This window comes from Ceratosolen solmsi, unplaced genomic scaffold (genome assembly GCF_000503995.2).
Source record: "Ceratosolen solmsi marchali unplaced genomic scaffold, CerSol_1.0 scaffold33, whole genome shotgun sequence".
NCBI classification, from domain to species: Eukaryota; Metazoa; Arthropoda; class Insecta; order Hymenoptera; family Agaonidae; genus Ceratosolen; species Ceratosolen solmsi.
In genome coordinates, this window is record NW_011948438.1 from 1,084,264 (window position 1) to 1,228,442 (window position 144,179).

Genomic DNA, 144,179 nt, shown 5'->3' on the forward strand with positions numbered 1-144,179 from the left:
TCAAGCAAAATACTTATCACTGCGATATTGAAAATTAATCACTTTCTCCATATGGCTGTTATAAAAAATAAAATAAAATATTTTAATGAAATATTCAGTATTATATATAATGTGAAATAATTATATTAATATATATATATATATATATATATTTGTATATGTAATAAGTAAAATATTTATTATAAATCTTTAGTTAACTAACGTTTATACATGCCGACAAATATTTCTTGATTTTTTTATTACATAATCCGGATATGTTATGAATATTATTAAATAATTGGTAAGGTTCAATGGCAATATATTTTTCAATTTTTCATCTTATCTGAATAGATAATTGAAAATGGGATATGAATATGTAAATAGTCAAAAACAATAGTTTTATTTACAATCACGTCTCTGTTTGACAAATGGAAAAAAGAAAAAAACAAATTTAATAAATAATTTTAACATATGAAATCGTTAAATCATAATGTAAATTTAGTGGTATTATATTAGATTTTGATATTTTTCAGTGTTAACAAGTATTTTTATTTTATAATAATAATAATATGTTTTTGCTCTTAAAAATAATTATTGTTGAATTTTAAATATTAAAAACGTTATCGCTATAAAATGCACAAAAAGAGCTGATATATTTTTTAATTTTTAAACTATATACTTTACTTGAAATATATTTATTTAAAATTATTGTTAATAAAATTAAAAATTGATGTCAATTATTAAATCATGTCGATATTGGAAAAAATAATAATTAGAATTTGAATTTCACTTTGCTTTGTATTACAAAATTTTCTCGTGACACTTAATAAGACTGATTATTGATAAAGAATAATAATATTTATTATACAATAAAATTATGTATAATATATTCCCATAATTATTTTATCCTATGAATCTTTATATTCCCATAGTAATTTTAGCTGCTCACAGTCCTTATAGTCTTAATTATCGAAGCATATATTTTTTAATTGAACACTAGAATATAAATTTTAAAACCATGTATGTATATTCGTAAAAATATTCTTTATAACATACAATTCTTTATATATAAATTTTTATAATAATTATTTGTAAAAATTTAAAGAATTTTAAATATTAAACTAATGTATTTTTGAATAAACTTTTATAATTAGTGTTAAGTATAATATTTTATTATACATTATATGTAACTACACAAAAATGTAATAAGCCTTTTTCAAAAAATATATATATTATTATTAATCGATATATTATGCTATGTTTGCGATATATTATTATTGTTTTGAAGTTTGACGTAACTTAGTTAAATTCATGAGATTCAGATTTATTTGCGAAAGAATTTTCTTTTTGGGAAATACTTTTATTTCATCTAAATTAATTATGCAATTATAATAAAATATAAAAATATAAGTCGTTAATATTTTCTGTCAATTGTAATGTTAAATAAATATTACTATGTCCATCGCGTAATAAATAGTTGAACATTTTTATTGCTGAGATTTGACAAATTTATTTAATTAAATACTGATTTCATAATTTCTTTTTAAATAGATAATAAATATATTAAATATGTTTATAAATGGCAATGTAATAAATTACGTAGATTTGCTCTTTTTAAAATTTATTGAATTCCTTGATCTATTTCATATATATATATATATATATATATATATATATCTATGGCGATCTTAAAACTATTTTATTCGATTTATGAAATATCCATAGTTTTCGTTTATTCGAATATTTGGATTCTGATCAGTTATATTAGTTTTTTTTATCGAATAAAATATTGAATTTTCTATATGAATTAATAAAATGTTAATCCATATTTAACGATATGTATATGTACGTATATAAATAAATTTAGATATAAATCAGAATCGATGAATTTATGTATTTTATAATATATTATGTAACGGATATTTATAGAATCATTTATACAATTTCAAAGATTGTGGTGAAAATATTAATTTTTTACCGACGAAATTATTATTATAGTTTAGAAACTTTGAAATTTCATTTGCTTATTTATTTTACATTCTTTATCCATTAAATTTTTTGTTTTTTTTTTAATTTCTTTCAACCTTTTTTTGACCTCTATTCGCTAAACATCATAATTTGCACTTATGATTATCTTACATTTAAACATGCCCTATTGTTTTTGTAAAAAACTTTATTTCTATTTATTTTTATAATTATCTTTTCGTAATTATTAATATTTTAATTATTATTACATAATACGATGAATTTACATATGTTTTTTAATCATTTTAATATCTCATTATCAGCATAATTATTATGTAAGAATTATTATGTTTTGATCAGGATAGCTAGAATCTTGTATTGAGTTATATTTCCATTTGGTTTTAGTGTTGAGTATTAGTAACAACTAATGCTTCGATGCCTTAGAAATATTACTCATGTCTGGACTTCATTTCGCTGTCACGAAGCGACAATTGTAAAATTCATATATGTAATATAAATCTTAAACTTTCTATTTATACTCATAAATATTTCATTGAATCATTACTATTAATATATAATAAATAACAGTAGTCGTTTTCAATTAAGAAAACTCGTGGCACATTTATACTAGTAATCTTAAATTATCAAGAATATCGATATAATTATGATCAGAAAAATTCGTGTATTTAAGCCTCCAAATTGAAACCATTGATTTGAATATATTTTTAAATTAATAAAATTAAAAGTTATAATAAGCTACGTAAATAATGTTTTAAATTTCAGTTAGTACTTATTAACATCCGCGGTTAACAAAATTATATATAAAAAATACAAATATAATTCTTATACAATAATTTAAAGTATTTAATTGTTATTTTTGCTACTTTTACTGATAATATAGAAAACGTGAAATAATATATAAAAACACTGACTATAAATAGCATTATTTATTGATATAAAGAATTAGTTTCATAAATATATATCTTATTTCATAATAAATATTAAATGTTGTAATAAAAATATATTTAAAGAAAATTATTTCTATGATCCAATTGAGCATTTAATCGAGTAGCTTAGTTACTTTGCTAAATTTCTTGAACATATTTTGGAATGATTTTAAGATGAAATGATTAATAATAATATCTTATAGGAATTATAAGTAAAATTCGTAAATATTATTAAATATCAAGTTGCAAGCGAATTTCCCATTAATATAATCCGTTAATACAATTAATTGTTACAGAGAGTATAAATAATTACAAAGATTAATAAAATATCTAGATGTACGGGAACTCGTAAAATTTTCAGAATTAAGTAAAATATGAAAAACTAAATAAATAAAAAGATTCGTTGCAATATTTTAATGTAAACACATATGAAAAAGTACGTATGAACTGTAATTTGAACAAACGTACAATGAATAAGTTGTGAAAGAACAAAATTTTCATTATATTTTATTTGTAATATATATGAACATTTTTGAAAAGTAAACGTATATGGACAAAATAATTTGTAATAAAATTAATAAAATAAAATAGGTAGTGAAAAAATAAATCAATTTATTATTATTAATTATAGTAAGAAAAAAAATGTGAAAAAAATTTTTCTAAAAAGTAAAAGCAATTGTGTGATGATAAATACAAAATGATATTAATTTATTGAATAATTCAAATACAAAAGGTCTAAATACAATTAAATAAAAAACAGGCGAATCGAAGTAATATTAGGGTATCTCTATTTATAACAAATAATCGACTACAATATAATTTGAAAAATGAAAAATTACAATAAAAATCATAACAGAAATAAAAATTCGATCTTTAATTGAAAGATAAAATACAAATAATAAAATATATACAAATTTTATTGAAATAGTGCTTTAATGAAGAAAATAACGTTGGAAAATAAGGAATCTTAAAATAAGACTACCGAAATTTCAGAACTAGAAATGCAATTTTGCAGAGATATTAAAAAGAGAAGTAGCGTGAGTCGATGAGGAACAATAATAGGAATGCTGGAAGAATTCAAAGAAGAAGAAAATAAAGAATGGAATACAAATATCATTAGAAAAGAAGATCTGGAGTATAATAATAGTATTATATAGAAAAATATAAAAGATTTAGAATTCTCGAGAAGAAAAAGTTTTAAACGAATAGAAAAAATTGAAAGGGTTGGTTTATAAAAAAAAAAAAAAAAAAAGAAAAGAAAAGAGAAAAACTGACAAAACGGTTAAACGAATCGAAAAAATCAATATTAAATGAACATTTTAGCGACAAGTAAAGAATAATTATTATTTAAATATCAATCCATAGAGAAAATTGATAATTTAAAAATTGACAAGAAACTATATATAACATCCTTAAATTATATAAAATTCCGTGAAATAAGTGAAAATTATTAAAATGAAAGTCAAAGTTTACAAACACTAATATTACCTTGTGTAAAATAAAATAATTAATCAATATTCTGAGAAATTTATGCAATAAAAATCAGCTGAATAATAAGTCTAAAGCAATAAGTTTATGTATTAAAAGCATATAAATAAAACAAAACAATTATAAACAATATACAAAAGAAACAAACTCCTGTTATTATAACTTGATAAATTCTATGCCATATAAACAGTTTTTATTATTCAAGCCTTACAAGTTTAATTATTCTACCAACTAACTTCAACAATTTGACAATATTTTTTTACTTTAGAACAGAAAATAAACTCGACCTTTTTAAGCGATCTAATTAAGTTCACACTTACACGTCCAACATTAAAGTTTTATTTATTCCAATAAATTCATAGTTACTCGGTTATAATTAAAGTGGTATTAGAGATTTACGGGTATTATTTTCCCTTTCTTTGCACAATGTTGAATTTGACGAGCTGTTTTACGGTTTTCATTTTCTTATAACAATTTTATATAAATGCTGTACAACGTTGCCCGTTACAAAATCTTTATTTTTTATATTACACTATTATGTATTTAATTTTTTGCACATTATTATTTCCTATAATATTTGTAATAGTATCAGCTTATAATATTCATTGTGTTGATATTCATTCATTTTCATGACGTTACATATACTTTCTTATCACATAATAATATTTTAATCTGCACATATATATATATATATATATATATATATATATATATATATATATATATATAGCCAAGATTTAGTCAATAATTACTTGGTATAGAAAAAAAAAATTTACCAAGTTTATGGTTAGTTCAGCAGTATTAAATTGAATTCCAAGATAAGTAAAGGTTTTCTTAACATAAATATTTCCTTTTTTATTGAAAATTTTGTTCGTATTTTTCGATTATATTTTCGACTGAGATCTTACCAATTTTTCAAAACCTTTACGCTTCAAGAACAATATTTTTGTACAATAAATTCTTTCTTTATATATATCTATATAATATTGAAACAATTCTTAAACTTTGTTAATATGCCATACATATGTACTTATTTTCTAAATAATACATTTTGATTTTAATCTCGAGTTTTAAAGTTCATAGTATGAAAGTAATTTACAACTTATTCAATATATTTTCAATACTTTAATATGTTTCGTATATAAGACATTTTTTATTAGTTTCATTTTGTTTAGAATTATTATTTTAAACTATAGAGTTATTTAAGTAATAAAACTTTTTATAAATTTACTTAGCATTATATTTTTATAAAAAATTAAATATGATATATTTTAATTAAATAAAGCTTATTAACATAATTAATATTGTTGCTATAACTTGAGTTTGGCCATTAATAATAAAAAGTAATATTCATAATTTCACTAATAAAATGAAAAGTTACTCTATTATAATCTGTGAAAGTACATAAATATGTTTGTTTTGTATATTTATCGTTGATAATCATTTCAATAAAATGATGAGATTTTTATATAAAGGAATAATTAACAAATTATAAATCTTTGTTATATATATATATATATATATATATATATATATATATATATATATATATATATATATAGAAATTAATTAATATTCGGTTAATATTCACTTAGAATAAAATTAAAGCCTTAAAAATTATTACAGTGTGCATAAACAGCTCTGATATATTTTAAATATAATTAAAAAAAATATATTTTAGAAAACAGTTTAATTAATATAGTCTAATTAAATTTCAAATATATGGTCTTTGTTTAGCTAACCAAAGATGCTCCATTGTATATACAAGGACTTTTTAGGTGACGTCAATACTGTTCTAAATCAAGCGTTATAGTGAAATATTTGTAATGCATAACAATGAAAAAAAAAAAAAAAAAAAAAAGAAGAAAGAAGAAAAAGAATTTAGAGCTGAAATTATATTTAATTATTTTACGTTTAATACAGATACTCAACCAGATAATTTCAATGCATCATCATTTAGAAAATTTTGAATCATACATAGAATAGCCATTCGTTCTACATTAAAAGAAGGATTTTGCATTATTACGATTCATTCGTTTTGAAAGTTTGTCAAGTATCGAGAATAAAATTGAAAAGGTAAAAATAAAAATTTATGCGGTCTCTCTTACATATTTAATACGTTACATAAAAATGATTAATTAACTTCTTATCGCCTGCGATTCTTATAGAATGAATTAATCCATAGTCTAACAGTTATAATAATATTAAAATATAAAATATCATTGTTTATATTCGATTGAACAACTTGAAGATTAATAAATAATAAATAAATGATATTTAATTATTATCAGAAATATTATATTTTCATTTCGTTATAAATGTGATAAAATTATTTATTTTAAAATTTTGAAAGAAGATTTACAAAAATATTAATTTCTCATTATTGCACAGTTTTCTGCGATAATTGAGAGGAAAACGGAATTTATGAGCATATGTTAACATTTTATTAAGTAATAGTTGACATATTTTTATCGAAAATAATGATAGAATAGTTTGAAATAATAAACAAATATAAAAATCGAATACACGATGGATTGATTAAGCTATTTTTTTAATTATGGTTTTATTCTTTAATTTTAATCATAATTAAATTATTATCTATTTACTCAATAATGTCAATATATTATCAAAAAGCATTTCAAACTTGTACAATGTACAAATTTCATTTTTATTAGAATATCATTATGTATATATCAAATTATAGAACTAAAAAGGAAACGAATTAATAAAATAAGTTTATAGCGCTTGTAACGATAAAGATAGAAACAGATAGAAATATATAAATTATATTAATGTATAATTATGAATAATATTATATTAAAAAAAAAATAAAAAAATAATAATAAATAAATACTATATATATATATTCAAACTTAAATTTAAAAATTGTTTTAATTTTGCATAAAAATTCCGTGTTGAAATTCACGTTAAAGAATAAATAAAGTTATGAGAATTATTGATTTTAGAGATATCAAGAATATTATCTTTTATAAACTAAATTAACTTATCATAATAATAATAGGAATAACGATAAAGAGATTAGAAAATGGCATGTGTATTTGAAAAAATAAAGCGTTATTCGATTTTTCACAATTATTATCGAAATATTTAGAATAATATCTTATGCAATTTGATATTTCGTATTGTATAGAATAAATTACTAAAATGAGTTTATGAAGAATTTATTAACATTAGAATGCTGAAAATTATATCGCGGTAACGTCCAAAAGAAATATAATTCAGATAAAAAAAATCATTTTAATCACCTGCTTTATTACATTGAAATATGATTTTATTTTATTATAAAAATAATTTATGTAAATAATATAAGTTTTTTCTAACATATTGAGGAGAAAAATAATAGTAAATTGACGTCGGCTTAAAAAAATGGCAAATAGCAATTGATATGTGCAATAGATATTCTAAGTTTATTTTACCAAATGATAACATCAAATTCTGCAAAATAATATAATTATTCAACTTAACAAATATCATCGTTAAGTTTTCAGTTATTTATGTTAATTTTATTTGTATTGATGGATTATTCTAGTAGTATATTTATATCTATATCTTTCATATGAAAATCTTACATACATATCTAAATATTTAAAAGCTTTAAAAATTATTTTAATTTAAAACGTTTAAGCATTAAAAAAATTGATATTTATACCGCAGTTAAGAAATATAAAAACATTCTTAACATTTGATATTAATTAGATGTTGAATTATTAGAAAGATATATCTGCCTGTGGATAAAAATGTATGTAAAATGTTAAAAGGTTTTACAAGTTAGAGAAAAGATTTCTCTTATTTAATATTCCATGATATTGCCGAGGTCGGGATCGATTTTCGATTTCAATAATCAAGATTTAAATTGCAACATTTCGTATAATTATGAAAAAATTTCAGTCTGGTAGGTGCTTAATTGATATTTACGGGGCACATAGACTTACTGTTTATGTTCCTATTTTATGATGATGATTTTTACGAACAAGGAGTATGAATTTAAATCTCTGCCCATTCCGTTTCTCTGACTGCCGTTGTCGCCATCGTCAGCGTCATCGCTATCGTTGTTACGAAGTAGTTAATTGCCTCCTATCATGCTTTGAACCAGGGAATTTTCGAATCTTAATTGCTTTAAATAGAAGCGATAAGTTGTAAAATATGGCTAAGCGATTGATTGTTCCTCTCTCACATTTACATAGTTGGTAACTACATTACTTACTAATTTATTAATATCCAATAATTCGTCAATGATGTCTTTCAAATAGCAATGTGTATATAAAAATAGTTTTTAAATTGTGAAATATATAAATTAAAAATAAAATGCAACGTATATTTAAGTCCAATTCAATATTATAAATTGTGCACTTTTTTTTTTTTTAATGAAATTGCTTGTTTTTTGGAAAAGAAATTTTATGGCACGATATATCCTTTTAATCAATAGAAAATTTTTATTTCTAGAGCTAATTTGATATACAATTTCCCCGTATGACATCCTTTTACATAAAAAATATATTTGTAGCTGAAAGGATCGAATACAAATACAGAATTGTTTTAAATCAATATTTTATTTTCATTTTTTTTCCCCCTTTTTTTTCAAGAAATAGTCATAGTACGCTTTCTTATCTTATATATTTTATTATCGCTATTATCTCATACGCACGCACATGCGTGTACACATGCTTACACTCTTCTGCATTAACAAGAATTCGCGCGCGCTCTCTCTCTCTCTCTCTCTCTCTCTCTCTCCTCTCTGTATCATATACATATACATAATATAATATAATACTTAGGCGTCGTAATAAATATACTTTAAATGAAACATAAGAATATGTTCATGAGATAATACTGTTTATTTTATTTGTAAAAATAATATATATGAGAGTTAATAAAGACTTTTCTTTTATTATGAAAAACTCTATAGTTTTATATTCATTCATCCATAAAGAATTTTTTTTTTTTTTTTTTTTTTTTTTTTTTTTTTTATAATATTAACAAAATTTTATAAAAAAATATATCTTTAAATAGGACTAAAATATTGTAGACAAATTAGATAAGAATTAACCTGTTATTAATGAAGATTCCTGGCTGAAAAGTTGAATGTAATATTTCGACAAAAGTTTGTCGATGCACATCCATTAGGTTGGGTAATAACGTTGCAATTTCATTACGAGGTAATTAAAATTAAATTGGTTGTCCTTATGTGAAATCACAATTGATCTATCAGATCAGTGTGGATTTTGTACTCGGTCAATTTCCTTTGGCATCCTGTTTAACTTTAATAGACAAAGTTCTCGAATAATTATATTAATCGATTTTTACAACATTGGATTTATTAACTTTTTTGTTAAAATTACTAAGACGTAATTACAAATCGTTGCTCGTATTATCGATAATATAAGTTTCTTATATTTGTCGTTTTTATTATACTTGTAGTACAAATAACAATAATATATTCAAAAATACTTAAGTTTATTTATATTATATAATATAATATAATTTTTATTTATAAATGTTAAGGCAATCTATATTATCAAAACCAAATGAATTTGCGCAAAAATATCACGAATCTTAAGGGCATTTAAGAAATTCAATCTATTGTAATATCATTAGAAAATTGATTTATACAAAAGAAATAATAGTATGAAATTAATATTTTCCTTAAATTCTATGATAAGATAAGATCAATAAAAACAAGTTATTTAAAATGTAATATCACACATCTATAATATTGATATTTATTTATGGTAAATAAATGAACATGTTATATAAATGAACAAGGGGTATTTTTTAAGTAATCAAGAACAATGTTTCTTTATTAATAAGTTGACGTTAACGTTGTTCTCAGCGGATTGTTGAGAAAAAATGTATGCAAGTGCGTCTTTTTATCAAGATAGTTTCAGTTTCGACGGAAAGAAAAGTAAAAACGAAAGCATGAATAGCCATTCATATTTGGTGACATCATCATAACGCAATAATATACATTTTATTCACATTAGCACTAATTGTTTTTTTTTTTTTTTTTTTTTTTTTTTTTTAACTTTTTCTTTTTTAACGATAATGTTTTGAACAATGAAAATTAACACGAAATATCTGAATTTATAATACATTTTTTTTTTATGAAATGCTTTGTAATTATATAATAGCATCATTATTATTATATAATAATTACTATTATAATAAATATATATTAATTATATATAATACATATGTTTTGTTACTATATGTGCGTGCTTATATATATATATATATATAAATAAATAAATGTAATCGTCAATCAGTAGTTTCCTAGAAATTTAAATTTGAAAATTGAAGAATTTAAAAATTCATAAGTTTAAATGGAAAATTAATTAAATCGAAATATATCAAGAAGAATCCTTTATAACGTTACGTACGAAAATTATCAACAATTTTCATACCATAAAAATTGCGTGTAATAACTATTCATAACGATTGTATATATAATTATATTATAAAATTAAATATTTCTTAAATTCTTGGATAACTATAATCGGATAGATGAAAATTCGATTAATTATTTGACATTAATGTAGCTACACAAGCGTTATATTAATAGAGATATTAATATTAAAAAAAATTATGCATAAAACATAAATGTTTATACATTGCAGAGTAACTATATTCAACTTTGAATTTTTTTAATTCAACGGCCTTTACACTAGTTAGCAAAATCAATAATTTTCATAATGAATAATCTTCGTTTTCGATATTATTATTCAATAATATTAACACGCAGAGAGAAAAAAAAATATGTCTACCTTAAACATTTAGTCCATACAGTAGAACATAAATTATAATAACACAAATAATATGATTATTAATGATGTGTTTATCGTATCAATTTATATTTATATTGGTTTAGCATGTATAAGCTCTAAACAAACATAATGTATCTGCATTTTTTAATTATAAAGCATATATTATAATAAAAAGTGTATATGATAATTATTTATGGATTTTCGTATGATCTTCTTATAAGCGTAAAATCTCATTTGGTTCAGAAGAGATGCGCGCGTGCTTGGAAATTCTTAAAGAAAAATAACATTAGAAAGTAAACTACTTTATGAACTGACGCGAGGGGGAATTCGATCGCGAAAACCGATTTTCCAATAGGATGACTTTATCTCGTATTTTGCTTCTTCTAATTAGATGCAATTAAAAGGAAAATTTTATTCATCATTAGATTAATACCATTCGTATATTCGAAATGAAGAGTAATTATAATATATCATATTTATATAATGAGGTTAATGTATAAATATGACTTTGACTGAATTAATTATAAAATTTCCATTCTGCTAAAACAAATAATTCAATTACAAACGTAAAAAAATAATTAATAAATACCATTAACTATAGATTACATATTTTCATTATAACGTTCATTTCATATTTATCATGAACAAAAAAATTACAATATATTTTCAAATTGTTTATAATTACTTTACATGATACTTTATTGAATAAATTCTATTATAATACTTTGATGTTACATACTATATGAAAATAAAAGAAAAAACAAAGATTGAATAAATAAAATAATATTATAAATAATTGAAAATTTTTTTTATTGCATTTTATAAAATTAAAAATAAAAGTGTTTCACTAAGTTTTAAACTTTTAGTATTTTATAAACTTTCCTTTTATTATCATTGTGCATTCTTGCAATTTATATTTCTGAATAAAGTTACAAATTGGTTAATAAAATTATTGAAGATGTAAAATTAAATTTGAAAATAATTTTATATTCTATTATTATTGTTTTACAGAACTTTTTCAAACATAATCATAATAAACTGATTTATTTATTTCTTATGAAGTAAGATATTAATGCAAATAATTAAAAAAATATCGTCTAAAATCTGCGATAAAAATTAAATTATTATATTAATATAATAATTATAAATAATTCATTATACATATCAAATTTATTAATTTATTGAATATAAATTTTATAATTAAATGAAATAAACGAATATTACTGTTTATATTTTTAAATTGTAGATATTTAGTTACATAAATTATTATAGTTATAAAAAGAATCGCAGGCCAAAAATTGGTAGCATTTATTAAAATAATTGCAAATATTAAAAATTTAAAAAATATTTAATTTTAGTCAATGATATATATATATATATATATATATATATATTCGAATTAAATTCGAAGAAAAAAACTTTTTTGAAATATAATTGTAATTTATTAATAAATAATTTATTAATAAATTACAATTATATTTCAAAAAAGTTTTTTTCTTCGAATTTTAAGTAAAGATATACTTTTATACATAACCAATAGTGTTTTAGATTATTTTTTTATAGATATTTTAAATAATTTAATATGCACACAATCTTATGCCAAACAAGAATAATTTTTAAATAATGCATCAATCTTATAATATTATTCATGTTTTTTTAAATTTCTATTCTTATATTTCTTTTTTTATAATTTTATGTCCTTAATTATAGTAGTGCTATTATTTGTTTTCGATACATTTTATCACTAGAATATCATCGTTAAAATCATTCTATTTAACATTTAAATTAAATAATAAATGATTTATCTATAAATCATAATACGATTGTATTGTTTGCGAATATGAGTTTTGTATGTGAATATGAATATGAATTTTGTATCTATCATTAATTAATCAAATATATTCTTTTGAAATATCTGTTTCTAATAATTTACATAATGTTAAATTTATAAATTCCATGTAGGAAAATAAACAAGGTATAATGCGATTTGTCATCGGATGAATAATTATAAATAAGCGAGCAAGCATCGTTTATTAAATTTTCGTTATATAAAAATATATTGAAAGATCGATAATAATTTCTGAATACAAATATTTTGTCGATTAAAATATGCCGCGTATAAAAAATATTGCTTTTTGAGAAATTATCGATATAATCAAATCAAAGAAGTTGAATAAAATAATTGCTCGTTTTTAAGGATGTACATTTCAAACATGTATAAAGTAAGTTAATTTATATATTGTTTTATATTATTTTATTATCTGTTTTAGCACAATAAGTAAATGATTTTAATAATATATACCAAATACGATAAATTCATAACGATAAATCGCTATAAAAGGCAAAATTCCAATTAATTTCATTTTTCGACCAAGTTTTCTTAATATTATTACAATGATGATTGTCTTTAAATTAATGTACTCGTTATTAAAATTTATTATAACTATACAATCACGATATTTCATAAATTATCGTACCAAATACATAATAAAAAAAAAAAAAAAAAAAAAAAAAAAAAAAAATACTTTACACAATAATAATATAAAATAATAAGTTTTCATCAATTTCGTCGTTGGAAAGGAAATAAACCCTTTGAACCTGTATTATTCTAAATATTATGAATTTTATGAAATTATGAAGACTAATGGCATGTGTTTTTTCATCGCAAACACAGCATACGGCTTATTATTAAACGGGCTTATTAATTAAATAAAATACTAAAAGCAATAAATACCAAACTATGTCCCTAATTGTTAATTTATTGCTAAGTACGGCAACCGATATAATAGGCATTAATACTTTTATTTCCCAAGGAAGATTGAGAATTATAAAACATCGATGCTGGTGTAAAAGCGCAAAAAATAAGCTACAACATGATAATTTACAATCTAACTAATAGTATAATTAAATTTTGTCAAATACTAATCTCAACACGGCTTAACGCAACTCCTTCTCATCATCACAAAGAGTAATAAAAAAAATAAATAAATGAATAAAAATAAAAAAAAAATAATATAAAATAAAATAAAATAATAAAAATAAATAAATAAAAATAAAGAGTTAAAATGTATTTATATCATAATTAAAATACACAGCGATATCTATAGAGTCCGAAGGTCCCTTTTAAATCCTCGTATCGCGTATAGTCGGTTCGTCGGTTCGTGAACACGCAACTTATACCAATTACCGCGATCCAACGACGGCATCGTCGGAGGTCATCGTGGCCTGCGAGAAACAACATAACCCACATTTACGTTGTCTTTGTACATAAAGCGAGATTCGAGGTGTTGGGGTGGTGGGTAGGAGACAGTAGGTATATTAATCGGGCAGAGCGGCACTTCAAAAATGTGGAACGCTTATTTGTATTTCATATGGCAGATTAGCATGTAGTCGAGAGCGGAAGAAACTCGTTGATCGCCATATCAAAGACTGGCGATAATAAAGTGTGAAATTGATAAGCACTCGACACGCTTCCTTTACCATCCCTAACTAATTTGTCGACTCACTCCATTTACATTAATCCAATTATCATGCTTAATTATTTACGGTTGTTAAGTTTCCCGTACTTTCGGCTTAAGGGCATACGCTCGCCTAAGTGGGCGTAAGTGCGTAGCAACCGAATGACAATTAGTTTTTGATAATTATGAATAAGATAGTGGCGTAAAATATGAAATATAATGTCGCTCTTTTATCGGCCTTTCTTGATAAAAAAAAAAAAAAAAAAAAAAAAAAAAAAAAAACATATAATAATGGAATAGCCAGTGAATTAGGAATGAGAAAATTAGGTAATTTTAATGAAACGAATAGAACATTTTTCATTGAATAGTAGTTTTATGGTAAAGTGCCCTTTATGTAATATATAGATATTTAATTGTAGCGAAAGGCCCACTCGCGCGTACATTAAAGCTTATTTGTAAAACCTTTTCTTTAAAATTTCCCATTATTAATTACTTCGGCTGCTAGAGGAAGAAGGCTGCTTTAGTCCTTACTACGATTATTTCTGTTTTAGTGACATATCATGTGGTCATATCTCGAAAGTGCTATCGAGCTAAAAAGTTCTGGTACGGACAGTATAAATGATAGTTCAAAGGCGCCAGGTCGGATGAACATATCGTACGAGGAAGCACTTGGTCGAATGGAGATTAAAGATGGTCGGCTGAGTGATAGAAGAAACATATGCTCCGTGATCTTATCATGACATACAATTATTTCGCGCTTTTTGTGTCGGGCAGAAGACTTTACCAAGTCAATTTAGCTCGATAAATTATTCAATTCGTTACTGCAATATCGAACAATAGTAATTTTTTTCGAGCTACAGGAACGTTTGAACTAAGACAACACATTTTATGCTCTTTAAGGTACAAGCGACAATCTTAAGTGTTATGATATATATTGAAATGATTATATGGCAAAGCGTGTTAAAGTTTTAAAAATATTCACGATATCTACGATCTTACGAAAAATTTCATTAACAATTAACGTTTGCGATTGTGCACCTTTTTTAACTAACGAATCGAGCTTTTTAAACTATAGTCATCTCTTATAGTAATCTCACGAGTATCGAATGGTTAATTCATAATAATATTTATTATTCTTTTTCCATTATCAATAATATTTCATTTCATAATTCATTAAAAACATGAAGCTTTGTCATTTATTTACTACATCGAACAATTGAATTTTTAAAATAAAATTCATTAATAAAAGCCTCTCTTCGATATTTTGAAATAGTACAAATGTGTATTCCATTAGAATAAGAGAGTTATATTTTTACGCTTTTATACGAAAGATTTGAGCTATATTTACTATCAAAATATGCCATATAGTATTTAATTGATAGTACAATGTCAAATTTACACAAAATTACGATAATTTTCAAAATTTTTGTCGTTTGTATTAAAATATTTATTATCTGCATACTCGTCTTTTATATTAACTTGATATAAATGTTTGATAAAGTATTAACTATTATCTAAAATTAAGAAAAATATTTACCATTTGAAAAATATATACACACAATTTACTTATCTAGTATCATCGTGTCAATGTCATTCGTTCTCTATGATGCATAAAAATTTTTTACAAAAATATTTTATTAAAAGACCAATTATTATTAAAATTTATTAGTAAATAGCGCGCCTCTATTGACTTTACGTGAGACGATTTTTCGTTTTTGTTTTAAATAATTGTTTAAACGACAAAGCGGCACATATTTCACTAAGAAATATCGAATGATACTTGTGCGACACGTCGCGAGTACAGAAAATAAATAACAGATAGACGTACAGACGCACACGAACATTTAAAATTCCTTTATAGTTATTGTCGTGTTTTACTCGACTAAAGGATAAAAAAAATCTTGAGTCTGGTCAAGTTCAGGCATAAACGAAACCACCCGCGATTCTGTCTCTTGCCGCGTAGCGACTTATGTGCGGTTCTCGTGCCACGTGTCGGCATATGCTATCCTCCTCACAATTTCGCAATAATAAGAGAGACACCAATTTAATGGTATTTTTCATGTGAGCGTATACCCTCCTTATGGCCTTTCGAGTAATCATCGCGATTATGAGCAATTAGCTGTTGCGAAGAGGAATACAATGCGCGAAGAATTGAAATTGAGAAGAATGTTTGTGTTGCAATTAATGCGCCACTTCAATAAATCGAACTGTGTTGTGTTCGAATAAATTGAAAATTGTGTAAAGCAATGGAAGAGAAAAATTATTGGCTGCTCGATTAAATTCTTGACTTTTTCATGTCTCCTGCACGTTTTTTATCTTCATTATTTTTCCCTTTACTCGATTATTAGACCTTTTTATATTTTAGGGGAGATTATCACTTGAAATACAATCGTATAAATAAGATGGAAATTAGTATTTTTGTAAAAATAAAAATTTGCAATGTATTTATATTTGCCCGTCGGCATATATTGATTTATTCCTTGGCTTATTAGTTTTTGAACATACACGTAGCGATGTGATATACAGAGCAAGAACAATTTATTTAAAATTTTATGCATTTTAAATTTCTTAAAGTGCATCTATTAAAATTAATCTCATTTATATTTCTCGTTATAACGAACGATTCATTATTTCAAAAACAGTTTCGACGCTCAAATTGCATGCTTTTATTTCTGATTTATTTTTGTATCGTGGGGTTTTTCTTTTTAAAGTATATTAATCAAAAAAAAAAAAAAAAAAAAAAAAAAAAAAAAAACACCTCTATTAATTTAAGATGCGCGTTTAATCGATGAATACGAATTTGGCCTTGAGATATGAAGGGTAGCTGCGACTAAACAAATAAGTATCAATGGATAGCTGATATGGGACTAGGCGGAGGTACGATGAGCCATAACTGATAAATCTAACTTATGCAGATAAGCAAACCAAGTTATATTGAACATTCCTCGTCAAAAGAATAATTCTAAGGCGAAATAGTCCTTAACTTGAAGATGTTTGACGGGCAAAGTTCGTGACGGAGAAACCAAATAAGTAGAAATATTGAAATAACTATTGAGGATGTTCGATGTTCATTGTTAATACATAAATTCTAATTTAAATAATCTCATTTCAAGTATTATTTTAAAGTAATAGTAATGTAAAAACTAAGTTGATTCGTTTTATACTTTATAATTTATACTTTCACTAGCGATAATTAAGAGACGAAAGGTTGATTATGCGACGGACATTAAAAATTATTCGATAAATTTCCATTAGTCAAAAAGAAAAAAAAAAGAAAAAGAAAAAGAAAAGAAACAAAAAACAAAAAACAAATATACACGAGAATATCTAATTTTAATTAATCGATATTGGAGAAAATGTATTTATTAAAGATTTATTGTGAGGAAATTGATTGTTGTTTATGGTGCAATGGAATAATACCAATATGTGTACACAAATATACGACGCCAATGGTGATACGTAAGATATCAGTGTAATTACAATATAAAAACAATTCATAACAATGATTTAAAACGCACTATAATCATAGTAAAAGCGACAAAATACTGTTTTATTATAGATATTGTTTAATATAGATTATGGCGTAGTAAGCTGACAAGTGATTAATCAGCTTGTAAGTGATAACGATTTTAAATGGATTAGTATAAGTATATTTTAATGAGAAATAGTTTAGTGTACAAATGAAAATCATTTATCAAAATTGTATAAAATGTGGAATAAGGTCGAGTGGAATATAAATATAGCATAAGAATGAAATTTAACGGTAAAATATGTAATCAAAGGCATATAAAAGTAATAATAATAAAGTAGAATAAAAAATTTATAAATAAAAATGATAATATTTTATAGGAGAAAGTGTAATGTAAAATTAGAATGAAAAGTACTGATACTTAATTATTTATAAGATAAAATTACAGATAGAAATTACCTACCTTAGATTTTCTAATAAATTTCTAAGATAAAATGATATAAATCTACGTGCTAAATAAAAATGAAATTTTTATTTTTCCTCTACCAAGATATAAAGAAAGTTTTACTCATTATCATATAATTGTTTAGTATTAATCACAAAATTTTGTACAATAATTGTAAAAATGTATAATAATATATTAAAATGTTTATTTATATTTACAAATAGTTTATAAAATGAAGTTAAATTTAATGTTAAAAAGTATGAAATTATAAAATAGATGTACTTGATGTGTTAAGTAGTATTAAAATATTAAGCAAATCACACCGATGAAGATAAATACGAATTATCATGTGCATATTGTGCATGTTGAAATAGAAGAATAAATGAATTGTAAAAAGTATCGATGATTTAAGTTAAGTTAAAATCAAATCAAATCAATGATTGCATTAAAATGAAAAATCATATTAGTAATTGCAGTGTAAATTTTTGACAATAGAATTAATAAGAAGGCTAATTAATGAATAAATCAACGTGATATTACTTTTGAATTTTAATAACGATCCTACTATGAGCTTGATTATTATAAACAAATGTTTCCCTCGAGTAAGAGATAATTTCCATTTTAGATTCGTTGGTTTGCAGTGACGATCGATACATTATGCGCTTAATTAAAAATCAAAAATTAACGTACTGAAGCATTTTTAATGGCTCGTCGAATGCTACAGTTGATTCGAATATCAACAGTTGCACCGCCATGTGTACGTACCACTGCACGGACTACTTTAACGATCTTCATATGTATGGTTATCTTCGAGGAACCTTGAATGCCGATCATGATCAATGCAATGATTGCAATATATCCATTCAGAATTATTCTTACATCGCGATATTCATTTATGATATTTAGTTTTCAGCAAATACGATAAATTGCCCTCGTCGAGTATTTTACTGAATACATTAATTATGCTATATTAAAGAATAGGAGGACATCAAATGATATTAAATATTTTCGGGCTTTTGTATTCGAAAAAAAAAAAAAAAAAAAAAAAAAAAAAAAAAAATTTAGAATAAAGACGGTGTATAGCACAGTGTAAAATTGTATAGAAAAAAAAATCATATAAAAATAATATATAAAAAATTATGTAATTATATAAAATAACGATATGTTCATTATATGTCAAATAATATTGCTCATCTATTCGAAGAAATGAACAAAATTGATAAATTTTTAATTATTATTCTGGTCTCGTGTAGTAAAACTTGACGAAATTTTGTAAAAATTTTATCAACCAATACAATGAAATACGTGAAATACGTCAATTTGAAAACTTGTAATTTTTTTTTTTTTTTTTTTTTTTTTTAATATTCTATGAAATTTATTTCTCGGGCATTATTTGTGCCTAGAATATGCGACAAAAATTAAATCATTACAAATACTGAACGCATATTTCAATAATATTTATCCTCATTAAAAGAAATATTATTTAGACATGTTTAATTCTTCATCGAAGCCATTAAAAGAATCGAATATTAATTACACTACAAAATAGAAAATAATATTTTAATTAGGGAATTGCTATGTCTTTTGTATCGTTATAAATAATGGCAATGCTTAGGTGATCGTGCAACAGAAATTACGAAACGCTTACATTACATTTTCACAGTAAAATACTTTGTGCAGATTTATTTATCATATGTTTCAACGTATTGTTTAAAAAAAAAAAAAAAAAAAAAAAAAAAAAAGAGGAAAAAATTTTTAAATTGATTCTAAAAAGATGGTTTTTTTTTTCATACAGAGGCAATATTTAAGTAGTAACGATGTTTTTAGAATAATTATGTTTTAAAAAAATTGCTAAATTTAAAATTGTATACACGTTACTATGTTTAAAAAAATTTAATTGTTACTTATTAAAAAATCAACTACGTACCAACAAATTGTATAATATTAGTTGTTGTATTAAGAAAGAATGCGACTCTTATATTACAATATAATTAAGTTACAAATATTTTATTAAACATTTTTAAAAAATTCAGATAATCTAATGTTTATGTTTAATTTTAACCACAGTTTTTATAAATAATAATAAATATTAATCCTCAATGGAATAAGAATGATAAGATTCGACTTAAAGTAAGACAATATTATTATCGATTTACTTGATTAACACGTATAAATAAAATATATAAATATACTCATAGATATTCTATAGAATGATAACATAAGCAAAAATTGAATTTAAACTTGTTTTTTTGCCAATGTTATAGACCAATATTAAAATAATTACTCTATAAATTTTAAATACAATATAAAAATATTTAATGCACTAATTATTATATTTGACAAAAGTATGGAAACGCAATAACAAATTACACTACATTACATACGCATACGCTATAATTAAATCATTAGGCTTGTCATCGGGATGTGGTACGTAGGTTTTAAGGTAAATTGTCGTGAAAATGCTCGAGATAGGATTAATTATAGAATAAATCATGACATTTCCAAAAGGCTTTATAATTAAATACTTTTGAAAGATCATATTTCTATCGTAATAATTCACGTGACAAAAGCAGATCAAAATCACAATGTTAAATCGGACATTTTTCGTGACTCAAATGACTTTAAGAGTATATTCTTGGGTTTATTTGTACGTATTTCCTGTTGAAAATTTTTTTTTTTTTTAATTACACAATCATTAACGAGTAGAATTAATTAAATTTTTTTATTTGAATATGTAACTCTCGTATGAGTACAAGCCATAATAGATTGTTTAATCTTTCAATTAACATTAATTATTTCTCTAGTTATTCCAATAGCAATGCTAATATGAAAATATAAACATAATTAAATTATTTATTTTACTAATTATCAAATCATCCGTATGTATGCTTAATGGAATAGAAAGGAAGGAGGAAGTAGGAAATGGGGGGGGGGGGAGAAAAAAAAACACTGGATAATAACAATAATAATCAAGTTGGAAAGCAGAAATAGGAAGAAAAAAAAAGAATTCACCGCGTTGATTCAAATAAGCCGTTCGAGCCACGAAAATCCAACGACTGCACGGAACCTCGAACTTTTTCGACCAAAGTCTGCGAGTACGCATGACTAGTCGTCTGGCGCATAAAATCGCTCGCGGAAAAATCTGTCAGAACATCAATTAATCTCCACGTAAGCTTCATTCGCATTATTTCCACATCGTCAACAGCGATAAAGGCGAGGACCTAAGCGTCCGTGTGTTTAAAGTAGCAAGCACTGCCTCTCCCCTACCCTGCTTGGCATCTCCGGCGAGTCCACATAGCCACGGACAATTATAGGAAACCGAGAGCACCAATAGGAGCTCGTGCTACAGCAGCATCCGCGGGGTTAACTAATTCGATAAAAATTGCCCGGCAATTATTACAAATGCGCCATGCACACTCCAATATAAATGCGGGATTTAGCGTGGAAAGTTATTAGTGATTTTGCAACAATAAGGCCGCGTTGTTGTACAACGACGTTTGCGACGGCAAGAGATTTTTTTTTTTTTTTTTTTTTTTTTTTTTTTTTTTTCATATTATCCTCTTTATCCTTGCCGATTGGAGATTTCATTTCAATTTGCCAGGCGTTTTGTAATTATGTGATTTAACGGAAGTTTCGAGGACCTTTGTTTTTTTTTACAATTCACGGCTATGAAGAATAGGAGAACATTATTTTCGTTAATCATTTGAAGTTTATGATTCGAGAGCCAAGTAGAATAACTCCTCCCTCGTAGTTTTCAATCAACAGGTGGTTTGGAGAACGGCAACGTGCTTCACTAAACGGTAAGTTTTATTTTCATAAATTAAAGCAAAATCTGAATTCTCGTCAGAGGCATTTGGTTCGCTTGAAAAGCCCTACCGTTAATAGATAAACGATTTGTTATTTGGCGAGTTGTTCGCAACTATTTGGCACTTTTAAACAAAAATTCATAAACCATTCAAAATTAAATCAACGCTAATGTAATGATATATTCATTAGGATTATAATTCTTATAATGAGAAGATATAATGTGCGTATATTAGAGCGATATCGTCTTGATAAAAAAATTTTGACAACCGACTCGCCTCATTTCAATCGAATATCAAATTTCAATATTCTATAATCATTATGGAATAAAAGCTGACGAATACACATCATCCGCCATTACTATCATTGATATAATATTTACAATCGTTAGAATATAAATTAGCGTAACAAGCGCATAAACAATAATAAATGGAATACATTCGATTTACGTCACAATAACAACTACTCTAGCCTCCTCCTCCTCCTCCTATTTGCAACCAATAAAAAATAATCAAAAAGACATTCGACTTTATTATTCATCTTAGAAATATATGTTGAGGTACTTTCGCGTTAGGGGGAATTCAGACCAGTAACAGACACATTAGAAATCAACGAGTCTTTCAACATAGATAATTTGCTTTGTCTTTGAATTTGTCTTCTCTTGAGTTTTTAAATCGTTCGTCTCGAGTATTTAAATACTTGTTGAAGGTAACATCACAAGAAACTAGTAAGATAATTTCGATAATTTTCTTGCATTTACAAGTAAACATATCGCGTTGTAATATACGAACTTAGTAAAAAAGGTTGATAATTCAATTTCAAGTTTAGATATAATTTACTATACAAACAATACGTATTTTAAATGTATATTATTTTTAACCTTGACGTTCCCAATTTGACGAGTTATTTGACATAATTCATTTAAAAGCTTCATAATTCGTCATTATTTTATATACTAACAGACGAATTTTCAAAAATTTTTCATTTTATATAAGCAGTTTGTTCGATGTATTTCATTAAGATTTTCTTATTGATTCTCTAAGGATTTCAAATTTTACGAAATGTAATAAATTACTACGCCATCGAGCAAAATTATGAAAAGGCAGGAAAACTGTTTTATCAATGCGATTGTCTATTTATTTACCATTAGTATATTTAGTTCTTTTTAAATATTAGATATTACAAGGCTTCATACAGTAAATAAAATTATTTTAAGCTATTTAAGAAATGTAATCTCCCTCTTATCTTCCATAAGTACGATAAGATTAAAAGAAAAGAATAATATTATTTTATGATTGTAAATGTTATACTTAATTTAAAATACATAATTATTATTGCTTTTCGCCTATATATTGAGTAATAATACTATCAATGTACTATGATTATACTAGGAAATTATTTCTATGAACTATTTACTATAAAGTCTTTTAATGTCGCATAAAATAAAATTATTTACAATTAATAATGAATTATAGATATATTCAATTGATTGAAAATTAAATTGCTTATTTAATAACTTTCCAATAATTCGACTGCATTAATATCAACATAAAAATTATACATGAATATAACATGAATTAAATACAAATTTCTTTTACTTTTACTTTAATCTTCGATTATATAATTTTCATACGGAACTAACGATCATTTAATATTATTACATTGTCAATATATATGTATAATGTACATCCACGTCCCATCAAGCACTTTCAATGGAAATAATATACTTTTTAATTACGTAAAACATGAAAAATTAAAAAATGTATCGAGTATTTGGCATACACGAGCGGTCCACTAAATTTTTCTTCAAATAAAAGAAATTGCATTATCTTACGTAGACGATGTATGAAGATATTCAAATATAATTTTATTAACATGTATTTTTCAACTGGAGCTCAAATGCAAAATTATAAAGTATAATATTGCCCGAAGATCACGATTAATTATTATATATTTTGTGTTATGTATTTGCTTTTTTTTTCTTCCATTTTTCGATCGGCTATTTTTATTAAAATGTCTATTCACAAATATTACAATATAAAAACGAATAACAAATGCGATTGATATATGATTAACTGTGGTGTGTGAATTTTTTTTTTTTAAATTTATAAATCTTATTTCTTGAATAGTTGAAAATTATGTTGAGGAAATAATAAGGTAACTTATTTTGTAACAAATAGCTTTTAAAATTATATGCATTCTTAAAAACATTAATTTTAATAGTTTTTATTAAGAGTATATTAATTTTAGATGCGTTTCCTATAATTTTCACACATAACAAATAAAATGCGCTATTATATATATATATATATATATAAAAGAATAAATAAATAAATAAATAAATAAATAAATAAAAACGAAATCACATTAATATTAGGACTATATTTGTATCGATATGCTCTACAAATATGCTTTTGATAGATTTGATAATCGGAAATTTGAGAATTTGAGAACGAAACGAGCTGCGAAATTGAAAATGCGTGAAACGAGCCGATGGACCGTTTGGATTCCCATCCAAATTTAATCAAAGTCGGCAAATGCACTAATGGCACCTCGTCGATATTAGCAGGTAACGCGTAAACGAGAATAAGGTGCAAGAGATCGGCGGAGGTACACCTTTGCGCGCTTCCCCTGCCCGACGACGCATTAACGAGAGTGCGAGAGAGTAGCCGCATATCTTTTCGAAACCGAAACGAGCGGTTTGCCGGTATAAAGTGGCGTTGCCAGTGGAAAGGTGATAGTCGCGCTTGCAAGAGTCTCCCGTCCGGGTCGCCATCGCCGTGTTTTCCTTTCACGTGCGTTTTCGTTTACGTGAGTGTCAGTGCGCGCACCCGCGCTTGCGCGCTCCAATGCTTTCAAGGATCGCCTAGAGCAGGATTAAAGCCGGGATTCATAGAAACTCGGTTAAAAACTTTATTATTGTGATTTTTTTTTTTTTTTTTTTTTTTTTTTTTTTTGTTGAAAGATAAATCTATCGATCGAAATAGATAATTTGATTGATAGAGATTGATAAATAAATATATATATATTTATATATACTTAGAGAGAGAGAGCGAAAGAGAGTGAGTGAAAAGTATAACGGATACAACAAAATTAGCAAGTTTATTTTTGTTATTTCAACTGTTTATTAAATAATTCTTTGCTTGTAATTTTTATTCTTGAGCCGCCGGCTGTAATATAATTGAAACTCTCATTATAATATTTTATATGACATTAACTTTGTGCTCTCATTTCACCTCGTAACAATATTTTAAAGATGAAAATCAATTTTTGGAAATTGTTATTGAGATATCATATATTTTATATAAATTCATCAAATTGAACTTGGAGGAATTTTTTTTTTTTTTTTTTTTTAGAATTGTCGCGGTTAACATATCACCGTCCAATAAAGTAAATATTTTTACATAAACTTAGAATTTATAACTAAACTTGTGAAGTACCGTGACTTTTCCAAAGAAGCAACTCGTCTTTATTTACTTATTATCATTATTTTTCAAAATAATTTATTTCACAATAAAATTTATACAAGTGTATATAAGAATATTAGAAAAAGTTTCACTTGGATCATCATTTGGAACGTAAAATCTTTATTTTCGAGCACGAACAAGTAATTTAACAAAAATAAAGCAAGACTTCGACGCTATGCCAAATATTTGAAGGAGATCATGGTATTTTGAATATGAATTTTACCAAATTTTAACATCGTTTCATCGTGTTTCATCGTTCAACTTACACAAAAAAAAAATAAAAAAGGAAACAAAAAAACAAACCAAAATGAAGAGGAAATTATCGTCGCTATTCAGGTGCATTTTAATTGTATTTTAATTAATTTACCATTTAATGTTAAGTGTTTTTTTTTTCATTTTTTTTTTTTTTTTAATAATCATAATAAATATTTATAAGAATTTGCAGTGTAACGTAGATTTAAAAATAATTATATAGGTACTATAATTGATATATATATATATATATATATATATATATATGTAGTCATGATAAATTTCAACAAATAATCTATAAAAAAGTATATTATAAAAGATAAATTCTTGTTATTGTTTTACATTAAAATTTTATCAAACAACAGCTGATAATATTATATTTAGTAAAATCATTTTCTATTATGTTCCATGCATGGAGAAATAAACTTATTAAAATATAATTAATGGTAAAACATTATATTTATATTAAAGAATAATAAGCTTACGTTTTCTCGATATCGATTCCAAAATAAATTGATGCGTATGTAATGTGTGTACAATTTCAAAATAGATTGATTTATGTAGACTGATATTTGTGGTCCTACATCTTCTCAGCTTATATTAAGATTGGCTTAAAAACATCGTATTCAGAATTAAAAATCTTTGCAAATTCAGAAATGAATATTCAGAAGAAAAAAAAAGAAAAAAAAAAGGAAAAAAATATCAATAAACCTTTATTGTATTAATGTTGATACGCGTAACTGAACTGAAATTAATGAAAAACTTGGGATTGTCGAATTTTTTAAAAAATAACTTCGTTGCTAAATACATAAATAAATAGGCATGAATTTCTCAAGTAATATTAACTTATATCAAATAAGTTTGATCTATAAGTGTAAAGTAAAACTTTTTCAGCGAGCCATCGAATAAAACAAAAAAAAAAAACAAAAAACAAAAAACAAAAAAGCAAAAAACAAAAAACAAAAAAAAAAAAAGAAGAAGGAAAAGGAAAAAAATTAAAAAATATCCAACAACATTGGGAGAACAATAGGGAGTAATAAAGAGCAAAACTTTATTAAAAATAACTTATAATCCACCGATTGTTTACAATATCCAGCGTCTCGGTAGCGTCTTAGCTCATCGTCGGATTTATCCCCTTCGATGAATCCTGATCCCTTTGGTTGGATTGCAGAAGGTGATGAAAATAAACGAGTAGCACGCGATCTACGACTGATATACCTTTAAGCTCGGGTGCCCCTTTTCCTCAATTAATCCCATATCTATTTTCAGAGCCGAACTCTAACCCTTGATCGAAATCGCGATAATCTCCTACAAAAGTTCTCGAGTAGTCTCGTTGTTCCGCAGCTCGAAACCTCTAGAATCGTATTTCCGGCCAATCTTGCCGAAAACCTGTCAACCACTGAAATGCCAATGGATAACTAACTCCTCTTTCTCTATCTCTATTTCCACTTTTCCTTTCATTTACAATATAATTCCTCATTTAACATTTAGCCGACGAATAGAAAAGCTTGAGTCAATAATTTCTCTACTTGACTCTTTTCTAATACTATACTTACTACACATTCGAGTGGACCACAACATTTTGTATTTTAAGTATTTTTTCATAATTTTCTATTTTTCTTCTTCTTCTTCTTCTTCTTCTTCTTCTTCTTCTTCTTCTTCTTTTATCTTTTCGTTTGTTTTTATTTTTTAATCATTAAATACGTAATATCCGAAGCTATCGATTAATAATCACAACATTTTAACGATCTTGTTGGAAATACTAGCGATAATGGCTTTGTGTTTAATTAGTTGATAACCTCCATATTACAAAATGCTGAAAAATAATTTACCAACGTGAAATTTTAAACTTACGCTGCGTAAATTATGCTTAAACATTGTAGTATAAATTTAAACTAATTTTAAAATATAAAGTGGCATATATCTTGCAAATAATTCAATAAAAAGAGATATTACAAGACTAGAGAAGTTAATTTAACGTATAGGTTAAATTAAAGTTTTTTTTTGTCTTATTTAAAAAATTTCCCAACGAAATTTCAGTATTATTAATATTGAAATAATTAACGAATGAAAAATATTTTACAAAGATATTTAACTCTAATTGATAATAATATTGTTGTCTGCTTACATATATCCAATGAGAATTTAAACAATGTTTGAAGCACCATATATATATATATATATATATAAACAAAATAAGTTTAACAAAATACTTATTATAAACATTTTACCAAACTAATGAATAAAATAATATAATTGATCTTTTATTTAGTCTGGAATTAAAATTCAATTTATATTAAATATCATTTTCTTATTTTAAGTCAATAAGAAAAATTGAACTTGTTCGTACAATCTCAATTTTTTTAAATTAATTTCTCTTCATTTTTAATTTACTATTAATGTTAAAAATGTAATTCAAAATTAAATATCATATTCAAGCAAAATACCATTTAGTTTGATAGAATTTAAGCTTTCAAATAAGTTTTTGCTCTGTCTCTACTCCATATACTTCAATACAACATCACAATTAACTTTCATTAATAGTCGCAAAGTATTTAAAAAATTCTTAACATACTAAAAGATCAGATCATAAATTCATAAACAATTTTTATAATTTTATTTTAATTAGGATATATAATGAATTCTTACATTGTCGTATTATTTTCAATTATATAACTTCTCGATTGACTCACACTCATATAACTAGCTTATACAGGTAAAAAAAGAAGAAGAAAAAGAATTATTATAAAAAATTAAATACCTAGAAATTCAGATTCATCATTGACGCAAAATATTTATTTTTCTTGATTAACCGAGAACTAGGAATAATTTACATTCTTATTATAACAGATTCAAATTAAAGGACATAATTACGGAATTTTATATTTTAAGTGCCTGAAACGGAGTTTGACGTTATGGAAATGCGATAGAATTATTTGCTTTGATAGAATATAGCTGTTTCATTGCCAAATATAATAAATCAAAAAAATATTTGAATTCAATAAGAATATTTGCAATCTTTCAGTCAGTAATAGATTTGACAACTCCACATGACCTTATTGCACAAGAGTATCACATTGGCTGGTTAATATTATTAAACACAATCTGAATATTGCAATGCTTTAAAAAAAAATTAAAAAAAAAAAATTAAAAAAAATTAACAAATACATAAACACTCGCATATGTGTAATTAATCAAAATTTACATGGCAGTCCAAATATAAAGGGGAATGCGTAACAACTTCATATCATATCAATTGAAAATTGTCAAATCAAACATGCTGCTTTGATATTGTTAATAAAAGTATATTAATTATATTAAATAGTTGCTTGCATTATTCAATATTATTACTCACTAATAACTGATTTTTTTTTTTAATTTTTTGTTTTCATAAAACATAATAATGGTTTACACGCGGTAATTTGTAAGTAAGCGAAAGAAAAAAAAAATTAATAAAAACATAAAGGCTTTTTTTTGTCTTCAAATCGCATGATGATTTTAATCAAGGGGCTATCAATCATTCGACGCACCGTGAAGCGAGTGAACGTAAAATTATTTATGACCGTCATATTCAGCTTCAAACATTACAGGCGATATCTTTGACTGTATTAATTTGTCAACATCCTTATTAAAACATCGTAAGCACCGAGCGAATCCAGTGTAAGAATAACTTTGCTTAACCTATCCCGAGCGCAGCGACTTAAAACCGAGCTTAAAACTGGAGTCTGAATCACTTGTTGAAGAAGAGCAAATGGTATTCCTCGAATAAAGCGGAGAAAGGCCAGGGGATGTTGCCTTAATAGTCGCCCGAAACTGCAGTCCCGAGAATAAGGAGTCCCGAGCCGATTAATCACGGCTCCCGCGTCAGCTCCGCTTTTTATATCGGCGGTCATCCTCCACGATTATCGGTGGCGCATCCTAAAAGCTCCGGGCGCCCGACAAAAAAGCCACCCTAGAAGAAGCCTTGGCCTCGTGGTAAAGGCTCCCCACCCCAAACCCCATCGCCCCGGAGTCGCCTAAAGCGGCGAGCTATAGGGAGGGGCACACCAAGGTCGAGACGAAAAAAAGACGCGCATGCCTTGTTGCGGGTTGCGCGCGTCTCGCGGCGGGCCGCCCACGGTAAGGAGGGGGGGGGAGGGGGAGGGGGTTATGGAGGAGCAGCGCGAGCCTTCGCCGAGTAGACGACGAGCAGCCGAACCGCGTCCGTAACAACCGGAGAATCGCGCGCGATGACTCGCAGACGGGACGAACATCGGCTCGACTCGCTCGCGCGCTCCCCTCGCGATCATCGCTACCTAAACTACGAGCGTCGCTCTTAATTTTTTTCGCACCTCCCGCATCCTCGCACATGATCGGCCAACTTGGGGAGCTCCGGTTACTCCGTGGACTCCAAGCTAAGGGCCAACCTGGCTTCTGGCTCATGCTTCCCGCCGACCAAGGACATGATGGGGCTGCGCTCTTCCAACTGTGAATATTAATGTGCGCGCGCGCGCGACACCCCGTCACGTATTATCTTAACGTCCGTTGAATGGAACATTGTTTATTATCAGTGGACATTACCGGTCCTCGTTTTAAACATGACAGTGATCGCCTGAGAGCTAGTGATTAGCCACGGCATCGTTATTCATAAAAGGTAATACGAGCGGTGATGGCGAGTTTTGTCTCATCTAGAAGGAAATGTCACTTTCCAGTCACATTCTAGTTACGCGTACATACTTATTGCCCATTTTCGCCCGTTTGAAAATGGCGTAGCGATAATCGGCTAATTTACGTTTCGTTCTTTATAAACCGAACAATCCTTGCTAGTAGATTTTTATGTTTAAAGTGACGTTTCGTTCAATGGAAGTTTGGACAAGAAAGCTGAAACAATGAACAAGACGAGTAACAAAAAAAAAATTTTGTTTAAATAAATATTTAAAAAGCCAATTTCCCATCGCTTAAATCCAAGCTGCGTTCCGAATAAACCGAAGCGTAATAAGACAAACGATGCATGCACAATTGGGACGAAAATTAATTTCTATATCGATAATCGCTCGCGCATTATATGCAAAAATATCTATCCCAATAAACTCTATTTAAAGCCTTTTTAAAGCCTGTGCATTCGGCATTTTCACTAATACGAATTGCTTTGACTTGTCTATTTTTATGAATTTTTCAAGTACAATTCAATAATAAACACGGCAAATATTATTACCAACGGAAACAGCACTTTTATCTTCGCTTTAGAGCAAATGACTAAATAGTTTTAGAAATAATAAACTTTTTATATTTTATACAAAGCCTTTTTATAAAATGTATTTAGCGCATACTTGAAGACAAAATATTAATAAATAGCGAGTAAAATGAATTCATTGTTATTTTATTTGTATGCATTGGTATTAGTATTTAACACCGATGCTCCTTCGTTTCTCTTTCGTTATTCTTTTATTTTTTTTTCCTTTTTTTTTTCTTTTTACAAATGCCACTTTAAATATTGCAAAATTTAATTTTAACATCATTCATAGCTCACAATCCCATTAAGTTTCTAATTATGCTAAAAAAATATCTATTACTGTAAAAAAGATTAGATTAATTTTTATATTATTAATAATATACGATGAATATCTGGAATAAAAAGTTGTTATCATTATTAAATATGAATAAACTAAAATGTTGAATGGCAGTATAATTACGAATAAAATGTTCAAATATTCAACAGCATTTTCGCTAATTTGAAATTCGTCAGTTATTTAACACGTAATGATATAAATCATTTTTATGTTAAAGTTTGAAGTGGCGATTCGATTCACAATTGTGGAGAAGTCGTGATAAATCTTTGTTTAAATTACTGAAACTGAACATCGCAAATATCATTGTTTTCTATTCAACATTAATATACAATGGATAAATAATCATAATCATTCTTGATTCTTACAATTAAATTTAGTAATCAACAACTTAAAAACTATTTTAAAACAAAAATTTAATTTAATGTGACGGAACGGTTAATAATTTATTTGAGAATTGTACTTTTAAAATTATTCGACTCTTAGGATAAAATCCATTATATCAATATAAGATAAATAATAAAAAAGTAATAATCAAAATCAAAGTCTTAAAAGCCAAATATATTGTTTTTTATCATACATTGATTTCTCTCTCTCTCTCTCTCTCTCTCTCTCTCTCATTTACTCTCTTATGGATATTTTAAGAATACTAATTAATTTTCTGAAAAAAAAAAACAAGAAAAAAACTATTTTTCCTTTCGATAAATATTTTAATCCATATACATCATGTCAAGTGGAAAACTTCAACTGCAAATACTTAAAAAAATTGTAATAAAAATCTTGGCGATAAATCCTAAATTGATTTGTTTTTTCATAATGCAGAATTTATATAAACAGAAAGTCTCAAAATTAAAGTATTATTTATTTATGTATTATTAAGTGATTGCTTGCTATATAAAATTTTACCTTTGCGTATACTTAACATCTATCATATAATAAAGTTAAATAATATTGTAGTGGTAAATACAAAAATGTATGACTACGGGATTAGAATGAATCGTCATGAGATGTAAGAGGATTGAATTTTTTTTTGTTTTAAATATTAGTTTAGAATTTCAGATTAATATCTATAATTCACAAACATCTGTAGAATTTGTATAGGACAGAATAAATGTTTATTTATTTATTTATTTATTTATTTTTTTTTTTCTTTTTTTTTTATTAAATACATATCGCCGTAAAGTATATAAATATTAGTTTGTAAAATTCACTATATTTTACAAAACTCAATATCCATTCTTCTTCTTAATGCAAAGATACTCTTTTATATTTTCATTATAGTTATTGTTACATTTTTATATATTTCTTTTTAATTCGCATATAATAATAAATCTCCGTGCATGGAGCCTGTCGATTGTGTTTGAGATAATAACATAATATATGAAGGGCTCGTTGTTTACGCCAATTTTCATTTCATCTTTATCTAATATTAGTCTATTTTTTTCTTTTTTTTTAAGTATAACATGTACAATTTTCATACTAAAAGTCACTTGAAGTCAATCGCGTAGTCAAATAAATAAAAGTATATCGATTATTAACGTAATCTTATTCAAATTCCTTTATTTATTTATCAAATATTGTTTTGCTCAATATTCCGTAAAAAAGACACGAATGATCGAATTTTTATAAAATGTACAATGCAGATTCTTGGCTGTATAATGAATCTCGGGTATCGCTTTACAGGACTGTCACAGGCTTGTTCATATAAAATGTTGAGATTCGACAACAATTTAAAAGGAAAGTCTTATAAAAATTAAAGCCATATTGATATAATCAATAACCACTAGGATTAATAATTCGAATTCGATCATATATTCTTTGAATAGATAAATTTCTATGACAGATTAATCCTCGATTCCAATCTTCCAGAGAATATTACGCATCGGCAACAATTTCATAAATCAATATTAAGATCTAAATGTGATCATATCGACTACATAAACTCTAAAGTTGGTACATTCGAGAAATCATTATTAAGACAAAATATCTGGATAAGAAGACAGATAACAATTGCCTTCGTATACTAATCGATGAAATAAAATAAATCTAAAATTATTTCTTTAAATTAAAAAATATCACGCGTATACGCATTATAATGATAAAATTTTAAACATTATTTTTTTTTGAATATTTATACAAAAGAAAAATCTCCAATAACAATAATAATTCGACAAGCTCTAAATGTAATTGGACGTAATAGACAAATTTTAATTACAAATTATACAGTATCATAAAATATAATCATAAAATGACATGAAATCTAAGGTCATAAGTATATAAAATTAGAAAATGGAATTTTTCTGAATATTTTAAGACTGATAATAAATTATTTTAAAAGTCAGTAAATATAATGTTGAATTTGAATAAATAATATTTTGTTTAAATATTACGTATGTATTAAACAAGGTCGTATAAAATGTACGTAAATAATATTTTCACTGTTAAAAATACTACTTGGAGAAATATATAGAGCAAGACAGAATATAAAAAAAAATTATGAATGTTTGAAGTTGCATTATTACAAGATAAAAACGTCTGTACTTCAATTAATATAAATGTAATTAAGTTACATTAAAATGAGTAGATTGTATAACGAGGATAGAAAATAAAGGAGTATAGAAAGTTTCATAGTATGAGAATTAGAGAGTCAATGATTGGCATGGTGAATTCATATAAAAGCAGAGAAATCATCTATCTACCTTAAATGCAAATTAGTATAGCTGAACATATTTTAGAATATTAATTGAAAATAACAATAAAAAAAAAAAAAAAAAAAAAAAAAAAAAAAAATATTTGTTTATAAAATGAAAACTTTACGAATTCCAGCGAATAACGTATTTTAATCAGAATAATAATAATAATAATAATAATAATAACAACGGATTCAAGTTTTGCGCAGGTAAAACATTAATTTCGATGCAATATTACTGAATAAAAATTGTTGCTATTAATTAAGTTTCAAACTGCCACTATTTTATAATAAATATTATGCTTCTTCGATACTCTTTAATTAATTATTCGTTTATTTCCAGTTATTTAAACAATTTTACTCTAATAATACTTAGATAATATTTAGAATTTACATTTTATAAAAAACAAAATTTGATTAAAATTTAAAACAAAAAAAAATGATTCTATATTTTTATAATTTGTCGGTTGATTATAATGACAATATTTTATTATTTACTTCACTTCAATTTTATTTTAAAAATTTATAAAAAAGAAAATTGTTTTGTTATGGCTGAATTTATGTACATTTTTTATTATAATCGTTTCTAATAAAATTTATTTTTATAGCATACTTTTCGACTCGCTAATACCTAATTTTCAAATAATATTTTAACACTATAAACTATACATATCCATTTAATAAATAATTAAAAATACGTTTAATAATAATTATTATTACTGTCTTTATATAGAGCTGCATAATATATAAAATTTATATGAAATGTGTGAGATTACGTTTGCGCATTGACAAAGATCTACAAAATAATTAATTTTATTATTTACATTGTTTTCAATAAAATATGCTCACATCGCGTGAAAAATTTCGTCACACCCATTTTGAATTACATTTTCTTTTTTTTTAACATATGTTTCTTTAATCGATTTTTGTAAATAATAAGATTTAACTAATTAGTTCGTTAGAAAATTAGGTAACCCACTAATAGCCAATTCAATTATAATAAATAATATAAGCAAAATTGTTAGATAGCATAAAATTTAACTAAAAATTTCAAGTTTTTTGTGACAAAAAACGAATATTACTTGTGAAATATATTATTTTACACACATTTCCAATATATTGTGAAAAACTTCTTAAATTTTTAAATCTATAAACATTATGTAATTGTGATGTAAAAAAGACAAAAAACAGATTATAATAGTGCAATTAACGGTATATTATAAAAGTTATTAATAATTTTTCTTTGACTACAATGTAATTGTATAATTATATATTTATTTATATAATATTCATATGATTCCAAATAGATTTTAAATATTTTTTTTAATATGTCAATTTTTTAAAACACTAAAATTTTACATTTCAAGTATTAAAAGAAATTATTATCATTAAATGCTTGTGTTATATAACAATTAAAAATGTTATTATTGATGGATTTTATTAAAAATTTATTTTTCAATATATTTATTAAAATTTATATACATATATATATATTACAATAATTTAACATTAAAATTCTAAAATTGAATATATTGTAAATATTATATAAATAAAATTTATTAAAATCTAACTATTAATTAACGCGTAACTGAACGAGGTTATTCGTTAAGTGTATGGGCCATTTGACATATTCCTTAAATTCTTTAATGTTTTGAAAAATATTATGTAATTAAGTTGCAATGTTTATAATTACATAAATACGTTAAATTATCAAAAATAATTGGGCAGAAATTAAAATCTCGTTCTTAATCCAAAGTCGATTTGATCGTAATTTCAGTATATACACAAAGTATAGACGCTCATCCATGCACAAATACGTACGCATAAATATGTATAATATGTATATTAATTTATTAGTGTTTTTATAAAATATTGTTATCTAAAATTAAATGGATGATCGAAGTCTCCTCTTTTATCAATACTTCACCTTACTACGACAAGGTAAATCGCAAATATTTGTATAATTTAACACTTCCATTCGTTATTAATTACATTCGCATCTTTCGTTATGTGCGTTTCGTAGGGTAAAGAGGGTAGTAGAGTATCTCTCAATGCCGAAGCCACAAAGTTATTATCCAGCTTCCACCCAGGAATCCTCATTAATTCAAGATACCCCGTTCGCGTAGCGCTCCTCGAGCCACCGTCGACATTATCGTCATCCAGTTCATTTTCCCGTCAATTTTTCTATCCCATCGCGTATCATTATGACAGACTCGGTATCATTCATCGCTCCTCCCGACTGTCGCGAGATCGATCGTCGTTCATATGTTTGAAGTCGACAGGTTCTCGCCCACTCCCGGCCACTGCGCTCGATCATCGCACCATTCGTTATTACCAAAATGCGAGGACCAGTAGCTTTTCAGTGCCAAGGCCGTGCGCCGAAACCGCAAAAGTCGTCAAACTCTTCGCGTTGCATTCGCTGACGATAAGCGGCGTCTTGAAGTTTCGCTTTATCCTCCTCAGCCGCTGCCATTTTTCCCTCCCACCAACACGCCCAATAACTTCTGGTCTGGCGCGTTATATTCTCAAAGCCCTCTCTACATTACTGTTCGAAATAGAATTCATTGCTTTCGTACGCAAGTGAGCCTCTGCATCGCTGACTCATACGTTCATTTTGATCTGTGATTATTTTATGAATTCGAAAAGCATCGCCGCTATGGCTGTTTCATTCATATAATCTGGCTGTGCACGAATGTATTGCATCATTCATCCAACTATTCATTTGCGAAATTCACGAATTAATAAATTAATGCTTATCATAACATGGACATATGTATCGCGCCTGCGACCTGTTACTTTAATGCCACATTTACACGTATAGTTTAAACATTATTTAATCCCCTCGAAAATTATGCAATATGAATTTTTAAGCGCTGTCATTATAATGGATTAGTTTTGCAATTTATATGTCTTTGTTGTCTTAATTAAACTTTGTATCTAGCTTGTTCAAAAATTAATAATATTGTATATAGTCTTCCAAAGCTGTTTATTTTGTGTTATAAAGTTATATATTAAGAAGTATTATCGTACATTACCTAATAAATTAAATTGAACAAATTGTCTATTTCCTTGATATTAATAATCATTCGCACAAATGTTTCTTTATTTTCAACGTCTTAATCATAACATACAAAATATAAAAAATTTCTATTGTTTGCTATATAAATATTAATAAATTATTAATTTTCTAATATTGCGCTAAAAATAATAATTATAAAAATGTCAATACTTTTTTTTTTTTTTTTTTTTTTTAAATAACTTTTCAGTATTAAGTAATATTCATAGATTAAGAACGTTGTATAGATATTTGAAAATCACCGAACTTTTGCACTCGCTTACACGCTTAATCAATGCGTTTTATTAATAATCAACCAAGACGTCAACGTATTTCGATTTAATTTTGCATTACGATATTTATTTGATTTAAAGAAATGAAAAATATAAAAATTGTGCAAGTTGAATGTTCTTCATTTAAATAACATTCATCATGTAATTATCCATTATAAAAATAATAATCAATTTTACACTCTAACAAAATATATGATCCATATCAGTATCAATGAATTTTATTTAATATATAAATGTGTTCTTATATATATATATATATATATATATATATATATATATATAAATAATAAATAAATATTATTTATTAGTTATATTAAAAGCTTAAAATTAATGCAATTGGTCATTTAATCACAAAAGATATTATTCTAAAAAATATATTCAATTATAAAACGCAATATGTTTTATCCATATTTATATTCTAAAAAAATATATTATTAACAATTCTCGCAAATATTATGCAATTGATAATTGCGTTAAATTAATAAAATTATGTTATAAATAGTATATCTAGATATCAATGCTATATAAATCAGATATTTACTTTTAAAATTATTAATTGTACATTTAGTATTCTCATTATTAATTATATAATTGTCATCTAATTTATTGATCTATTAACAGACTGCTCGGACTTTATTTAAAACTTTAATGCGTAAACAACATAATATTAAGTAAAACATTATTAAGAAAATGCAATACTAACGAAGATATCAGATTAAAGCAATTAAGAAGTGCTTTAATTATTCATGTTTTATTAATTGTTAATATAAACCCTTTATTATTAATTAATGAGAAACATGCATGCGCGCACACACATATGTATAATATTAGGAGGTTGTAGATGTAGACAAGCTAGAGAATAAAATTTCAATCTATGTATTTGAAACGACTCGATTTTAACTCCAACGGGGACTTTAAGACCCAACAGTTCCCATAAAGTTCCTTGACACACAGACGCAAATACGCACGCGCACAGAGAGATAGATAGATAGAGATAGATAGAGTGAGAGAGAGAGAGAGAGAGAGAGAGAGAGAGAGAGAGAGAGAGCCATCAAACTCGATCGATTAAAGCCACGCGAGATAGATGACAATCGTTTGGAGGCATCGGTATGATCACAATAACTGGAAAAACAAGTACGAGCTAATGAAGAGCAAATAGCGGCCTAATCGCCACTCGACGAGCTAAATCCACCTGCCGAAGATCCAAGAGATATGAATCGCGTCTCTCGATAAGACCGCGAGTCTTGCATATAACTGGATAAAACACGTCGATTCCAGCTTTTACCGGATATAACCGATTCTCGCACATACCAACTCCCACTACATACGTGCTAATAAACGCGGCAGAATTCCCATCTGCGAACACTAACTTCTTTATCCTTTTATCGTTTTGCCGTCGCAATGTTTGTAAGTTTAATTATCGAGAATCGGCGACACGCCTGGCGAAATTTTACCTAAATGTACAACTCTTACGGCAACGCTTTTTTATTATCATCGATATATAAATATTGGATACTTCTTTACAGTTACAATACTTAAAACTGATAGTTTGCGCTACCTACTGCACAATCACCTATAAACTTTATCTTTTGGCATGCTAATGCGAAAAGTAATTTCTCCTCTAGAGTGTTTTAAGAACAGTGGATATGCTATGAATGGTTGACTATTTAAAGACTATCTAGATTATGTCTTGAGTTAGTAATTAAAATATCATGCTAGACAATACAAATGTTATTCTTATCAATACGATGATTTTATAAACGTATTTGAGATTTTTATCAGCAAATTAAAATTTTATAAAATTTTATTATATAATTTTATATAATTTGTTTGGTAGAAAATTTTTTATTAGGTCGTATAGCCTCGTAAAAGCTTACCGTATTATCATTCATTCCTAATATATTGTTTTTAATTTATTTCTACAATCAATGATTTAGAAACTTGAGGAAAGATACGTAAAGGCGAATGTACGCCTCTTTGGCAAAAAGCCAATTTGATACTTTCAATTAGCCAATCATGAAAAACTGTAATTATATCTCTCTTTTTTATTTAAAACCTGTTTGACGATATTTATAACAAACAATAATTATACCGTATTTCAATAACGTATTTGTAAGCACGATAAAGGATTTGAGCAATATTTTAATAAAAAGCACAATATATAGTAAATATTATGTATGCAACATTCATTATTCAATTATTCAATTTAAAATAAAAATGAAAATAATAAAAAAAAAGGCCGTTGTTTTAAATGTTTTTACTCGATTTTATTCGATCAATCTAATTTACATGTATTATGATGACATTTCAAAAATAAATTATCGTCTTCATCATAATGATACAAGTGTTGATAAAATAAAAATTTATATTATATATTAATAGTTTCCATGCTATTGAAGAAGAAAAAATGTAAATATATCGTAAGTAAAGTTTTCTTCCTAGAATTTTAACTCTTTCGAAATATTTCAAAATACTCATTCGGAATATTAATTCAATTACGTCTAATTGAATATTGCAACAGAAATACATATTTTTTATTGTTAATTAGATTGTGAGTCATATTTAATAAGATATAGTTAATTTTATCTTATATACGTGTACATGTTCTATAAATGTTATTTTACAAGCTTTGACCGCATTTCTTCCACTTTCTGAGCACTGCAATAGAGATAAAATATTTAATTATTTTGGTTGTTTATACAGATGTCTTCGTCACATAAATTACAATGGTTAATTATTTTCCCATTCATACAAATACGAATTATTCGACACGCTATTTTATTAATGAAAAAAGATAATTCATTATGATTTTTATTATGCAAGATGTACTATTGATGAATTAACTTTAATCAAATAGATAAAAATAAGCATTATTATTTTGTTTTTATTAAATTGCCATATACTTATTTTTATGAAAATATTTATAGAAGAAAATATTTATGAAAATATTGAACAGTACTTTATCTTTTAATTATTCATAAATAGATAAAGTTGAAAATTTGTACGAAGAAAATTATTTTGTATAATACCAAATGGTTTATGCGTGCGTGCGCGCGATATGAATTTTTATAATGTATATATAAGTGGAAGAGTGACAAAGCTAAAAGAATTTGTTTATATCACCGAAGTTACATATAACTTGATTACATTTGCGCAATAGATGATTCACAAAAAAGATTATTTGTTATTTAACATAAATGCGACCACGTTCGTGATGAATTTCGCAGTATAATAATTGTATCACACTTAACTAAAACACAAACACAGATGTGCTACGACTGTGTGTATTTTTGTTCTAACCATTCTTGGAAAACGGTTACAGTATGGAATTTCAAAAGCAAATATTCGAACTGGCAAGTGATCAAAAATGGTCGCGAAATCTTTTCCAGCTTAATCATTGGTTTATGTGTACACTTTCACGGAGAATATCAAGTGACGTAGTGGCGCATTTTTATATATAAGATTACGATTTGTCGGTCCAAGAATTATTTTTGTCATATGTCTTAAATAAACTTTTGTAATTGAAAGTCTGAAGTCTGAATGTCGCTTCGTTGAAATATTTTGAAAAAAAAAAAAAAAATAAGAAAAACAAAAAATTATAATCGAAAGGGTACTTTTTTTTTTGTTTAATAAAAATAATTTTTCGTATTGACTTATATCTATTGAGTTTTTCAATTTTATACGGTTAGTACCGTTATTAAAATTTAGTATTTAAAGTAATTATTGGAAATACATGATTTATTCATAAATTTTATGATTGACGATGAAATTTAAATACCTAATTATTTGACGTTTAATACTAACAATAATGATAATTATAACAACAATTACAATGATAATGATAATGATAATTATAATAATTCTTATCATAAGAGTTATAAGAATATAATAAGACTTATTATTAATATTCTTATTATTGCTGTTGTTGCTGTTGTTGCTGCTGCTGCTGCTACTGTTGTTGTTGTTGTTGTTGTTGTTGTTGTTGTTGTTGTTGTTGTTGTTGTTGTTGTTGTTGTTGTTGTTGTTGTTGTTGTTGTTGTTGTTGTTGTTGTTGTTGTTGTTGTTGTTGTTGTTGTTGTTGTTGTTGTTGTTGTTGTTGTTGTTGTTGTTGTTGTTGTTGTTGTTGTTGTTGTTGTTGTTGTTGTTGTTGTTGTTGTTGTTGTTGTTGTTGTTGTTGTTGTTGTTGTTGTTGTTGTTGTTGTTGTTGTTGTTGTTGTTGTTGTTGTTGTTGTTGTTGTTGTTGTTGTTGTTGTTGTTGTTGTTGTTGTTGTTGTTGTTGTTGTTGTTGTTGTTGTTGTTGTTGTTGTTGTTGTTGTTGTTGTTGTTGTTGTTGTTGTTGTTGTTGTTGTTGTTGTTGTTGTTGTTGTTGTTGTTGTTGTTGTTGTTGTTGTTGTTGTTGTTGTTGTTGTTGTTGTTGTTGTTGTTGTTGTTGTTGTTGTTGTTGTTGTTGTTGTTGTTGTTGTTGTTGTTGTTGTTGTTGTTGTTGTTGTTGTTGTTGTTGTTGTTGTTGTTGTTGTTGTTGTTGTTGTTGTTGTTGTTGTTGTTGTTGTTGTTGTTGTTGTTGTTGTTGTTGTTGTTGTTGTTGTTGTTGTTGTTGTTGTTGTTGTTGTTGTTGTTGTTGTTGTTGTTGTTGTTGTTGTTGTTGTTGTTGTTGTTGTTGTTGTTGTTGTTGTTGTTGTTGTTGTTGTTGTTGTTGTTGTTGTTGTTGTTGTTGTTGTTGTTGTTGTTGTTGTTGTTGTTGTTGTTATTGTCATTCAAAATTGAATAATTTGCATTGAAAGAATAAATAAAAATTTTATTTTTTAAACATGGAACTTTGAGGAGTTTGTGAGAATGTTTTACGCGATATAGCTCGCATAATTCTTAAGATGAAATGAATTTCATATTGGACAATGAATTTATCCAACATTTTTATTCGAATTTCTTTAAAATTTCAAATTATTAAAATATTCATAAAACATTCAATAATGATAATAATAGTGATTTGTTGATAATAGGCCTATAGTTAATGTCATTATTATTTTCAGATTAATTTAAACTTTAATATATTTTCAAATAATATTAAAATCAATAATTATGAACAAAAAATACTTTAATTCCATTAATATAGAGCGCTTTCAATAAATAACCATATTTTTTTACTAATTTAATTATATAATTACCCTATTATGCAGAGTCGAGGCACTTATTTTAATAATGAACATAATTTTTAATTAATAATAATATTGTTCCTTAGTGAATCGTAATTCTTAGAGAAAATATGAAAAGTTCAACATTATTAAAAGCTTCTAGACATCATGATAAAAGAGATTCCAATTACGTTGTAACTTCATCGGGTTCATTTGAAAAGCTTCGTTTTCCCTGGTCGATATCACGGACGAATCTGCTTCTAAATAAATTCTCGTACCTATAAATACTGCACACTCGTTTCTCAATGGTTTCGTCCTTCTCGTTTTGCATTTTAACTCGTATCTATACTCGACGGAATCGGAAGCGGCATATTTACAGAAAGGCGAAAAGAGAAAAACTATGGCGGGAGAAATAAAAATGTTTAGTAGTCGTAAAAGCATTTAACGCGCAACTGATGCAATTGCATCATCTGATTATTCCTTGAATTCAAAGAAAAAAGATAAACAATTATCGGAATAAACTATTGATGAGAAAGGCTACGTTCATCCTGATCGTTATTGTTACGGATAATAGCTATCAACACCATTAACGTAGTCATTTCAATTTCTTCATAATTTATGAATTTATGATTTGTTTAATTACATCATTATGTGATGCAAATTTCACAGTTATCATTTGTAACTGAATTACTTCTTGCCAATCATCATAGTTCAATCAATGAATTTCTATCACATTATTTAATGTTATTGTTTCTATGACTTTTTATTTTTACAAGAAAATTCATAAACTGTATTTATTTTAAAAAAATTTTATTATTTATCAATTATGAAGCAAGTAATTCAATATTAAAAACAGAAACGAGTCTTACTACGTAGCACATTTCCTGCGTCAAATATTTATATTCTTATATAATAATTTGATATATTACATAATGATAAGAATTCCATATATCTATTTATATTATGTGATTCCATATTTTTAATTTTTCTTCATTTTATTTTATTATTATATATTTAATATTTTCATAATTTAGTTAAGAAAGCTATTGGCTGAATTAATTATGAGATCAATTTTTTTTCTATGAAAGGATTGGTAATTGTAATATTGTAAGTCGAATAGTGGTAAAGAAATTTCTATCACTGAGATTGACATTGCATAACAAAAATTAAAGACTTTATTGATATATTTTTTGAAAAATTGCAAATAATTTTTCCTATGAAATTCATACATACTTGGATAAATAAATTCCTTGTACTACGCATCGATATTTTCATGAGTTTCTCCGTTTAACCTCTAGAATACTTATTAATATAATATACAGTGTTCTTTTTTCTTTTTTCTTTTTTTTTTATCAATCTTTTTTACTGTTCCGTATTGATAATTGTTTAAGAATTGCTCTTTACAATAGTATAAAAAAAATACTCGATCTTAAGTTAATAAAATTACCATTCAACTGTAAACATTTTCAAAGATTACACTTAAAAGACGTTTCTTAAAATGCCGCGAACATTGGATAATAAAATTTAGCTTTCATATTATAGTTTTATGAAAAAAGTCGATGAATTCATATTTTTAATACTGATCATTTGGAAACTCTAATATTTCGAAATTCATGTATAAATAAAACTTTACCGATTATACGAAAAAATTGTATACATGATTTTCTAGCGAATTCGAGCATTCCATTGCTCTAATAGAGGACAAAACTTGATATCTCAATTCCCAATAAACACTACAATTTCTTATCCAAATGTAAAAGAAAATACAAAAACTTTGTCAATGCTAAACTAAAGGGAGATTGGTTGACCTAAATCACATTCCCTTTAGTTGTGCCAAACGTGAGAAAGAGCACCAACGATAGGATGAAAAAGAACTAAGAGGGGAGACAAAATCGAGAAAATCCGACGGATAAGTTTTCAGACCCTTGTCCTTTATGTTAGCCAAATATTCACCCGAGGGAGACACTTTTTTGTCCTTGTTTTCTCCTTCTCCCATCCCTTCAACCCTCACGTGCTCGAACTTACTCACCTCCCCCCCCCCTCCCCCACGCACTGTCGCCCTCACGCTTCTCTGTGATGCTTCATTTCTCAAGGTTGAGTAGGTGAAATTGTAGAGTAGAAGATACAAATGTAATCTGCACAAGATAGCTGCAATATTCAAGATTTATTTATACTTGATTTTGAAATCATTTAAAAATATGGGAATAGATTTTGTATACGATTTTTAAGAAATAATCGCAACAATAGCGCTGTACATTTAGATTTCGATAAGCTTAGGAGATATTTCGTCCGATTCAAATATTTTCCTTATTTATATTGAAAAGAGAGGAAAAGAAGAGAGGAAAGAAAAAAAAAGACAACAACAATAACAATAACAACAACAACAACAACAACAACAACAACAACAACAACAACAACAACAAAATGTTTAATGCCAGAACAAATGTTTCTTTTACATAATTCATTTATACCTCAATAGCGATAGTTTTCAAACTCAAAGACATTATTTTCCCAATCTTAAGGGCAACTCATTTTCCTTTGAAAACTATATAAGCCAGATGATTGGAAATAATTGGAAACAAAGCAATTTTTATTTTATAATAAATTGTAAATAAATATTTTATCTATATAAGGAAAACCGAAGGAGCAATTCATGTTTTTACGAGAGAAAAGCATCAATAATGTAAATATATTTCCTTAAGTCTAAAAAATCATGAATAATTAATTATTAATGATAATTGACGACTTTTTCATTTATCGGCAGTTGTTGAATCGAAAGTGTACAATGTATCGCCGAATGAAAGCTCATACGAAAAAATTATGCCGGAAGAAAGTTTAAAAATCAAAGTAGCTATGATCGCATTGACAATTGGACATTTGAAAATTCTTTATTCCCAAACTATAAAAGCAGTAAAGTGATCATCGTACGATGAAAATGATATTTTGCAAAAGGAATAGACGTTATGTTGAGCAAGCTGCAGATCATTAAACCCATTACTTACGCTTATCCTCGTAAGGAAAAGCACCACGAGCCCCCTCGGCCCCGTATGCCACCGTATGCTCATCGTTGTTTATTTCCCGCGCATTCCTCCGCTCGTCGAATAAAGGAACGAGAAAATACTTGACGCGGGCGCATCGACGCGCCATATCGACCGCGAGCGCTCACTCGGCCGAAAAATCTATAAGGCCGAGACGCGTACGTGGCTCCGGAAAATTCGCCGGCGTCGCGGGACTTTGGGAAAATTTGCCGGATGATGATGGGAGGCGCTTAGACCGGAGCCACCGACAATACGTGGCACTACGCGAGGCTGGACACGCGGTGACGGGCAAAAGTATTCCTATCGGCTCCGCTCCGCAAGTCCATGTCCCCAGCCGCTCAAGTGTAATGATTTTCAAGAATGATGGCCGCCCGCGCATTCATCGCTCTCTTATCTATTTATTCATTAATCGTGGGGCTAATTTTAGAAAAGACGTCGGTGCGCATCTCTCAAGCAACTATTTGCGGAGTCATAGAGAGCAGGATTTCACGGGAGTGTATCTGGAATAGCAATAATGTAATAATGTCCTTTTCGTTCTTTTTAATAATGCATCGAGTTTATTCATTATTAATGTTTAAAGTTCGATGAGTTGCTTTCATCTTGGGACGTTGATCGATAAATTTCAAGAGATTCGGTCAGCTTAATACCAAGTCAAGCGATGATGTTTAATTGAAGTGCGCAAAAAATCTTGTAAATAATAATAACAACTATAAACGATAAATTGGTGTGAGTGATTATATGTGAAGTGGCTGCGAGGGCGTTTAATAAAATTATCACAATATTACTCGTATTTATTTATATAAAGTTTTAAATTCCATTTGAAATTCGTCGAAAGGTCTTAATTCTTCGCCTGACATATTCTCCTACCTAATCTAAATATTGCACTTTCCATTAAATTCCCAAGCATCTTTATTTGAAAAATACTTTCGTCAATACTATATTACAATTACGATAATGAAAATGTATCTGCTTATAAATATATATTTGTGCGTGTATAAATGAAAGTATATTTTTCTATTGACAAACGTTTACATTGTATAGCTTTTAGATCGAAAGAACGAAGGATATGCCGTGGGCGGCGTCACAAGTAACTTAGTTATTGACATGGTTATAGCTTGACAAGCCAAGTACCAAGATTTTTTGCTCGATTAAGCTATTAATATTTATTTCCAATACCATCAGAATTTTAAGAATCGGTTACATTTTTTTTTAATTTTTTTATTTTGTATAATAAATAATATAATACAATCATTTTAGTGAAACTAATAGAATGTTTTTTACATTTACTAGATCGTGGGAATCTTGTTTAATGTCAACTTTATTCTCTCTTTTTTTCATTTTTTTTTTTTTACACAGAGAATTTATCAGTGTATCATTTTATTTTAAAATTCATTTTCAACTAAAACGATGCAAAATTACTAAATCTTTGTTTTATGTGATCATTTTCTAATCTCCTCAGTGAAACAAATATTTATAAAAAATTTGAATAATTATTTGGACATAGGAAAAACAAATTATAAATTTTATAATCTTTAGTGCGACTTAAATTTTTATTTATAAAATTATTTTATTACATTAGTTTTCTTTCATGTCTTTCCTTTCCCTATTGCAAAAACTACAACTGTACGTCAATATTGATATATAAAAATAAAATATTGTAAGATTATTATGTAGTAAGCAAAATAAATTGATATTTTTGCTTTGATATTCGGTAGTCCAATAGGCGAATACAATTTATCTTTTTATATATAAATTACTTTTACTAGGCAAATTTACATGTAAAATGCAAAATCATTCTATGTTAAAATTTTGATGATAACTAAATATATATATATATATATTTATTTATTTATTTATGATAAAATTCTGAACAAAAAACAAGTAGATTAAAGCGATATTATACATATGTAAAAGTTTATTGAAAATAATATTAGTAATGAGGATAAAAATTGAAATTTATTGAAATTTGTAGTTTCTTTTGCTGTATAAAAACAAGAAGATATAATTCATAACATTGGAAGATAACAATCTCTCAAGGGCATAATTCGAGGTCTACTTTATCAGATGGTTTCTGAACTACCTTGGGAACACCAAAGATTTTACTTTCTCAATTTTTTAGATATGAAATTTTTCAGAATATATGTGAAAAATATTTTTACAAATATCATCATACATTTACTATATGCTATAAAAATGCAGTTATTGACTTAAAATTCTGGTTATAGAAAATATTTTAAAATGTTAAATTATACTGCAAAACATTGTCAAATTAGATAAATAAAGTTCTTAATTAACAAATTTTCTTTGGTAAAAAAAAAAACAGAGGCGATTTATAAATAAAGTATTATCATAAGTTTTCATATACTAAACAAATGTTCATAATAGAAATATACTCGTCAATGTGAAAAATATATGCCATCCAAAGAAAGTCCTAGTTATCCTACTAAATGGCTTATCATCACATAAACGCGTACACCTTGGAATTGCAATATATTTAAAAATCTTAGAAATATAAGGGGGCGATACTTGTTCATTAAATAAATAATAAAAATCAATACAGAGCAACATTATAAAATATAATTTTATAATATGTTCTATGTATATATAGTGAAGTTTATGCAGAAAAGTGTCGCTATTGTATGAAAGAATATTTTTATTTTTTAGAATTATGAAATTATTATGATAAAAAATTAATAATTATATTATAATTTATGTACTAGAAAATCTAAACAATTATTTATTCGATTCATTATTACAGTTATCTTATTTTTAATGAAAATATACTTTCCAATCAAATATTACGGTAGTGTTTGAAATTTGTCTAATAATATATTAAATTCCCAATAAATTTAGAAATATATGCAGTATATAAAATAGTTCATTGAGATGAAAATTGTTGGGAAGAATTAAAATAATCAATAAGATATCTGAAATTACCAAAATATATATATGTTAATTCAAGTGACGCGAACTTAGGTTTAGGGAGACATATTACATTCGTAATAGTTTTAACTTTGTTTCCACTTTTTTAATTTACTTGTAATTATGTTTCAAAAAAGCTTATATATTTTTAATATTTCAATTTATTGTTCATTATATTTTCATATAATGCCATTTATACCAGAAAAATCAATGTAAAAATTGAATTTTTTTACTTTAAGGAATTTTATTTTTTTTTTTTTTTTAATGCGTATAGTAAACTTGTCATATTATTTTATTATCTAATTGTTACATTAACATTATATGTATGTTTATAATAATAATAAATAATATGATTTAACACAGTCAATGATAAATTGCATTTAATCGATTTGTTCTACTGTCAAATCGTACTTTCACTATTTTGAATTTGAATATCCATATATTAGCATAGATTATATAGATATCATACATTTATATGAATTATATGAAATATCTTTTTAAAGTAATAAAAATCTTTTATAAATATCAAATTTTTATAGTTTTGAATTAAAGATATATTCCCTACTGTATCACAATTTTTCATCTTTTTATTTCCAATTCTCTCACGGAAAATGGTATACGTTTCTATAAATATTAATAAGTGTAAAAAGCGCTTATAAAATAATATAGAAATAAATTAAATAGCAAATATACCTAATTAAAAAAAGTTTTGTTTTCACGAGGCAAGATATTGTTAATAAATCCTTAAAAAATTATATAGTAGTAAAACTGAAGAAATTTATGCTAAATTAATTTTTGTAAAACTAGCATATTAGCATAGTTTTGCAAAACTTTGTCCATACGCACATTTATTTTAAACAAAAATGATTATCTTTTTAAAATGTAACACGCCTTTTTACTACTTTTTACTTTTTCTATACTACAGCGATATATACTATCTGTTGCCAAATACTACTAAATATACTATAATATAATAAACTATTAAAATTAATTTCACTATACATCCCTATTACTATACTATATTATAGTATTAGTTATTCCTAGTGCCATTTACATAAATCTCGATAATTATTTAGTTGAAATTAATTTGAAAAACTATGAAACTATGAAAAATATATGCCTCGTTTACTCAAATAAATAATATAGTTTTTATTGAAATAATATCTTTCTAGTTTATAATGAGAATACGAAGCAGTTCATAAACACAGTTGATCGTAGTTTAGTTAATCGTTGAATGTTGTCGAACGAATGTCAGAAAAAATAATATTTTTTTACAGAATTGGAATGGAGGGTCGATTCCAAGCGAAGGGCGATGAAGCAAGTGGGAATGAGCAGATCACAATGAACAGCAAAAGGCCGACAATGACGCTCAACGTCAACGGCCTCTGGGACGTTGTCCCACGTTTAGATCACTACAGGTACAATCTGTTCATATTTATTTATCAAGGCGAAATTAACATCAACATTGATCACGCAAAAGCAAATCTTTGTTTATTAGTAGAAAAAAAAAGTCGAATTTAAACTCTCACTTAATAGCGTGCGTTGCTTTGATATTTTAACTGTACATTGGCATATTATATAATTAATTGCCTGGCTCAAATAAAATATTTATAAACTAAAAGAAATTATTATACATTATATAATATATAAATATAAGTATTTTTAAATATTCATATGTTCTTAAGTCAAGACATACGATATAAGAATTTATAATGATTATAATAATAATGATAATAATAATGATGATGATAATGATGATAATTATAGCAATAACTGCCGAATGACAAATCTACAAGTAAATAGTTCCTTTAATACTCGTATCTACAAAAGTATCCTGGATTAATATTTTGCCATTCCATACTCGAGATCCAATGAACTTTAATCGTCGGTATTCGCCAGACTTCAATTTCGCGTTAACGTCGCGAACAAATAATAAAAAAGTGCGACGTTCTGACGAACGTCAACAAAAATCGTTGAACCAACAGAATTATAAGCCAATATAGTTGTTACACATAAATATCCAATATTTAGCTATGCGCATGTATGCATGGAACTCTCACTCAATCTGTCTTTTTGTAGGCTTAGTAGACGAGCGAAGCGTCCATCTCTCGCTGAGCTACATGAGGGAAACCCCGCTAAGGTAAGCGGAAGTTGTCATATATCTTTTCTCTTTCTGCTTTCCTTCAGCCTCGCACAGCTAAGAATAAAGCTTCCAATCGATAATCCATCCAGTCCTCTTTCCATCCGTGTCTCTCTTTCTCTTTCTCTCTCTCTCTCTCTCTCTCTCTCTCTCTCTCTCTCTCTCTCTCTCTCTCTCTCTCTCTCTCTCTCTCTCTCTCTCTCTCTCTCTCTCTCTCTCTCTCTCTCTCTCTCTCTCTCTCTCTCTCTCTCTCTCTCTCTCTCTCTATATATATATATATATATGTGTGTGTGTGTGTGTGTGCGTGTGTGTGTGCGTGTGTGTGTGTGCGTGCGTGTGTGCGTGCGTGTGCGTGCGCGCGCGCTTGTGCGTGTGTGTATATATAATCTTTCACGCGCGTACAGGCATCTGCGTAAGTGTGTAGGCTGCCGCCGACGCGACTGGACGGCGCTTCGTATCCTTTTTTTTTCATTTTCTTTTTCATCGTCTAGCTGCTGTAAGCTTCAATTTATTGTTTTGTTCACTTACCGCCAATACCGCGAGAATGAGATATGCTTTCTTGTTTGCCGGCATCGATAGCAGGAACAATATGAAAAATATGCGTAGCTCGCAATTCAATTCTTTCTTCTTTTTTCCCATAAAGCAGGCAAATGCTTTCAATTATTACAAAAATTTTTTCCGTGTTGATCTTTTTTTCATTATTTGACACGATAATGAATTCGTCAATTTATAATTACGCTGGCGACTTCGAGTTTTTGCCAATTTAATTACAATACAAACGAATATATTTTTCACTAAAGTAATTGAAATAATATTTAAGTAAAAAATTTAAAAAAATACTTTTTTAATTTTTGCAGTATTATAATTAAATGGAATCTTCAGGGACTCTTTAAGAATTTTTAATATTTACCTCGAATTTATATTATATAAATTTATATATAAATACACAAATAATTATGAGTTGAGGAAAGATCGAAGGAATTTTATAATTACAAAATCACTACCTTGTGCATAATGAAAATTGTACTATTTGAAACATGTTTTCAATTAAGTTTTTGACGAGATTCAAGGTTCATGTTTTGTTAAGAAACAGATGAGAGGAGCTCGGACTAAGAAATCGAGACGCTAGAAATACTAAAAAATAACAAAGAATATAAACACGAACGTGATTGTCTTTAATCGCAACTGAATGGACGCAACTGAATCGATTCAAATTAGTTAACATACTTTTGTTATTATTGTATCTATGTTGACAGTCTGACAGCTGAAAGTAATTGCAAGAGTAATGCTGATAGCAGCTGATTAGCAATGATTCGAATGTAAACTTTTGAAGCTAAGCTTGGTAGTGCTGACCTTTTGAAAAAGTCAACTTCATTTAGTCTCTGATGTTGTTAATACATTAGTCTCTCTAATTGCGCACTGATAATAAACTCCGTAATTACCTTGAAATACATTTTATTAAAAGAATATTCTTTAGATTACCTCGAGTCTTGCTTGTATTTGATAATAATCACTATTAATATTAACATAAAATACATGATTTTTCTTTTAAAACACGAATTTTTTGCAAAACAAAATCATTATTTATTCAAGAAAAGCAATAGTAATGATACGAACAACTAGAGCTAATAGGCAATTCAAACATTTCAATAAATAAATACAATTTAGTGAAAATCTTCGGTCTTTCATAAATGATTTGCATAATCACAATTTAACTAAAATCAATAAATCAATACAATTAAAAAATTTTATTTTATAATAAATAAATATATTAACTACATTTTCATTTAACCTTTTATTTATATGCCTACATAAAATTACTGTTTAGATTGTTCTTTGAAAAATATTTCTAAAACTACTGTTTTCAAATTATTAAACAAATGTATAATGATTTCTATAAAAACTAGATATATAATTATATATATATATATATATATATATATATATATAACTGTAAAAATTTCAAGTATAAGAAAATGTCTTTTAGAAATCCGTGTGTGATTATATTATTATGTTCATTGCGTAAGCCTTATATATCATCTTTTTTTTTTTACGAAAATTGAGTAAGCTTTCACACATTAAATATTACTTTTCTCACAAATTGAACAATGTTATTCTGAAAAAAGGTACGTTTCTTGCTTATAAATTTAACTAAATTTTCGAAAATGTTTTCAAATTCTTATAATGTTTTTCATCAATTCAATAATATATATTGAATAATTTTTTCAAATTATATCTATACATATTTAAAGATAATGCTATTTAATTTTAATAATTAATTTAATATTATTGTTGTATAAAATGTAAAAAAAACAGATAGTGCGAATATTAAAGCTAATTCAGAAAAAAAAATATTTCACTTTCCACAGATATATATATATATATATATATATATATATATAATTAATTAATTAATTAAATTATGACAGCTTCATGAAGGTATAAGCATATTGAAGTAAATCCTTTATTCCTAAAGAAAACATTTTTGTGTATTTCTTTTTAGCCTTCCCAATAAATCTAGAGTCACAGTAACAATATCCTTCGAGAGCCTGAGAAGGAAAGTAAAAGCGATGTCACTGCCCTTAGGGAGGGCAAGTAAAGAGAGATGTTAAAGAAATAAAGGTGTATTTTGCGTAGAAAGCTTACATAAGTTAATACGAAGAATAAACACACTTCTACTATTCATAAACGAATGTTCGTATATAAATTATTGAATGAAACTAGGGGTTTGACAATAATGATATCAAACCTTTTTATATTTGATTGATAATTATTTTTATGATATAATAATAATTTGTCATTTATAATGCAATAACAATTCGTTTATATAAACATATTTATTAAGTTAACCATCGTTTGTAAAAGTATTTTAAATTTAAATAATTAATTTATGTTTAGTTAGTAAAAATTTGTATGAAGTAATCAGAATATTTTAATTTGTAAAATCCAATTAAAAACATGTTCGAATGTCTATATAAAACCGAAATATGAAGCAACAAGTGAAACAATTGCTTCTATCATTACTTATAACGATTAAAAATACTTTTAAATTAAAAACTAATAATGAAAACGAATATATTTAAATAACAATCTTATAAATGTAGATATATGTAAATAAATTGCGGGGGAGGGGGTGCGGGTATACGACCCAATTCTTTTTAATTGATCGAGAAATAAGTTTAATAAAATATAATTTTAGTATTTATTTCTAAGGAAGAAAGACTAATTTGCTTTATGCGTTGCATGTTTCATCTCCAAACAAACTAAAATGGAGATGGAAAATGAACACTCGTTCTCTCTTCTTCTTTCTTTCGTTTTATTTTGCTTCCCTTCCTCGTTTCCAACTACCATTTGATACGCGCAACAGATAAAATAAAAAGAAAATTAACAGACTAGACAATGTACACATTTCAACGAAAATGGAACATTATTTATTAATTTTAGTAGCCATCGTTTACAATTAAATTAAAAAAGACAAAATATCTGCTTTATATTAAAATTCAGAAACTCATTTTGATTAGAATAAAAGTGAGAAGCATATCTATCTCATTTTGGAAAGTGAAAAATCTTTTTTCAATGGTTTCTCACATCACAGGAAATCGATTTCAGCTTTTCTTTTCAATCTGATTTTTAACGAGAAAAATCACTATTTTATTAAGGATTTATAGCGTTTTATCGACGCGATAACGATGATTCGCATGATATTGCATAAAGTTTGATATTTTAAATAATGTTAATTTCAAATAAAAAAATTAACTAAATAACAAAAAATTCATATACTTTAATTATAATTTTATAATATTATCAATGTTTCATATACGACACACATATTGAATGATTTTAAAAATATTAATGATTAAAAAACTTTAATTTAATTACAACTCTTATTCGTAAATTATATATAATTATTCGTCTATAAGAAAATATAAATGATGATTATGCAACATAAAATGTCTCGTATTATTTTACAACATTATTTTTTTAATTTTATAATGTAGGTTGTAATAAAATTTTCTTATGATTGTGCTTCTGTTTACTCGTCTAGTTGATAAATATTTAGCTTTCAAGAATTTTTACATTAAAAGTACAATATTCGAGATATTAATTAAATTTAATATTGAAATAATTATACATTGATTCAATTTTACGAAAAAAAGCTTTTATTTTAGAAATTTATCGATAATACCAGTTGGATCAAATCAATATTTGAAGTTGTGTAAATTGTTAATATAAATTATTAAATACGTCGAATTCATTGCTTAATTAATCTAGCTAAAAAGAATTGCTCATTTAAGAAATCTGCTTTAGCTATCTTAGTCTACTAAATAAACACTCGTTTTAATATAAATAAATTAATTTTATGTTTACCTCATTTACACACTCTTTGGGTATACTTACTTATATATATATATATATATATATATATATATATATATCATATATGTTAATATTGTAAAGCTTGCCGCAGTAACTTAATACTTATATAGCAAATTGATATTTAGTATCGTATACTTAAAAAATACTTAAAAGTATTTACTTTTTATTATTCTTAACAATTCATCATAATAAAGTTATTAAAAACTATTGAATACGTGTAATACCAAATAACAATTTTTAAAACATATAGATGTTTCTTAACTTACTTTGTAGGCAAAGATATTTATACAACAACAGTTTATACAACAAACAATAATACATAACACATTTATAAAATAGTTTTCTTTATTAGTCATGAAATACAAGGACCGAAATTGAATTTTGTTCACATTCGATTGACCTATAAATGCATAGACTTTTCGATTTCTTTCAATGTCATGAGGGATCATATAAGAATCAGATAAAATCCCATCAAAGTGCAAAGCCATTTTTCTCCGACCCACAAACCAAATTTTACCCTCGAAATAAAATGCACTCATTACTTTATTGCACAGTATCGATAAAATGGAAAACTCAAATCTTAAATGGATCGCAATCATGGAGTATTGTAAAATTAGTTTATTAATTAATATATTTTCACTCATTTTTTTTTTTTTTTTTTTTATCCCTAATAATGATCGTTTATATATATATATAATTAAATGGAAAAATCTAAACGAATTCAAGCGTAATAGCGATTGTAATTAAAATCATTTTACAAAAAATTTCCGAAGCTAAAGTTAAATGAAAATATAAAAGTTTCAATGTATTCGAACGAATCATTATCTAACAATATGAACGTTCGAATACGAATGTCAATTTCATATAATAAAATACAGCAATTACCATTTCTTCGTATTTTTAAACTAATAATAATAATAACTGACTCCTCAAATAATAAAGCATCGTTAAATGTTATTAAACTTGGCTAATAGAAAAAAATGACCTACTTTTACGAAAAAGTACACAATTTATTAATTTTGAAATGTTGATAAAATTTTTAATTACATTAAAAAATTTATCATCCTCTGGAATATTAACGTTAAGTGTATTATTGCTTTCAATATTAGTAATTGATCTTTTTTACGAATATATATTTAAAAAGAAATTTATTTTTATTTAAGAAAACTTCTAACGAAGGATTAACTTTTATACTGATATTTGAAAATTTCAATATTATAAATAACAATGTTAATTACACCTAAAGATAACTATGTTAAAATGTATAAAAATTTATAGGATTAAAATGATAAATATGAATAATTTTTAATATCTATAGATAAATATTTTTCTATAAAATTTATAGTTTTTATTGCATTATTATTATTGTGCATTTAGCACAGTCCATTTGTAATATATAATTTTATAATATAATTTAATGGAATTATATTGCGTTTTTTATGACATAACTATCAGTTCTATCATATTTTATTTGGTAAATGATATTGTGACAGTTTATTATTAACATTTATATGTCAATATTAACATAAATATCTTAATAATATATTATATTCGACCAAATACTGGTAATGACAAATTCATCTTCATATTTCATTTGCATATTTTTATACAATTATTTGCATAATCTTGCACGCATCCTTGATTGCATTGAAGCAATGTTTTTTAATTTATTAAGAATAATAAATTATAAATAATATAGTACTATATTTTTCAACTTTATAAATAAATAACATTTCATAGTTTATATGAAATAATAAAGAAAAATTGTCATATAAATATAATTATACATATATATATATATATATATATATATATATATATATATATATAATATTCAGCTTTTGTGGATTTTGATATGCGCACATGTGCGTGCATTCATGAATTAATTAAAATATATCCAAGAAAGAATTTCTTAAAACGTAAGAGAATCATCCACTCGTGAATCATATAATTAGTAATGTAGTGAAGCCTTAAGCTTTAAGGGGAGGAAGAGCTTGAACTTTTGTAGGGTTAATTTGAGAAAGGGATTTTAATTAAATATTTCCGAGCTTGCGAGATAAGTAGATTGTCTGTCGGGTGAGGTGATGAGCAGCCAATTTACAACAATAGTTGCTTTAACATTGTCCTCTCTTTGCTTCTATGTGCACAGGACCCAATAAATGCAGCTAATGTGGAGGCAGGTTGGGCCCCCGTCGGGGCCCCGATCGTCCAACAGCACGAGGGCATAAAACTTGGCTGGATCCAAGGTGTCCTCATACCTTGCCTCCTCAACATCTGGGGCGTCATGCTGTTCCTGCGGTTGTCCTGGGTCGTAGCTCAAGCCGGAATCCTCCACTCCTGTATCATCATCGGCATATCAGCTCTTGTCTGCGTCATCACGACCCTCAGCCTCAGTGCAATTAGCACTAATGGGGAAGTGAAAGGAGGTATGTACGTACTTTTACGGCTCTTCCGCCCCGTCCCACTGCCCCTCACCACCCAGCCGCCCCTTTCCCCCACCCAAACGCCCCATCTCCGTCGCTTTAACGCTACACGTGTCGAGGTTCAAGGAGTGCCGTGAAGCGTCCGTGGGTGCACGGATACGTTTACACCCGCACGTGCGCATACATATTTCTATTAGGGAGGCATCGCGAGGGTAGAAAAAATGTCACTTAAGTGCTAAACGGCCATAATGTGTGGTTGGGACAATGCAGGCGTTACGATCGACTTATGCTGGAAAATTGTCTCGATTATTTTATTGTTAAACGGATCTCTACCGATGCTTATTAGGTAATTAATATTCCAGTGAAAATTCGGCTATTCAAGGCTACGCTGCACTCTGCGATCTTACATTCTCATAATCCTTTCAATATTTTTTCAAGATCTTTCGGTAATTTATGTAATGTTTAAGCTAATACATCAGCAATATCGGAACTATTATATTATAACAAAATATTCTTTTGTCTTATCATTTTATAAGGTAGCGCGAATTTTCTAGTTTTATTGCATTTGAAAATGGCTCGAAAAATGACGATTATGGATATTGTGAGAAGTATTTTTGCAATTAGGGAAGATTTCATCTTTGATGCAAAAAAGTACCCGTTCTAACTACAAATCTTTATCATTTATACATAATAATATCGTAAATGTATGTAATTATAATTTTTCAAATAAATATAAAAAATAAAAACGCTACGGACCGATTAACAAAGATTACCAGATAATGTATACGTTTTAATTGCTGAGAAAATATGTCAAAGAAATCGAATGGAAAATAAAAACAAAAAAGCAAAAATCGAAAAAACAAACGAAATTTAGTTAAAAGATTATTTTTCGTTGTTCATTAGTTATTGATTATTTCAACAACATAAAATAATTAAGAATTATTCATAAATCTCGATCGACTTTCTAATAAGTGAGGTGCAACTTGGTGTCATAAATACATTTCGAATATATGGAGCTCGTCAGCTTATCGTTATTGCTATAACATGAATTTTATAAATAAAGAATTTACACAATTTTTACTTTTAATTAATTAATTTTTAACTTTCAAAGACGCGAATATCAATAAGAAAGAGCAAAATGACTTTGACAATCCACTAATATATAATTACAGTAATAGGGAGAATTATTTTGTCAAAAAATACGACATAAATAATACATAATAATCAAATCACTTTTACAACCAGAAAATAAGGTAGTAAGAGGATAAGTAATAGATGGAAGGGAGACTTAAGAGACGAATTAGGGAAAGGACGAAGTAGAAGAAAAGCACCTATTGGGAAACTGTGATATCTAAATAGAATTCTAAGTTTATTGATCGATCCCTTATTTATGTTTATTCATGACCTTTATCAATTTCATTCGAATAAATGGTTTAATAACAATTTCTTCTTAACAACATTTAACGTTCGATTAATGACCTTTTTAATTCATTGTATTTCTATTAATTTATATTCATTGCAATTAATATCGAACGTGACATTTATGCATTTGTAGAGTAAGAGTATTTTTCTCTTTCGTATATTAAAATCGTAATATTTCTCGTCAATTTAATTAAAAAAGTATTTGTTAACTTTTAGCAATATTTCAAACACGAAAATTTCCAAGTATATAAAATACCGAATTTCAACTAATATTTTTGATGCCAAGAAAAGATAAAAATATTTGTTAAAAAGTTTTTATTTACTTTATTTACTAATGACGCATATTTACTGCACTCCAATGATATAAATAATCAATCTTCAAATCAGTCGTTTGATAATGCAATTACGCTAACAAAGAGCATTACCAGTCAGCTTCATCTATTATTAAAAGTACTTCAAACTCGACGAATCTCAAAATCCTCGAACCAATTCATTCATTCGTTCAAACAATTATCCTCGATTCAGGTAGGCGATTAAACTTACATTTTGAAGTTTATCGATACTTATAGATCGATACGCAGTTATTTTCGTCTAAATATACGATCGTTTTATCTTAGTCACGACAACTTACATTTGTTTAAGGTTGAGAATTAAGTAATAAAAAAGTAATGTACAAGTCATTTAAGAAGATCGTCGATATTGAATTCACAAGTGTAATACATCCAATAAGGAATGACAAAATAAATTATATATACATTATCCTGACATTATATAATATTAATATTACTTAATTAAGAAAGCCATCCGGGCAAAATCGACGAAAATTAATAAATTCTAATAATTTTATTTTCAGGGGGTATTTATTTCATAATATCGAGATCTCTTGGTCCGGAATTCGGTGCCTCGGTCGGCATCGTCTTCGCCTTTGCCAATGCAGTCGCCGCTTCCATGAATACAATAGGCTTCTGCGATTCATTGAACGAGCTACTTAAAGAGCATGGATTGAAGATCATCGATAACGGAGTTCAGGATGTGAGGATCATTGGAGTCGTGGCTATTTTGGTGATGATCTTCATATGCGCTATTGGAATGGAATGGGAGTCCAAGGTAAAAAGACATCAAAATCATAATTGGTTAAAGGACTGGTCATACCCACTGAATATTAATATCTAACATTCTAATCATATATATTTTATCAATATTTCATCTTCTTTTCTTTTTTTTCTTTTCATTATTATATTGTTCCATTAAATATTCGATGACATTCCGATTTCATAATAAAATAATGTGCAAGTATTTTAAATAAAAATTTGAGTAATATTTATAGGCTCAGAATTTTCTCATCGCAATAATTGTTGGTGCTATCTTCGATTTCCTGATTGGTGCTTTAATTGGTCCTAGAACTGTTGAACAGGAAGCTTCAGGATTTGCTGGATTTTCTGGTAATTGATGATTTGTATATTAATATATCTCTTTAATATCGAACGATTAATAAACATTTTTTTTAAGGCCTCGCGAATTACATCGCTAAATTCAATAATCGAAACTATGCAACTCATATGCCGTGCATAATATGGTACAATATTTTAATTTCATTTGTGAAGTATAATAATTTTAATAAAACTCGACTTTAACTTGAATATTTCTACATATTTCCATTAAATAATGAGCCGATATTTATAAGCGATGTGAAACTCTAATTGCTAAACCCATAAGACCCCATAATTTAATAATAAAAACTTTTCTAGAAAAAATATGAATTGCTATAAAATATAAATATTCAATGGCATTAAGTGATTTTTTATATGGAAAATGCCAATTGAACCGCACGAATAAAAGATTTCAAGTATAAATATTGGTTTATTAAAAAAAAAAAAAAAAAAAAAAAACAAAAAACAAAAAAAAAAAACAAAAAAAAACAAAAAACACAAAAAAAAATGATGACTAAATAACAAAAATGAAAAATAAAAAAATTATAATAGGCAATAGTGCGTGTTTTGGAAGAAGTAAATGATAAATATAATAAAATTAATATTTAACAAAGGGTTGTTTTATAACTATAAATTCTTTATTAAAATGTACTGATAGTATTTTAAACTCGACATATTTTATCATCCGCAAGTAATAATTTACTACACACGATGATAAATTTTATTATATATTACAGCATCTTCGCGTATTAAAGTTATTTACTTTAAACTTTCATCAAAGAATGACGAAATCTTCGAAAATCATAAGCATAGTAAAAGCTACGATATATCGATAATTAGAGACAGAAATTGAATTATAAATTAGAATCTGCATAAATTTACCTACCAAACATATCACAAGATTGTATATAAAGTCTAGAAAAAGTCTTAAAGTTCGTGGAAAATATTATCTTTAATAATATAATATCTTTGCTAATATTATCTCCTTTGATTTAAATATTTTCACTGATTTACCTATTGAGTTTAAGAACATTTTAAAAGTCTTAAAATAAACGTTGGCATTGAATGAACATTAAGTCTCATTCGGTTTATCAATTACGCGATCAAATAGTATTCCGTAGATCATGACTTGATGGTTTAAAAATCAAATATCCATATAGAGTTATCCATTTCGAATGAACTTTGCTAAAATAAAAAATTGGATATATTTTGTATTATATATTTTGTATTATATACGCCGTTGATATGACCAGCAGATTGGTAAGCTTGTTAAATTGCGAGGACAATTGTCCCAAGCAAGTTAATGCGGTGAAGAATTGTAATAAAGATGATTGGCCCAGGTAAGGTATTCCTGGACAACTGGCTGCCCGACTACCGCTACTCCGAGGGAAGCAATCAGACCTTTTTCTCCGTGTTCGCGATATTCTTCCCGTCGGTGACGGGCATTCAAGCCGGCGCCAATATATCCGGTGACCTCAAGGATCCCGCGAGCAGCATACCCGTCGGCACTCTTCTGGCCCTCCTCATCTCCATGATCAGCTACGTGACGTTCGTGCTGTTCGCAGGTGGGGCTGCCCTGCGCGACGCCAGCGGACTCATCGCCAACGGCACCGCGCTCCCCTGCTTACCACCCGACTGTAAAAGTGGACTCTACAACAGCTACGCGGTAGGCACACAAATCCACCCCCATCCCCATCCACTAACATAGGGGCGATTGTTCATGGGCGAGAGGGAGCGCCAATTCTTACGAACTCTGTCGCTTTCGATCTCCTTTGTAAATGTACTCGCCCGTATCCTTATTTCCTTCCCTCTTTATTATGATGCGCCCCTGCGAGTTTTCAGGATAAATTTTTCATGTTTCGTTTAAACAAAAACAAAAACAAAAAAACAAAAAACAAAAAACAAATAACAAAAAAACAAAAAAAAAATAAAAAAAAAAAAGAGAGAGAATGCGTATAAACGAGCTTGCTTCGTTTCTTTAATGACATTGACAAAATTTGGCAATTTGCCATTTGAATCAAATTAATTGCTTAAACGATGTTTATATAGATGTTTATATAAATTGCCATATTATAAGGCAATTTGAAGGCCGCATAGGTGAAAATCATTTTTGACATGTTTTTTTAGTCCGTGATAAATTTGGGAAATTTTTTCGAAATTAAAACTATGACATATGAATAAGTTGCTACATTCTATTATTCGATAAATCATAATAACATTGTCGAATGTACCGTGATCGTTTCAAAGATCATGCTTTTTTCAATGTCTAAAGAATTTCCCACAATAAATTGATTTAATTTATTGTTCCTATATCACCGATACGGTTGACTTATATATGTATTGCTCGTTAAATTGATAATACGCCTAAGTCAATTTGTCCTTCTTTTTTTCATCGAAATAAATTTACGACGCGAAAGTTGTAGTGAGCTGGAAGTTTTGTAACAACGTGTGTGACAAAAGCAATAATCTACTAAAGGCTACTGTGACGTGGCCACCGTGTCATTGATAAAATTGTTCTAATTCAAAGCAATAGAGGCGGTGTATGAAGTGAGACGCGCTCGAACTGTTTTCATTGTTGATAAAATTCTTATGTTAAATTTATAGTAGAAAGCTGATTAGAGAGAATTCCATACTGCGAAAACTTTTCAATACTTCGTTGGCTTCAATTCAATAATTAAGGTCAAGTTCAATGTTCGATTTTTAACTTCGTCAAGCCTAAATATCGAAGCCTAATATTCCAAAATATCTATAATCTACCTAAATTTCATATAATTAAAAAGAAATTATCGTTGATATCGTTGGTATAGAATTTTTATAAAAACTGGCATGAAAATAGGGATGTCGGGTGAACCGATTATGTATGAAATCCCTTGATCTCTGATGAAATATTTCGGTAAATATTTCACTTGGTATACAAAAAATTATTTAAATAATCTTGTTCATCAAATACGATTCGTAAAGTCTCGAAAAATTCAATTTCATTTTAATTTACTTTTTAAAAATTTATTTTCATTGTTTTAATGATATTTAACAATTTTATTGTATTTTTATTAAAATTTTACTCATTAAAATGATTGTTTTTATAAGTAAATTCAAGGAAAAGCGTGAACGGGCTCGCCTTTGTTGATTTTTTTGATAAGTCAATTAAAATCGAGCACTCTTAGCCGTGTCAGTATACCTTTGAAAATATCTTTGAAGTCAAAGTCAAGTTTCCCTTCTATTGAAACACGCGTTTACGTTAAACATGTCAAGTATTCTTAACTAAAACAGCATTGAAATAAACAATTTATTAAATTTAACATTATTTATGAAAATGCAACAATAGGAAATGGATTTTCATGTGGATTAAAGTATAATTCTTTTATGTCGATAAAGTCGAAAGTGAGAAGATAAATAGTAATAATGCATGAAAATAAAGTATAATTAATATAAATAAATCTTAAATAATATCACCCGTATAATAATAACAGACAAATACTTTTAAATTGATGAAAATGTAGTATTAATAAAGCTATTTGCTCGCTTAATTACTCTAAAAGAAAACTTTCTTCTAAATTGTTTTGTTCGTATGTGCAACTTTCACGCTAAAACATTTGAAAGTATATTTTTCTTGAATCGAGTTCAATAATAATTTTTATATATCTAACGTTAATATAACATTTATTCTTTTTTTCTTTTTTTTCTTTTTTTTCCTTTTTTCTTTTATTCATGCAAATTCAATCCAAAGAGGATAACAACATTTGTGTACATTTTATAATAACTTTTTCTACATGATATTTTATAAAGTGCAAACGCACTTACTATTCGTATTAACTATTTTCATTGAGAATTCATTAAAAATTAGGTAAATAAATTGTGTTAAACTGGATATTTTTTAATTTAATTTTATATTCTAAAATAAATAATTGAATCGTCGTATTAGTTAAAAAATATTTAAATAGCTGAGCAGCCTTATAATTATTAGGAATTACTATTGAAACAGACGGTATGTAGAATATTTATAATATTTTTATAAGTTTTTCTAAGTACTACATAATTTTTATTGCTAAAATCCTTGATGTCGATGTAAATAAACTTATTTGTTCGAATCATGTTGTCTCCTAGCTTTAACAGTAAAATGATATTTTTCTATTTTGCAAACCATAATTAAAATCCATTTAAAATAGTTTATAATTAAAAAGACTCGAGCGGCACAAAAATTTCACATTGCGCAAGTGTACATAAATTTTTATTCGTAAAAGAAAAAATCAAATAATAATCAAATTATTATTAATTTACACATACAAATTGTAGAATAAGCATTTATCTAAAATGCAAGACGTCTCCTTAATACTGAGATGATCGATGATTTATGATTATATTTTATCAATAAACTTAGGCAACGGCATTAAAGTTAAAAGCATTCGAGCTTAAGTAGACACGGAGAAAAACTCCAGGCTACGCTCCTTCCCCAAAGTCTTCAACTCCACTACATTATGTGTCTTCCTACTCATATAAAGATTACAATTATATTAAAATGCATTATTAATATGCGAATAATAATAATAGTAATAATAATTTTGTAATTATATACATCCTAGAGAGATCTTAAAAGTTACTATATTTAATGTTTCTATGTATAAAGCATAGATAAGGTGAATTCCTCCATCTACATGCAAAAAAATAAAAACACCATTACACCATTATACTACACCATTTTAATGATATATTGCGAGAAGAGCCTCGCGTGCGATCAAAATCTATATTAAAATTATTAAATTAAAGTTAAATCTACATTTTTACGCTCTTCTTGGCGCGCAGGTACGTCAGAAGCGCGTCTTTATCTAATTGCAAAGGTAACCTAACGTATCTCCGAAAAGCGCACGATGCTATGGGGGCAAATGGGGAGGGAAGCCCAAGTAAGTACGGATAGTAATGCATATTATTGATCGATGCAGATGATGCAGTTAATGTCAGTCTGGGGTCCATTCATCTACGCGGGTTGTTTCGCCGCGACCCTCTCGACGGCCTTAACGAATTTACTGTCGGTCCCCCGGCTCATACAAGCCTTGGGTCAAGACCGAATTTACCCGGGCTTAATCTACTTCAGCAAAAGTTATGGGAAGTCTGGCGAACCGTACCGAGGCTACGTGCTCACCTTTTTCGTTGCTGCTCTCTTTCTTCTCATCGGTGAGTAATTGGTAATTCGATTATATTCAGATCGTCGCCACTGGCACTTTGCTGCAGCCTTTATCATTGTTGCTTTCTGCATTCTGCACTTTGTTTGCTTTGGTAAGCTTAGAGCTGAAAGATGCGAGTGTTATGCCATCCCTTTTTTTTTTTTCTTTTTTCTTTTTTCTTGTTTCGCTACTTTCTTTCTGCTAGAACTAATTTTATACATATCATTCGGCACTTTGCTCACTTAATTGATTTTGATATTGGATTTGGTAACGCACTCGCAGAAAAATCTCTCGCCTCTCTTCGTTGCTCACGGATACCTGATAATATGGCAAAAGCGAAGATTACCGTGTTACTAAAAATATTTAATTTCAATAACAATTTGCAAAGCTTTTTTTTTTTTTTGTCAATATTATATCGTATAATTAATTTTCCACACCTATATAGGAAATATGTAGGAAATGCATAATGAACACTAGCTTGAATTAAAGTACGTATGTGTATATTCCATTAGTAGGATGTATAATTTTTGCAAAACATGAAAGTGTATAGAGTTTCGCGTAATGTGTTTTCGATTATCTAATTAGAGCAGTGTACGCATTGATATGTATATTGTGTGTGGGGGGGGGGTAATCTTTTAATTAATTTCTTTTCCGACATTTGTTACAATGCTTTTACGTAATATAAAGGCTTTTGGAATATTTCAAAGACTACTCAATTAATATACATTTTATTAAGTTCAATCGAAAATGGAATATCGTACTAATTTGACACCCTATGTATATATATATATATATATATATATATATATATATACATACATAGGGTGTCAAATTAATGAAATACAATGGAAAATGTTTTTTAATAAAGTATTTTACTAGTTATTCGTAAATAAGCACTGCTTTTTAATTTCTCAGCAACGTTTTCTCAATATATTCAAAATTCGCACAAGTACACTTTTATAAGGAAAAGGCAGCTTGCCAAACGTTATGATGTGTAAAATTAAAAATTTCTCAACGATACAGTATTACAAGATCGGTAGAATGTAATTATATAAACGCGCGCCTTCGCATTTCCCTGTGAGAATTATATAAATCTCCTGGAGCGATATTAAAAGCATGTATAGTCGACATGGAGGCGAAAAGAAAGGAGGATTCTCAACTCAAGTCAAATGGAATTTCATATTCATTCCAGCAAATCTAAATGCAGTGGCACCCCTAATCTCGAATTTTTATCTCGCATCTTATGCTCTCATCAACTTCTGCACATTCCACGCAGCGCTCGTACGTCCGCTGGGTTGGCGACCGACATTCAAGGTAATAAAAAATACATTATCCGCGCTCTATTAAAATTAGTTACGGGACGGGCAGGGAGCATGGCGGGGGGGGGGGATATAATGGCTTTTCCTCGCCGAAATTCAGTTATTTTTCAGTACTTTGGTGAATTTTTTCTGTCTTTAAGAGGAGGACGAGATAGCCAGTAATTATTTGTTGTTTTTCTAAATAATAATTTAGACAGAGATTTATTAAATTTAAGCTCAACGTTCATTGTATCATGTAAATCTAATGCAACACCTATGCTCCAATCCATGAAAAATAGCTTTGAATTTGAATTATTATAAATTTGAAATGTCGAAAAGTCGAAAGAAAATTTCTTTTCAAATCTCTATTATTATTATTATTATTATTATTATTATTATTAGCGTACGTACTCTGCTTATAATTTCGAATAATTGGACCCAATTGTGGATGTTGAATCGAACAAAAAAACCATTAAAAATCGAGAGAAGAGAATCTCGTAGACTTGGATTGCAAAACAGAAAGTACAAGTTTTGATATATCAACGTATAATGAACATTGAAACGTTATGGAAAGCGACGCAAAGAAGAGTTGACACAAAGCTACAACAATAAATACCCTTTTCTATGTTCAATTTGCAGTATTACAACACGTGGCTCTCACTTCTGGGATTCATCGGTTGCGTAGCAATTATGTTTCTAATCGATTGGGTAACGTCACTAGTTACGTTCGTCATCATATTCGCTCTCTATTTGATAGTCGTCTACAGGAAACCAGACGTCAATTGGGGAAGTAGTACACAAGCGCAAACATATAAAACGGCCTTATCCATTGCTTATAGGTAGGTATCTAATCTCGTATTATTCATTTATATAAAAAAAAAACAAACAAACAAACAAACAAACAAACAAACAAAAGTAAAAGTAAAAAAAAAAAACAAACAAACAAACAAACAAACAAACAAACAAAAGTAAAAGTAAAAAAAAAAAACAAGAAAAAACGTATAATTATTAATCTTCTACAGTTTCATTCCTTTTTTTTTTTTACGTGACATTATTATTATGAGTCTTTGCGCTTCCTTACATGCTATTATTGCTTGCTAATAAATCTTTTATCGTTTGATTCTCTGTTTCTCTATGCTCTAATGTTTTTAAATGAGAAAAAAAAATCGTTTCGCTCATGCAGATATATAATTAAGAGAATGCAAACATTATAATACTTCTCGAGTTAATCGAGAATGACCTATTTGTTTATAGAATCTTTATCTTTAAAGTTTGGACCACGAGCCCAATGATCGCCACATGTGAAACGATTAAGCTATCGAGGCCAAATTAAATAATAAAATATATATATATATATATATATGATGACTAGATCGCAGATTCACTCAGTGACGTTTTGACTATATTGTTAGAGAAATATTAATAATTACAACTTAGACCCTTAGACTTAGATTTTATAATGTAAATTAGCTGCGCTCGCATCATTAAACATTATCTTCACTGCTGTTCGTAAAATTAAATAATGTGCATTTATTTTCAGACTGAATTCCATAGACGAGCACGTGAAAAATTATTGTCCCCAGATTTTAGCCCTCACGGGAGCACCAAACGCCCGACCAGCGTTACTTCACTTAGCTAATCTAATTACCAAAAACAACTCGTTACTCATATGCGGTGAAATTTACCCGGTAAGAGCAATTTTCATCTTCAATCATACGATTGCCATTCACGTACAATAATTTCTTATTCTTATATTATTATTAAAATAGTAATAATCACAATCACTATTGCGAACATTAATAGTAACTTTATTTGTTGAATCGATTAAGTTGAATATGACAGTGAACTTTTTTAAAAAGAAAAAAAAAGAACAAAAAATTTTATTTCTCTCTCTTTTTTCTTTTCTTCTATTTTTCATATCCTTTTATTTATTTCTTAATTCAATTCTTTATATTCACTCACTTCTTCGCAATCGTGTGATTTTCTTATTATTTCGAGCAAGGAGTGCTTGCCATTTGTCACTTTGAATTATAAATAAATAATGCAACGACTATAATATAAGCTTATTAACATGAGAATTTAATGTGTCGTCGACTATTTCATGTACGCAAATGTTACATACATCGAATCCTCGTATACTACTACTATTTATAAAATCTTAATTCATAATTCTCAAGCTAGTTACCAACCCTTCAATTTTACTCATAACTTTGCTGAATTAACGCATCAACCAGCCGACGAGTGCATTGACGGTGGTAAGTAACGCTCATCCTACCCGCCCCCTCCTCCTTCTCCTTCCCATTATCAACTATTGCAAGTAAACAAATTCACGATTAAGGAAAGCACAATGACGTCGTCGCGATTGAATGCGTGCTAATAGCAATAATCAAAGGCTCTACGGGACATGAATTTACATTGCAGTCGCGGATGTCGTATCGCGTGCGCTCGGCTCATCTTCGAGGTGGCTACGCCTGGCTACAACGACACCGAATAAAGTCCTTCTATCATGTCGTGGAGGAGCTGAGTCTGGAAAAGGGAGCCTCGGCCATGATGCAGACATCCGGAGTTGGCAAGCTGGCGCCTAACGTCGTCCTCATGGGCTACAAGACCCATTGGAGTAGTTGCAGCTACAAGGAGCTCCAGGAATACTTCAACGTGCTACAGTGAGTAGTCGCTCGTCCCCTGCCACTACCGTCTTCTTATTTTCGTTTTTGTTACCAATCCCCCCCCCCAACCCCCACCCCATCCGCCAACCGCCCATTTTTTCGCCCTCTTCGTCTCTCCTTTACTCGCTTAAATCCGACTCTTCGAAACGCTCACGATCTCTCCGTCGCATGATCGAATGCCGCCCTTTCCTTATCGGACGATAAAAAAGATGTTTCCATGGGGATACCTCCATCCTCCCCAACCCTCGAATTTCATTAATCCCAAGGATTTTCACCATGTCATCTTACGAGGCTTATTTTCTCTTGACTCTTTCGACTGGTCTTAATGAATTTTAGATTTGTATGTAAGCTCTTTATCATCGACCTTATGATTGTCTTCCTGTTTATCCCCTTGTCATGCAAATTTACCATATTAGATTAATTTATTGCCTTATCGTCCTCGTTACGAAAGCCATTTATTTCTCGTTTAAATTTTTTAACGAACGATTTATTTGTTCACTTCTGTCGAGTATGAACTTCAATGCTCCAACGTGGATTCGGTATTTGTTGTTGTTGTTTTTTTTTTTTTTTTTTTTTTTTTTTTTTTTTTTTTTTTTTTATTAAATATTCAAAGTACTTGTTAATTGAATATTATTATATACCATCATTGTGAGGGTGCGCGTGTAAAAGCGGCTAATTATGCTCATTCAGAAAATCAAATTAATTTTCTTATTTGAATTGAAATTAAAATGAAATTAATACTTTGTACTCATTCTTATTCGCAAGATTATATTGTTTTTAAAAATTTTTAACCTATCGCATTTTAAAACAAATAGAATAAATAATATTCAATCCGATATAAACATAAACATTTATCTCTGCATATATATTTATATATTAAGTTATATGAAAAATATTATGTCATTACTCTGATCGTTGCATATTTTTTAAAATATGATTTGCAGTGAATATAAGATAAAATAATAAAAAAATTTAATTATATGACATTAAAGTTCCCTTTAAAATCATATATAATCGTTCTTATTGTGTATGTTCTTAATCAACGATAAATTCATTAGATTTTATCTTAAAATATATGTAGTTAAATCATAAAAAGAGACTTTTGATTTATCATATCACCATCGAGATCTAAAATTTGTATTTGATTTGAATGATTTATTTAAGCGAAAATACTGATTTATTCCATAAATTTCTGTAATAGTTAGTGTATGAATCTAAATAAAAATTGCAATTTTTTATGTTCATTTTGCAAAATAGTAATAGAATAGAAAAAAGTAGTAATAGAAAAAAGTAATTAAATGTCTGCTCTTACGGTTTTTTTTAATAGTACAGAAATCATTTTTCTATATAACGATTAATCTACAAATAAATATTGTTAATTTTGATTCATATGAAAATAATAAGTAGTTTTTATCTACATAAAAATAGATGTTTAATAAATATATAAAACTTTCCTACTCAAAAAATTTTGCTATTTATTATGAAATTGACATTCTAATGAAATTTTAATTAAAATTTTCAAATTAATATATTAAAACTATTCAATAAAATTATTTCAATTAACCTTGATATTGTATTGATATTTCATTCTCCAGCTTTTTAATATATCATTATTCAACGATAATTTTATCCTCATCATTATAATCATCATAATCATCATAATCATCATAATAATCATCATTATTCTCTTTGTTTTTATTATTCTTATTGTTAATTTTGCTGCTGTTGTTATTGTTCTTAATGTTTAGTATAATGTTATAGCTTTAAGTTAGGCTTCATAATTTAAAGTAGATCATGTCGGTATGCGACCAGCCTTTACGCAATATATCATAATTCTTATTAATAATTGAAAGTAGCTAATTATATTAACTTATTGTATTATATATTATTGATAATAATTATATTATCGAATGCTAATTAATTAGCCATTGAGCAAATAAATTTCCATTACTGTAATAAATCAACAATATGAGCAATTTTTACAACAAATATCTCTGTTATTTTATGTTATTGCGTACGTAAATATCTAATGATCTATAAGTAATTGAAAAGGTATTCAATCTTATAGTTTGATCATTAAGAACAAGACAAAAATAATAAGTGTTAATTTTAAATATGAAAACAGCAATAGAAACTGAATGTTACATTAAAGAAAATTGAGAGGAATAAAATTTATGTAGTTGATCGATAGAATTTAGTTAAGATTCAAGTGAATTTTATCTAATTTTATATAATTTCTTACTCTATTATTATTATATATAAATTTACCAAATTCTTATCACTTTATAAAAAAAGTTTCAAAAAGATATTTTCAACTATTTTCGACCTGTATTGAATATGTTACAAGTTACAATTACCAACATTGACGTGAATTTCGATATTATTTTGCTTTCTCGTTATGGCAAGCCCCCTCCCCCACCCATCCTTACCGCCATCAATCAATGCCAATATATTTATATCAGAGAAATTGAATACTACATAAATCAACGACGTTTCTCACGCATCGCACTTAAAATCAGCAACAATGAAATTTCTTATTAGACATGTTATATCGCGAACTGTGCAATTTACTCGTACACAGCTTTGCCCGAACCGTCGTTATGAGCATCGATCGATAGCAATTGCCAATATCTCAATTGAGTGGTGCGTTTATTATGAAATTCCAAACATAGATAGCACATTGTTTTTAGCAATGCCTTCGACCATCGACTGGCGGTGGCGATCCTACGAATCGCCGAGGGTCTCGATTGTTTGGGGATCGGCAGCAGTGGCAGCGCCGAGGACGATCCGCAACTCGTCCAGAGCAGCTACGACCTCGCGGGCAACACCCTGATGCACGCCGACAGCGACCTGTCTATGAGCGGACGCGGCATCGCTCGAGTCCAAAGTGTCCCGACCATAGGTGAGCCCACTTGTCGAATCGGGATATTTTGAAATAAATCAACATCGCGCGTGCTTCGTACATTTCCCCCCACCCCCCCTCTTCATATCATTCTCTCTCTCTCTCTCTCTCTCTCTCTTTCTCACTCTCTCTCTCTCTCTCTCACTCTCTGTCTCTCTGTCCCTTTGCGTCTCTCTGTATCTCTCTAAAATATCGTTTATGGCCTTGTCCCATAAATTTCGTTTGTGCTTGATACGTCTATCCAAGCGATGTCTCCCTCTTTTATTATTTCTTTTTTCCGCCTATTATTCTAGTTGATAGTTTTTTTTATTTTCGTGTAATCGGTCGAAGCTTAATTAGATTGAATAAGGCCTTTCTTTTAGGCATCGTAAAATTTTTCATAATAGTTTAATAAGATTTTCAAAACTTTTACAATTAATAAAAAAAAAAAAAAAAAAAAAAAAAATGACTTTTTTGTTGGTCCAGGAAAATTAAATTAAAAAACTAATATCACAATTTAATAACTCTATAACTTTTAAACTTTTAAAGTTCATAATATTCTATTTTGTGCAATTTCATTTGTTTTTGTTTTTTTTTTCTTTTTTCTTTTTTTACTTTTAATCACACTTTATTAATATAATACTTTGTTTAAAATGCTGCATTTCATGTAAATTGAACTCAAGTAACTTAATGTAATCTATTCCACATATTTCCAATAAAGTAATTTATTTAAGATATTATGCAAGCAAAAGAATTTATTTAAAGCATTATAAATAATATTTCGTATTTAATTGATTTAATTAAATCATTCGACTTATTTGTTAAATTAAATGATAAACCTCTCACATATACTAGGCTCATATTTAATAATTATGAATCAACAATATCGTAAAAGTGATTGAAATAATTTTTAAGGAACACAATATATTCCTCCGGAATCTACTGCGCCAATGCGAGATTCTCCAACTCATTGGAACGCTCGAGAACAATTGAAGAACAAAAAGAGACACATTGCTGAAAAAATGTTAATGTATGTGTTTAAAAATCAGTATTTTTTTTATTGAACAATTATATAGTTGTGAATTTTATAAGCGAACGTACTATCATGATTTAGGAATAGTAAACAAAATGGATTGCCAGTGGTACCAGAATACATGACAATTTTCCAAAAGAAACACAAAGCCGGTACGATCGATGTTTGGTGGTTATATGACGATGGAGGTTAATAAAAAATTTGTATTTTATAAGTAAATCATTCTATCAAAACACTTTTTAATATACTGTTTACTTTTGAAAAAAAAAAAAAAAAAAAAAAAAAAAAGGTTTGACTATACTACTGCCATATATCATCAGTACCAGGACAAATTGGGAGCATTGTAAAATGAGAATTTTTGCTCTAGCGAATCACAAACAAGATATCGGTGCACAAGAGAAAGAGTAAGTGGGCTAATGATTATTAATATCCTCATTGTGATTTATAATGTACAATTGGGAGTGTTCGATAATAATGATTATTTGATAGAATGGCAGAAATAATGATGAAGTTCCGTATAAAATATACCAGTTTGAAAATGGTTGATGACATAAGTCTTCAGCCACGTCAAGAAACTCAAAATTTTTTTGACAAAGTCATTGGGGAGTTTCGAAAAAATGACGCCACTGAAAACGCAGGTAAAATAAAGCCCTTTTTAATTCGAATATATGAATGCTATATTTATTAAACAAACACGCATTTTAAATCACGCATGGACATAAAATGTAAGATTAAATCTTTTTCTGTTTTTTTGTTCTTTTGTTTTTGTTTTTTTGTTTTTTTTGTTTTTTTGTTTTTTTGTTTTTTTTTTGTTTTTTGTAGAATGCATTGTAACTGATACAGAACTTCAAAGTTTGAGAGAAAAAACATATAGACAATTGAGGCTACGAGAATTGCTATTAGAAAACTCCAGTCAATCTACGTTAGTAGTTATGTAAGTATATGATGTTTGAATATTTAGACATTTTTGTCTTTTTTCAAAAATCATGCATGCAAAATAAATTCTATTAAATAACCATTATCCATTATTATTAAATTGGATTATATTTCGAGCAGTTCAATATTGCCGATAAATCTATATGGAAATTTAGATTTTAATTCCATGCTCAATACTCCTCGTGGATGTTTAATCATTTTTATTGGGTACAATATTTAAAAACTTTTTTTTTTCACTAATATTATCAAACGCTTCTTCAATAAGAATATTTATTCTACAATAATATGGTATGAGCGTTAATCTTCATTAAAATTATAATTACATTCTATTGGAATTGATTTATTTGAATGAGAGAATACTTGCCGTAAATGTTATTTTTAAATAATGTCTATTAGTTAAAAAAAAACTTATTACTTAATAATTAATTATCGCACTTTACAGATCATACTTGCTCTAATTAAAAGAAATATATATATATATATATATATCATATTTTTATTTAAAAACTTTTATTTACAAATATTGTATATATTTGAAAAATTTATAATTTTTGTTAGCTTTAACGGTCATTACCTCCTCACACTTTACGCTTAATAATTTTATAAAGTGAAATTTTACAAATAAAGCTGAAAATTTACTGATTTAACGATACAAAATGTTGAAAGGGACAAAGAAAAAATTGTTGATCTGATTTGGAAATATTTCGTATATTATTGAGAAAATGCTGTTCTCTATTCATTTATCGACGGCCATTGATATGCAAAAACGTTTCATTACAAATTTAATTTCAATAACAACGATATATACATATGCGCGTGCATAAGCGCTTGTGTGTTGGGAGGGAGGGGGGGGGGATGTATTTATTATTTATCTATTTATTGGTCAAAGCTTCCTATACCCAGCACATTAATCATTCTTTTCAAGTTTTTTTTTTTTTTTTTTTTTTTTTTTTTTTTTTTTTTTTTGAAGTATTATCGAGTAACATAAAAAAAATGGCGCTCGCTGTGATATTGATTCGCCAAACTAATGATATCCGTAGTAATGTAGGTAACTCCATGGTGTGAAGAAAATAGTTTGCTGAAAGAGGAGTGTAGCTAAGAGGATAATGTAAATAAATATTTGTAAAACACCCGTAGGTCGTTGCCCATGCCAAGAAAGGGCGCAGTCTCGGCGCCGCTTTACATGGCCTGGCTGGAGGCCCTCACCAGGGACATGCCACCCACGCTCCTCATCCGGGGTAATCACTCGTCCGTGCTTACATTCTATTCGTAGTGCCGGGGGTCTGGACCATCCCTATTCAATTCTTCTGCCCTTCTGTGGACCCTTCGTTGCGTATTAGCGCGCCTGTCTTGCGCTCCTAAGCTCCATAGTTATTACTTTACGCGCTACAACACAACCATTTGATTATTTTTCATCTTCGACAGACTTGTGTTCTTTAAAATCAATTTGTTTGTATTGGCATATTGGAGTTGTATTAGAGCGCTTATGAGAATAATGTTTTAACGCTATTATTGCACACCCGAAATTGCGAATAGATGTGTGTGCGTGCGTGTGTGTGTGTGTGTGGGCGCGCGCGCGCGCGCGTGAGAGAGAGAGAGAGAGAGAGAGAGAGAGAGAAAGAAAGTAAGAATATTTTCTTTAAGATGATGTTATGGATACCTTTTTATAATGCATGTGAATTCGTATAATAATTCATGCGTACGTAACATTTTTTATGTTTCAGTTCATTCGAAATTACGTTCATTAGATTTCTTTAATGTACTGTTGCATATACGTCCAAGTTACATATTTTACTCACGTTTAATAACAATTCTCAAATTGTTCACAACAAATTGTCAAAAAGAATTTGACATATTTTAGCTGAATATCCATTATAAATCTATCAAGTTTTAAAAATAGTATAAATGCAATTTCTATCGGTCTGCAAATTGTACTAAATCAATAGAAGACTATTGAAATACTTATCCAAGATGTCGAAACATCTTTAAATTTTGAATATTATACATAATCACACACACATATATATATATATATATATATATATATATATATATATATATATATATTACAAAAATATTTAATATCGATTTCAACTTTATCGTCTAATTAGAAAGATCTAAATTTTTATTAATAATTTGTCAAAGAAAGTAACGATAGAAATTGAAATTGAAACAAGTATTAATATTACTTACGACTGAACCATTCATTGAAAAGAAATATAAATTTGTTGTTACGTAATTTGACTTTAAAGACTCCAATATAATTTAAATAATTCACATAGTATTTTATAAATATAAACTCAATTAGTATGGATAGATTTTCATAAATAATTAGTCTAATAATACTTATATGACTATGATCGTGTGCAAAATTTACATTTCAAGTAAAAATTTCAATTGTAATTATTACATTATTAAAAAAAAAAAAAAAAAAAAATATCCAAAATATTCTAGAATTTACATATATAATGCTTTTCTTCAAATAAATAAATAATCAAGAAATTATCAGCGCACGAATAAAGCCAGTCGTATTACCTATTAAAGCAATTTTATGTAAAAGAATCTCCTTTATCATACTTAAATAAACCGATAAGATGGCTAAAGTTTCCTTACAAATACTTACATTGTATATGAAACTATTTAAAAACTTTATAATCATTAATCGTAAGTTGCTTTTATAAAGTAACTACTTTTGAAGTACAAAATCCCAATTTTACTTTCACGTAATAGAATTCGTTTTAAAAATTCATACTCAAAGACCAAACATATTTATTTAGGGATTTTGTACTTTATACTTAGCGCAATTACTTAAAAAAAAAAAAAAAAATGGTAGGAAATATTACTTTTAATTGCGATAAATTATACGCATTGTTATTAATGAAGGTTAAGCTTAGTATGTCGCACTACATTGTTTAGTCCAGTCTTAATACAACTGTTTTTGTTTATTTGTTTTTTCATTTTAATCAGTAAAAGTGTTTTAAATATAGAATTTTACTTACTTACTTAAAATACTAAGCATCGTAGTTCTGAATAATTGTTTAACATGTTTATAATAACAATGCTATTGTGAAAATTTAGATAAGCCAAATGTTTTTTAAAGGTTCTTAAGGTTCACCTAATTCTATATTATTTTACAAAATAATGAAAAATTTTTTTAAATAAATAAACAAGTAATCCAACTGCGTTATTGTTGTAATAGGCCATTTGCATTATATTTACTAAATATTATATTAGTACATTGAATTTTACATACTGGCAATTAATGAGAATTTTATTATTTATAACTGAAATTATATTAATTGATATTGTTGCAATAAGTAAAAAAATACTGCGTTAAGGCTGGATAGTAAAATTTCGTTTTATTATAGTTTGAAAATTTTTAATTGCTCTTACGAGTTTTGCTTGAAAGTAATATAATAAAATAATCTACCACAATTCTTGCCATTACTTTGATGGTTGTAAAAGTATTATTTAATTATATATATATATATATATATATATATATATATATATATATGTTATATTATATATAAACTATATATATAACTATATATACTTTAAAATATATATATATATTAATCTTGTAGATTCTTTCGACTGTAACTGCAAATGTTATTTTATATATAAAGCACAACGCTTTACAAAAAATAAATAAATATGATAAAATATGAGCTTTCGCATATAACTTAATGTATAATAATGAAGTACATATGAAAGTATTTAGATTTAAAATTTCCATTGAATTTATCAAGACAGTCGAGCAAAATATTCTTGTAATTTAATTGAAATTTGGAGAAAAAAAAATTTATCAATAATGCATTTCCCTTACTTTGTCCAGTTAACATTTGAATGCAAAATAATATTATAATTGAATAATAACATAATAATTAGTACACGAGTATAGAGATTTATTAATTTAAATTTGGAAAGTTATGAAAATATATGGTTATATTTCTATAAATTATTTACATAAAAATGTCTATTTATGTTGTAAAGTTCCATTCCCATATTTTTAATTAAATTTTAGCTATGATCACAAATTTTAAGAAAATAAATAACAAATAAAACACTTTTTTACAATTTAAAAATTGATTTTTCCATAGATTCGTGTGATATAAAAATTTTGTTATAATTTCATACAGTTTTGACTTACATAACATTTTAATACTAACAATAAGAACGTTTACTTTGATTTTAACAATAATTAGAATAAAGTTTGAATATATATATATATATATATATATATATATATATATATATATTTATATATATGATTTTATGATAACAATATTATAATAAATAAAGCTTTATTAGACTATATTAGAAGTATTATTACCTTCAAAAATTTATTTAAATAATCAAACGCAAATAATTTAAAAATACTTAAAAAATACTCTATTGATAAGTACTTTTCCAATTAAATTTGGCTCATTAATACGTCTCAATTAAACATATTTTTGTAAGGCAAATTGCAATTCTGTAAAATATTATATTATAAATGTTGTATAACTTGAAATTCAATTCAACTACACAATAAAATAAAATTCTCTTGCAGCATCTTATTTACGAATACTTATTTTACTTTCATGTAATCCCTGCTGCGTCTTATACAATTGTTATATTCATTTGAATTGTATGAGAATAAATTGTATTTTATTTATCGGAGCGATCGCTAATTCAGAACTTTTGTCTATAGATTGAAAGGGGCAAGAAAATAAGTATTTGAAGAAGAATAGAAGAATAGCAAAACATTTGCAGTCCTGAGTAATATATTGAGACACGATAACAACATATTTATTCAATTCATTCATACGAATATTAAAAAAAAATATTTTCATACGATATAAGAATAATCTAATGGTTTTTGTAAGGCTGGATTAAAATCAATTTTACTTCTTTCCCTTATCCTTATCCCTTAACTCGAATTATTGTAGTGCAGAAAATAGGCAAATATACCAAAGTAATGAAAGAGATGCACACGGCAATACATTGCTTTCTAATTGAAAAATACAGGCATTGCAGAAAAGAAATTATATTTTATAGATCTTAGTGTCATCTTAATCACATTAGTTTAATAATTTATTTTTATGTATTAATCTCAAGTAATTGTTATTAAAATTTTCAAATTCGTTCCTCTATTTATTATCTTTCTTTTTTCCTTCTATTAGCATCATCGATCATTGGGTCTATCCTTGATATGATACACTAACGAAATATCGTTAATGAGAAATGCCTCTACAAACCTATATCCAATAGGACACAATTTTACAATTTTTCTACAATTTTTCAAAATAAAATCATAGCTATAACGAAGAGAACGAAATTTAAAAGCTAAATTCGCAACATATATAGTTGTTTACCTAATCTACTGCTTCATAATGAAAGTGAAAAGTAGGGAACAACTTGATTTATTGGGAAATAGTGTATTGTTGTGTATTTACATGTAACATTTACGTCTTTACATAGCTAAGCGAATTCACTTTACATTGCAATAGTATCGGCACTCGTGGTCGTTGTGATTGAAATGCTCGAGCTTTCTTCCACCCCATTTAACTTATAATTGCGAAATGCCATCGACCGCGACAAACTGGAGTCAGAGCTTTTTGGGAGGGATTTTTTCTTTATCGTAGGGCGTGACGCGATTGAGTCGGTAATTTTAATAATGATTATTGAGAAGTAAAATGTTTTAGCGATTCTGCTTGTATTACGAAATCTTGTGCTACACTTCTCGAGCAATAAGATAAAATTTTACGGTGTTACAATCGTCTCGTCATTCCTTACAAGATAAAAATATTTAAATGCGAGTTTATCTTGCCCGAAGACAATGAAACGAGAGCACCAGTAAAATAATTATTTCAAAATACAAAAAAAAAAAAAAAAAACTATTCTCATTGATTATAAGACACTGATATATCTTTAATTGCCAAATAAATTTATTTACATATATTCTTTATTTTAGGTAAAATCTTGGATAAAGAGACATTTTCATCTGATTTTTTTATTCGAAATCTTCGTATTCTGGTAAATTCTAAAAAATTTTTTTTAAAACAAAAACTTGTTTACATTAAGGGAGTACATAATAATTTTAAAATAACGTATTGAAAATTATATAAAATAGTTTCTTTCACATGTTTTTATAACTATCTACGGTTTATCTAAATTTAATTTTGAATTATATAAATTATTCTAAATTATTGTTTGATATTAAATATATATATATATAGTCATCACTCAGCAGTCATTCGGTACACAGAGCAGCCATTGCAAGGAACTCACGTTCAATTCTCCAGTGCGCAATGGTTAACAACCTGTCAAGGGCTGATTGCAGTTCTAGAAAATAGTCGACTACACGAAGCATGGTATCTGATCCTTCTACACACGAAACTATATCATCTGTCTTTATTGAGAATAACTAGCTCACACACATTTCCATACTTCACTAGTGAGTATAGTCGATTCTCCCTGCTAATCAATGCCAAACTACCACAGAGACATTCCCATACTTTCCTTCTGTGTCCCCTTGAAAGTGCTCGAATATGAATGAACAATATATATATATATATATATATATATATTTATTTATTTATTTATTTATGTATTTAAAATGATTATACTGTTTTAATATATATAAAAATGAATTTATATTATCCATAAATTTTAAGTATATATATATATATATCCCTACACTTTATATATTATAAGTCAAATTAACGCAATATGAATATCTTGATGAACTTGCGTTGCCAATGTAATCATACCCATATATTTGAAGAGTCTCCGTAAAGCTTTTCAAAGGTTAACGTGATCTCATCTAGCAAATCAGTGGTAAGTGCCCCTCTACCTTTTTTGCTATAGGAAACGGCATTGCACTGCCTGACAAGACTGCAGGCTGCGTAACAGGCAGCCATCAATGATATATGATAATCAGTGACATTGCTGGTCGCCCAATAAGAGAGCACCGCCAGCGATCCGGCCAAGAGGTCACCCTGGCCACCGCATCGACGACCCGAACCCGGCATCTCACAGTGTATTGTCTTGACATCCTTAGTACCACAGCTAATCACATCGACACTGCCCTTGCATACGACCAGAACGTCTTCACCAATTGACTCAGCTGTAATGAAATAAAATGTTATTTTATCATTTTAATTTTGATATATATTATTTTATATCTAGAGATAATCGCTACATTAAGTGTGAAGAATATAATCAAATTTTTGATCAATTAATTATCAATATTAGCTTTATAATTTTCAGATTATTATTCGAGAATTTAAATTTGATGTCAGGGTTAAAAAGTTTATAGGAATGTTTTCAAATAAGCTTATGATTTTCACATAAATCATTCTTGTGCATATTTTTATTGCAATTAATATAATTTTTGTAGAAATTTTTAACTAAATGCTTTTTAGCGTAAAAATATAGTTATTTCTCTCCATCTTCTTGGCCAATAATTTTCAACTATTTAATTATTTAAGTAATTAAGTAACAGATTAATTTTCAGAAATTTGATATTTTATATCGAATTTGTAAAAAATATTCATAATTTTAAGCAATTTAGTCGTATACAGACTTCAGTATAGAATCATAAACCTTATATCTGTCTAGATATTTAGAATTTTATGGATTCTTACAAGATAAATCTTATATATCAATAATAAATGAAAATTACAAAAAGATATAAAAAATTATAAATTTAAAAAAATTTCCTATTACCTAGTTCCTTCACTAAAGATTCTTCGATGCCTGACTTCAAATCAATTGTTTTATTTAAAAATGCTTTAACTAATCGGGCAAATTCATTATAATTTGGCGTAAGTATAAGACCAGGATAATTTCTAATCAATTCTGTTTTCTGAGAAACCAAAAATAACCCATCTGCGTCGATCACCAATGGTTTTGATAATGCTCGACATTCTTCGATCAATTTTGAAACTGTTTGAAAAATATTTGTATCTCTTCCTAAACCTGGACCAATTAAGATTACATGCAAATCTTTAAGCCTAGATACAATTTGACTCAATCCATTATTTAAATGCGGATGAACAATAAGTTCAGGACTGTATGATTTTATTGGAATACTTGCTTCTTTACAACAAAATATATGGACTAAGTCAGCACCAACTCTAAGAGCACTCATTCCTGCAAAGTATGGAGCACCAGTGTATTCGACAGATCCACCGATAATTCCAATTTTTCCATTTTGACCTTTATGCGTAATTTCATTCAAATTAGGAAGAAAATCTTTTATTATTTTTGTTAGCCTTTGTGCATTAGTATTCAAACAAGAAAAACTTCGTCTTCTCGAAATCATAACTGAAATAATAAAATATTTATAATTCATATTGTAATTTATTCATATATATATATATATATATATTTTTTTTTAAATTTAAGCAATAAAACTATCGAATACCAGTAAATTAAAGGTATATTAAAATCTTTATATAGCGTTGAATTGCAATCACTCGCTCAGATCGTTTGTAATAAAAATTGGCAAAATAATAAATGAAGATTTAACGATTATTCATAACCTATATTTTTAAATTACCTGCACACATTAATAGGTCTATTTATTAAAAATTTTTATATTAATTTTTATACTTCTATTTTACTGAATTTTCAAACAAAAAATATTTTATTCACATACGTTAAATGGATGTACATAAAATTTTTCTTCTATTTTATTTACTATCTTAAATTTCTGTATTTACATTGTTGCGGCAAATTTAAATCATTGAAGCAGCATAATCAAAAGTAAATTAAATTTATAATAAAATCCGTATAATCAAAAGCAGCAGTCTAAAAATATTACAATTAAATATACAATTAAATATTGATATAATCAAGAAATACTTTATTTATCCATGGTTAATCGTTAATCTGTTTTTTCAAATTAATTTCATGATGCATTATTCAATTATAAATATATCAAAAATCAATGAACGAACAGCCGATGTATAAGGTGATCCTTAATGTTAAGGATTTAATATATTAATATACAATTAAAATTGCAATCTAGATTTTGAAAATTATATTTAAGCAATTTACCATATTAAATAACATAATAAGCATCTTATAGTTACTACAATCCTATTATTAAATAATACTAATCGGAGGATTAAATTAAAATTTTATTAAAAATTAACATATATATATTTAAATAAACTCATTCAAATATAAACAAAAAATTTAATATTTTTGAAAATAAATGTACACAAATAAAATGGAAACATGAAAGTATATATCAAATGAATTAATTTTTCAAATGTATATTTCTTGCAGTAATATAGCTAAAGTTTACAAAATGGCAGCGATTTACTTTTTATTATAATAGATTTTTATATAGTACTTGTTCCTTTGAAGTGAAAAATTTTGTAAAAAAAGTTATTGTATCCAAAAAAAAAAATAGAAAAAAAAATGAAATAAAAAAACAGATTTTGTATAAAGATTTACAATTCTAAATGAATATACCCTATTTATAATTATTTATTTCTACGATGGGCACTTTTCTTGTATTTAAGAATTACAATAAAAAAAAGCAACTACTGTTACCATTTATCAGTCATTTCCTATACATGCAATAAATATTCTTTGTCAAATATAACTTGCATTATAGTATTTTAGTACCGCATATTATTTTAAAGTTTATAGTAGCCTTTTTGCATACTACTTCTAAGCAATGACAAGTATGTCAAAGAGGGATCAATTAGTATTTATAAAAGTATTAAATCTTTTGTAATAACAATAACTATTTATAAAACAATTTTTTAAAAATATAATAAAAATAAATAACTATTAAGTACCATTTAATAACAATGTTTACAAATGATTATAATACATTACTTGATAATAAAATGATTCAGGTTATCATTGGCGTTACATTGCTTCAAAATCTTTCCACTAACACATAGGTTTAAATTTGCAAGAAATAAATAAATGAAATTCATCTCTTTTATAATAATTGAATAACATTTTATAAAAATTAATTTATAAACTAGCAATTATTTTGTAAAATAGCACTAAATAGTTTTATCATTATTATTATTTAAAAGTTTCAAAAAATCCGCATAAAAGTTAAATTAATTAATAAATTAAACATTATGAGATTGTTAACTAAAATAAATTTTAATATCATCCCTCCTTAATTATAATCAATGAGCTATGCACAGCAATGCTACATCAATTAGGCTAAAGCCGAGTATTCGGCTGCCAGCCTTTGAAATTCAAGTTCTTTTTGAAGGTAATCTTTTACAAATGGATGTTCCATATGAGAATCCTTTAACTGCGTCAGATAACGATTTGCAACTTCGTATGGTTTTCCCATATGCTGCGATAAAACAATCATATTTATTAATGTATCTGGATTATTGCTGTCTTTTTCCAAAGACTCTTGAAGTACTATTTCGGCATCTTCGTATTTTTGTTGAAGAATCAGGCTCGTTGCTTTTCCATTGAGTAACATAGTTGTGCTGGAATATTTATCAATCATTTCCTGAAAAAACATTTATTGAATTAATTTATAAATGTACACAATCGTCGACCGAATAATTAACTTTATGACGTAGCACGTGCATGAAATATATCAATTCGATATTTGTACCTGAAAGATATAGTAAGCTTCTTGGTATTTGTCGCGTCCTATGGCTAAGTTGACCCAAGCCAGTGCGAGCTGCGTCAAAGTGGCATCGTCGTCGCTCTCTTGCATAGTTTTCACTTCCTTTACAGCTAAATCAAGACGATCCATTTTTAGGTAGATCTGCACACTCAGCGCAGAGCATTCCAAATTTTCAGCTTTATGTAATACTCTAAGAGCGGATTCTAAATTATTCTCGTGGTAATAGATCGTAGCGGCGACTATCATATAGTTATGACTTCTGCAATTTTCTTCGATCGTAGCCTTATCAATTGCAGATAATATTTTATCCCTATGTTCTGGATGAGCAAAGTATTCCGCTAACAATTTCAATGGCAGCAATTCGGACGGAGAGGTATCCTTGATCTCATCGAGTACTATCCTAAATTTGCGCTGAGCGATATAAGCTCTGTATAAAAAGACATCTCGATTCATCTCTGCCTCCGTTGAAGATAACTAAAGCAAAAAAAAAATTTGTCACTGAAATAATATCGATCAAGTAAACAATCAAGAAATTCAATGGTACGAATGTCACATCACATGTAATATTTGGCAACCGGCCGAAATAATATCCAGCAACCCATTATTAGCATAACCGACCTTCCGTCGAACACCAACTACCCACACATCTACAAGCGAATAATAAAAATACTAGACATTAATTAACCTCTCGCTAACGACAAGCACATTAAATGCAAGTTAATTGTAAATATTAATACAAAAAAAAAAATTGCCAAGCAAAACAAACAATGCCGCAACGCGTCACGTGCACTCATCTGCCGGCAGTACAAACGAAAATACGCCGAGCTATTTCGAAAATAGTCCGACATGTGTCAAAGCCGTAAACCCACACAGCTAATGTAACGACGGCATCGTGCACCTCGAGTACACAAATAATTACGTTCGTCTGGCAAAGGAATTTCTACCTTCACTTTCTGCGCCTCGTTAATGCATTGTTGATAATTTCCAATGTAAAAGTTATTCTTCACGTCGAACAGCTCGTCAAATGATTCATTCTGCTGACGTGCCATCTTATCCGTCGATTAGCCGTCGTCACCGTGCCTCTACGTCCTCCCGTGCTATGCCTAGACGCACTCGTAGGCTGCGGTCCCTCCCTGGATCCCAAACCAGTGACGTTCGACTCCGCAGTCTGCGGTAAGCAGCGGCACTAATTAACGATTCCGCAAAGTAGTGCAGCAGTTGCTAGTTGCTGGATTGCTAAGCTCAGCGCGTACGATGATCTATGCGTGCGCCTGAATTTGTTTGCGCGCGCATGTGTGGGTGATTGAGAGAGGGAGTGGGGTCGGTGAGCAAGAGGAGCGTAAGCGGGTGGCGAGTGAGTGGGCAGGCGAATGAATATGAGAGAACGAGAATGACCAAAGACGAATAATGTATTCGATAATTGCTATTTTAAGTATTTTTCCGTCATCGAAATGTAGAAGTGCAAAATTTCCAAGGTAAATTATGTATTCGCGTTATTATTTAGCCTCGAGGTCGAGTGTTTAACGTTGGATGCCAAGATTTTTTATATATTTACGATTATGCCAGTGATTTATTTATAAATATTTATTGCACCGAAAAGATAATTATGGATAATGATAAAATTATCGATCACTAAAATCACGATCGTCGATCGATAAGATCAATCGATGAGAATTAAATGTATTTTATATTATTTTATATGCATTCAGAGACAAATGACAAATATCATTTGTCAAGTACCGCTACTAATGTATAGGAAATATTATCAGCTTAATGATTCAATTTTAGTATTCGTAAAAGTTCTTTAACGAATATTAATGCAAAGATTTACTTATATTAAACTGATTCAAAAGAAATAAAAAAATATGTGCTATATTGCTAAAACTCTTCAAACTGCTCCATTTAATATCGTTTTTTCTTTTTTTTTTTTTTTTTTTTTTTTTTTTTTTTTTTCTTATATATTAATGCTGGTTCACAATTTATAATACAATAATATTATCATAATCAACAATCTTTTTTTAAAACAATTGATAATTAAGAAAATTTATATACACACTAGACGAATGATATTTTTTTCATTATTTGCATCTTATCGATCAATGAGACTGTTACTATTTAAATGAAAAAAGAAGAGAGAAAAACAAAATGCAGAAGTACATTGGTAAAACCAAAAAATTTACTTCTATATGAAGTCCAAAACGTTAAAATGATGATCAATAATCGTTAAATTAACGAAATATAAATAAGTACAATATAACACAATGCTTTTACTTTAATATCAGGATTTTTATATTATCTCAATTAAAGATTAACCATAATAAATGTTTTTTCACCTAAGAGAATTCAGAGAGCAAAGTGTCTTGTATTATTATTGTTTTACCAATATAAATGATAAACCATCCATACTAATCGCTTGAACATAATATTTCATGAATAAATGATTGCATGCAACTAATGAAACAATATTCCTCTACTTAACCAATGCTATATAGCTTCTTTGTATAACGCAAACATTTTACGTAAAATTATTTGATAAAGAAGAATCTGTTTTTATGCAAATAAAAACATATTAAAAAGTCAATTTTTTTACTTTATTTTCATTTTCATCAATATTAATTGGTAAATAGTTAATCCACGTCTTCAGGCCGCACAGGATGTGTTAAAGGAATAACCGATTTCTTTTTTATATCTTTTGATAATGCCTTTCTCATATCTGTAAATACGAATAGCCTTATTACACACTGATTATTGTTTAACGAAATTGTTTAATAAGGTAAATAATATCACCATAAGCATTTTCGTCTGGATCGCCGCTGTAGTATTCTAAGACAGTACGGTAAACTATATATCCTAATTGTTGGTACATTTGTATTGCCACTTTATTGCTAACTCTTACAAAAAGATCTACAAAATAAGCTTGGTTTCTACAAGAAAAAAAAAAAAGAAAAAAAAAAAAGAAGAAGAAATAAAGAAAATAATAAAGCAATTATAATATTAAGTCATTTTCAATATAAAACAGTTATTTACTTCTCAGAAATTTCTTCCAAAAACTTCATAAGCGTAGCAGCAAGACCAAGTCTTCTATAATCAGGTGAAACAGTGAGAGCCGTTACATGTCCATGCCAATTATCACCAACTCCCTCTGCTTTACCAATAACTACACGAAAGAATTTCACATAACAACAGAATGAATCTTATCGCTAAATTTTCCATTAAAACAATGTTTATTCTTACTGTAACCCATTATTTCACCACTTGGCGATTCTGCTAATTGGATGTATTCTGGCCAATGCGCCAAATACTGCATATAAAAGGGTAGTCCATACTAATTAATTCTGTTATGAAAATATTTGAATATACTATCGACGGTTATGATGATACTTTAATGAAATATTTGGCAGTTAATAATCTTTTTATTAATTAGCTAATAAGTAATGAAGTATTCAAATCATATTTATTGTGATCGTATCATCAAAGGCATTCGTTATTAAATAAAGGATACAGTTTCTGTAAGAGGATCCAAATTTCTAAAACAAAATTAAATTTTTGCATTAATTTTATTAACAAATCACAAGGTTAGAATCGTCACGATTATTTACATATCGTATGAATTAGCACAGAATTATCTTACATTATATATCACTTACACATTATTAAATTTAAATAAATCATCGCAAGTGAATGGTCTTAAAGTAGACATATCGAGGAGGTAATGATGCAAAATATTTGCAAAGGAACTTTAATTTTGGTATTGTTAGGCTCGCTTAAGTAGTGACAAATCGTATCGTCAGACTTGAAGTTCAGGCGGCTGACCATTGAACTTGAATTAAATTAAAAATACGAGACGCATGCGCAATAATATAAAGGTTGCCTGCACACAAGAATGGAGGTTAAAATGTCTGAAATTGCCGCCAATTGTTATTAAACACAAAAGACGTGACTACTAAAGCTGAGTATCCATATTCAAATGTGTTTGAATAGTACGTTATGTTTGTAGAAAATGTTAAAAAGAAAATTTATTATGATAGAGTACGTAATCGATGAAATATTTTGTAAATATTGAAGACTGTGCGAAGGATTGTTTTCAATTATCCAATTATCGAATATTAGTATAATTCTTTTATGTGCATATGGTATGTAATATTATCATTTATTTATTACATTTAACCAATGTATATAAGATTTCATTTCTAATTTTAAATTGGAATATTTTCATTTGTGCAAGTGATTTAAATGCATGTATAAAAAAAATTATAATTTTTTAATTTTGAAAAATGTTTAATATATTTAACTATATTGACTTATTTATATGTATATTGTAATTGAATTCACTATGGTAAGCTTCGATGTCGAAAACAGTTTTCTCCAATTAATTTCAATTATTATCATTTTCTCTACTCAATAATAAAATTAAGTTGAAAGTATTTCAGGATACATAATAAAAGTGGATTACGGTTTACCCAAGTATGGCAGATTTGGTTAATTTTGATACTTGGTTAAGTCAACTTGAATGTCCTCATTGGTATACCACAGACTATGTTAAAGAAACGTAATGTTAATTATTGTTTTAAAATATGTATATAAAAAACTTTAATTAAATTACATATTTCATTTACAGACTACATAAAGGTGTATTGGGGTTGTTATGGGATGATGTACCTCAAATCATTAGACCATTTTCTGAAGTTTCAGAAATAAGAAAAAATATCTTATTATATAAATTAAAAAATGAGCCAAAAGATTCTTTGATCGAAAGTGTTAGAGATACTGTTTACTTGAGAGAAGAAAGAGAGAAGCTTAATCTTCAGATTAAAAATGCAGAAGAAAAGTGGAATCGACAAGAATTTATCTGCAGACAAAAAGGTATTAAATAAATTTGTTCGTGTCATTTTTTTTTTTCATAAAAAAATTTATAATTTCTTAGCATTTTTCTTATCGTTAAAATTGTAGTACAATTGTTGGAAAAGAAGAAAACAGAAAGACAGGCTTTAGAAATAAAAAAGGAAATATTCAAAATTAAAAATGAACAAATGTTAATGCAAATTGCAAACTGTTCAAAAATGCAGGAAATATGTCATCATTTAATGCCACCATCCGTAGAAGAAGTATCTCAATTAATGATAATTGAGTGTCTTTCGCTTGCTAGTAATTATTCTGGTGGCCCAGATAAAAGAAAAGTTTGTAAAATACCATAGCTTACATTTTATTTAGATTTTAAAATTATAATTCAACATAATTTAAAAAATTATATTATTCCTTTTCTTTTTTTACAGGTCTGGAATAAAATCGCAGAAATGCTAAATTCTATTAAAATACCGGTATTATGGAATGCATTGATGACAGCAAGAATAAATTACACTAATTTTCTCATTGATTTAGATATTGAGGAAGACGAAACTCATGAAAGTAAAACTGGAATCAATTTAGATATTGGTACAGCGCAGATCTGTGGTGAACATCTTCATAATGTATCGAAACGTTTTATACATAAAGAGAGAACAAAAAAGAACGAAATAATGACTATGGAATATGTTGAAAAAATTGAAGTAACTAAGAATTAAATTTTAGTAATAAATGCAACAAATTTTTTTTTATCTTACATTTCATTTCATACATAATTATACCGAACACAGCTTATAATAAATTAAACATAAAGAAGGAAAATTTTACGTAAATATTTAATATTTTTTAGCAAATAATTGAGAAACATAGACCAGACTTAAATGATTGGTTACCATTAACTCTGGAAGTTAGAAAATTAGAAGTTCTGAGCACGGAACTGCAAAAGGAACTCAAAAAGCTTGAAGAACAATTACCAATTGATGTGATGGTTGAGGACATTATGATCCAGTTAATCACTGACATTAAGAATATTGATAGCAAAACAGTAGATAAATGTTTAATTACTAATTTTTTCCTTAATACGATTTCATTCTTACCCCTCATTGTATACAATATCTTGTATAAATACATAAATAACATTTAAAGTACATTTAATAAAACATATTAATTTTTAAAAAATTATAAATTAGAATAAAAATCTTAATGAAATTTATTGAACTTTAATACTAATAATTAGTTTTTTTTCTACAGACTGATTGTGTTCAAGAAATTCAAAATGCCTTTGGACTGCTTAAATCATCGGGACCGTTAATTACAAAGACAAAAGAATCTCTTCTCAGTGAATTGGATAAATTTCAATTGCTACAAAATAACGAAGAAAATCAATGGTTAACGATTGACCTAAGCACTGAATTAATGGTCTTTAATAATAATATAGATATTAATGCATTGAGAAAAATTATGTTAAAAGGAGAGACTGGTGTTTATAAGCATCTGCAGATGTGTTTCAATAAAGCCTCTTTAATTGTAGATATACCGAAAAGTGAAAATGTATCGAATTTTCCAATGATAAGAGTTCCTATTTATTATTTAATAGATTTATATAAAATGTATATTACGAACTCTGTATTGAGCAAACGACTCAATGAAACCATGGATAATTTTGAAGACTCTTCTGGGTCGCTACCTGATTCTTCGACTATTGCTACCTTTTCTAATCAAAACTTGATGGAATTGTTGAGAACGATTGACACAATATGTAAAAAAACTCTACAGCATAGTGAAGAATTTGAGCAAATTTTAAAAACTTGGTTAGTATTTATTATATTATATTCTAGATGCATATTTTTTAAAGAAATCTTTAAGTATTAAATTCAATTAAATCATTTAATTATATATAGTTTATATATTATATTAATTACATTTGTATATAATAAACATTTAAGTTGCATAAAATCAAAATAATAAAATTATTCGAATAGCATATAAATATCGATTGATTAATATTTCATGAAAAGATAAGTTTGTAAAAAAAAAAAAAAAATTGTTGAATTTATTAAATATAGTTAAAAGTTAAATGATCTTACTTCTTAATAAATAATTATTATTGTAGAATAATATTATAAAATTTGAATAGCAATATTACCGTCTATTATGTAAGATGAAATTTAAATACAATACGTTGTTAAAAAATATTTATTGAAACATCTAAATAAGTTGATCTGCCAATACAAACAAGTACATTTGTAAAAAATTTATACATGACATTTCTTTTATTTTTAAGAGTGTACTATATTACATATACATTTCGTTTAATTTTATTGAAAATTATATATATATATATATACACATATTTTTATAAAAACAATACACTACATTTCGTATAAATTTATTCTGAATCTAATGAAATAAGAAAATTATTAGTCTTCCGATTAAATTGGAATTGCAATATTTTTCTAGGTCCACTCAAGCTGTGCGGGAAATAGTATCAAAAATATACTGCAAAAAGACTGTAAACAGAGCTACTCTGGATGAATGGGAAAAACACTTTTCTATGATCGTTTATGTTTTACAAAAATCGAATAAAAATCTTGCGTAACGTAGTTACCATATTTTTTTCTATATAGTGCTATTTAAGAAATTATTTAATTCGCATACTACATGTTGATGTGGGCGCGTGTGTGTATGAACGTCAGTATGTATGCATGTACGTATGCTTCCTAAAAAAATTGTTTAAAATATTTTTAATGACTTTTTGTACAATAAAAGCTTCGTTTTTTGTAAATATAATCTTTTATATATATATATATATTTAAAATTTATCTATCTTGTACTTTTCAATTTTGTGTTTGATATAAATGTTTATTACACATTCACATGAATATAAATCCTCTTAAATGGATTAATTATAAACGTAACTTTATTACAATTCAAAATAGTCATACTGCTTATGTTATTTCACAACTTGATTTAATAATACATAAGGATATTCATTTGTAAAAGTCTGCATGAAAACTTTATTTATAAAAATTTGTGTTATAAATATTTGAATTATGCTACTCCTGACGAAAAAATACTCATATTTTTATATATAATGAAAAATATTAATTGTTTGTATATTAGAATATTTATGATAAATATAGAGATTTTTTGATACACAGAATATAAATGTTAGAGAATAAAAAGTTTATATTTGTTGGCAATCTGAATGATAAAATCGAAATATAAAATAAGACATTTAATTATAAAATTAAATGTTAATTTTTCACGAGATTGTTACAACTTTTATTCAAAATTAAAATAATATTGTTATCAACCGATAAAAATACAAATATGGAAAGTAAGGCAATGTAAATAAATCTATTATAAAACGGCAAATTGATATAAAAGAGCCTTAATTTGAAATACATATTACGACATATGAACACAATATATTGATTGCTTCGCTTCTACTTACTAAGCTTCTACTATAATTGCTCGTCAAATTTTCTAAATATATAAAAAATGTTCTATCCGTTTACTGTATAATAAATTTAAATACAATTGTTATCATGCTTTTGCTTCAGCAAGCAGCTCCAACCTCTTGACAACTTTCACCATATCGAAGTCCTTGGCCAATTTTAGGTAATTCACCTTTCTCACAACGTGCACCATGGCCCAAAGGGGTAATAACTCACAAAGCAACCTGATGTGTTTCTCAAGCTCGCCGGACGTAAGTTTTGTACGATACGAGTCATTCAGCTTCTTAATAACAAACTCAATGGGGAGCACACTTTTTTTCTCGCTGACGAAGATGTTGCGCACGATTTTTGCAAGCTCGGGCAACCTTGAATACATTATTAAATCATTGCTGGCGTCCGAGGACCGTGTCATCATCTCAAGAGCTTTGGCGGCTTGCTTTGCACGCACCTTCTCCAGCAGGGCCATTGGTATCCCTTTAAGTGCTGGATTTGACATGGGTTTTTGGCTTTTTGGAGTAGCTGGTGGCGTGTCTACGAGGGAAACATTGATATTTTCGTCGATGTCGCCCGACTTGGTTATGTCTGTGCAAATGTATACATTAATGTGTTAATATGTCTCGTCACGATAGTCATATTTATTTGTTGCAATTTTAGAATTTTTATTAAATCGCTAGTTAATTTCAAAAGCGAAAATGAAACTCCAATCAATATAAAAGATAAAATTAAATATAAATATGAATCTGTTTTGTTAAAATCATTTGTGATCGTAATACCCAGTTATTAATTACTTTATTTCATAATATTATTTTAAAATAAGCTCAAGCTTACATATGGATTGAAGATTAACTCAATTGTTTTTAAAATTTTGAATGCATAAATAGATTTTCTTATTTTTAATTTATCTAAAATTTACACTTTTAAGGCCAAACATCTTAATTGCATGAATAATATTTATCAATTGCGTGATAAAGACGTATGCGTACTAATAATATATTTTATTTATGTTTTAATTTCTATATTCTCTGAGCTACTTGATTAAACCTACTAATTATAAATAATTACCTGTAAGGCCAGTCGATTTCATTTGTTTGTCAGCAAGTCGCTCAATAGCCTTTTGCATGCGTGAGTTATCATTGAAAAGTTTGTTTGCTCTCTCCAAGACGTCTTTTGCGGTGCATAATTGTTCTTGTTCTGGTGGTTGTGGTAACTCTGCCTTTTCAATTGCTCTACAGTTCTCCACGTCAAATTCTGGATGCCATCGAGTTATTTTTTCCTTGGGGATATTCATTGGTGTGTCCAAGGACAATAAAAACTTGTCATGCTCATCCTTAACGATCTCTAAAAGTGTATTATAAAATTTTCTTCTTCGCTCTAATAAGACACTCGGTCCCATATGTGTTTCAAGAGCTGATTTTAAGACATTTTCTGCATCTGGCGTATTTCTGCCGCTTTTATCTTTACTGCAAACAATGATGGGAGTTATGACGAGTTCGTATTTTTCGGGATTCATGGTGCCGAAACTGCGTATCTTCTCTTGACGAAAATTAAAAGCATCAGGATAAACGGTCTTAATCTACAATAAATAAATAAGACAATAAAGATTATAATGAGAATTAATGAAATATGACTGAGCGTTAAATTTTACTTTTAAGCATGTTTGTTATTACTTTTATCATTATTTTATTATTATTATTACTATTTATTACTTTTGCAGTCGTCAAATGCAAAGTGTGCAAGCAAAGTTAAACAACATTTAAAATAATAGTTACTATTATGCAATTGAAATTATTATAATCAACATTTAAAAATATTTAAATATTAAATATAAAATTAAAGTATTTCAATATTTTATTTCATATAAGAAAATATCAAACGTAAACAATACAATGGATAAAAACTATTATTATTTTTAACGCATCATTTAAAAATTTATACAACTTTTATTATATCATTACATCAAATTAGAGAAATAAGTATAAAGAAAAGAATATTATTTTTAATTTTAACTGATTTAAATGTAACGCCATTTAAACGCCTAATTTAAATATTGAACACCAATTGAATTGACAATGCGTACCAGTTTTGCATAACAAAATTTTATACGTTATCTTATTCATTTATATTTGTTTGAGTAAAGAGAAAGTAAATAATAAAAATTTGAAAATGATTGTATAAATTTTCACTATAATAAAACAATTAATGTTAAATGCAATTAATGTTAAATGAAAAATAAAAATTTGTCACTATTAAATAATAATAATTTATGACTATTTGAATACAATGATTAAACACTTACGATTCATAAATCTTTAAAATTTCGTTATTAATTAATGATAATATTTACATTAAGGAACGAATGAATTTAATAAAGATATTATATTTCAAAATTTTTAAAAGTAATTTTAAAAAGTAAAAATTTATTTTAACGAAATCAGTGTAATTATAATGAACTTTTAAATATAGAAATTAAGTTTTTAATATCCTTATTAAGTTGTTCGTAAATAATTACGATTTTATAAGGCTTGGACCATATGAAAAATTATATTTTTTTAACGTCTTAGAAATTGATTGTGTTTATTGTAATTATTATTAAAATATTGAAATAATTATAATTTTTCAAAATTTGATTGACAACACACTTATAGTTTCTCGATTTAAATAAAAATAATTCATTAATATCCATGATTTTTGTATTGTCTATTAAATTAAGCAATTATTGTTAATAAATGCATTTAAATTAAGACAATAATATTAAAATTATTATATTTTGATTAATTTTTAATACGAATTTTTTTTAATTTTTCTATACAATTTTCATATTTACTTTGGAGAATTAATGAAATTTTATCTGTATTTTATTTCATGCAAATACATATTAATACTTGTTAAATTTAAATATACTTCAAACAATTATAATTCATAACTTTTAAAAATTATGAAAAGATGTTTAAACGATAAGGAAATATTAAATTTAAAATAAAAATAGCAATGTAGTGTGATTGTACCTGTGCTACATGATCAAGGGTAAAATTTCGCCTTACAAGTTCTTGTACGGCAGGCTTCAGTTTATTAAAAGTTATTGTTTCTCTTCGATTAAATAACATTGCCGAAACAGTATCAATACTGCGAAAAACCTCTGCTAAGAATCGATAACCGTAAGGTAAAGGTAAAGTTTTTCCGTCTGTCTCAACCAATGATTGATATCTCTGATATGCCGGGGTTTTTATAGGACTACCCTTAACAGGACTTGCAGGAGTATCTTTTGGTTCGAAAAGCAGTCGACGAGCAGGACTCGCTTTTGGTGATAACTGCATCATCTTTGTAGGACTGAAGAATTTATTTGGTGATTGCATAGATTTTTGTGGGCTTACTGGTATTTCAAGCTCTATACGTTCAAATTCTTTGATCTTTATCTCATTATTTTTCCGAATGTCTTCCTTTACATCCAAATGTGCTTGATTTAGTTTCTCTAATCTATCCGAACAATTCTGAAATTTGGCAATTCTAGCTCTCAATTCATTCAATCTCGCACTAGTAGTCATTTTAGTTCTTATTTCGTTTAAACTCATGTCTTTTGATATTATTTTTGGCTCTTTAGTCGGTGTCTTAGTGTATAAAGGCTCTTGAATCTGTTCGTCGGCATGACTGCTCGTTGCATTTTTAGAGACACGCCTTCTGGTCAATTTTTTCGGACTCAAGCTTCCTAGTTTTTCAAAAATTACTTTCTTCTCATCTTCAATTTCCTTATTAACTTTTAATAAGGCATCGCGTATGTCAGATTGTTGATTGTCTTCATGCGTTGATGATCGTTTTGATTTTAATGATTTTGTTTTTGAAAATGTATTTGATAATTTAGAGCCCATATCAAATTGTAAATTCCTCGCAACTGTATCTCTTTTTGTGTCCATTTTCATCTGAAAGTAAATAGGATATATAACGTAGACTCGCTAAAATATAAAATATTTGTAAACCAACGATGTTATAAAGAACAGACTGCAATATTTGAAAAAGTATTTCATAATGTAAATTTAAAAATAACTCTTTGCAGCTTGGCATTATAACGAGAGTATTACATTTACAGTTTATATAATGCTCCATTTTTGCAACAAGCAAATATGCAAAGTAAGCAAAATTTTTATGCTATGTGTATTATTTAAGTAAGTCATTACTTCACCTGTGCTCCTTAAATATTCATTTCTTATAATTCATCAAATATTAAGTTAAATATCTCATTGATGTATTAAAAAACAATTACAGACACATGTAATACAAATTTCTTAAAAATTGCAACTAAAAAATCAATTGGTGTATAATTATCATTAATTTTTTAAATAATTTTTTAATATTTTCAATAACTATCGTTCTCCAAAAGGAATGATGTAGAACATATTTTTGCCATAAGTGCAAATATAATTATTTCATCAAGAAAGATATTTGTGACATAATATAATATCTATTAGACTAGAAAACGAATTATTAAAATTTTTTACTATTCATTGCCAGCTTCTTTCTAAAATGAATCATCTATCGTATTATAATTATTTGCATTAATTAATTCTCAATACACAATTAATTCTAAATTACAGCTTTAACTTTGTCAACCAACTTAATACATTATGTTGCAGAAAAATTACGATTGTTTTATCTTAAAATGTATACTGTCATTTTTAAAGTAATTTTATTAAACTCAAAATATATTACGCAAAACTTATTACAGTACAATTTTTATTTCAACAAATTACACGACTAATTCAAAACTTCTACCAAATTGTAAAATTTCACATTTTTCTCTGATTTTTCATTTTTCATTAATTAATCTTGAAAATTTAAAGACCGATGGATTGATTACCTACATCAATGGAATGTAACGCATGTGCAATATAGGTAAACAGATGAAACTGATTAAATATTGTTCAAAAAAAAAAAAAAAATAAACAAAATTATAGAGAATGAAATAAAAAAAATGAAATCTTACCAATTTCTTGGTTGATCTGCGCTCAACCATCGTCGGAGTTTTTTCAATTATTACGGGAAGGGCCTCCGTTCTGTTATTATCCTCAATTATTAAAACTTTTGATTTGTTACGTAGTTCATTACTAGCCGAACGCTTCCTCGTATTAAAATACGAGGCGACTGATGGCTGCGACATCGTCCTTTGCCTTTTGTATTACTTTCTTCGCTCCTCCTTTCCTCCTTTCCTTCTTTCCTTCTTTCCTTCTTTCTTTCTTTCTTTCTTGCTTTCTTGCTTTTATGCACGTTTGCAAAACACGAACTCACGTGGAGACCACCACTTAACACAATATGCCCTCACGATGCTCCCACGATTAGGCGTCCGATATTTTCGTTAAAAATGAAAAAAGGTTAAGGACGCAACGAAGGGTAGCCAAAGGGCCGTACAAATAAGGGAAGGAATAAGAAAATTCCGTTTTTTCGAGTAGTGCAACGTTCGCTCGCACTATGCTACTCTCTTCGTAAACTTTTACCACTGATTGGGAAAAGCGCGCGACCGTTACAACGTTGCCACCTATATTTCCCGCGTAAAACTCGCGCTTCTCGAGGCATCCACATGGGGTGCGGTGTTGCCGGGTGGGGAGTAATTATTGGCGGAAATATTTGTATGGGCTATGGCTAACCGCTCTCCAATACTTTCCGAGTAATCTCCTTTTAATTCACAATTTTTATGTAAGCTACTTGACTTATTATTATAATATTACTAATTATTACTCGAAGCTGTTTGTTGCTAAAATTATTGCAGTTGGTATTTTTGGAGTATTGACGATCGGATGCATAAATTGAAAAAAATGCTGATTATAATTTTAATACCTCTTCAAGGAATGTACAAAGAGCATAATTCCGAAGAATCAAAATTTATTTTAAAGCCACTGCATAATCGACAATAATAATATCATTGCACATATTAAATCCTATTTCTAATTATTATTTTCTAAATGAAAAAAAAAAATACTATAATTATAATTCGTAAAAATGAACAATCGAGTCTGTATTAGTCGAAATAAAATATTCATTCATATACTGGCAATTGAAATTATTACAATATTAATATTTTATGTTTTAATTAAACGCAGACATTCCAAGTAAATTTTCCACTTATAAGTAGGCATGTATAATAATACAAAAACGCTATTTGTGACTAACCCCTCTTGTCGATTTTATATTACATTTTTCATGGAATAAAAAATTCGCTTTGCATTTGCAGAATTACGTGCAATGTAATTTGGAATTAATTTGGCTGTTAAGAGGCGCAATCAATGAGAATAAATAATTGAAAACTTATATCGAGCGGATCATTAGAGAAGGATAATTCATAAAGTTCAATAAAAATAATATACTTTCCTCTAAAAATATTTTATTATAAAAATATTCACGTTGATATATATATATATATATATATATATATATAAATAAATAAATTATATAAGAAAAATTAATCGTTTATTAATATAGTTAATATACGAATTACTTACAATCATTGGTATCATAGGTACAAGAATACATTTATTTTTAGAATTTTAATTTTTCATCTTTATTTACTGTATTTAAAATTATTTGCTCGAATCTGAAATAAGTACATTCCACATTTTTCACAGTTTGAATAATCATCGCAGCTTTCAATTTTAATTTGCCAAAAATGTTACACGCCCTATAAAATTACGATTACAATTCACATTCGTTTAAGGTATAAAGCAACGAATAGCACAATCGAGCTAATTTAAAGTTCCATAGAAAAATCAAAGGATAAATATATATATATATATATATATATATATATATATATATATATAGTCTATACTACTAATAAAACATATAAAATGTTGTATATGTGGTTAATCTGGAAATTTCAAAGTTTTTGTAAATATGAAGATCATAGTTCGATGTATAAAAAGAAATAATTAAACATGTTAATGAATTGAACAACGATTACGCATATGCATTACAATATAGAATATAGAAGGATAATGATCCTCTTGCTCATTAAATTCCTTACGTAAATAAATAATCCGTACCCTTATTTACTAGATTTATGTGAAAATACAAATGGTATTCAATCAATGCATATTATGTATCGAGAATGCAGCACAAAGTAAATTGAGCCGTGATGAAAAACCATGCATTTATCATTATTATAAAGCTTTGTTATATACCATTACGAATTGTTGAGATATTATAAATAGATTTTTTTATTTAAACAATAATAAACAAGAATTGTAATAAACATAATATTTATCTATGCAGTTGCTTACGATAAGTATATAAATTATTCATAAATAAAGATATAATTAAAAAAATTTGTATCATTTGGAAACGTATTTTAATAGTATTTTGATTGTTTCAGGAACGATTTTTTTCTTTATAATTAATAATTAGTCAGTATTTTCTAATCTATCTACTCATCGATCAATTCAATTCTGTTTTTTATAAAAAAAAAAAAAAAAAAAAAAAAAAAAAACAAATATAATCTTTTTTTTTTTTTTTTTATTAATCTCAGTATTGAATGGATAATTAGAAATGTTTTTGTTTATAAAATCAATCGAACTAGGACAAATTATATTTGTTAAATTTCCGTTAAAAAAAATTCAAATACCTTTAGCATAATTTGCTCTAATAATAAAACCAATCGTTGTCAGATTCGTAATCTCCTTCTTTTTCAATCATAAAGATAAATTCGATTAAGAACGTAAGTATATTTAAAAATTTCATAATTATGGCTTTAGTTATCCGCCGTAATTAGTAAATTTAGTAAATTATAGGAAAAATTTGAGACAATCATCGGTAACGGTACATGTCGCTATGCTTAATGAAAGCATCGTTTTATTATCACATCGATTTCTTTTATCATCTATAGATTTTGTTATGGGAAGAGTAATTTGAATTTTCGTTCTCTTATTTGTTTTGTTATTCTATATTTGAAAGAAATTTTTGGATATCTCGTTCAATAAAATACAACGAAATAATTTTGTATTTTATTTACATAATAATTTATGTAAAAATATGCTAATTGCATTATCAAACACACAATTAGATACAATTTAAGTATAGTTCATAAGAATATTAAGAATTAATAAGTTTTTAATAAATTAAAGTGCAATTCCGATTGAATGAATATTGTTTCCAAAAATTTATCAAATAAAAAACTTTAAGAGCTTACATATACGAAATAAATAGTGGATTATATTAATATTTCTATTATTGCTCACCAAAGTATAAAAGTTGAGAAAGTGAGTGTTATTTAATTAGAGACTTTGATTAATCTTTGACATACTAATGAACGAAATAGGAAAAACTTTAATATATATATACAATTTGAGCATTATTGATAAGTATTCATTATTCAATATTCTATCCTTCAATTATTCAGTTTAACTGATGTCTATCCTATATTTAATCAATCCTCTTCGCTACTTTTTTAACCGAATAAAGATTTTTTATGTGCATTTTTGTTTTCTTAATACATTTTTGTAATTACGATTAAATTGTCATAATGAATACATACGAATATTGTGTATCGCGTATCAACGAAATCAATCACGCGAAATCAAATTAAATAAATTATTAGAAGCGCATAATAGTTCTAGTAGCATCATCTAGATAAGTGTTATAGATAGCTGAATAGGTGGATAGTTTTATAAACAAAAACATGTCAATAATTCTTGTATAACATTTATAACATCTTAAGCAATATAATTTATATGTAAAAAGCAATTACATGCGTCATCGACAACAATACATTCTATGTAAATATAATAATAATCTTGTTATTGAAAAAAAAAAAAACTCACTACGTAACAAGTGTAAAAATTGAAAATTAAGTTCTAATGATTATTGGTAGATGTCAAAATATTTTACATTTTAAAATAAATTTAGAATATAAATCAAAAGCATTACGATTACAGCTAATTACATACGCTTGTTAAATATAAAAATAAATATCTACTTACCATCTTCTTTAATCATTATAATGAATTTATTTTCATTTATTTATTTCTACAATGAAATATTCAAATTACAATTGGATAACATAAATGATGTACTTTTAGTCGTAAAATGCGCATATTTTCTGAATCTAGCGAACTCGTGAGCGAGCCTTTAAACGTACACGATTATTATTTTAATAAATAAAGTACGATAATGTATCATTGAATGATTATTAAAAAACAAAAGAATAAAAAAAAAAAAAAAAAAAAAAAAAGAAGAGCCCATTGCTTAAACTTCTGCCAAGATGGTCAACTGTTTATCGATGAACACGCATATGCCAAACGATTGTTTTATTTAAAATAATAGAGTCGATAGGCACTAAATATATGTAATTCTTGGATTCGCTTATACGAAAATATATAATAATATTTAATCTGAAATAATTAGGCCGATTTCATGACCTATTGACGGGTTGATTTGTAAAAGATAATTTTGAAATTAGCCCCTGTGGCCTAATGGATAAGGCATCGGTCTCCTAAACCGGGGATTGTGGGTTCGAGTCCCACCAGGGGTATGTGAAAAATTTTTGTTTCAACTTATGATTTCATAGCCAAATTAAATTTTGACAAGGTTTGTGTTTGGTTTCTCTCTTCTTTCTTCCTTTATAAAATTATTTTTAACAGCAGTTTTATATTACTAACAAAAATCTTTGTATAAACATTAGAATTTTGAAGTTGTGTATGGTGTGGCGCTGTTGTATTGTGTTGTGTTGTGTTGCGTGTGCGTGCGCGCGTGTGTTTATACGCACACATTTTTAATCATACAGTATTTTTATAATGAGAGATAAATCGAGCAGATGGATCTGTGACGCCTTTTACCCATTGCGGCATCCAGTAATAAGGGATTAAACTCTCTCCGCAACCATGATAATGAGATTCAAAAGCTTTTCTGTAATAATAAATTGTATTGGGATTTTTCATTTATATTAGTGTGATAATGATGTCGTCAACGTCTCATTTTTATAATGAGAGAAAATATTACACAACAATTATTTCTTAACGATAAATTTATGTTCGTGCGAATAGTTTTTGCTTTTCTTTATTCAGAGTTTCGTAAACAATAATATAACGAGCGACGGTAACAACATAACAACAATGTATTTCTAATTGTGTAAATTTTTATTACCTATTCTTAAGAATGAACTTTTTTTTCTTTTTTTTTTATCTACTTTCTTGTTCTTTATTATTTATATTGTATAGAATTTTTCAGCATATTATTAAAAAAAAATTATCAAGCAAGTATCGGATTGCAATACAAAAATGTTTTTTAAATTTTAATAAGATATTAATTATTATCTGTACGATTGAACAGTATAGAATAGTAAAAATATTGAATATTTAAATCTTCTTAAGGCATGAATTTTCTGTTTAATATAGTACGTAGATGGCGCTATCATCAATCGTCAAGAGCTTGATAATAAGTATTTATGTAATTAAGTATTAATATAGAATTACAACGAAAAAATCACCTCTTTGTACAATTATTAGTGTACATTTATATTATAAATGTGAAAATAGAAATATTTAGACGTTTATTATTTTTGAAAATTTCGACAAACTCAAACCTTCAGGAAATGTTTAAATAGATAGTATTTACCTGTAATAGTAAGCTTCTTTTGTTTTTGGTGTGCAGTGAGGATAAATTTCACATGCCGCTTTTAAATCGTCATCCTGCACTTTATCTTCAATAATTTCGTTGAGAATTTGAAAAAGAGATTTTTTAATAGATGTTACACCATCGCTAAAAGCTTCCTTGCTTCTCCACAAGATATTATTTGGCAGCAAATCACTTCCATCGAACGCCGATCTAAGCAAATATTTTTCTACACCATCTAAAAAATAAGAAACATGACAATAGTTTGTATGTAATTATGTTCTTTCAAAAACCATTACATTACTTTGTGGTTGTCGTAAAAATGGATCTAGAGATAGATAGTAATTAGTAAACTGTAGATCTAAAAATGGTACTCTTAATTCCAAACCAAATGCACTAGTCATTCTATCTGCGCGTAGACCATCGTAGAGATATATATCTTTCAATAGTCTTAGAGATTCCTTATGGCCATCGAATGCATTTGGCGCATCTTTAAAATAAATGTACCCTTGTGCCAATTCATCGGCACCTTCGCCGCTAAAAATCACAGTAGTATCGGTATTCGTTTTAATGTATCTGGCTATCAAATACATGCTTAAAAATAAAATTAATTGTAATATTAAAAATTTGATCGACGAGTAAGAGTAATATATTTGTTGAGAAATTGCAATACCCAACGGAAGCCCGAATTGTCGTTATGTCAAAGGTTTCGAGATAATAAATTACTTTATCGAGGACCTCTACTATATCTTTTTCTGTAATAATTATTTCATGATGCTCGGTACCAATATGATTAGCGACCTTTAAATTTAATAATAAATAGTAATATGAATTATGTGATTTAATAGAATAGATGACAAATAAAGATTATTGCAACCTGTCTCGCTGCCATTATATCTGGACTATCTTCCATTCCGATTGAAAAACTTTGGATTTTATATGATAAATTATGTTTCTTTGCTTGCTTTACAAGAATAGAAGCAACCAAACTAGAATCTAATCCACCCGATAATAAGCAACCTATTCTTCTCTCAGCCATCAGACGCTTCTCTATAGCGGCTGAGAATAATATTTTGATATTCTCCTGAATATCTGTTGAACTCAAATCTAAATACAATTTGTCGTTAGAATCATTGGGATTGACTATTTATTAATGATAATTTATCAACAAGGCTACATATATTCTAAACATTACCATTCCAAGGTACGTAAGTATTAAAACTAGGCTTCTGTCCTGGTTCATGATATTGTTCTTGTCTTACAAATTTAACCAATCCATTTTCTAAAATATCATATTCTTCAAATGTACCTGGAGTAAATGGTTCTACTACATGATCTCCGGATAATAATTTTGCAATGCCTACTAAAGCCTTTAATAATTACAAAAAACAAGTTTATTAATTATTTAACAGGTATTAATAGTATATCTCTTATAAATCTTTATCAATGATATTATCTATTATTACAAACATTCGAATCATAACTTTAAAGTTCTTTCAAACTGATAATTTTCATAGGTAATAAATATTCATTTCATGCACATTCAGAAATATTTGAAAATATTAAATCAATCATTTTTAATTTTTCATAGACAATTTAAAAATGTCTATTTTAATAAAATAAAAACCTTAGGGTAGCATCTGTAAGATTTATTAGAAATAAAATGATTGTATTGAAATAAAATTGTAAATTAATTTTTTTTTTTTTTTTCTTTCTTTAAATGCTTAATAATTAATGGGCAATGTTTATAAGTCGCAAACTAGAAAATTAAATATGAAAAAAAAAAAAAAAATTGCCTCCTATAAAAACTTGCCAATTAAGTAAAATAAACTCACTTTACTTTCAGATGAAATAGCCAATTGTCCGTTGGCAGTTAAAATCTTAAAAAGTGGTCTGATTCCATATGGATCTCTACCAAGTAAAATTTTTTTCTTTTCAGCATCTAACAAGCAAAATGCAAAGACTCCGTCTAAATTTTTGCAAACATCATTAATGCCCTTTGTAGCATAAAGGTGCATCAATACTTCTATGTCACATTTGGTTGAGCATTCAAAGCCATGAATTTCCTTTAACTGAATGCATTTACAATACAAAATAAATTTTTATATCTTAATTCATTCAATTTTATCTATAATTTTTATAAATTTTAATCGAATTAACTTCTAAGAAACTTACATTATTGCAATTATATATTTCACCATTGCAAAGTAAATATAAAAGGGGGTATTTGTAATGTCTTATTGGTTGCATACCACAGAGACTATCAACAATTGATAATCTGTGGAAGCCAAGATAGGCATTCTGTAATTAAAAGAATATTTTATTTAAATATTGTGGTCAATGAAGAATCGATGAATTTAAATATGAAAATACCTTGATGCGATTATCGTGCTCAATTTTAAATGCATCCGGCCCTCTATGTGATATTTTTGAAAAATTGTCACATATACAGCTGAGCGAATTCGACTCAAACCCAAATAAAGCCCACAAACCACACATGATATAACTAAAAAGTGGCTACGCTTAAATTTAAGTACAGCTAGTGTATTGCAGTATTATTGTATGCCGTCGTTATTAATCCGACTTTATCAGTTTGTGCAATGATTTGATCGTACGCTTCAATCTGTGTAGAGTTTTAAACTCACACATAACTATATACAGTATGTATAAATTATCCAACCCGACCACGTGGAAGTTTATGGAAGTATATACTGGGTGATCCAAAAAGAATGATCTCGCACATCTGGAAAAAAATTATGGCTTACGAGGAAAACTTAAAATGTTGATGTTGAATGAGATTAGTTTGATGAAAAAATATTAATTAAATTATGTATTACAACTTTTGGGACACTTAGAATTGACATTGATATTATAACGATTATTTTCTCAATTCTATTAGCTTACTAAGCAGTTTTACACGTTTAATTAATTTTGCCGAGTAAAGCGTACAACTGCGTTACTTCGTGAAGGAAAAGAATTAAAAAAAAAAAGTATTTTTAAATAATCTTAAATTCATTACAATATCTTATGTAAATACGTAGAACTTTTTTTATACTTAAAATCAAATTCGTCAAATAAAATATCAAAAATAGCGAACAATCATGAAGTATTATAGATAATATATGAATTAAATCGTAAATTCTAATATAATTCAATTTACAAGTAAATATACCTGTTCATTCCCATTATATATAGTTCAACAATGAATGTTTTCAAACGAAAATACCCTAAATGATTTTATATACATGGCAGGTATATCGATGCAAAACTAATGTTTTTTTTTTTTTTTTTTTTTTTTTTTTTTTTTTTTGTACAGAATTAATCATTTAATTTAGATAAATTTTCTTCCATCTTTACTTTGCACGTGCGTACGTGCGTGAATGCGTGCGTGTGCGCGCGCGAGCAATTAGTAGAATTAAACTTCTTTACGCTTCCACTATCTCGTTTTTTATTTTAAAAAAAGTTTAATGTTAGTTAGTGTGATTTATTCAATATAAAGCATATTTCAACCCTTCTGGAGTACAAAATTATGCAGCATTTAATTCATTCTCTTCTCCACTTTAACGTATAACAACATCGATATCCAATTTTATATCTTAATTTTATGTAATTGGCCATTGATGTTCTACCCATTCGTCTAATCCTCAAGTGTTTCATCATGAAAATTGAAAATTACTTATATCATTTATTCGAAACGAAAAATATAAAATAACTTATTATGTAACATAAGTGTTAAACATAAAGAAATTTCAATATGAATACCAACATTTACGCGAATGTGTTATGTATGTGTATGGGTGCATGAATTTGTCAATGAATTGTTATTATTGTTATTACTAGGCAGCATATTTAGCATATAACTTTTCTTCGTTAAAAGTTTCACATTCTACGATTCACACGATCGATTAGATTTTAGAAATTGTTTTAATTAATTTTAATTAATTTCAATTACTGTAAATAAATTACTTAAAATTTCTTTTAAATATTAGTGATTAATGCCGTAAGTGAAAGTTGTTTATTTCCACTTGATGGCAGCATATTTGAAATGTTCCTTTCCAGAAAAGATTATTTTATAGTAAAAGATGTTAAAATTTACAGGTAAAATTTGAAAATAAATAAAAGTTATATTATGCACTTACAACATTTATATACAAATATTTATCTTTTCTCATGGTCGCATCAAATTGTTTCATCATTTCTATCTTTTTATGTTACTAGTAGTCGTGTAAGTCATGAGTTGATTAAATGTTACAATATTTGCTTGCCCAGCTGGTTGATTATTATTTGCTTAAGCTTGAAAAAATTCCGTATTTTCTGAAATGTCTGTTATTTTCCTTTATCAACTGACATTTTTCGTAATGTCGTCTCTAAAACTGATCTTTGAAGAATAATGAAGATTTTATGACAATACAATACAGCCGTTAATAAACGTATCACTATTAATTAATCTACAAAAATTATTTAAAAATAAAATCTTAAATTTCTTTTAAAAAGATTAAAAAATTATTATTATTATTATTTATTATTATTATTATTATTATTATTATTATTTATTTATTTATTTTTTATTATTGTTGTTGTTGTTATTATTATTATTATTATTATTATTATGTAATGTTATTTAAATTACTTACCTAAAACGTGACTATTGTTGAAAGTAATTACAATTTTGTCGAGCTCATAGTCTTAATGTCTAAAATATTTCATTCGGAGATTCAATAACTCGTTAATTTTAATTCTATTAACATTTATGTATAATCATATTGAAATTATTGATAAATCTTTTATGATGTAACTAATAGGCAATACAGCGTTTCGCCTGGTACAATTTTATAATTATTTGAATTACATTATTATTTTATGTCATTATTTTAGTTGGATATAATTGCTGGAATATATCTTAAAACTTTTAACCACAGATTATTTAGTTACGTAAAGAATATATGTACAAATACTAAGTACTGGAGCAATAAACGAAGAAAAAAAAAATTATTATTATGACAAAATTTATTCATTTACAAACATTATTCATTTACAATATTTATAAGAGATAATAAATTTCATAATATTCAACCCAAGAACTTGCAATTAATTTTTTTTACCTCGGAATAATATTTAGATTGAATGAATGAACGATGAGAGGCAGTGCTTAATTTTACATGTGCATGTACTTATTGGAGAAAATTGTTAATTCGAAAGAGCATGAAAGACAGATCTATGAATTTTCTGAGAATTATTACTTTATATTAAGAATTTATTAGGATTTGTAAGTATACGTGGTGATTATGGGATGTCTTGTTCTATATTAAAAAGAAATCGGATCGTTTATTTATCTCGGCTCTTTCCTTCTCTATTCTTCTCCTACTAATGTTTTTCATTATCGTTTTTCTTAATCTTAATCGATTCGTTTTGGCTGTGGATCAGTCGATCGCAGCCACTCCATATGTACGTGCGAAATCGCGTTTCACGAACGTTTGCTATAATTAATTTACAATATAGAAGTTCCATTCGTTCAATAATAATTTTTTATTCTCCCAATTCAATCATCACACACATACATAATTTATACACTTTTCTAATAGTATAATTTTGGGCTTCGATTTATCATTAAGATATGTTTTTCTTAATAAGGAAAAATTTCAACAAGCACATGCAAAAACATTATGTAACCATGCTTACACTCTTATTTACATGCAATAATAAAAGTAATTACTTTTTTCATACTTATTTATGAGCTTTGTATGTGCTTACGTCAGTCGATTGAAATCATATTTGAAAATGTTAAAATTCAAAATTTATTATAGGTATGGATTATTCAAGGGCCTTAAATATGTATGCCCATGAATGAAAAATCAGAGACGCAATAACAATTAAAGTGTGCATGTATAATATATATATATATATATATATATATATATATATAAGTTTTAACATATTACGTATAGAGTTGGCAATTACCATAAACGTATGCATCGCAGTTAATTCATATAAGATATATTAACAATACACTGAAATATCGATGAATTGTATCGTTTGGTAGGATGGCTTTCTACTCCTACTGTACTTCTCACCTATTTTTCGCATTGAAAAAATGCGTGAGGTCCGAGGGGCAATGCCAGTAAGGCCAATGCGTATTCCAGCAAGTTTCGTAATGCACATGTGAGCGCGAAAGAGGATATACCTCATTAGGAATTGAAATAATTTATTTAACCCTTCAGTCCATCATCCACGACATTCTACCTTTCGATTAAAGTCAACATTATAATAGGCCCGCCTAGCTTCGCCAACCTCTTTTCTCTACCGGATTCTCTCTATTGATGATTGAGCTTTCATCGTCTCGACATTCAAATAATCATTCGAATTGTAGATTTTAAAGGCATGCGGCGCGTGGACACGAATATACAGAGAATGTCTTTCTCAATCGCACTGCGATGCTTTCCGCATTCGACACTTGGGGTCTGAAAACTTATGCTTCGCATAGTGTAATTGAGTTGACTATGCTTGTATATAGAGGCTGCTCGCAAGGTCTTAAGAATTTCATGTTAGTTATATCTCTGTTCAGGGTCATCGATACTTTTGCTGCCTTGTTGGCTACTCTTGTGATATTGACTTGGAGCTCGAATCTGTTATCAAGCGCCACTTTCGTCTGGAACTACGAGTTCTCCGCGTGTACGAGGCGCGAGATGAATATAATATACGCCTCTTTGCAAGTAATATCATCTCGGTCTTTGTTGCGTGTAGCTGGATCACAAGTTAACTGGACTTAGTTGGCAATTAAGCCGCATCTAAATAAATGACACGTTGTCATGTACGAAGAGGACAGTTGCCACTAAATTATCCGCATATCCAATAAGCAGAGAATGCCCCCTATCGTCTTTCTATTCCTAGGTTCTACTATACACGATTTATTTTATTAAACCTATACCTAAAGCCAGGCTATAAAGTTAAGATCTATTCAACTATTTATTATATTGAGATATTAAAAATATTTTTAAAGAATTACAAATTAAATGTTATGTTCAAAATTCAACAACGCTTACTCAAATAGAACAACATCATTAATTGATTTCCCCTCGTCTAACAATTTATCTATTTTTAATAGCTTTTTCATTGCAACGTGATTTGGCTATAGTTTTCAAAAAAAAAAAAAAAAAAAAAAAAAAAAAAAAATCATTATTTAAAGTACAAAAAATCTATTCGAAACAATAACGTAACATTTTTAAATTATGAAATATTTTTATTAGATGAACGACAAATATTTTTAACTTTTTTTTTTCCCCCATTCTAATTTATAATTTTCAGTTAGAAATATTATTTTATTTATTAAAAGTTCCATTTGCAGTTACAAAGAATAATTTAAATTTCATTAATTTCCTTTATATCCTTAGCAAGCATCTGTTTTTACACATGTGCACATCTAATGAAAAAAAAACCAACTATTTGTAAATTCATATTTCATGGGTTTTCTGAATACGGTATGGAGTCATGTAATAACTGATGATACAAATAATTTAACAATATATAATAGAACAATATAATTATAATGTATCTTCCGATGAGTTGAAACGCTTATTGAATTTTATCATAAGAGTCTCTCATGAAATAGGTTTTTTTATTTTGTATACGTTATTCACAAATGAAAATTCCATTTCGTATTTACATAAATGAGTTTATGAAATAATACAAATATTCAAGTAAGAAATAATCATTTCCGTAAATATCTTAACACATGGATAAAAAAAAAATAACAAAATTGATCATTATAATTGACATAGAATTGTAGAAAGTATGTACAAAATCAATATCGACTATACACATAAGACTGAGTACGTTACTTCTTTTGTTTTTTTATTATCTCTTCGCATCTTATTGAAAATCCTATTAAAAACTTTATTTACTTGAATAATTCAATAAGTTTATAAGAAATTATTATTTTGTATTCTCTAATGGTTGTTTATAATTTTTATATATACCCAATTGAATTATCGTAAATTATACGAAGACTTTTTATAACGTTTCCTTTTCTTTCTCCTCTCATGACTACGAACAATTGACATTTCTAATTAATAAACCACAACTATAATGATATTATTTATAAATATTTGTATTTTACGATAACGCAACATTTTATTAACAATTATCCTAATTATCCCCTACTTTCTACCGTAACGTCATATCAATGAATTGTCGGGGGATTTTTTTTTAGTTTTTAGCCTTAAGACTTCACTTAAAAAAAGTATTGAATATTCGTCAAATATAATTTATGCGTTCAGTTTTTGTTAATAGATGTCAAGTAGCGCGTTTAAAAGGTTTTTGTGAGTGTAAGCAAATAATTATTAATCTATCTTAATGTAAATATTTCAGAATAAGCATCTTTACATTAAGGTATTGTGTATAGAAGAGTGTATGGATTGTGGATGATTAAACGGTGGAATTAAATGGAATAAAGGTAGCGCACGTACTCGTAAAATCATTGAAAGTCTCATTCTTATCATATAATTTAGGCAAGATCCCCCCCCCCCCCCCCCCCCCCCCCCACCCCCCCCCCACAACCTCCACAACCTCCACAACCTCCACAACCTCCACAACCTCCACAACCTCCACAACCTCCACAACCTCCACAACCTCCACAACCTCCACAACCTCCACAACCTCCACAACCTCCACAACCTCCACAACCTCCACAACCTCCACAACCTCCACAACCTCCACAACCTCCACAACCTCCACAACCTCCACAACCTCCACAACCTCCACAACCTCCACAACCTCCACAACCTCCACAACCTCCACAACCTCCACAACCTCCACCACCAACCGTCGAATCGAATTAATTTTCAAGTTAAAAGAACGTTGACGGGCAGATACGGTCACGTGTCGAAGGGACCCGCTGAAGACGGTCACCGGCCAATTGCACGTTGCCGCCACCGCCACTACCATCGCGATTCAATGCATACGTACATAGATATCGCCCACATGCGCGGCCAGCGGGGAACACAAACACACAGCGAGGAAGGATAGGAGCAACACACGAGAGCGAATTGAACACAGGCCGAGCGTAGATCACAGTAGACGTCTAACGACGGACGTCGGACGTACGGGCGGCGTATCGACGGATTGTCGTACGCGCTGGCTGTCGTCCTCGTCCTCGTCGGCGACGGCCTTCGTCTCTTTTGCGGTTTTTGGCTCCGCTGGGATCCTCCTCTCCTTCTTCTCGCCAGCGACGGCGCGCGAGAGAACGCGAGGCGACCGTAAAAGTGATTAACCGCGCGCGCGCGCGCGCATATACCGTGTCGAGGGCAACACGAGAGCGTCCCGTGTAAAATGGCATCCGCGACGTCGTCGTCATCGTCGTCGTCGTCGTCGACGTCGTCGACATCGCACAATGAGGTCCCTCGACAACAGCAGGTCCAGTTCCCCGTGAGCAAACTCATCCGCGTCGGCTACTACGAGCTGGAGAAGACGATCGGCAACGGGAACTTCGCCGTCGTTAAAATGGCCACCCACGTCGTCACGAAATCCAAGGTGACAATAATACCATCATCGTGAACTTCATGTGTAGGGAGCGAGATAGCGCGCGCGCGATATATATATATATATATATATATATATATATATATATATATATGTGTGTGCGTGTGTGTGCGCGCACGTATTATGCATAGTATTGATATATATATATATAGCGTGCGTGAGATGTAGAGTGAAGCGACGAGAAGAGAGAAGTGAGAAATAGATGGGAGAGAGAGAGAGAGAGAGAGAGAAAATGACGGATAGACAGTATAAACGAATTAGTGATAGAGAGAAAAACAATCACTGATTCACTGATTTTTTTACGTTCTCTTTCCTCCCTCTTTCGACTCACTCTCTTTTACCGTATATGAAAATTGTGCTTTTACAATATCGTGTGCACATATGTATTTTTATCATCAACTTTCTCCACTTCTTTCCATTTACGTACAATTCTTTGTCGTACGTGCACGTCATTTGGAAGATGATTTGTCTTTGGGCGCTAATGCATTTTTATGGCTAACTCGCGCTCTTCCTCTATACTAATACGTCGCGATGCATGTGCATAGTTAGTGTTACTATTGAAAATAAATAGAGGACGGGAGAAGGAGTGAGATGGAGAGAAGTTTTACTTTATCCTTGTTCCCAGCGAGAAATCGAAAATAATAGGATATGTTGGCTAATAGAAATAATTCGCATAACATTTTTTTCTATTTGCAGTTTATGTGCATTATTAATTTTTATCTTCTATTTTACTGTTCTCTTCTTCATCCCGACCTGCCTTTCGCACACACACTCTCTCTCTCTCTCTCTCTCTCTCTCGCCCTTGTTCCCATCCTCCAACCCTCCCACCCTCATTCTCCCTCATTCACACATACATACTCTCTTTCTCTCTCTCTCTCTCTCTCTCTCTCTCTCTCTCTCTCTCTCTCTCTCTCGTGTTCATCGTCTTACAAAGATTTTCCGCTCGACGAGATGTTACTACTGCCGCTGCTATTGCTGTTGCTGCTGTTAATGCTCATCGAGAAATTGCCGGATACATATGTACATTTAGCGCATGATTCCATTGCATGCATGGAGAGATGACGAAAAGAATTAAAGAGGGAGAGAGAGTGTGTGTGTGTGTGTGTGTGTGTGTGTGTGTGTGAGTGCTTTAAATGAAACAAGGGTTAGAAAGAGAGAAATAAATCTAGTGTTGATGACGCGTATGAAGGGCTACTTCTGTCCTGCTCACACTACTTATATTCCATCTCTATCTCTTACTTTATCTTTTTCACGGTGCTTCTTTACGAGACTTTATATTTGCAATGGAATATTGGACCTATGATATCATTATACTCATTTTTAATTTTCAATAGTATATTGTTTTTCTCCAATGTTCTGCCTGTCTGTTTTCTTTTACTAATTCATCAATTATACTTTTCAATGGAAAATAAAGGACAATATTGGCATTTATTATAATTTAAATTTTTTTTATGTACATTGTCTTCCCTTTTGACCATTTCTAATCCCTATATTATTAATTATTTTTTTTAACATAGTGCTTCATGTCTTTATACTTGAATGCTTTATTAATTATATATAAATATTGAAAAGTATTATATCACATAAATTTTAATGATTATAAAATTCCAATATTATTAGTTGGATTTCATAAAAAATTAAAACAACAGTAGGAAATCAGTGTATCGAAGAAAATAAAAATATACCTATGATACTCTTTGTAATAGAATTCGTTGTGTGAAATTACATTTTTAATAATTATAAATTAACCTTATATGCAAATGCGATTATAATTAATGTCCTGCAGTCAGAAATTTTAAATCTACATTATCATTACAAATTAGATTGTCAATTATAATAAATTGAAATGCAAATATATTAATATTTAATTATAAATTGTTATACAGATAATATTTAGCCAAACACTTCATTTCAATAAATAGATTTTAATTTTTAAATAAGATTTTATGAAATATATAATTTAAATGTATTTATTTATCTTAAAATAGCAATTATTTAAAATTGACAGATTTAATCACCAAAATACTTCACATAATTTCAATTCAATTGCACATTGTATTATAGATAACTTAATAGGCTTAAATATTAATTATAAAATTTTATTTATATTGATATCCAAACAGAATTTATGGACTTTTTTATTATTATAGGTGGCCATTAAAATAATTGACAAAACAAAGTTAAACGAAGAGAATTTAGCAAAAATTTTTCGCGAAGTGCACATAATGAAGAGACTGAGGCATCCCCATATAATTAGACTTTATCAAGTTATGGAGACAGAAAAAATGATTTACTTGGTGACGGAGTATGCACCAGGTGGTGAAATATTTGATCACTTAGTAAAAAATGGCAGAATGGCAGAGCCAGAAGCAAGAAGGGTATTTCATCAAATTGTTCAAGCAGTTCATTATCTTCATAGACAAAAAGTTGTTCATCGAGATCTTAAGGTATAGTTAAATGATATAATTAAGTTAATAAAATTTTCTTTATACATATATACAAGTGAATATAATATCTGAAACTATTTCGTTCCACCTTAACAATTAATTTTGATATTCTGCGTAAGAATAACCTCATCGAATATTGCATTATGTAAATGAACGTTGATTATATAATTAATATATTAATTACACATGGATGTATATTAATTTTGAATCATCAATATATCAATTTTGAAAAAGTTGCTGAAAATTATATACATCGTATTTGTAAATTTTATCATACATTTGTCTGTAAGTTATTTATCAGAAGAGTTATTATTAATAAGCTTTAAATTATTAATAAACTATGAAGATTATGAAAGTCACAGTAAATAAGTAAAAATTGGAAGATTATAAAGTAATTAAAATTATTATGTTGATCTTTATTATGTTGATTTTTATATTATATATCATATATAATATAAAAAAGAATATAGTGCAAAATTTTTATGTTAATGTAGGGAATAAAGTACTTTTAATATACAATGAATTTTAATTTAAAAAGTAACAATTAAATACATTAAATATTTACTTAGTTATTAAAGTTATGCAATAATTATAAAGTTGTTTATACAGTCACTATTCTTATATTATGATTTATCCAAATAAATATTTAAAGTTGCTTAATCAATTTATGATTTTTAATAATATTTATTTATTTTTATGTACATATATATATATATATATATATATATATATATATATATATATATATATATATATTATTTTTATTTAATTTTGCTTTAAATCTTAAATATACTTAATTAATTTTATTATTTTATTATTATTACTTATTTTTATAGACATGAATTGGAATTAAGCGAATAAGTAATGTAAAATTTAAAGTTAGCGCCAAAATGATATATCATTAATTAGAAATACAATTGAACCGCTTAATAAAAGATTTATATTGTCTTTTTCATAAAATGTCATTAATGTAAAACCGCATACTTTTAGGCTGAAAATTTGCTGTTGGACGCGGACAACAATATAAAATTGGCCGACTTTGGATTTAGTAATGAGTATACACCAGGTGTCCCTTTAAATACATGGTGTGGTTCGCCACCTTATGCAGCGCCAGAAATATTTGAGGGAAGACAATACGACGGCCCACGAGCAGATGTTTGGGTAATAAACAACAGACTTTACATTTTATTTGTTTAATTGGCAATTTCGTTTTTATATTCTAAATTATATTTCATATTGTAGAGTCTAGGAGTAGTGCTGTATGTGTTAGTTTGTGGTGTTTTACCATTTGATGGACCCACTATGCAGTCACTCAGGTCTGTCGTGATTTCAGGAAAATTTAGGATACCTTTTTTTATGTCTGGAGGTAAGTTGAAATTGTCGTATGGCTACAAATTTTTTTACTAGAATTCTCAGAAATCCTATTATAATTGTATCTATTTTATAGAGGAAGAAAATCCTTGACTCTTAATTTTTCTAAAAACTATTTTAATAATTAAAAGAAAGAGGAAAAAAAAACCAGAAATAAGTGACTTTACATAGTTAAAAATTCAATCATATTTTATTACTTCACTCTCATGTTTATTTAAATATCATTTATTATTTTATTCTCGCGTTTTATAACAAAGTTCGTTATTTTATTCACGTATTTGTTTAATCTAGTCTATTATTTTATTTTTATATTTGATTAGCCTCGTTTCTTATTTTATTCTCGTATTTCTTTAGCCTCGTTTATTGTTTCATTCCCGTATTTTCATTAATATGTTTGAATCCATATCTCGTTTAATAAGAAAAATAGCGTTATCATAAATACAATTTTTTTAAATAAATAGCATTATAAGCCAATTAGCGAGAAAATAACTTCTCGCCGAATTTAAATAAGAAAATATTATGTCTTGCTGATAGCGCGAATTTAATTACGATACTAAGGCTTGTATTTACATCATGTTCACAAAAACTTCGTAAACAATATATTTCAATACTATTAAACTCACTTGTTACGTTTGGAAGAAAATTAAATAAAAAGTTGAAGTACATTTAGGTCGCTTAGTATTGTTGAACAACGATCACACGTTGGAGCGAAAATTCTTCCCTACCTAACGACGTCGAGCGGTTAGCTTACAAATTCATGATCATTTAAAAAGCATCGAAATTTCTGGAGTTGCTAATTGACCCGATTAAGCACACGAACGAGTCGATTGAATATTTCTTTTTCTTTTAAAAGATCGTTCAAACTACTTGTCTAACGATTTTGAATAGAGTGCGAAAAGCTCATAAGGCACATGCTGGTTGTGGAGCCGGAGCGCCGCCTCAGCATCTTGCAGATCCTGGCGCACCATTGGATGAGCGGTGACGGGTACTCGTCGGAACCGGAGCTCGTAGTCGAGCGGGGCAGCCCCGAGATGTCGGTCCAGGTCTCGCCGCAGCTCAATCAATTGGTGATCGAAAGTATGCTCACGTTACCGGACCTCGACGTGGACACACTCCTGCAGGCCGTACAGGGCAATGCCTTCAATCACGTTTCCGCGATTTACAATTTGCTGGTCGATCAATTGGAGAGCGCCGTGACGAGCGTCCCGAGCATACAGTCCGTCCCGGGCGGCTACATGCCCGACGACGCCCATCAGCTCGAGAAGGTGATTGCGCGCATTCGCTCCTCCATCGTCCACACGATTCAATCTTATTTCATCAGCATCCTCTTCTCAACTTTAATAGCCAATCATTTTATCTCGTATAGTGCATAAATTCTATTGGACTTTATATTGCATTACATAAATATGCATTATGTTGAAATGAAATTATATGTAATTATTATAATCGTTGATATAATAAAGGCATGAAGTACATTGGCACCGAATTTGACACGCGTTCCTATTGAGTTCAAAGAAAATTAAATAATAAAATGTCCAATGATGATATACTAGACTATCGTGACAATTAGAATTCTATGTAATTAAGAAAGAATCAACTTAATATTAACGTTATATCAATTTTAATTGAATGCGTAATATATCGTTAATATATATATATATATATATATTCGTAACTATTAGCTTTTTTAAAGTCGAGCCGTCAACAAATGTAGTAGGAGTTTGGAAAGATTATGCGGGAGGAGCGTAGAGTCGCAGGAAAGCGGCCAAACACTTATTAAATGTATTTTGTTCCTGACTCATTACAGTTTGGCGAAACGGAGGGCGGAGAAATGGAAGAACGGGGTGGCCTGCAGCTACCGATCGGTACCCCCTATCACGCGACAAGGCGTCACACCGTCGGCCCGGGTGACACGGCCCACCAACCCACTGGTACCGTCTACCCCTGCGGATATAACGCCGGCTACGCACCCCTTCACCTCTTACCGAACCTCCAGCTAAGCACCGAGCCCCAGGTGTTGCCGCACACGAATCTCGCCCTCAACTTACCCCTCGTCCAAAATCAACCGCCCCAAAACTTTCAGATTAAGGATCAGCATCTTCTCAAGCCACCCTCCGCCATGGGGGCAAGTAAGTCCATTCTTCTTTTTATTTCTCATGATATTTTAATCCTCGATATAGTGTTATTTTGTCTTAAAAAAAAAAAAAAAAAATTAATCTCCCGATTATAAATACTCGACTGGAAATTTGGTTTAACAGTGTTGCGCACAAAAATAATAATTTGTTTTTTTTTTCTTTTTCTTTTTCTTTTTTTTTTTACCATAACATCATTGGTATGGAGGAGACCTTTCCCGTCAAATTTTCTATTCATTTACATATAAATTTAATTCTTGTAATATTGATTTAAGCGCAATCTTAATGAAGTATTCGATCTGAAAACACTATATGGTTTCCCTGTTTTAAAATTTTCAATTTATACTTTAATACAATCAGTTTAATTGATTAAAACATAAAATTTACTTAATCTTTATTAGATTTATAAGCTCGTACATGTTGCCTGAGAAAGTATGTGATTTTATGTTCATATGAAGTTTCATGTTTTAAAAGTTTAGCAGTCAATTTTTGGTAAAAGCCAACATTTGAAAATAAATGATTAAAAGCTAAGCGATACAAAAATTAAAGTGACACATGTAAGAAAGAAACTTAAAATTCATTATTTGTACTTGATTCGTAAAATTTATATACATATATATATATATATATATATATATATATATATATATATATATATATATATATATACAACGAGAAAAATAGATCAAATTAAAAATTACACGAATGCTTAAATCGCCCATAATAAACGTGGTTAATGAGCGTGCATAATAAATGCAAAGCTTTGCTCTAAAAGTTTGGTCAATTTGGAAATTGCATGAATCAGCGCAATGTTTTAACGAAAGCACCTGATGCTATCTAATCGGCAGGTCAAATTAAACGAAGTCGGCTTCGTCGTAAATTCTAAAAAAATCCTCACGATTTAAATGCCATTCTTATTTAATTAAACAATATTTGAAGCGCCTTGATAATTCTAATCTAATTTCCATTTTCATACTTCGCAATAAGAATTTGTATATTTTCGTAAGAAGAAATTTGTAAATAATAATTCAAACGTAGGCTAAGTTTTTTTCGAAAAGAAAAAAAAATACATCATCTATTGATCAATTAAACGATATTGTAGTCACCGACGGATTTGGTATCTAAATTTTTATTTGTTATTTTAGCGAGTACCTTCGGACGAAGAGCTTCGGATGGTGGGGCAAATTTACACGTTTTTTATCAACAGCAACACGGTAATGGAGAAGAAGGCAGTTGGAGTCAACCTGGCAGTAGAGAACATTTACAGCCGGTAAGAGAATTCTATAGGATTAGGATTTAAAAATTTCCAAAGTAATTCTGAACTTGTGTAAATTATTAGAAGAATAAATATTTATTATTTTACACAAGCTTTATTTCATTATAAAATAATTTTAATAATTACATAATTAACAACTTTCCCATCACTATCAAACAAAATATTATTAATATTATTGAAGTTCAGTTCAAATCTTAAATGTTACAATAGAATATTTGTAAATTACAATTATTGCTTTAAAATTGCTGTTAATGTTTATCTTCTCGTCGATATTTCTATTGTATTGATTTTCCCAATTTTCTTTGTAGAGCACATTTACTAAAAGTAATAATATTCATTAGTCAATTTTTACGATTATGTAAGACACTGTACATACAATAGAGATACAATAGATATATTCGAATGAAAAAGCAAAAATTGTGATATTAAATAAATAGTCTAGCCAGCTTATGCTTATAATATTATTTCTTACTATTTATTGTCTTTTGTATAGTTATTACTTTATAAATAAAAAATTTTTACAGCCTGGTAGTCCGGCGCTTTCGCCATCGTTGGGTAGCGCTACAAATGGTGGCGACAGCAGCGGTGGAAGCTCTTCCAGTAGCAGCAGTGATAGACGACAACGGCGCTCTGGTCTCACCACTGTCATGCAACGTCCAGGTATCGTTTATCCTTTCTTCTTTTTCTTTACCTTTCATGTTGCGCGCACTTTCATACTTCCTATTAATTTTATTCACTTTATACACACTTATAAATATATAAATATGTATATTAATATGTATATGAATATGTGTATATATATGTATATATATATATATATATATATATATATATAATGTGTGTGTGTGTGTGTGTGTGTGTGTGTGTGTACGTGCGTATATTTATGTATTTTTCGCCTGGTAGATAAGTAGTACGCTATATGTATATCATTTTAATATGTTTTGATTGTTGTATGCATTTAGTTCGCACCGATGAATGATTATTTTTTATTTATTTTTATCAACAACATATACTGCAGTATCTATTTTATTTCTTGGTTATTTTCGTGAACGATTTAATTTTATAACTATTAACAACATTAAAGACAAACATTAAAGAGATTTGCTGCCAAGTTAATAACTTTCAACTATTTTCGAAATTTTTATGAAATTTATAATACTTATAATATTTCCATTATTATTGCCGAAAAATGACTTATAAATATTTTCAATGTCAGCGTAAATGTGCGACAAAATTTTTATTTTTATTTAATTTTTATTAAAGAAAATGAATCCTTTAGTTAATGCAATTAATGGATTACTATTTTGAAAATAAATTTTCATCAATGTGCATTTTGATTATTCTCCTTTGTGCTACAGTATCATAATTTTTTAATATTAATTATTATACGTAATAAGGCATATAATAACTGAAAATTAAATATGTTTATTCTATTAACCTTACCTAACGTTCATTTTTAAATACAGCAGAGTCTACATCATTTCTATTTTTTCTCCTTTAAACAACTTTAATTTTGCTAAAAGAAATCTTGTTTTTTCTTTTGTTTGGTTTTGCATGGTTTTGTTGTGTCTACTGCACACGAACACACGTACACGCTCTTATCACCTCGGCGTCTCCCTCCTCAAAACACTTGTGTTACGGTAACATTGTTACGCTGCGATGTGCATGTAGTTTTGAATCCCGAGGTGGTCGTGGAGGTGGAAAAGCGGATGAACAGGTGTTACTTACCATCGAGACTGCTGCCGAACCATTTGAAGTGCGGCGGAGGCCCAGCTCTGCCTCATCACAGGAAAACTTCCATATATCCGACCAGTACTGGTAATTTTACCCTTTCGTTTGTTGTTGTTTTTTTTTTTTTTTTGTCATTGTTTTGTTATTCGCTTATCACACTACTTATATTTATATTATATGTGCGTATCTGTGTATGTGCGTACGAGTGAATAATTTTATGTGTGAAAATTTGTAGCTAAATAGTTGTTTGCAATTTATTGGATATGATAATCATATAGCAGCTTTTAATTAGAATGTGTACAACATTTTATAGATCTATATTTTAATTTTTTTTCTTCGTGAATATGAAGGTCATCGATTACTGCACTTGTACGATTTATTATGAAAGCTGCAAAGAAAAAGTTTTAAAAGTCCTGGGTAATTACCATCAAGTTTATCACAGAATCACATGCACCGTTTTATGAGAGAACAGAAAATTTCCTTTTTGTTTTGTCAACTGGTGAGAAAAGGGTAGAGAATTAATCTGAGGGAGGGGGGATGTGTGCTGGTCGAACATAATTAAGATAGATAAATACGGGTTTCGCTTCATCCGTGACACATGATGAATATGAGACTAAAATTGATTCTTTTTTCAACTAGATAAGTATTTTTAGACCTTTAAATCATCTTACAGAGTGACCAAAGTGCAAGCTTACAATCTATTATTCTTCGTTATGTCCTTCGATAATGTTGTTAAGAACGAAAATAGAGTCAAAAATGAAATTTTTTTTTCTTGATAAATAAAGAGCAGAGGATGAGAAATATCGTTCATATATAATTAATTGAAGTTATAATTAATAATCGTAGTTAATAGGGATTATGGAAAACTTAACAATGCCATAATCATACGTCCTTCACTGTAATTTCATTTAAATATTCTTCAACTTGTTTATTACCCCATTCTATTATTCCATTATATCAATAAATATTTATCGATAATGAAATTGTAAATTTTATTGAATTAAGTTTCTCAAAAAATTGATATATTTTGCTTATTCTTTGATCGTCGTTCTGTGGTTCTGCAGATCTACCGAATCCAAATGAGCAATAAAAAATTCAAGTTTTTGAAATATTAATATATCAATTTTGCAAATGTATCATGCTTGTTTATATTGTACAAAATTGCGGTATACTTGCGCTGTTTCAGCTCTGCAGAGAGATAAACAATAACCAGTTTACGTGCGCGGATATGCGATGTCATAAGTTTAACGATGTGAAATTTCTCCCTCGCATTGCGTATGATTTACTTTTTTTCTTCTTTTTAATAAAATTAATTAAAAGACAAAGAAAAATTTTTTACGATTAAAATTGTGTTTTATCTTATCGAGAAAGATGGCATAAAATGACTTCGCTATATATAAACAAACAATACATTGACAACACATTAGTATATGCTTGTGTCTAAAAACAGTACTTTCTTATAATATTTATACATTTTTGTTAAATTAATTAATTACAAATAATAAAATCATCGATTCCGAAATAACAGCAACTGTTATTCTATTAGTTACAGGTGTATTTTTATTTTGAGGAATGATTTAATTTCTTTATTGAGGTTTTTTTGTTTTCTAGATAAGAAGCTTAAACAGTCCATTTTTTTATCAAAAATGTTTATTTTAATTAATTGTAAAAAAAAACAAACAAACAAACAAAAATGAATACTAATATTACATAAAATATCATAATTGCATAATGCATATGACTATAAAAGTGTTAAAGAAATGTTGCATAAGTGATGTGTATATGCCATATATTAGAATATCTTTTTGCTTTTGGAATTACTACAATTGATTAACCGAGGAATAACAATTATGTAGCAGCAACTTAAATGGATGTGAAAATATATGACGAAACATGTTAATTTAAAGTCCATTATATCTTACGTCCAAAATCTAAGACCAAAGAAAGCGATAGGAATTTTCTGTTCCTGCGTAAATAATTTTATAAATTTGGATACAGTTGTAAAGGGATTTTACAACAACAACAACAAAGTAAAAATAAATAAAAATTCGTTTTATGATTACATATTATATTCAATTATAACTATAATTAAATTCAATTATAACAATTATTTATTTTAATAAAAATTGGTATAAATCGATAACAAATTTTAGAAGTAAATTTAGTAATAAAATATATTGACTGGACTTAATAGCTTTTAAATGTGTAATAGGAACAATTGAATATATATTCCAATAAGTATATATTCAATACTTTGATAGCAAATGTAGATTCTCCCCTAACAATCGCAATTACCTTTCATAACTTCTCAGTAACACAATGTGCATGGATTTACTTCCTACACAGCCGGCACGAGAGATTCCTACAAGGAGCCAAGCGCCCACGTAACGACGACCGAACGCTATTCACCGGTGCGCCGAGCCTCGGAGGGATCCGGACCACCGGGACCCGGCATCCAGGCTCTACAGCAAGAGTACCAACAGCTACAAAGGCTCGCTTCCCCATCGCACAGTCCAGCAAGCATGCCCGGGTCACCGGTACACGAAAGGGGCGTCGCGGCCATCACTCAAGGCACGTTTGTAATCCTTTGGAATCTTTCGTAGTCTCTCTTGTAGCGGACGTTAAGAGGGAGTTTAGTTGAGTTTTGCCGAGCGGGACTTAAGAACGCTTAATGAATACTTGATTAGAAATGAAATTAATAATGTGCTTCCATGGCGTTTTTTTATCCAAACGTAAATGCGCGAAATTACGCTTAGATTATTATTGCGAGAGTAAGCACAACAAACGAATTTAAACGATCCATTCTTCTTCTTCTTCTTCTTCTTCTTACGTATGATAATTTTCAAATCAACATCAATTTTACGCCAAACTCGACTTACGATTTTTTCACTATCGTTATTCGTATTTTTTTTCTTCTTAAATCGTTATTACTAAAGGATGCGCAAATTGAATTTTAAGGACAAAATCGATAAACGAATATCAACGAAATTGCACAAAATGATTAAAGCACGCCGAAAGGAAAGCGATTTTATTATCAGCAGAGCACGAGAATCATAAATTACATGCTTTCACAGGCCTAAGTGGATTGACGACAGCTCCTGTTCAGGGAAGCATAGTACATGGTACACCGACGCAGCAACCAACCACGCCCTTAGATTTAAGTCCATTAAGACATCATCGTTCACCGGCTACGACACCCGTGAGCTACTCGCCCAGCAATAGCCCAGCCTTAGACATGATTCAAGAGGAACACCCAGTCGATGTATTGAGGGTAAATAAATAAATAAATATATATATATATATATATATATATATATATATAGGTCATATTATTTTTGAGCGTAGAAATAGTTTTTTTATCCAAGTTTGGATGCTTATTGCTTATGATTAAAGTTTGGCTTATTGTTTCTCTATAATTTAAATAGCTCTAAGAATTAAGCAATAACATTAAAATAAAATTCATGAATTGTATATAATTCATATAGCACTCAACCTGTTAAATCTAAACTCAAGACATCAAAGAGGCACTTCATTAATAAGCTGTTTAAGTCCTTTCAATGAAAGTTATGGTAAATAATAACTTTTTTACAATAGAAAGCTCGAAAAATGTCAGTATTTTTTTTTTTTTTTTTTTTTTTTTTTTTTTTTCAAAATGAAATAAAATACACAAAATTTGATTAATTATTGAGAAATTTGATCAAATAAACATCGATGTGTTAAGTCAATAATACACATTATGATAATTTAATGAAATTGTAATTACTTTTACATTATTTTTTAAACTTATTTGTTTACGCAGAGTTTTGTCACATTTAGTTAAAAAAAAATATTATCTATAGATAACACATCATTAATAATATATATGATTTATCTTCATAAGGTTATATATATATATATATATATATATATATATGTATACATATATTTATTTATTTAATTGGTAATGATAAAAAAAAAAATAAAAATAATATTCATGTTAATAATAATAAATATTTTTATTTGCATTCGAAAGTAATTCACAATGTGCTATAACGTTCAAATGCGCTTACTATAGACTCAACACAATTGATAAATCGTAAAACAAATAAACGAAGAATAAGGGAGATTAAGAAAATGAAATTCAAAGTATTATCAAACAATATATATCCATACATACATCTTTTTTTGTTTTTTGTTTTTAAAGTAAAAACATATTTATGAATCTTTATGAGAAAGAAAATATGGAAATTTTTATTAGAGCAATAAATGAATTTAAATAATGGCAAAAGAAAAAAAAATTGAAGCCGAATGTGAAATGCTTACAATTTATTATTTCCTTATTCGCTTGCATATTATAAACAATGGCATGAAATAAGAATATTAATCTTAACAAAGTTTTAACAAAATATTAATAAAATTTTCAATTTGATCTTGATCTCCCTTACATAATAATTTATAAACATTAAAAACTGTGTGTACGTAAAAATTAAAAATTAAAATTAAGCAATATTCTCAATTTTTGCGACTATCTTGCTATGTAATGGATAATAATTAAAGTAGGATTCCATAATTACTTTAAGGTAATTTCAAAAATTGTTTGTGCATCTTTATCAGTTTTATTGTCAAACATCTAATTAAAAGGCTTGTTTATTAATTTTTTTTTAAGTACATGCTTTCGCTAAGTGTGAATGATCTAATAAAACTAGGTTTTCGTAAAGAAAATACAAATATAATCACAATCGCGCGCGCGCGCGCGCGCGTGTACCTTATTTCATTACTTAATATAATATTTATTTAATACATTCTTGTTTCTTTATTATTCATAATACTATTTACATAATTTTAGTACATTACAAATCTGCAGGAAGAAAAATAACTCTTTTTCAATTATTATTGATTCTTTTTGTTCATTGCATTTTGTTAAAAATCAATGAAAAAGCTCTTTCAATTTTATAATTTAGAATAAGCGTTTTTTATATAAAATTTGTTGAAATGAATTTATATATTTGAATCATCAATGAAGGTATCGTTTTGAATTAAAAAGTATTTTTAAAAATTACAAAACTAATATATCCCAAAAAACTTTGTTTTTTTTTTTTTTTTTTTTTTTTTTTTTTTTTTTTTTTTTTTTAAATAAAATTTGATAGAATACGGAAATGTAAGATTTTTTTTTTTAACTATCTTTTCAATGTAAGTTTCTTCTCCCTTTATTCATAATAAGAATCAAATTGAAAAAACTTTCGAAGCACTGTGCAATCAATTAAGCAAGAAAAATGACTAGAGACAAAAGATATCGGAGGGTCTGATTTGAATTAAAAAATAAAAATACGTAAGTAGATCCCGTTGCTCTTTACTCAGGTGCCGCCGCCGCCACAGATCTCCGTGACGGATGTCCTTGGTGGTCAGGTGACTCTTGTCGGGTGTCCACCGTCGCCCTCGCCCTCTCTGAATTCTATCGAGGACATTCTTCATTACAACCCATTGCCGTCATTCGTCATCTCGGAACCGTGCGACCTTCAGAGGCCGAGCATCACGCGGGGTATCGGCCGACCCCTGGGCACACCCATTCCGGCGGAGGTCGAGGTCACGCTGTCGGACGAGTCGAGCCGACTCAATTCGGAGACGATTCTCGGCCGCGTCAAGCAGATAATCGACGCTCGTGCACCTCCAAAGGGATTCGTCTTCTCGCGACAGGAGGTGGACGGAAGTGGACTTAGCCTCGAGTATCCGGGCGGCGTGCAGATCGAGCTGAGGGTCTGCGAGAGCGAGGAAAAGGAGGCCAAAGGCATCAAAATGAGGAGGATCAGCGGGGACCAATTGCAATATAGTCAGCTCTGTCAGCAGCTGATATCTTGCATTACCGTTTGACGGCAGAAGCCGTTTGTCGTCGTAGTCGTTCACGTCGTCGTTAGGGACTTTGACTCTGGGCGTAATATCGAGTCTGGTTGATGGTTCGGATGGCTCCTCGATCCTAAGCGATCGCACGATTATTGATGAAATTTTGTAAGAAGTCATTGAGATCGTTGGGTCCGCATGTGCGATTATGAACAAAATTGCTCCAACCATATCGCCTGACGCGTGCGAGTGTTTAAAGACGATTTACAATAATTGCGTTGAATAGGAGACGATTTACGAGCGATTAATCTTGTATCGTCACGACCAATCGACCGACTGAGACTTTATACGATGAAATAAGCGCAGTTCGATGGAGCGTCCGCGCGCATCAAATACTATTAAGTAATCTTTGACAATTTCTAAGAAAGTTAATATACTCGCGATGATGCCTCCCCCTTTCCCCCTTATACCATTTTAAAGAAACTATGTTCCAATAAGAGTTGGTTAAGCTACATTCATTCCAGGGGCGTTGCTTAACTTTTTCTGTGCATTTTATTTTCTTCTTTTTTTTTTCTTTTTTTTTCTTTTTTTATTATTATTTTTTTTTTTTTTTTTGTAATAATTGGAATTACATGAAATAGCTATACTGATTTGGATCTGCGGATTCTTCTCTTTATGTTATGTAAATTTTTTAAATAGAACAATTCAGAATTTTTATGATAACAATTTATAACAATTTATAATAATGTTAAGCCCTAATGATTAAAGCAATAAGTTTATATTTATGATTACCCCTTAATCGCGATATATTTGTTAACTAGCAAAGCCAATGTATATTTTATTATTAGATCTCATACAATTCTGAATTCATTCTATTTAAATAGCTCATCAGTCGTATTTGATCGAAATTCATAGTTTACTTTGAAGTTAAACTTTAAAGTAGCGTGTGCTGCGCGGCTTCGTTTCTTCGCGCCGGTCGGTACTTGAATCACTGCAATCGGAAATGATTTTCGCTTTGTGGATCGTTGCTCCACGTTGATCCACATTCACAAATAAGGACTGAGCACGAGTCGTTAGTGCACGAACCAAACGCAGTGTTTTCGCAACGGGGGTACATTGCTGGACCTTGACGACGTGACATACTTTATAGTATGTTTGCACTCGTTGTATGACATACACGCGCATTATGCAATTCATAAGAGATGCAGCCATTGTCGGGAACAAGATCTTCGAACAATTCATCTCAGTCGATAACTACCATAATAACGAATTGAAGTTGTTGCTTGGAATATGTTCGTAACAGCCCAACGGCTGGCCTTCTGACTTTCCTTAGCTTCGCATCCTCCAATATACCCGGGGCAATGTCGACCGTAGCAATTGTCTCACATAAACAATTGTACCCAGTATCGAATCCTTTGTCAATATCTTCCATAGAGTCAAGAAATCTTACGGCATCGTCATTAGGTTGATGTCGATGTCCACATGCCATTTATGAAAAAGAATTTTTATTATTTTTTCAATTGAATTCCTAGCCAGAATTGTAAATTCATTGCTTTCCTTCGTGACTATTATAATCTTCGTACTTTCTTTTAATATAAAAAGAAAAGAAAAAAGAAAAAAAAAGTTCGTTCGTCAAATGCGTTTCTTTTTTATTACTTTGAGTTTAACATTCCTAGATGAAAGTGGTGTTAGCGAGCGCGTGATACGTCTCGTATCACAATTTATATACAGTATTGCTAATTTTGCATGCTGAATCTTAAATAACGCGTGTATCCAAAGGAGATTTGCTTCAAGTACCTTTGTGTATATTTAAAAGTTTCTTTGCAGGAAAAAGAAAACAATTTTTTGAGATTTTCTTTTTTGTTAATTCTATGTGAGGGAAGGTATTAAAGAATTTTTAAAGACTGTCGATGAAATATTATAGGTGATTTTAAGATCTTCAAAAAGTTGTGGTTATATTATTAATCAATTTTCAAATTCTTGATTTAATCAATAATTTGGAAGTAATTGGTAAGGACTTAATTCCGTTAAAGGATTCATTTATAAATTTTACCACATTTGTCGTTAGAGAAATAATCCAAATGTAATTGGATTTTACATTGTATTTGTTTTAATTGGAAAAGAAAGATTTAACAGTTCGTTTTTTAATTCTTAGAATTTAGTGTATCTAAACTATTTTAAATTTCACTCATTACAGTAATGTAAGAGTGAATTTTTGAAAATAATATATGTTGAAGGCTTAATACTTCTTCGGCACTAGGAACAAGGACAATTCTGACATTTGCAATAAAATTAACGTAAATGGTTATTGCACATAATATTAGTAAATTGGTTTTTCTTCCCTTTTTTTTTGTTTTTGTTTTTTTGCAAATTAGGTTATACCTATATTTGGTATAATAATCTGATCAATTATACGTAGGTGAAAACACTCATGAGCATAAGAAAATGTAGATTTTCTCGTCACACCATTAACCTTATTTATTGATCATTCGTGCGCCCAGTAAACTTGTTCTCGAGGTGATCGAAAAACGTATTCATCGATCAGCGATCGCAAATTTTACTTCTTTCGGCACTCGTGAAATCCTTTCTTGTTCAAAGTCGGCTGACGTCGACAAGACATTTTTTTTTTTGTAATTTAATTTGGACTTTCGTAACGTTTTAACTTTATAGGATTTCACAATTATTTTGTACAATGTGCATTATTAAAAGGGAGAAAAAATAATCACATGCAATGCAAAATGTTTAGCCTATAGATCATCTTAAATACAAATGAAAAATGTAGTTAACATATAATAGTAACGTATTAAAAAAATATTTTATTTTTTGTCATCGATAACAGCATTCATTTACCAATATATATATATATATATATATATATATATATATATATATATTTTCTATATATTTAGCTGTACTATATTTTTTTTATATTATATTTATTATTTCGATAGTGTATAAAAATGTTTATCAATATTTATAATAATATAATTCATAGGTTTGTTTTTGTACCGGGCAAAACGTAAGAATTTTCTAAAAGAATTGTCGGTGTTTGCCGATGATTAACTGACCACTGATAAGGAAAATTATATTAACTACAATAAGATTTTTCATGCAAATTGTATATTTATTTCATATTGAAACAATATTAGCGTAATTGTCGAATTAGTAATTGAAAAATACCGAGACAAACAGTTATAAAATTTGTTACTATAGAACTGGAATAATATATTTTTAAGAGTTCTATATATTTACGTCAACTTGCTCGTAAATTAACATTTTCTAATATATTTAACCTGAATTTGAGATATAGATAAAGATTTTACAATTATGAGTATTTGGATGTTTTAGCATTTATTAGAAAAGAGAGCAACAAAGGTCGAGAAATGGATTATAAGATTATTAGTCGCATTTTGTTCCGTAATCTAATGCATCTATCTTTTCCTCGAGTCTTTAATTCAGAGTTTGTTCTATGTTTAATTGCATTTTGTGTAATAGCGTCGCTAGCTGATGTGTTGCACTAGTTAGTAGTAATATTGATAGCTCAGCCGCTCCATTCGGTATAGATTCTATGTGCCTTGGTTGCTACTATTTTTCACAAGTTAGAATTAAATCAACGAATTCGTGACAGATCGATAAATTAGTCATTGATGATAAAATTCTACTTGATTTGTGTGGCTTGTTTGCATCTTGGAAAATAAAAAAAAAAAAAAAAAAAAAAAAAAAAAAAAACCCCCACAGTCCAATATGTACTTAACGTAATTTAAAATTTTTTTTAATTAATAAACAAATTAATTCAATATAGAATATTGTCCTTGGTCTATTATACGTAGATTATTCTTCTTCTTCTTTTTTTTTTTTTTTTTTTTTTTTTTTTTTTAACATACCTAATATGATAATATCCGCGCCTAATATTCATTTGTTAAACTTATCGAGTGTCCCTTTCGCTCGTGCAAATCTACCATTAAAGCCAGAAAACGTAACATCCCTTAGTTGCAATATATATATATATATAAAATAACCAGTAATTCGTTCTTTATTTAAAAATGAAATTTCAATTGAGTTAATGCTGAAGGCGATCTATGTCATGAAGGTTCGCAAGACGCTTAACTGCTAGTTCGTCGTATGTGACGTATGGACAAATTGTGAAGTACCATACGTGAATCTATGTGCGCCATTCTTCTGAATAATCGGTTGTAATTTGGTATAGAACAAGAGCTTAAAATAGCGAAAGAAATTTAAAAAAAAAAAAGTGATCTCTAAGTTTGGGAGGCCAAAGAGGAAAAAAAAATTACACAAGATATATTTCAATTCTAACATCTTATTCGCAGCTACCTCCGAAAGATCTATACATATCTCTTCTTTATCGAATCGTTGATTCGGTCATATATGCTTCTGAGCGACAGAAGTCTCGACTAAATGAACGAACGTAATGTCAAAGTTTTTTAAATGAATTTTTGACATGCACCCTTATGACAAATCTAAAATGAAGTTTTGCAACAAGAGCTTAACGATCATGTGCATTAATATATTGTAATGACATAAGTGTCGATACAATTGGCTAGTTCGATATCAACAATGTTGAAAGGTAACCAATTCCGATGGTTTTACAATAACGTAATGTTCATTTTATCGTCTAGAGACTTGGAGGATTTTTAAGTTAATACTAGTTGTAACTAACAAATTTATTAATCTTGAAATCTATCATTTAATAATATTTTCGACTCGTTGAAAGGATACATCATCGAATTTAAATTATCGAACGGCCTCGGAGAATAGAAAAGAAACAAGTTTAGCTTTAAGATGAATTATACCGTATCTTTTTTTCATACCGCATCGTCTAAAAGAACATTAATACTCAAATATTGAGTTTCGTTCATAGTTCGTGAACGTCCGAACTCGGAATAACCAACTACGCGTTCTCGTAAAAGTGAACGCGAACATTATTCGTAAAAATAAATTTTCTCGATCATTCAGGAGCTTATTACGTTTGGTGCGCTCTTCTACAAAACACATTGCAACAAATATATCGGATCAGACATGTTAATGCATATCCTCCAAGTAGATCTGTTCATCATTGGCACTTATTTATTGATAAAAATGATTTTTCGTAAATTCCGAATCGCCGTGGTGCTGCTTTCCCTTCAATATTATTTATTTGAATTTAATGAAATTATTATGCAGTTATGCGCCGCATCGTTTTAGCCTAGTTGAGTCGAATTTTGGAGAAGTTTAAAAATTTAAGTTCGCCGCTGAGTATAAATTTTATAATTTTTTTTTTTTTTTTTTTTTTATTTTTATTTTATTTTAATCAACGTGCATTATCGTAAAATCTATCCGTTAAAAGTTTCTTATAAATCATTAGAGCATGAATTTCACGAGGCTTCTAATTACGAAAGGCGTTAAAAATGAATTTCGTAAAAATTGTTATAATTTAAATTTTGGTACTTTGGAAACATTTCTATAGATTATCTTCACATTTCGATATATTTTCGTAGTTGTTTAATATGGCTCTTATGGGCAATGTATGGACCCTTGCGTTAAGTTATCAAAATTCTGCGGAGAATTGACGAATTCTCACGATCTCATTTCATAGCTACCATACCTACAAAAAGTTAAATTCTTTTTCGTCAGCCGACTGAAACAAGACTTCGAGCTCTCTTTTTTTCTTACCAAATTTTTTTGTGGCATCCTGTTGTGTCACGGTATTTATTTTTATTGGTACTTTATATTAATATAAATTATTACGTATAGGGAAATATAACGATAAGATGGTTTAATATGAATGCAATCAATATCTTATACATACATTATTTCTATCAATATTTATATTTTTTTTTTTCTTAACCAACTAAATTCATTTTTATCATTAACTAGTATATGAACCTTACCAATTTTTTTACGTTATATTAATCTCAGTTACAGCGCACTTGGCATAACTGTTAAATCTTCAACAACTTTTATAATAATACAACTTGTAAAAATATTATATATATATATATATATACACTCCAACGATAGGAATTCTTATGATTTTATGATCATAAGCTCTTTATTGTTTTAATATTCTTATATTATGAATTTTAATTTGTAGCAGTCATTACTTACTAATTAAGTGAAATATTTTATAAATGTATTGCAATTAAGTATGTCTAAATATTATGTTATTGTAAATGCTTGTTTCTTTTTTCTATGTCGTATTCTTAAAAGGTAAAAGTGAATAATTGAGAAATATCTCTTCATAAACTACTTCGATCACGTGAGTTTAAAAAACAATAACAAACAAAACAAAAAAAAAAAGGAAAAAAACTTAAACTCATCGAGTTGTATTATATGAACATATGTATATTTCATACTTGATTGTCAACTCTCCATTAATTCTCATATTACTCATATTTCTATATAATAATCAAAATTTCTTGATAATAATTTTTATTCAAAACTCTTCACCTTAAATTAACATTTAATTCGCTTATAAAACTTTGCTCAACTTTCGTTAACAATTTTTTAATCGCAATTGTCAAATTCTTATCAGACAAAATTTTCCTGTACCACTAGGCTCACCGAATTTAATAATAGTCTATTTATTATAACTGTCTTTTATGTTTCGAAAATTTGGACAAAATTCCATTTTGTGATAAACTAAAAAGACACGCGCGTGCGCGCACGATAAACATATGTATAAAAACAGGTTTAGATAAACGTTATGTTGAACATTGTGTAACAAAGTAAAACAAAGTTAACAACGACACAATGGAAAAAGAGATTGTTGTTATTGCTCGATTACAGAAGAACATATTTAAAATGTCGTTTATGTGCATTGAAAAATTTTGCAAAAAAATATGTGGACGTAATTTTAAGGCTTTAATATAAAATTGCTTCGTCGTAACATTTTCTCAATGTTAAGAAATCAGCTTTTTCAGTAGCGTTAGTTCTTCATTCAAACGATTATAATGATTTGGTCGGATCGGGGATTAATTATCAAAACCAAAGCATGTAAACGAGCGTTCCCTGAATATTTGCAAGGATTTGCATCCTTATTATTCTGTCCCTGCAATGATCGTAACGATGATCTAAGGAACTCAGTTTTTATTGTTGTAAATAATTTTGGGTTGGGATATCGAAATCGAATAATTTTCAACTCGTATTTCGAGTATAAACATTATTTCGCAGACAGAACCAAAGATATTGGTAGTAGCATTAGCTTACAAAAAATCTTTATATTCGGATAGTATTCGAAAATATCTTTATAAAAAAATCTTTATATTCGGATAAAATAATAAATGTTCGACTGTGAGTAAATACGTTAATAATTGCTTAAATTAATTGTTAATTATAATTTAATCGATGAATTTATTTGCGATTTAATATTAATTTAAATTTGTAATTATTGTTGGATCGATTTGTACATTAAATTTGACCGTTCTTAGATTAATTTCCGTTCTTTAACGAATAAGATAAAATCATTTAACAATTTGCCTTAAAAGTAAAATTGTTCTGGCATTAAAATAAACGTAATTCTTATAATTACTTAGGAATTCTTTAAAGGTACTTGACTTCTCGAGCAAAGTTATTATAAAAATATTTTTATTCTATTTTTTAAGAAATTTATCATTTTAAAATACGAATATGTAAAATATGAAAAGTGTTCTTATGAGTAATCTGTAATCTTATACTGATTACTTTATCATATTATCGATTATAATAGTGAAATTGCTAAGGAGTTTCATAGAGAATCATTGTATCTATTGTCATTTACCTATGTAAATAGAAAACTTAAGTGTAAATAATATATGGTGATAAAATTCGAGATAAAATACGAATAATTCGATGGCTCATGAATGATGCAGAATGAATTTTTAATGTGAAACAAAAATATGGGAAATAAAAACTGCACAATTGTGAATTAGATAATGAACGTTTTAATGCGAATTGCAATGTCCAATTATTGGAGGAAAATTTGAAATTTTTATTTTATTGTTGTATAATCTTTAGTATTTTCAAATTTGTTGATTTAAAAAACAAAAAAACAAAAAACAAAACAAAAACAAAAAAAAAACAACTATAGAAAAATGTTAGATGAAAAAACAGAAATTAGGAAATCATGATCTATTTAGTCAAATTAATGTGCTGGGCACTTATTTTTGCGTTGGAGAGGAATTTTTTCGTTCAATTTTTCATTTAAAGCGAATAAATTAGATTAAATTTATATTGAAACGGATGAAGATATTAAAGTATCTTCTATCGACCACGATTAATGCCATATAGAAATAAAAATAAAAAAATTGCGAATTGAAGAAAGTTTAGATGGAAATGTGGTAGCCTTATTTTCGTTCGTTCATCGATACCGAATAGGTTTTTTTTTTTTTTTTTTTTTTTTTTTTTTTTTTTTTTTTTTTAAAGGTACAATACAACGTAATTGTAAAAAAAACTGTTCCACGAGGCATACAGCCAATTTATTGTTAAATAGACATTTGGGCTACAAATGACGCACATACCATCGTACCTTAAACGATACGCAGATGTATATAGGAATTACGCATGCATACATATGCGTACGTGTGCACACGCGCATTCGCGAGCACACGCACACACACGCGCGCATAGACATTGTAGGAAAAAGCAAACGATAGTAAAGTATATTGTATGTACGAAGAGAAAATGAAAAGTAAATAGAGATCGATAATAACAAAAAACCGTGCTGTAATATAATTATGAAATTAATGAAATTTAAAATACTGCGACGAGAATAGAGTACAGATAGTATTTTCTGCTGTCAATTCTTCAACTAAGACTGTGATTTTTAAATATATTAATTATAATTAGAAAAACTCGTTATTAATACACGCCAAGCGACTAAAAGAGATAATAAAAATAAATTATCCAACATATATTCTTAGTTTTCATTCGATCATTTCCCTTAGTTACATTGATATTAAAAATTACAATGGTATTGTTTACTTGCAATGAAACAATTGATGATATATATAATTCAAATATAATAATAATATAATTCAAATAATAATATATATATATATATATATATATATATATATTTAAGATGGTTGATTTTCAATTTTAATTTCTACTCGAGCCGTTTCTATTCTATTAAATTCCAATTCCTAATTTTTATTTTTCTATTATTATTTGAATTTAAAATGTTGTCGCATTCGTCAAACTAATGGATAACGATGCGCCACCATCACTACGTGAAGTAGAAACTGCCAATGTCAGTTAATAACATCGAGCTGTTTTGCTTTTCTGCTAGTGAAGTTTTCAGTTATTGGAAATAATTCTGAGCTAATCTTATCAAATTCCAATTTCTAAGTTAAAACCGCTCCACAGCTTAACCAATAAAGTTGACTAAATAAGGAATAAGTAAGATAATTTTCAGGCAATGTGAACTAATCAGTAAAATAATCTATTTGAAATATGCGTATGTTATATTAAGCTATTGAGTATAGAATAATAAAGTAAAATATGTTTGGGACGATTCGTGATAAGTTTCAGATTGTGCAAGATGGTCTTTCCGCGAGGTAAATATTAAATTTATTATTTCTGCAAAATTACATACCTTCACTTACATAATTTAATGTTTTCAATGCAATATAAACTCAAAATAATAAGCCGTTTGACAAATACATATTGATTAGTGTAATTTTTTGATTAAGGAACTATTTTTTAATTATTAAATGACGTAAAGTATGTATTACAAATTATATTATATTATAGCATTCGTGGATTGACGCTTACCGAATCTTCTACTAAGCCCAAAAAAATAATAAACGTTAGAAAAGTTAATTACGATGCTGGAGCTGATATATTACATCACTTTCAAATGGAATGGAATAATCTTCATGAACTATCGGAGGAAAATGCACAGAAAGCTCAGGAAGCGGATGCATTAATAACAACTATTCATGAAAAATTAGAATTTCAATGGAATTGCATGTCAGCGTTGAATAGTAGTTTAGCCGAGATACCAAAAATTAACAATACCGTTGAGACATTAATAAATAAGATAGGTACGTCTTAGATTAACGCTAATGTAATTGATTAAGTTATTAAAGTATATCGATGTTACAATTGAAATTTAATTAAATCACGCGGCTCATGTTTTACATCTTTTTGCATTCAATTAATATCCGTGTAATCTTCCGTTAGGCTCTTTACAAGAAAAGTTTGATGAACTGAATAATGCTATTTTTGAACTAGAAGATTTACACGAAGTTTTGGATTTTCAAAAAAATCAAATAGACCATAAGTTACAATTAGCATTGTATCAAGAAAAAAAATTATCAGAATTCAATCTTATTAAAGGTGAATAACTTAATTATTGGCAATCGAAATTAATCGAATACGCAAGAGTCGAATGTATTTTCTTTATTCTGTTTGTAGAAAAGCTGGCGAGCGAACATGCTGCCAAAGTTTTGGAGTATGAACAAGAACAGGAAAAAATTTTAAAAGAAAGACAAGATACGTTCGAAGAGGCCTTTAAAGAACAAATAAAAGAGTACAAACAAACAGGTTATATACCAAGTAAATACATTTCTTATACATTAAAAGAGATGCGTTTTTATTTTAACAAAATACACAAATATTTTAAAAATATTTTAGAAATATCTTCAAATCAACATAAAGGACCAAGTTTGGATGAAATAGTCCTCGAGTCAGATTCAACTGATTTTGATGAATTTCTTAAAGAATAATTCTAAAACCTCAATATTTATGAAGCTGTCGTTTTATATTTTAACATCTCCTCTTACAGGTACAGTTTTGATCGATCTTCGTTATAGCCGTGGCTCGCGAGTTTAATAAAGATTTTGAAACTTGTGCACTAGTTATTAACAAAATAGGGGTAAAAATACATATTCGACACTATTGCTCTTCGTTATAAATAGTCAACCATATTGTCCAATTCTCTTGGTTAGAATTTGGTCCATTTGTAAAGGGTCGTCAAAGCAACGTCTTGACAATTTTAATCTAACAGGCCTTGTCCGATTATTCATTTGAAAGAATTGAAATTCCCTGTCCTGTATTGTCCATCATGTCGGTCAGTTTTAGCATTCCGTCGTGCTATTCCAGTATTTTTTCTCGAGTTTAGCAATAATTGATTCTGTTGCGGTTGATCGAATAGCTCCCGTTGAAAATTCGTATCAAAAGCCTGAGGAGGTTCGCTAAAACGAAAAGAAAAAAAAAATACAATACCATTAATTTAGCTTCATTGCGTTTAAAAGGAGCGCCATTGGAAAGTGGCTATAATTAATTGTTTTCATGCAATGAAGTAAATATATTATTCAATAATGTCAATAATTTAGCGTGTTGACAAATTTAAGCTAAATTTATATGTTATCATATAACATTTATAACATTGAAAAACTAAATCAAACATTTCAAATAATATCAACTCCAACCTTTATAATCTTCAATAGTTTATAAATATCGTGCTTAAATTATTTCAAATAAATTCTAATACTCTCATCAACATTAAAGAAGCAATTGCTAATTTGATCATGCGATTAAATGTTGATGTAATTTACCATCCAGTAACGTTTTCAGCTGCATCGCAAGCACCGATAAGTTCGTTAAAAGCGTGACCCTCGCCACAATTTTGAAGACGTGGTCTGTTCTCTACGCAGAAATAGTAATGTTGACAATCCGAGGGGCTTTTATAGAATCGTACTTCGGGAATGAAGAATTGATTTTGATTGACAGTGGGACAAGTGAAGCCAAGAAAAGCTGCATTGAAGAGCATATTTGTTTGATTAATAAATATAATGATAGGTGTATGGTATGATGCTAAAATAATGTAAAGTTACCTTCAGCGTCGCAATCGGGTACTTGATCGGGCCAATCGCAGCGATAAGATTCAGGATTATATGCTAGACCTTCGGGGCAATTGAAAATATAAGATCTGCCTTCGACACAATTCATAAATTGACCACAATTTTGCCTGTCGCCTATCTTGAAATATCCATATTGATGAGGACAGTCGTCAGTGGGTTTAGCCGGTTCTAACAATAAAATATGTACACGAAATTTGATTACTCTTTATTAACTTTATGCCATAGATGAAATGTGTAATATATATGTGTGTGCGTGCGTGCGTGCGTGGGTGAGTGCGTGTTTGTGGGTATAAATACCTTAAAACAGAAATTTGTACTTACAACTAATGATAAATTAAGGTAAACCAATGAGGATAATAACAATTATTGTTTCAAAAATTTAATTAAAAAACTGTAATTATGTATATAGTGTATTAGTGTAAATAAATTACTTATAATTAAACTTCGTGTTTACAAAAATTAAGATAATTTTTAAAAAATAAAATATTTTTATGAATAAAGTATTATTGTATTTTATCTTTCATTACCCAAAAATATAAACAAGTCACATTGCATATACAGATCGTTTATATATATATATATATATATATGTACGGTTATATCAGATATTCAACTATAAATAAATAAAATTAATTAATCACAATCTGTGAACTATCGTCAGTAGAAAAATAACAAAAATTCTTATTAAAACATTTTATATAAGTAAAGAAGTTTAAAAACAGATACACACCAGTTATGAATAAATCATATATACGAAACGTAAAAAAAAGTATTACATGTCATATGCAATTTAAATGCATATTTAAAAATTGCATAAATATTTAATAAAACAGAGACCGTTGAGAATAGTGAATATTGTAGAAAAATTGCTTTCGCATTGACTTAGACGCAATGCATTAGACGAAGCGAAAAATTAAAAATTAAAAATTACATAAATGCAAATTGTAAAGGCGTAAAAAATTTATAATTTAACAATCGACTATTTTTTTTTTTTTTTTTTTTTTCAATTAATGGATGCTATTATTTATTATTCGACATACGACACCAATACAACATTCACGAAGATAAAAAATAATGGGAGAGAAACTCACGAAGAGCCGATCTCCCAAGGCACTGGATGTCAATTGGATAGCCGCAGGGATAGTTGAACCTTGCCTCTGGATTGAAAAGCAGACCCTCGGGGCAGAGCTTCTCCTCGGCGATCCCGTCAATGCACTCGATGTATGCGTCACATTGCGAGGCAACGGGAAACCTACCGTTGGGCTCCGGACAATTTGCTCCAACACCACCTATGCCTGAACCTACATCCAAATTCCTCGGTTCCTGGTATCGTTGTTGTTGTTGTTGTTGTTGCTGCTGCTGAGTGAAGAAGGGATTGTGTCTCGCGTCGAAACGATTTTGTCCTCGATGGTTATATTGGTTTTGACGCTGTTGAAACTGCTGTCCAAGGCCTTTGCGACACGGTCATTGGAAAATGAGAAAATTTTACGAGATATTATATTAGTCACTTTCTCTATCATTACGTCTACCTCATCTCGATTACGCGTAAAAACTCGACGTATGTTATGGCAATTGAGAAAATATGAAATCCCGCCATTATTACCATATACATTTGTAATGTAAGCTAAGCGATCCATTTCTTTAAAGCTTAAAATTATTGAAATTCAGAGGCAATAAACTTACTCGATGAAAATCATCATCTTATTTCAGTATTAAGGATTGATTTGAAAAATTCAACAGACGCTGTGAAAATGCTGTGAAAAGTACTTGTAATTACGTAATTACAATTACAGTCGAGTCAAGCCTTTGAGAGAGCATTTGGATTTTGAAATTTATAAAATATTCCATTACAGCCTCTCGTATAATATTACTATTAAGATTTAAGTGATATTCATTGTGAATTATACCGGTAATTTATAGGCGCACGAAAAATATAAAAAAAAATTTTTTCAAACTCTTCCCCGAGTTGTCTCTTTAAAATTTCAGTCTTCCTAATTTGCAGTTCCAAAAGCTTCGCGACGCCCAAGTTAATATAACGGAACGAGCTCTACTCGAAACTTTCCTTTTTTCCTCCCAAAACTTAGATTAAGTCTTCGTTTTTATGTAATGTTTAACATCAATATTAATTGCAACACACTTTGTAGAATGTATATTTATTGAATTGGAGTTTTGCATTAAAGGGGAGATTTTGCGAATAATCGGGCCCCTATATTATGCTCAAATATATAACAATCATCGGTGCTCATAAAACTTTACGATATACACGAAGCAAACTACGGGTTTTCAAAGTAGCGACCATTTAAATATTTAACGTATAATGCATTTTAATATGTATATGTATATGTATATATATATATATATATATATATATATATATATATATATATATATATATATATATACATATACATATACATATTAAAATGCATTATACGTTAAATATAAAAGAAGATGATAAAGACGAGTATATAAATAAATAAATATATAAATAAATAAAGTCATGATAATGAGGAGGAGGCATTTCAGATGGGAGAAATATTTTAAAGCTAAAAATGTACTAACAAAGTCTAAAAAAAAAACGTCAAATTAATTTCCGGTCCATCTTGGGAATCACCGATTGGAGTCATCGGATCCTCGGTACTGTATCTATTACTCGCGTCATCAAATGCTGATTTGGCGGCGAGTGGAGATCGATCGTCGATCGCCCCTTCCAAAAAATCCTCTCCTAACGCGGTGATCGTCACCCGCGGCCATAGCTTCGAATCACGCACGATGTATTGAGTCGCGAGTCGGCGGGGGTGGGGGCTGCGGCGAAAGAACGAAATAGGCCGTTAGGTAACCGGGCCGGGCCGAGCCGGGCCGGCTGGGGTCCACCGAGGAGGAAAGCCTCAGCGGGGGCTTCTCGCTTATTCGCGACGCGACCTCGAAGGTACGTAAACTCACCAGGCTATCGCTCGCTTATGCAACGAGGTGGATTGTCGGGACGGAAGGGGCCTGGGTGGGGACGAGAGGAAAATGGACAAAAATGCGAGAAAGAAATGAGCGAGGAGAGGAGAAGATGAGCCGAGCGCGTCGATGGCCTCGGGCTTCGTGCGCACGCGCGAATCCAGACTCCGAGCGCGCCTGTTATTATTTGGGTTACAGAGAACCGCGACTCGCGCTTGTAATTTAAAGAGCCCGAGTGCTTTTGGCCCGGGTAGGGAGGGACGACCGACAGGAGTAGAGACACGGAGAGAGACGCGAAGAAGGAGGATGATACTAAAGCACGGAAAGTGTCTCTATGCATCCGATAAGCAAAAATTAAAATCGCCCCCGCGCCTCCCGGCCCCGGGGCGCTCTTCTCCATCAAAACTGTTTGTCCTTAGGATGAGATTTTAGAAAGGTACAGTTCTCGGAATCGCTCTCCTATAATGTCGATAAAATTTCTATTTTTAAAGATAAATCAGTGACGACATTGGCTGCCAAGCTGCGTGTTGCATGCTCGGAGCCTCGACCTGTTCGTCTCTTCTTCAATCCTCTTCAATTACTATCACCACCCATACGAGTCAACGATTTTGTTTTTTTTTTTTGTTTTTTTTTTTTTGTTTTGGAAAGAGTCGTTTATCTCTCTCACAATTTACGGTTGATTATCAACGCCTCGTTTACCTGATGCAAATGCATTTCATTACCTTATAGTCTTGGCAATTTCGACATTTAGGCATGATAGGCGATAAACGTGAAATATTTCATGTTTGGCATTTGATTTTCTTTCTAAATTACAATCTCTTTTACGCATTCTAATATCTTCGATCAATATTTAATATTTAATTCATTTTAAACTGCGCGTCTTTTGAATAATTTAGTCTACGTCTTCGTATTCTTGTCGTATGGTCTTTTTATTGATTTGTCATTTAGGTTGACATTTTTCCCTCTTGAAATTCATATTAATTTTGCAATTGCAATACTGCAAGACATTAATTTTCATTACCGCGTGATAATAACATTAAGAGTTATTACAATGGGAGAATAGTACGTTTAATAACAATATTAA

At 28.2% G+C, this 144,179-nt stretch overlaps 10 protein-coding genes and 1 non-coding gene across 14 annotated transcripts in view; 5 read left to right on the forward strand and 6 right to left on the reverse strand.

Annotated features, from left to right (window-relative positions):
- Positions 1 to 26,084: 26,084 nt before the first annotated feature.
- On the forward strand, positions 26,085 to 75,970 carry NKCC (sodium potassium chloride cotransporter). The gene is made up of 19 exons (XM_011503472.1): positions 26,085 to 26,140; positions 50,006 to 50,146; positions 50,808 to 50,868; positions 57,395 to 57,671; positions 59,944 to 60,197; positions 60,418 to 60,532; positions 61,861 to 62,186; positions 65,458 to 65,689; positions 66,872 to 66,993; positions 67,617 to 67,816; positions 68,518 to 68,665; positions 69,399 to 69,640; positions 72,334 to 72,545; positions 73,440 to 73,554; positions 73,639 to 73,745; positions 73,847 to 73,961; positions 74,047 to 74,195; positions 74,380 to 74,491; positions 75,631 to 75,970. Exons 1-19 carry the CDS (start codon positions 26,112 to 26,114, stop codon positions 75,764 to 75,766), a joined length of 3,093 nt encoding a protein of 1,030 aa, XP_011501774.1. The 5' UTR covers positions 26,085 to 26,111; the 3' UTR covers positions 75,767 to 75,970.
- Positions 75,971 to 81,242: 5,272 nt separating this feature from the next.
- Naxd (NAD(P)HX dehydratase) lies at positions 81,243 to 82,810 on the reverse strand. The gene is made up of 2 exons (XM_011503473.1): positions 82,210 to 82,810; positions 81,243 to 81,607 (listed from the first exon to the last, which is right to left on the reverse strand). Exons 1-2 carry the CDS (start codon positions 82,805 to 82,807, stop codon positions 81,246 to 81,248), a joined length of 960 nt encoding a protein of 319 aa, XP_011501775.1. The 5' UTR covers positions 82,808 to 82,810; the 3' UTR covers positions 81,243 to 81,245.
- A 1,792-nt stretch (positions 82,811 to 84,602) lies between these two features.
- On the reverse strand, positions 84,603 to 86,412 carry epsilonCOP (coatomer subunit epsilon). 2 transcript variants are annotated; one of them, XM_011503474.1, is made up of 3 exons: positions 86,056 to 86,412; positions 85,097 to 85,585; positions 84,603 to 84,988 (listed from the first exon to the last, which is right to left on the reverse strand). In XM_011503474.1, the coding sequence occupies exons 1-3, from the start codon at positions 86,158 to 86,160 to the stop codon at positions 84,680 to 84,682; spliced, it is 903 nt and encodes a 300-aa protein (XP_011501776.1). In that variant the 5' UTR covers positions 86,161 to 86,412; the 3' UTR covers positions 84,603 to 84,679. The 2 variants fall into 2 exon arrangements, with proteins under 2 accessions (XP_011501776.1, XP_011501777.1); XM_011503475.1 differs by lacking the exon at positions 86,056 to 86,412 and adding an exon at positions 85,670 to 85,774.
- Positions 86,413 to 86,418: 6 nt separating this feature from the next.
- LOC105365341 (uncharacterized) lies at positions 86,419 to 92,579 on the forward strand. 3 transcript variants are annotated; one of them, XM_011503478.1, is made up of 8 exons: positions 86,419 to 86,586; positions 89,534 to 89,660; positions 89,730 to 89,974; positions 90,062 to 90,288; positions 90,385 to 90,657; positions 90,804 to 90,998; positions 91,205 to 91,764; positions 92,414 to 92,579. In XM_011503478.1, the coding sequence occupies exons 2-8, from the start codon at positions 89,578 to 89,580 to the stop codon at positions 92,550 to 92,552; spliced, it is 1,722 nt and encodes a 573-aa protein (XP_011501780.1). In that variant the 5' UTR covers positions 86,419 to 86,586; positions 89,534 to 89,577; the 3' UTR covers positions 92,553 to 92,579. The 3 variants fall into 3 exon arrangements, with proteins under 3 accessions (XP_011501780.1, XP_011501778.1, XP_011501779.1); XM_011503476.1 differs by lacking the exon at positions 86,419 to 86,586 and adding an exon at positions 89,210 to 89,244; XM_011503477.1 differs by lacking the exon at positions 86,419 to 86,586 and adding an exon at positions 89,212 to 89,244 and having other exon boundaries at positions 89,542 to 89,660.
- On the reverse strand, positions 87,681 to 88,947 carry Naa20A (N-alpha-acetyltransferase 20 A). The gene is made up of 6 exons (XM_011503479.1): positions 88,759 to 88,947; positions 88,614 to 88,638; positions 88,346 to 88,436; positions 88,139 to 88,268; positions 87,899 to 88,035; positions 87,681 to 87,824 (listed from the first exon to the last, which is right to left on the reverse strand). The coding sequence occupies exons 1-6, from the start codon at positions 88,809 to 88,811 to the stop codon at positions 87,739 to 87,741; spliced, it is 522 nt and encodes a 173-aa protein (XP_011501781.1). The 5' UTR covers positions 88,812 to 88,947; the 3' UTR covers positions 87,681 to 87,738.
- A 756-nt stretch (positions 92,580 to 93,335) lies between the features above and the next one.
- dup (chromatin licensing and DNA replication factor double parked) lies at positions 93,336 to 98,622 on the reverse strand. The gene is given in 4 exon segments (XM_011503481.1): positions 93,336 to 93,985; positions 94,460 to 94,987; positions 96,420 to 97,328; positions 98,390 to 98,622. Coding segments are annotated over 4 exon segments (2,094 nt in total). The 5' UTR covers positions 98,564 to 98,622; the 3' UTR covers positions 93,336 to 93,502.
- Positions 98,623 to 102,849: 4,227 nt separating this feature from the next.
- On the forward strand, positions 102,850 to 102,922 carry TRNAR-CCU (transfer RNA arginine (anticodon CCU)). The gene has a single exon. It is a non-coding gene; the product is annotated as a tRNA-Arg (tRNA).
- A 235-nt stretch (positions 102,923 to 103,157) lies between these two features.
- Positions 103,158 to 106,734, reverse strand: AsnS (asparagine synthetase). Its single transcript, XM_011503482.1, has 9 exons — positions 106,375 to 106,734; positions 106,177 to 106,302; positions 105,837 to 106,073; positions 105,197 to 105,371; positions 104,879 to 105,108; positions 104,675 to 104,802; positions 104,306 to 104,595; positions 104,005 to 104,239; positions 103,158 to 103,296 (listed from the first exon to the last, which is right to left on the reverse strand). The coding sequence occupies exons 1-9, from the start codon at positions 106,498 to 106,500 to the stop codon at positions 103,167 to 103,169; spliced, it is 1,677 nt and encodes a 558-aa protein (XP_011501784.1). The 5' UTR covers positions 106,501 to 106,734; the 3' UTR covers positions 103,158 to 103,166.
- Positions 106,735 to 113,325: 6,591 nt separating this feature from the next.
- On the forward strand, positions 113,326 to 128,414 carry LOC105365345 (serine/threonine-protein kinase SIK3). Its single transcript, XM_011503483.1, has 12 exons — positions 113,326 to 113,526; positions 115,686 to 115,982; positions 116,973 to 117,143; positions 117,225 to 117,348; positions 118,242 to 118,618; positions 119,161 to 119,482; positions 120,631 to 120,755; positions 121,286 to 121,421; positions 122,433 to 122,579; positions 124,839 to 125,063; positions 125,567 to 125,763; positions 127,830 to 128,414. The coding sequence occupies exons 1-12, from the start codon at positions 113,326 to 113,328 to the stop codon at positions 128,337 to 128,339; spliced, it is 2,832 nt and encodes a 943-aa protein (XP_011501785.1). The 3' UTR covers positions 128,340 to 128,414.
- Positions 128,415 to 137,450: 9,036 nt separating this feature from the next.
- Dysb (dystrobrevin binding protein dysbindin) lies at positions 137,451 to 139,063 on the forward strand. The gene is made up of 5 exons (XM_011503484.1): positions 137,451 to 137,839; positions 138,036 to 138,328; positions 138,468 to 138,623; positions 138,702 to 138,842; positions 138,921 to 139,063. The coding sequence occupies exons 1-5, from the start codon at positions 137,784 to 137,786 to the stop codon at positions 139,010 to 139,012; spliced, it is 738 nt and encodes a 245-aa protein (XP_011501786.1). The 5' UTR covers positions 137,451 to 137,783; the 3' UTR covers positions 139,013 to 139,063.
- A 77-nt stretch (positions 139,064 to 139,140) lies between these two features.
- The window catches only part of LOC105365347 (probable chitinase 3), a 6,774-nt gene continuing 1,735 nt past the window's right edge, over positions 139,141 to 144,179 (reverse strand). The window contains exons 2-5 of the mRNA XM_011503485.1: positions 141,241 to 141,600; positions 140,123 to 140,317; positions 139,844 to 140,042; positions 139,141 to 139,480 (exon numbers count right to left, since the gene is read on the reverse strand). Of these exons, the coding sequence (XP_011501787.1) occupies positions 139,309 to 139,480; positions 139,844 to 140,042; positions 140,123 to 140,317; positions 141,241 to 141,600 (926 nt within the window). The 3' untranslated portion in view covers positions 139,141 to 139,308. The remainder of the gene's footprint in view (positions 139,481 to 139,843; positions 140,043 to 140,122; positions 140,318 to 141,240; positions 141,601 to 144,179) is intronic.

Bases quoted from the DNA above. Each gene is read 5' to 3' on its own strand.
- AsnS (XM_011503482.1), bottom strand. From the start codon at position 106,500: ATGTGTGGTTTGTGGGCTTTATTTGGGTTTGAGTCGAATTCGCTCAGC. The intron at 104,803-104,878 runs GTTGCAATAATC...TTAAATTTAAAG, and splicing joins ATATAATGGCAGCGAGACAG to GTCGCTAATCATATTGGTAC. The intron at 103,297-104,004 runs GTAAATACTATC...TTATTATTACAG, and splicing joins AAAGAAGCTTACTATTACAG to AAAAGCTTTTGAATCTCATT.
- Dysb (XM_011503484.1), top strand. From the start codon at position 137,784: ATGTTTGGGACGATTCGTGATAAGTTTCAGATTGTGCAAGATGGTCTT. The intron at 138,329-138,467 runs GTACGTCTTAGA...ATCTTCCGTTAG, and splicing joins GACATTAATAAATAAGATAG to GCTCTTTACAAGAAAAGTTT. The intron at 138,624-138,701 runs GTGAATAACTTA...TTCTGTTTGTAG, and splicing joins AGAATTCAATCTTATTAAAG to AAAAGCTGGCGAGCGAACAT.
- LOC105365345 (XM_011503483.1), top strand. From the start codon at position 113,326: ATGGCATCCGCGACGTCGTCGTCATCGTCGTCGTCGTCGTCGACGTCG. The intron at 117,144-117,224 runs GTAATAAACAAC...TTCATATTGTAG, and splicing joins GCCCACGAGCAGATGTTTGG to AGTCTAGGAGTAGTGCTGTA. The intron at 119,483-120,630 runs GTAAGTCCATTC...TTGTTATTTTAG, and splicing joins ACCCTCCGCCATGGGGGCAA to CGAGTACCTTCGGACGAAGA.
- Naa20A (XM_011503479.1), bottom strand. From the start codon at position 88,811: ATGTCTACTTTAAGACCATTCACTTGCGATGATTTATTTAAATTTAAT. The intron at 88,269-88,345 runs GTAAGAATAAAC...TCTTTCGTGTAG, and splicing joins TGGTGAAATAATGGGTTACA to TTATTGGTAAAGCAGAGGGA. The intron at 87,825-87,898 runs GTGATATTATTT...TCGTATTTACAG, and splicing joins TCCAGACGAAAATGCTTATG to ATATGAGAAAGGCATTATCA.
- NKCC (XM_011503472.1), top strand. From the start codon at position 26,112: ATGAAGAGGAAATTATCGTCGCTATTCAG. The intron at 66,994-67,616 runs GTAATAAAAAAT...TTCAATTTGCAG, and splicing joins GTTGGCGACCGACATTCAAG to TATTACAACACGTGGCTCTC. The intron at 68,666-69,398 runs GTAAGAGCAATT...TTTACATTGCAG, and splicing joins TATGCGGTGAAATTTACCCG to TCGCGGATGTCGTATCGCGT.
- epsilonCOP (XM_011503474.1), bottom strand. From the start codon at position 86,160: ATGGCACGTCAGCAGAATGAATCATTTGACGAGCTGTTCGACGTGAAG. The intron at 85,586-86,055 runs GTAGAAATTCCT...TTTTTGCTTTAG, and splicing joins ACGAGGCGCAGAAAGTGAAG to TTATCTTCAACGGAGGCAGA. The intron at 84,989-85,096 runs GTACAAATATCG...ATGTTTTTTCAG, and splicing joins AAGCTTACTATATCTTTCAG to GAAATGATTGATAAATATTC.
- Naxd (XM_011503473.1), bottom strand. From the start codon at position 82,807: ATGATTTCGAGAAGACGAAGTTTTTCTTGTTTGAATACTAATGCACAA. The intron at 81,608-82,209 runs GTAATAGGAAAT...ATTTCATTACAG, and splicing joins ATCTTTAGTGAAGGAACTAG to CTGAGTCAATTGGTGAAGAC.
- LOC105365341 (XM_011503478.1), top strand. From the start codon at position 89,578: ATGGCAGATTTGGTTAATTTTGATACTTGGTTAAGTCAACTTGAATGT. The intron at 90,658-90,803 runs GTAACTAAGAAT...AATATTTTTTAG, and splicing joins AATATGTTGAAAAAATTGAA to CAAATAATTGAGAAACATAG. The intron at 91,765-92,413 runs GTTAGTATTTAT...ATATTTTTCTAG, and splicing joins GAGCAAATTTTAAAAACTTG to GTCCACTCAAGCTGTGCGGG.